The sequence below is a fragment of the Equus caballus genome, chromosome 7 (assembly GCF_041296265.1).
Source record: "Equus caballus isolate H_3958 breed thoroughbred chromosome 7, TB-T2T, whole genome shotgun sequence".
Lineage (NCBI taxonomy): Eukaryota > Metazoa > Chordata > Mammalia > Perissodactyla > Equidae > Equus > Equus caballus.
In genome coordinates this window covers 28,144,911-28,252,468 of record NC_091690.1, presented here as the reverse complement: position 1 = coordinate 28,252,468, position 107,558 = coordinate 28,144,911, and the positions used below count along the sequence as shown (strand labels likewise).

At 48.9% G+C, this 107,558-nt stretch overlaps 1 long non-coding RNA gene across 2 annotated transcripts; it reads left to right on the top strand.

Moving 5' to 3' along the window:
- Nucleotides 1–20,507: 20,507 nt before the first annotated feature.
- Nucleotides 20,508–90,811, top strand: LOC138925098 (uncharacterized). 2 transcript variants are annotated; one of them, XR_011440797.1, is made up of 6 exons: nt 20,508–20,606; nt 35,368–35,498; nt 58,526–58,753; nt 88,880–88,986; nt 89,578–89,608; nt 90,283–90,811. It is a non-coding gene; the product is annotated as an uncharacterized lncRNA (long non-coding RNA). The 2 variants fall into 2 exon arrangements; XR_011440796.1 differs by lacking the exons at nt 20,508–20,606; nt 35,368–35,498; nt 58,526–58,753 and having other exon boundaries at nt 86,882–88,986.
- Nucleotides 90,812–107,558: the final 16,747 nt, after the last annotated feature.

Genomic DNA, 107,558 nt, shown 5'->3' with positions numbered 1-107,558 from the left:
TGGGCTGGAGGAGGGAGGCAGAACTGGGGCTCCACAGGAAGTCCTGGCCAGGTGAGTTGGGAGTTCTCTTCCTGGCTCTGTCACTTTGGGCTGTGTGGTCTGGGCAAGCTGCTTGCCTTCTCTGGTCTTGACCTTCCAGTCTACAAAAGGTGTTTCCACTGGAACATTCCTGAGGTCCTTTCCCAGCTCTAATAATCTGTGCAATAGAGACCACAGCGAGGGGGACTCGAAGGGACTGGAAAATTGAGCTTGGCCTCAGGTTGGGGCTCTGTGATCAGGACTAGATTGAGAGCCAGGAGGCTGGAGGACTGGACTCTCAAATCCCCAAGGCTCCCCTCACCCAGCCCAGCTGCCCCACCCCACCTTTAGACCCTGACTGACTGTCGGGGCCCGGGCCCTTCCCAAGGAGACGCCACCCTGTTCAGAGCGGGGAGGCTGTGGGCTCAGACACCTTTGAGCTCTGCCCTGGCCTGCATCTTCAGGACCCACCAGAGGATGGCCTCCCTGATACCAGGGGTGATTCTGTTTGTTTTCTTAGAACAGTGCAGCGTGCAGACAGGCCTTGGGGGCTAAGAAGCAGTATCTGGGAGGAGAGGTGGTGGGAGTGGAGGGTGAAGGAAACAAGGGGAGTCGTGGAGACGTCCAGTGAGGGGGCATCTGGGGCGTTGCATGGTGTGGGGAACCAAGACCAGGGCTTCTGAGTCTAGAGTACAGAGTCTGCAGCCAGACTGCCTGAGTCAGGATCCTGACCGCATCACTCGTCAGCTGTGAGACCTCAGGCAAGTTACCCAGCCTCCAGGAAGTTAACGGGCTTCTTCAAGGGTACTTGGGAACAACAAAACAGTGTGCATGAAGCGCGAGCTCTCAATAATTGAGACAAGATAATGTTACTATTGTTGTCAAATCAACAACAACAACAACAACAATATCCTAACCTGGGACCAAGCTTGATTTTCCTGTCTTTTCAACCTTTTTAACCTTGCACGGGAGGGACCAGCAGGGGGGCCCCTCTTTTTTCTAGCGGCAGAACCAGCTCCAGGGCTCCCTGCACTTCGGAGACATGACCAGCAGGTGGCAGCATTTCCCCGCGGTTACTGTTCCCTGAGCCTCCCTCCCTCCCTCCCTTCTCCTGATCCAGCGGTCAGGACTCACTCAGGCAGCCCTCCCCCAACGGGAGCCCCTTTGTCCCCTCCCTTCTGCAGAGGCTAACGAGACCTTGTAGTCCTGGGCCGTAGAACGTCTGACTCCAGACGGCGGTCCCCCAGCGAGCAGGAAGGATGGGCATGCTGATCGCGCCACCAAACCCGGCCCTACCTGGCCTAGGGCTGCAGGGTAGGGCGTGGGAGGGTCCCCTCCGTATGGGCGCTACCGCCCTTGGGTTCTCTCTGGGGGTGGGGTCTGAGGGAGGGGCTGGTGGGACGTCCGGTTCAGTTCTGCAGCCCCTGATGGTGCGGGACCCTAAAAGGCAGACCACCATCGGAAGTGTGAGATGGAAAGCCAGAGTCCTGGAAATCGAGGGTGAGGGGCAACTGAGGGCTGCAAACTCAGAGCCCCCTGACTTCGGCCATCCTCAGATTCCCACCTGCGGACTGGGAAATGTATACCTTCCTCCTAAGGGCCTATGCGGGGAGGTCAGAAGGGTAAAACTGGGGGCTTGGGAGTGACTATCCAGAGGGGGCGGTGCTTGGAGGCGAAGGTGTGGGCCCAGCGCACTGATCCTCGTTTTCCCGCCAAACCCTCAGATCGCCTCCCAAGAGCCCTGCCTGGTTTTATCTTTCTGAGTAGTGACTATTGAGTTTGAAAATGAGCCGTTGTTCAGCCACATAAACAAGGGAGATAAGCACTAATTGCTGGGTGGATGTGCCAACTCCTGGGTCCTAATTCATCACCTTACCAAGGCTGAGGCTAAGAAGAGGCAACGGCAAGGAGGAGGGAGTGGGACCAGGACCCTGGGAATCTAGACCCCCTTGTGAGAGGATACGGTAGTGGGGGAGGGGAACCAGGGGATGAGGACAAGGCCCTGGGTCCCCAAGGCTCTCCGGGGAGGACAGAGGCCAGGAGAGGGAGGAAAGGGAGGTCTTTGGCTAGCCCTTGGTTATTAAGAACTCAATCCCAAGTGGACTGATCGTTTTTGCCCCCGGCCTTGTGGTTGGCTGGGGAGCAAACCGCGTTTCTCTGAGATTGGTCCCATCCTCACGTTGAAACCCTCAATGGACTGCTCACCCCATTGCTGACTGGTGACCTGCAGAAGGTGGAGCTGTCGGTGGAAGGCATAGCCTTCGAGAGTCCGTCACTGAAAAGGACTCACAGTTGTTCCTCGAGAGATGAGGTTGTGGGTCTTTGGTGGCTTCGGTGGGCATCTGCCTAGAGCAGGGAACCAGGCTAGCTGAGCTGAAGCCCAAGATTGAGTCCACTGTGCAGCCCAGGTGAGAGGAACACAGCCGTCCTGCAGAAGGGAGGGAGGGAGCCAGGATTTCAGTGCCGGCAGAACCGGAGGGGGCTCCTCCGTTCATGCCAAGTGGTCACGGCCCACCCAGATCCAAGCACGGGGCATCCAGGAGGCGCAGGTCGCTCCTCTTCATGGAACTTACAGAGGCTAAGTCACTGATGAAGCCGTGGGCTGATGCAGACAGTGTGAGTGCCACGCCAGCACAACGCATGGTGAAGGGGGCGGACTCAGGGACCTGGGCTCTCCCCGCGGAGAGCAGGGCTGTGCTGAGATTGGGGACGAGAAGACCTGGAGGTGACGAGATCCACACAGAGGGACCTGCTCTCGAGAGTGAGTTCTGCTGGTGTGAGAAGGTCAGAGGCCAGCCCCGCTGGAGGGTAGTGAGGAGGGGACGACGGACAGCCGAGGGGTGGCAGGGTCTGACCACACAGCACCACGTAAGGAGTCAGGGTTTTACTGGAAGTGCAGCAGCCGCCTCCGCAGGAGGGTGAGTGAGGAGATTGGTGCTCTAAGAGGAGGGCTCTGGAATGGACGGGGGTGAAGCAAGAGTGGAGGTCCAGGTGAGCAATGACGGAGGCTGGAGACGTGGACCGTGGGGCCAACTGTGGCAAGCAGAGATGCTGGCGGCATTCCAGGGGCAGGAACAAGCAAAGACACGGAGGCAAGAAGAACAGAAGGATGGGGCAGTCTGGGGAATGGCTAAAAGCAGAGGGCCCGTGGGCAGGGAGGCCGGTGGGAGAGCAGGTCCTAGCTGCAGGGGGAGCTAATGGGAGAGGGAGGGCTACGTATGGAGGAGGGACTTCTGCCATGAGGCGTGGAAGTGGGGAAGGCTCATGTGGACGACCCGATCCCGGAGATGGCTGCTTGCCTGTCTACTCTTGTGGAAGGCAGCGTGCTGCCCTGCACCTGAAGCCTGACTCTACCAATAGAACAAGTCATTCATTCCTCGTGGTCCTGTTTTCTCATCTGTGAAATAGGGCTAATAACAGAGACCATGGGGTTTTTTAAGATTAAATAGAAGGTCAGTGCCTGGCCCCCTGTGTCACCCGATAAACAGGTGCTCAGGGAAGGAGTGTGGGGACCAGGCAGAGGGCAGGCCCTTCCCCTCCCTCTGACCCTTGCTTTTGCTGCTGCTGGTGGCAGAATCCAACATTGCCATTCCTGGGAGGGGCCTGCTCATCCCTCGAGACCACCCAGCTCTGGCTCCTGGGGGCGAGCTGGGCCCCCCTTCATCATGTGGGCGTGCAGCCACGGGTCCTCTGGCTGCATCTGGCATTGGAGCCAAACCGCAAGAAGGATGGAGGCTAATGTTCCTCCCCCGGCGCATGGGCCGGCTGCTACATGCACGGGTGGCTGGGGTAATTAATTTACACATCTCATCCTGCTTAAACTAATAAGCTTCTATATCCTCTTTCTCCACTGAGCCCAAGCCTTCATGCTGGGCCTGCCAGAGACGTCATCCAGGCCTCAGGGAAGGCGGTGATGGTCCCCACCGCCATCCCCTGGCTCAGCTCCTGGCTTCCAGGCACTGGGTCCACGCTCCTGAGTCTGCTGGTCCGGGTCAGCCACACAGGCCGGCCCAAGGCTCCTCATCATCCTCACGCCAATCTGGGGGTAAAAGGGGATCCAGGAGTCCATCTTCGCAGCCCGCAGCCCCCACCCCCAGCCCCAAGACTCCCCGTCTTGAAGCTGCAGGGCCTAGTTCAAAGATGACTGGGAACATGAGGACATCCTCTGTGCAATGATAAGGAACAGTCCCCAAGAAAGGTTGTGAAGTGAAGCTAGTGAAGGGGGAGGAACGTGGAGCGTGTTCTGCTGTTTTGTTAAGAAAGGGGGAGATGCGTGCACACGTCTGCCTGGAGGACACACGGGAGACAGGCTGCCCAGGAGGAGCTGGTGCTGCAAGGCAGGGCAGAGGGGGCCTGTGGCCCTAATCCTTTTGCACCTGTAGGGTCTCCAAAGCTGTGAATGCATCACATATCGAAAATGCTTCTGCTGTTCAAAGAGCAATACATATTTAGCGTAAAGCCCTGGTTGTGCAGCGCGTGTTTGTTGAGTACCCCATGTGCCCGGGAGCGGGGTGGAGGGGAGAAAGTCACGTCACTCCCTTCAGAGAGTCGGGGGGAAGTGGGGTAAGTCCGTGCTGATAGTAACCGATGGTGACTGCAGTGCCCTGGAAGCCCAGGTCCTTGGGCTCACGAGGAATCCAAGCTGGTAGTTCGGGAGCTTCCTGGAGCAGGGGATGCTTGAGCCGTTTTGAAGTTAGTGTAGGAGTTGACAGGATGGATAAGAGAAGGAAGGGCCAGATGAGATGGAAGCATGGCTGCAAGGTTGGGGTGCTGTTGGGCCCTGGAGCTCCCATCTGGAACATGGGAGGAATTTGCTCAGGGAGCTGGTAAGGAAAGCCATCCCAGCCCTTGGGATCTCAGTGATCACCAGCCCCTTGCCTTCTGGGAGCCCTTGTCATTGGTGGAAGCTTTAGGACCCAGAGCTGTGCCGGCTGCTTCTTCATAGAGTTGCTTTCTTGCTTTCTCCTTAGCTGAGGACAGCAGCAGGCCAGCTCCTTCCGGCTGCGTCCCCCTACTTATGGATTCTACTTATATGCTCCGATTCCAAATCCTGCAGGATTTAATATCCACTTTGTAATCTACTGGCACCAATAGGCATTATCTAACTAAACCTTAAATTGAAAATGCTAGGCTTCCATTTTCCCACGCCGTCGGGGAAGTCGGCTTTTCCACATCCGAGTAATTTACTCTTGCACTAATTAAAGTGCGTCACAGTGCTGTCCTCGCGGGCATGCAGCCTGTCCCTCGACACACCCCGTGATGCAACCCGGGGGGACGAGACGAGGCAGGGACGCAGGCACCTGGACTGGCCAGTCTGGGAGCTGCAAGATGCGTCCTGTGTCCGTCTCAGGTATCTCTTGCTTTAAGCCCATTTCATTTCCTGAGAGGTCAATAGTTCATTTGCTGTAATAGTCATTCATTCATTCACTCGCCAACTCTCACTCGCGCATTTATAAGCACTCACGGCAGGCGCACAAATCAAAGATGCCAGACAGAGAGTCAGGCGCTTCTCACCTGCCTCCCCCCATGTGCTGTGACAGCTTTAAGTGATGCTGATTCCCAGGCGACACCCACTCACAGAGGAGCTCGGGGATGGGGAGCGCGGATAGCTGATGTTGTAGATTGCTTACTCTCCATCAGACGTGAAATAACTCTCTTTTTAAAAAATTAAACTTTTTATTTTTGAGACAATTGTAGATTCACAAGCAACTGTAAGAAATAATACAGAGAGATCCCATGCCCTTGACCCAGTTTCCTGCAGTGGGACCACTTCGCACCATATCACAAGGTGCAGGGCATTTCCATCACCACGAGCATCTTCCCTGCTGCTCTTCTGCGGCACCATCACCTCCCCGCTCCTCCCTCTCGCCTGACCCCTGGCAACCACTGGTTTGTTCTGCATTTCTATCGTTTTGTTGTTTCATGAATGTCAAATAAATGGAGTCATGGTGTATGTACCCTTTTGGGATTGGCTTGACTCATTTAATCCTTATAACAACTCTGCAAGGTAAGCGTCACTGCCCCCATTTTACAGAAATGCAAACTGAGGCCAGGGCAGCGAAGAAACTTGCAGAGGGAGGATTCAAGCCTGGTCCCCCTGACCCCCAAACCAGGCTCTCACTGTAACGCTGACTTGCAGGTACTGTTGGACCTAATGGCCCTAGATTCTCCCCTATCACGGGGAGCTCCCTCTGCATCCAGATCACAGCTGGAGGCCCTGGCCCTGGATTGTTGGGAGTCTCAGTCTCAGAGGCAGAAGGGAGCAGTCTCAGCTGTCCCACCCAGCCTGAATTCTCGAGGGCAGGCAGAAGGCGCCCCCTACCCCCGCTCTGGAACCCCTTCCTGGAGACAGAGGCCGAGCTGGCACCTTGTCTGGAGGGGCTGGCTGTGGGGCTCAGGTGCTCTCTCCTGCCTGACTGCACGGCAGGCTGATTGTGCTCCTCAGGCGGGGTGGGGGAGGCTCATGCACTGAAGCCCGCTTGTGGCCCCCCAAGTGCTGTCTGGGCCTCACAGCCTGAGATTGGGTCTCCCGGCCCTCTAGTCAGGTCAGCCCTGGGGCCACAATGGGTCAGCTCTGAAGCACTGTCGCTCACAAAGCTAACCAAGCGTGAGATTGCTCGGATGGGCATCTCCTCTCTGTGCACCCCTCCTGGCGGCCAGCCACAGGCACCTCCCACTCCTACCAGGGTCCTGCTCTGCCATCGCCTGACCTGGTGGTTGACGGCGGTCACAAAGCCAGTATCCATGGCTCCCTCATCACCATTGACAAGGGCCGGATGTCTCTGTGGAGGCCTCAGCCCCTGGTCCCTGGGAGGGGGATCTGGCTCTCTCTGCATCCAGTGGGAGAGCTGGATAGCCCAGTGGGAGGTGGTCCCTCCCCAGACTCAGCCATGGGGTCCAGTGGGCAGGGCTGGGGCTTATGCATGAGTGTGCGAGTGTGAGCGGAGGGGACCTCCCAGGGTTGGAGTCAGCAGTGAGAGGTGAGCCAAGCCCCTGGGTATCAGGAGTCCACTGGAGGAAGAGCCAGGGCCAATAGGAGGGAGTTATGATGAGGGCTGGGCAAGTTTTACTCAATGAAAGAGAGGACTTTGCACTAACTAGAAGTATCAAATAGTAGCACAGACTGCTACTATAGGTAGTGAGGTCCCCATCAGTGAAGGCATTCATTCATTCATTCATTCAACACACATTGATTGTCTACCTTAGGAAGGCAATATACCATGTGGCTCTCAGCTCTAGAATCTCACAGATGTGTGGTCAACTCCCAGCTCTGCCACTTACTACTCCATCGTCTGTGGCAAGTTCTCTGTGCCTCAGTTGCCGCACCTGCAAAACAAGAATGATAACAGTTCCTTACCTGTCACGGTGGGGAGACTGTAGAGTCTCAGCCCCGTGCCTAGCACCAGCTAAACACAAGCGTGTGCATGTGTAATTGTGCAGGGGCTAGCACCTCTATTTTATAGATGAGTTCAATAAACTCCCCACTGCTCAGTCTGAGTCGGGATTTGAACCCAAGTCGGTCTCATTCCAAAGCCTGTGGTCCTCCCCCTGGACTATAAGGCTAGGCCCAGTTAGCTCTTCAAATCTGAGGCCAAGGGATTATATCTAGAATATATAAAGAACACTTACAATGCAATAATAAAAAGACAAATAACCCAATTAAAAAATGGGCAAAGTATCTGAATATGTATTTCTCCAATGAAGATATACACATGGCCAATAAACAAATGAAAAGATGGTCACCATCACTAGTTATCAGAGAAATGCAAATCCAAACCACGATGAGAGACTACTTCACACCCAGTAGGATGGTGATAATCAAAAAGACAGACAATAACAAGTGTTGTCGAGGAGGTGGAGAAACCACACTGTTGGTGGGAAGGAAAGATGGTGCAGCCACTTTGGAAAACAGTCTGGCAGTTCCTCAAATCGTTAAATACTGAGTTAGAATATGACCCACCAATACCACTCCTAGGTATATACCCAAGAGAATTGAAAACACACAGACACACACAGAAAAACTAGTATGCTGATGTTAAAGCAGCGTGACTCATAATAGCCAAAAGGTGGAAAAACCCAGTTGTTCACCAACTGACAAATAGATAAACAAAAGGTGGTCTATCCATGCAATATTACTGCTCAGCCATAGAAAGGAATGAAGTGCTGACACAGGCTACAACGTGGATGAACCTTGGAAACATTAGGCTAAGTGAAAGAAGTCGGTCACAGATGATATAATTCTGTTCCTACAAATGTCCAGAATAAGCAAATCTGTAGAGACAGAAAGTAGATTAGCAGTTGCTTAGGGACAGGGTAGGGCTGGAGGAACACAGAGGGGATGGTTAAGGGTATGGGTTTCTTCCTGAGATGATGAAAATGTTCTAAACTAAGCTGTAGTGATGGTCACAAGGGTTTGTGAATATATGAAAAATCGCTGAATTGTACACTTTAAACAGGTGAATTTTACAGTACGTGAGTTGTATCTCAATAAAGCTGTTAAAAAAAGAGAAATAAACCCATAGAAAAAAATCTGAGGCTGAGGGGCAAGGTAGGGGTAGAGACAGAGACTGGGGATTCGCTAGTGGAGATCACGAGGTGACCTTGCCCAGGAGGATTTCCCACGGGGTGGATGGGTGGATGCAACCTGGAGCGACACCAGGGGCAGAGGTGCTGCTCAGGCAGGCGCGCTCCTGGGAGGGGTCAGGGAGGGGTGCTGACCTGGTGACCTCCGACAGCCCTCAGATCCTCTGGCGGGTGAGGCTGGTCAGTGTTGGGGTGGGGGAGTTGGGGTTCTGATGAGGTGCCTGTAGCTCCAAGAAGCAGCGACCCTGCCCTCCCGTCTACCTCCAGACGGAGGCCATCACACCACCGATATGACCTGGCACAGAGGGACAGAACTCCACCCAAGCAGAGTCCCCTCGGGTGGAGCACGGGTGGTGGGAGCACAAGTTTGGAGGAGGTGGACCTCTCTGATGGCAGGCTCCTTATCAGTAGTCTGGGGTGGCAGTTTCTCCCTCACTGGGTTGCCCAGTGTGAAATCAGATGCTGTGTTCAAAGCACCTGGAGAGAGTTCAAATGATGGGGGAAGCTGATCTGTGTCGGTCTTTGCATCCACCCTGTGAGTAGATGGGACACGGGTTACTGTGCTCGGTTTACAGGGGAAGAAACAGAGAGGCCATGTGTCTTGGTGACTCCCCAAAGGGCACATAACTGAGAGGGGCAGAATGGGACCCTGCCTCCAATGATGCCCACTGCACTCCCCTCCTGCCTTGCACCTGACAACGCAGCAGGGCTGACACCTGGCCAAGTGCCGTCCACAGATACTCCCATTTCCCCTTCAGGAAAACCTTATGCATAAGCAGGATGGGTATCATTCACCCCGTCTTACAGGTGAGAAAATCGAGTCAGGGATGGGTCTTTGAATATCGTTCAGAGCACCTTGCCTCCTGCTGGCTTTAGAGCAGCCACACCCATGATCCTGGAGCCTTCTAGACTTCAGATGCTGCAGATCAAAGGCCTGGTGATGAAAGCAGAGTGCTGGATAGGTGCTGAGGGGGAAGAGGCCATATAGGCTGGGGGGCGTGTCTGTGCAACGCCCAGGGTGGGTGGCTGCGGCAGCCCCTTCCATGGGCGCCTCCGTCCCTCCCCGCTCCTGTGGGGAGGAAGGAGACTGGAGGCTTCTCCGCCCAGGGAGGGTGGCGGCGTATCAAACGGGAATCGCGCAGGCACTGTTGATAAATAGCAGGTCGCCCTGCGCCCGCTGGCTCACAGGATTAATCTAAATGCACACAGACGCAGCTGGGCAAAATCAAAACACGGAGCCCGGGCTAAGTGAACCACTTAATGTGGGGCCCTCGGCGCTTCGGGACGCGCCACCTGACTGGCTGGCCCACCACAGGGGTGAGGATGGCAGGAGGAGGCTGTGTGATTCCCATGTGGGGCATGGGGGCCACGGGGGCCACGGGGACCCCGGAGGAGGGTCAGGGCACCCAGGCAGCCATCAAGGGAGCCTGGCAGTCTCTGAGGGTCCGCAGCGGCAGCTGGGTGGGTACGTCCTGGAAGACAGGCAGCTGCCATGCTCTGAAGAAGTGGGAGAGGCCCCGAATGCTCCTGTGGTCTGCGCTCCCACTCAGCAGTCCCACCCATGGGGGGGGGGGGTCTCATCCCAGGGCAGGCTAGCCCAAGACAGTCACACACAGGGGAAGCCAGGTCTGCAGGTAGGTCTGCCTAGTGGTCTGGCATCCTGGGCCGCATTGAGGCCTCCACCATGAGTGAAGGGAGGGGAACACTACCCACATAACCACATTCAGTCCCCACTATGGCTGTTATAACCCCACTTTACAGTGGAGGAAACTGAGGCAGAGCTAGGTTTCAGATCAGTGGGATCTGGAGCCCGTGCTCCAGGTACTGCCATAAGCTTCCTCCCAAATCATGGCTTTGGGGGGAAGCCAATCTTCTGTCCTGTGCCTGCCTTGGGCTCAGGTCAGCTCTAAGCCCAAGGTCAGAGCAGAAGCCTCTTAACTTCCAGGGTCTAGGTCCCTGCTTCCCTCTGCTTCAGCTCAAGACACCCATCACCTTGGTGATGTCCTCTGACTGTGATGCCAGCTGTTGTGGGCTCGGAAGCCCCTGGGGAGGGGACTCCAGGGGAAAATGAGAAAGGCCATAGAAATGACTTCCTGGACCCCTTAAACTGGGAGAGAATTAGGGGGTCACCGTTCCTATCTCTTGGCCTCTAGAGTGGCAAGCAAACCAGGGGCAGAGCTCCTCCCTTTCCTGAAATCTCAGGAATGATAAACCCAATTGCTGACGTTAATTGAACACTTATTCTGTGCTAGGAGCTTGGCTAAGCCCTTTGAACCCATGACCTCTCCTAAAGTGTCCCAACCACCCTCGGGGTTTGATCACCTCCGTTATGGCAGGGAAGTAGCTGAGGCCACTCCACTGGAAGTGGCACATTTGGGAGCCAGACTAGGACCCCAAAGTCCTGTGACAGCCCACCCTCCCAGGATTGGGATGTTTCCTGGTTCTTAAGGGGCAGGCAGTGGAAAGGGAGAGGGTGGGTCTAGAATCATGAGGTTTTAGGTTCCTTTCTCCCAACCACCTGGTTCCGTGGCCTGGGGCAGCTCCTTGCCTCTTTGAACTGGAAATTCCTGGCTAATGGGACAGGGGAAAGCTCTCCGCCTTACCTGCATTACTCCATTGTTGTGGGAATCAATGAGAAAAACATACATGACTAGTTTTCCTGCTGTGAGGTTCTACGTAAACATTAGTTATTACTCCACACCCCAGAGCAGGCACCTTCCTGAGCTCCGTGTGGCTTTTTTTTTAACTACTACTGTTAGGAATGGTAATTACTGACAACGCTCCTGTTGCTGATCCAGCACCTCTGCAGGGGGCCCTCACTGCACCTGGGGATATAATCAGTCTCTGCACAGGACCTAAGAGGAGGGGTTAGTGCTCCCCATTTTGCAGTGGGGTAAACTGAGGCCCCTAGCAAGAACAGAGAGCTGCCCAAGGTCCCCAGCCCTCCAGAGGAATGTTCTGGCTTAGGATCTGGGGTTTCTGCTTCTCCTCCCTCCCTCGGGGAGGGCTCCCAGGAGCTCAGGAGAGTGATTTATGGCAGAACTGCAGGTGAGTGCTGTGTCAGCGCTTCTGCCCCCTCCCACCTTCCCACTCTGGTCTCCGCCTCCCTTCCTCTGCCTTCTCACCCCTGCCTCTCCGAAGGCTGCCGCTCTCCTTCCACTGGCTCTCCCCTCCCCGAGTTGCCCAAGGCTTGGGCCCTAATTTCAGCTCCTTTCTGGGGCTGAGGAGCTCATGCTGAGCTGTCACGAGTGGCTGGAAAATTTGAGGGTCGGCGGGCAGGTAGGGGAAAGCAGGACAGAGGAGCTCCCTCTGCCCTGGGCAGGTGCAACCTCTGTCGTCCCAGGTCATCTTCCCTGATGCCCTTTATGAAAAAGGCAGAAAGGCGACCTGGAGGCAGGAAGGCAAGTCACTTGCTTGCGTTCGCTGGCAGAGTCAGCTCGGAGCCTCGGTCTGTGAAACGCCCTAGCCCGAGTGTTCCCCCGTCCCCAGGATTGTTAAATCCTGGACACCAGGACAGCGGACAGAGCGGCACCACTCAGGGCCACGCAGACCCCCGTGAGGAAGTCCTGGTGTTTTACCACCAACCGCAAATCGCAAGCTATAGCAACCCAGATTCTGAGTCCTACTGGGAAGGAAAATCCAGGGGTAGCTAGCTTCTGGACTGAGGAGTCGGGGACAGGAGGCTAGAAGCCAACATAGGATCCTTCGTGCCAAGCTTTCATCAGGGCTGGTGAAGCAGGAGAGACCAGGACTTCTGGGAAGGCCAAGAGGGTCTGCAAGTCAGTGCTCCCCAGGCAAACAGGCAGATCGTTGAATGGTTAACAACAACAACAATCAGCCAAATAGTACATTTATGAAAGCCGAGAATTCACCGTATCATTAACACATTTTTTTTTAACATGGAGAAAACAGAAACTTAGAGAGGTTCTTTAACTTGCCCAAGGTCACACAGCTAATGGATTCAGAAAAGGCAGCTGTGGGCTGGGTGGGTTCTCCCCGCTGTGCACAGAAGCTGGAGTGTGGCCACTCTCTGTGCTGTCGTGTGGGCTGTACTCCCTGCCGCCCTGGCCCTTCACAGCATCCAGAACCTTCGGAGGCCTCTCTGCCCTGAGCTTCTGAGCTGCACCGAATTCAGAGTGACCACACCCAAGGCCACGGCTCGGCCTCCCTGGTTGTTCAGGACTGCGTGCTGCTCCTCCCTCTGCGTCCAGGACGTGGGTGGGCCTGGGGAGGCTGGGAGGGCCTGGCTTTGCTACCATAACTCTCTTTTCTGGGACCCAGAGGAGCAAGTGGGCATCTTGGAGGCATGCTGAGTAGAGAAGGAACTTGGGGAACTGAAGCAGGACCCTGAGGACTTAAGGGGACAAGGGGCTGTGCCGGGGGGAGAATAAGTCCTGAATGGCACTGTGATCTCTGGGTCGCCTGCTCCTGCCTCTCAACCCCTCTCTTGGTCCTTCCCTAAGTTCTGGGACAATGAACACTAGTGCATTGGGCCAATGGGGCCAGACACTCCGCCTGACTCCCCCTGGCCTGATCCCCCTGTGCTGACTCTGGGCAAGCCCAGCCGAGGAGGCTGGCACTGGCACATCTTCCATCCTGTGGACAAACTTGTTTACATTGACTGACGTATGATTTGAAGCTAATTTGTTAACCAGCCACAGCTATGCAACTTGGGTGTGGCTGCCTCCACATGAAGACCCACCAAGATCCCATTCTGAGAGGCTGGCCCAGGCAGGCTGGCGGAGCCAGTGATGGCGATGGGGCATGGGCTTAAATGTCCCTCACACCCACAACCTCTACAGCCCTCCTGCCCTTGGATGAAACTTCCTCTGGCTCTCTCAGATTTCCACCACCCTCCCCTTACCCCATGCCAGACACACTTCCCTGAAGCCACCCTCGCTCTAGGACATCAGCTGCCAGGTGCCTTGGGCAACTCACTTCACCCTCTGTGCCTCAGTTTCCCCATTTTTGGGTATAGGCAGCCACTGGATCTCACAGCTGGGGAGATGGGTGGTGTCTGTGAAAGTACCACACTGTCAGTGGCGTGCTAGAGTTGGCTTGTCTCGGCTCATGCGAGTCGATTATCAAACTTTCAGTGATTTTGTGAAGCTTGTTGATAAACACAGCCATTATTAAAAATTAAATTATATAAACTTACAATTAAGTAAGTTATATTAAACACAAAGGTGACAAATACTCAAAACTTTTTACTTAGTTATTTCACTACATGTTATTGTTACGTATGCTCTTGAGGTTATTTACATAGATTTATCTGTATGTTGGAAATTCTGTGTAATGGCTCACCGTTAAGCAACTCTTCTCAAATCCACTTGCGATAATGTCCCCTTGGTAGCTTGAAATCAACCAGAGTAGGGGAATTCACAACATGGAAATTGGCAAATACTGTAAATCAGGAATCCATTTATTGTTTTGTTATTTGTTTAGACTTAAAACAGTGATGGAGAAAATCTTAATAATGCAGATTAAACTTAAAAGTGTCTTGTATGTGTAGCTATTCCATTGTAAATAGCAGAAAAAATTGAGGAAATTTTCTTGCAGTAATTGAAAACTATTATCTGATGCAGCAAAGAAGTCACTCCCATCACTGACAAATGGAAGAAGTTCCAACAAACGTCTTGGTTGTCTCACTTCCTTTTACCCATTAATGTAAATGCAAATATCCACTGACATGCGTGTGGGAGCAACACTCATTTGTCCATTGGAACCATAGGTTGGCTACAGATCAAAGAGTTCTGCAAAAATCAACAGAAGCATTCTGGGAGAACCAATTGGCTATATGGAATTTACAAAAAAGGGTATTGTATATTTTATGATTATTTGAAAAATATATACAACACATCCTTTATATCAGTAAAATCGCACACACATACACATACACACACACAATTTTTTTCCCAGAGAGTCAGTTGTTGAACATTTACCAGCACACCGCTGTCTCTACTCGTGGGAGAGACCGTTACCCCTTCCTTTTTGCCCCCCACCCCAGCTCTAGGACTTGTGTGGTGTCATCAGCCCTTAGTGGCTGCTCCAGATGTTGGAGAAGAGGCTAGAACTTGGCCTTCTCATCATCCTCCCCAGACCCCTCCACAGAAAGACTATTCCTAGCTTAACCAGCCATTGCTCCCTAGGGCCCAGGGGAGATGGTGTCCTTAGGGCATGTCCCTGGGCAGAGAACAGAAGGACTCAAGACCCTGGAACTTGCCTGCTCTGCTCTGGGAGCTGCCTCCACCTGTTTCCTGACTCCATCTGGAATCTGACCACGGACACCACTTGGGGGGCCACCGTCATCTCTGGCCTGGGTTTTGACAAAAGCCCCCTTACTGGTCTCCCTGCTTCTATCCTTCCCCCTCTCCAGACTGTTCTCAACAGACAGCCAGAGGGATCCTTTTACAACCTCCATCAGACCACGTCCTCCTCTGCCAGGAGCCCTGCCACAGCGCCCTCCTCACGTCTCTACCATGGCTCTGTGTGATCCAGCCTCCTGCTACCTCATCTGCATCTCCTGCCGCCCTGCCCTTCTTTACTCTCACTGTGCCAGCTCTGCAATTTCTTGTGCTCATAGGCCTCTCTCCTCTTAGGGCCTTTGCGCTGGCCGTTCCTCCAAATATCAGCTTGGCTCACTCCTTCACCTCCTTCAAGTCCACTCAAATCTCACCCCCCCACTGATGCCTTCCTTGATTACCTGGTCAACACCATCACCTGCCTCCCCCCCACACACCCAAACTCCCTTACCCCGATCAATTTTTAATTTTTTTCGTCCTATTTCTCACCTTATAATATACTGTCTAATTTCACTATTACGTTTGCAATGGAAGCTGAGTGTCATGAGGGTGGGCATCTCTGTCTCATTCGCTGCTGTACCCAGACTCCAAAAATAGTGCTGCCACAGGGGAGCATCAATAAGTATTTTTGACAAAATGCTTTGGGGGAGAAAGGGCAACTTCTGAGGGGAGTCTGTGAAGAGAGCGGCGAGCACTTCCTTTCTGGGATGACACCGGGATGGGAGGCCTGCCTGCCCCAGCTCGGCCCGGCTTTCCAGCTCATCTCCCTAGCCAGAGCCTGTCTGGGGCCCTGTAGGAGTCAGGATTCTCCAGAGAAACAGAACCAATATATAGAGATGTAGATATACAGATACAGAAAGAGATTTATTACAAGGAATTGGCTCACGTGATCATGGAGGCTGGCAAATCCCGAGACCTGCCATCAGCGAGCTGGACCCAGGGGAGCAGGTGGTACAGTTCCAGTCTGAAAGCTCGTGGGCTTAAGACCCAGGAAGACTGATGTTTCAGTTCAGGTCCAAAGGCAGGACAGAACCAATGCCCCAGCTCAAGCGGTCAGGCAGTGGGAGTTCACTCTTACTCAGCCTTTTTGTTCTATTCAGGCCTTCAACAGATTGGATGAGGCCCACCCATACTAGAGAGGACAATCGGATTTACTCAGTCTACTGACTCAGAAGTTACTCTCCTCCAGAAACACCTGCAGAGACACATCTAGAATAATATTCGATCAAATGTCAGGGCACCTTATAAAGTTAACCATCACAGGCCCTTCACCTGTCCCGGCCCTCAGAGCAGGAGGAGGGCAGACTGAGTGACACATGACCTTCCACCAAGTGGCAATGCTGCTATCAGTATGGCCTCTTAGCACCACGGTTTTCCCCTTCCTGCTCTCCAGGGACCTAGAACCTGAGTGATAAGGAGAGATGAGGCGGCTTAGAACCACCTGTGCGGCCTCCGTTTTCTCACCTGTAATGCAGACTTAACTCAGGATCGCTCATCTCACAGCTGTGAGGCTCAAAGGAGAAAATGCTTTGTCAGAGAGGATGTGTTTTGCAAGCCCCAGGTGTTTGTCTTGTAAGCCGTCTCCCCACTACTCATCTCTGGTACGTTCCTTTCCTTGCCAAGGGAGGGGTCAAGCCCCCTCCTCATTTATTCAGTGTCTCACGTCCTAGGAGAGGAGCAAGGAGCAGGACAGAAGCAGGGCCAGGGTATTTGGAAATGACACAGCCACACATGTGTGTTTGAGAGGCTGGGTGGGAAGCGGTGCCTGCTCCGTCCTGAGCCCTGGACGGAATCATCACACTGCTGGACTTCTCCACCCTCAAGGCATTGTCCGAGGGAGGGGGCCGCACTTCTCAAGGGGGCGGATCAGATGTGACATCAGAGAAGCTTCCTGTCTGGGGGCCGTGGAAGAACAGGTCTGTCCCAGGTGAGTTGCGTGCAGGTGTTCCTGGAAGCAAGGGGATGGAGGGGAGACCTGAGCTCCTGTCTGCCCAAAGACTGTATATTCTCGTTGGTGTTTCCCCACCACCCTTAGCATAGCCCTGTCTCCCGGCCCTGTATGGTTGGGAATCAGAAATGAGAAGACACTTTCCTTTGCCCAGATCTCCTTTCCGGCTCCTCCATCCAGTCACCGGTAGAGACAAAGTTCAGGTGGAAACTCGCCCGGCTGGATTGCCAAGATTGCCGAGGCCGCCCACTGCCTGGCTCCGACGGCTGTTAGGCAAGAGGCAGCACGGATGGCTGTGCCATGAGGATGGGTGCTGAGAGGCACAGGGTGTTCCCAGCACAGGGGCCTATCAGCAGACATATGACTGATGGGAAACGTGCACTGGGGTGGGGAAAAGTAAATAGACAGGAGACAGGAAGGCAGGCAGTCTCTGAACAGTAGAACCTGTGGGCACGCCTCACCCCTGCCCTCTGGGAGTACCACATCCGGATGCCCCTCCTTGGCTACTCTATGCTGGCTTCAGGTCAGAGAGTGGATATGGAGCTGTTTGGTTTCATGACACCATTATGGTGGGGCTGATTCATTCATTCATTCAATCACTCACTTATTCAATAGATATTTATTGATGGTCTATTCTGTGCCTGTATGCTAGCGCTGTTTCAGATGCGGGAATCCAGGTCCCTTCTGTCATGGACATTACAATCTAGTTGGGGAGACAACTGCATAAATGTGAGCAAGTATAAAGAGGAAAACTGGATAGATCTGGGTCTGGGCCTTGGATCTGGCATTTACTAGCTGTGTGACCTTGGGCAAGTTACTTAACTGCTCTGAACCTTTTCTCATCTCTAAAGTCAGGATGATAAGAATAGTGAATTCATGAGGTTGCGAGGATTACTTGAAAGAAAGTAGGTGAAGTACACATTAGAGTGCTGGCTCATAGCAGATGTAGCCATGTATGCATTATTGTTATTATTAACATTGCATATTCAGAAATAGAAGCAGGAGAGGCCTTTCTTTCAGCAAAGTAACACCCTGGAAGAGGTGAGTCCAACACTGTATCTACATAGCATCACAACCTTCAGTTGGTAAAACATCAATTCAGCCAACTCCTGGAGTGTTTGGTCAATAAAGGTTCTAACAACTGACATTTATTTTCCATTGATGGGATAAGGTGTTTGTTTGAATTGGACGAACCACTTGGTTGTTCTAATTGGATGAATCAATTCATTGTTGTGGCATCACGGTGACCCAATCTAAAATTGGTCACAAATTATCCAGGTCTGGGTGTTTTCTCTTTCACAATGAACCTTTTGGCCTGGTTTTGTCTTAATTTTATAATTGTTAAAAATATGTGATTCAGCGTGAGGACAAACACACACACGCACACACAAGCCAGGCCAGCTCATGATGATTCCTGCTGAGTAGGGACCAAGAGAACCCAAACTTTATATTTTGCCAACAGCTTTTACCTCTTCTCAGCCAGTTCTTTTCCATAGCAGAAGCCAAAGAGCCAAACAGCATAGTCGGAATTTGGTCGCTTTCCTGCCAGCCACTGGGCAAGGCTCTGGCTGTTGGCCGCTCTGCTGCCCATTGTGAGACGGCATCCGTTCTGCCTGGCATCGAGAAGGGAGAGCTGGCATTGCCTCGCCTGTAGGTGCTGCAGGAGGAGGCAGAGGATGCTGGTTACTGGCAGGCAAACCTGTTGCCACTAAAACTTGGCACGCCTGGGCGGCTTTAGCAGTCCAGACAGAGAATTAGCACGGAAGAGGAGTCTGCATGGCCACCCCAGTCTGGCTCCTTGTGCTGCCCATGAAAAGATATTTCTTCCTTGGCAGAGAGCTTGGTACTTCTCAGAGGGAAGTTTATGTGAAGGTGGGTAAAGAGGATCCCAGTGTGACTATGACCCCATCATCTTGGGAAGTTCCTGATGGTGCTTTTTGCCTTAAATGTGGGGAACCTACATTTTCTGGGTTTTTCCTGCAGGAGTAATAAATGCCCCTTCTGAGCTCTTGGAAACTGGCAAGTTGGCCATGAAGTGAGGATTTCTCTTGCCTGCTCTGAGAGCATTGTCTCCCATTGTCACCCCAAGCCCTTGATGGAGTCCATAAGGACTCTGCTTTCCTCGGCCAAGAGACAGATGGCTTAGCCGGGGCACCTTTCCTTCCACCTGCTGACAGATGGAAAGCACTGCATGTGGAGCCAGGAGACCAGGATTCCAGGGTCAGCACTGCCATTTACAAGCCGTGGGATGTGGACAAGTTGCCTAACTTTCCTGGGCCTCAGTCTGCATCGGCCCCATCTATCCTCGTGAGGACTGAACGTGGTCATGTGGGCGAAAGCAAACTGTGAACTGACAAACCTCAGACACGTGCAGGGTGTTAGACAATGCCCTCCACACGCAGCCCTTCCACCAGACTAGCTCCCTGTAATAATTTTTCTCATTCCATCTTGTTAGAAAGCTGCTTACTTGGATAAAACCCCCAGAAGAAGCAAGCTGCCCCTCCCGGGGGAACCCCAATCCCTCCTGGCCGGTCTGTCTTGATCCAGGAATCTCTCTGCACATGGCCGCTCTCAGCCTGCTGCAGCGCCGGTCCACAGGCAGGCACAGACTTGACGAGGGGCAGGGAGAGCCAGCACAACTGAGGAAACCAAAGATTAGGGATTCTCTTTCTATTCTTTTCTCGGTTTCCTGTTCTGAGATGGGCAAAGAAGCCTGATTTATTTTTGACAAACATATCTGCATTATGAATTATATTGGGGATGGAATTGCTACATTAAATCAAAGTTAATTCTCGACTTCTGTTCAGGGCGCCATAAATAATCAACTCTAGGGTGAGGTTATGGACTGAAGTCGCCCAAATTATGCTAATGAGGATGATTAAACTTTTGAATTCTAAGTTTCTGTAAGAATAACAATCAGTTATCATTTACATTTCTGCCATGCCGTAGGATTTGCAGCTTTTTCTGAAGCTATTAAATATAAATAACAATACCATTTTTAAAAGCCAAGTTGAGCCCTTTGGGGCATATTCTATTCTCTTTCCTGGTGCTCAGCTCCTGCAGATGTGGCTGGAGGCGGAGGCTGCGAGGCTGAGGCGAGCAGAGATGGAGGGGAGGGGGGACAGAGTGTCACAGGATCTGTGCCTTTGCATCTGTCTTGGAACTGCAAAGGATTTTCAAGTTCTAACAGAGACAATGATTCAATTTCGCATTGGTCCATTTGGTGAGGAATGCCAGGGAGCCCTGTTGAGCTTTAGAAGTGCCACCCCCAGTGAGCGATGACTTCTGAGGAGTTTGAACTTAGGATGGGGTGCCAGTTCTTAGCCTTTTCTGCTGGCATGCCGTGGGTCTTTGGGTCCATTACATTAACTTTCTGTGCTTTGTTGTCCCTCCACAAGCTCTGGGGACCTCTCATAGGATGCCGTGCAGTTCCCTAGTTTAGCTCAAGAAGGGGCAAAAAACTTGGTTGGTTTCCAGCCTCATGTTTAGCCACCTGTTATGAAAGCCCGCCCCAGAGATGCTCATCTCCTGGTGTCAGTGCCGGGCCCAGGCAGCGGCGCTGGTAATGACAGGTCAGCTCTGAGGTTAGGCTGCCGGCTGAGTGGCTATTGTTTATCCCAGTTTCAATTTCATTGTCATGACGACCCACACAAGTCATTGTCCAAGCCGATGCCTCTGCGAGAAGGTGTGTGAGGAATGAGCCTCGTCCTGGCTCGCCTCGCCGGAGGGGTGGACGAGGACCCATCTCTGCACTCGTGAGCTGCTCCTTTCTTTCCTCCATATGTTCAGGGTGATCTTATTTTCTCCACCACTTACGCAGAAATTGGTTTTGAAAAGTGCTTCACGTCAACTGAATTTGGCCCAGAGTGATTGGGGACGTTACTCGGCGGGGATTTCTCCTCCCTGGTCAGCATTCTTGCCAGCCTCCTCCCCCTGCGGGTTTCCAGAACTGCCGTGGCCTCTGGAGGTGGAGGGGGCTGGCTGGTGTGTGGGACATCTGCCTGCTTCACGCTCAGGGCGTCGGAGGGAAGGCCTCTCGAAAGATCTGCTCCGACAGCTTGGTGTGGTGCATCTTAGACGTGAAACCCGCCTTAATGTGTCTTTCCAGTGATGGGTGCCCCTTCCTTGAAAATGTCAAGAGACAGATGGCCGGTGTTTCTGTTTTGCTTGATTGCTCTGAGAAATCCCTGTGTGTGTGGGGCTGTTCAGACACCAGCTCTGGGTGTGAACGTCGGTGAGCTTTGAAAGAATTGCCTTGGCAGAACGGGACTTGTGTCTATTGGATTTCTCTTTTGGGTCTTTGCATATGTTAAGATTCTGAAAGCATACGTTCCTTCGGCTTAGGGAGCCGGCTCAAAAAGGGGGCTATTCGTGCGGGCTCGGTGATGAGTCTTGGGGAGGAGACTTGGCGAGGCTTGCCCATAGCTGAGGGCTCTGAGGCAGGCCCAGCGCTGAGAAGGAATCCTGCCGGTCCCATCAAGCCTCCTGTTGGAGGTGGCTTCCCCTGTGGTTATAGGATCACCTGTTTGGGCCAAATCAACGGCTTCTTTGCCTGAATACATTAATACAGAATTTTCTTTCTCTCTAAGATATTGGGATTGCTTTGCTTGAAAGAGAGGCTGTGAGAGATTGGAGAGCTAATTAAGAGTCTCCAAATCAAGGAAGGTTGTTATGGAGACAGGTGGATCCGCGGCTGTGGGAAATGCTAGGTTAGGCCCCCATGTCTTGGCCCCTCTATTGTCAGGGGTGTGGGACTAAGTTGAGTGGGGCGATGGGAGAGGGCGGAAGGCAACTAGGGAAGTCAGGAGCCGGGAGCTAAGCCAAGCAAACCTGGAGGAGGAGCCCCGTTAGAAGGCGCTCGGATTTGGGGCCTGGGTGACAGAGCGGGTCAAGCTGGGGGCCAGTAGTCTTCACCTTCTTCACTTTCATTCCTTCCACACATCTTTCGGGAGTATTTACACACGCCAGGCACTACTCTAGGTCCTCATGAGTGAGTGGTGAGTGGAACAGACAAAATACCAACCCTAAGAGAGCTTTACTTTCTATTCGGGGAGCCAGGTAATAAGCAGATCATTTAAATACTTAGAGTGTCTGATGGTGATAAGGTCTACATTAGGGGAGGGGCCTAGGGAGGGTGGGTGTTGCAATTTAAAATAAGGTGGTCAGGCGGGCCTTTCTGAGAAGAGGATGCTTCAGTGAAGGACTGAAGGAGTGAGGGCGAGAGCCGCGGGCGTATCTGGGGGAAGATCCAGGCCTTGGGAAGAGTGATCACGGAGCCCGTGGGCTTGAGGAAAGTGGGGCGAGTGGGGGAGGATGGCCTGCATGGCTGGAGCGGGTGATGAAGGGGAGAAACTCAGGGGACGCAGTCTGGGAAGGAACAGGGAGCCGGAGCACACTGGGCTTTGCAGCCCCCAACAGGGTTTCCTAGGTGCACTGGGAGCTACGGGGAGATTTGACAGAGGAGGGATACACTCCACAGGCTCTTATGTGATCCCACTGGCTGCTGGGTTGAGAATATATTGAATTTTCGACGTCGTCAGCTTAGATTAGACCCTTACTCTTTCCTGGTCACTGGACTGAAGAAGGTCTGTGTGATTACCAGATTAAACTCTGCTAGGATTGGAACGTTGCTAGGAAAACAGGGAATTGAATGTGTCAGAAATTTGCACCAATGAGGGAAGGTACAGAGGCTGACGTGGCCCAGTCTAGGTAAGACCCCTGCCTCGTATCCTCACCCTGACTTTAGGGCGCCAACCCCAGCCAGATCTGATATCCAGGCTCCTGCCCTGGTCACATTCATCCAAGCCCTGCGGCTTCTCTTTGTGCTCTGGTGCCCTACAGCCATCTCCTGTCGCTGGTGGTGTGTCTCCACTCTGCCATGCAGAGCCTCCCCCAGGGCTGCTGCTTGGCCGCGCAGGTCTAGATGACAACTCTCTCCTCTGAACTGGAGGAATCTGAGGGGAACCACCCTGTGTCTACCTCAGATCTGTTCAAGGTCCAGGGACTCCAGCTCTTCGATCTTAGGCTGACCGCCATTCCCACTGGAACATCCCAACTCCAGAGGTTAGCAGCACCTTTCGTCTCCCTGGTTTCCTTGGGAGTCTTAATTCAAGAGGCCCGGGGACCCACCCATCAGACCCGAGTGCTCCTCATTGCTTCTTCCATGATCCAGAAGACCAGGAATGTTGGTGATATGCCCCAAGGCCGTGGCCCCCTGTCCAGCCTTCTGCTCTATAAGGGGAAGGACAGATCCACCACTTGAGGTGGTACCTTTCAGTCTCTGTGGGTGGTCCAGCAAATTGGCCATGTGGATCTCAACACCATGAGAGGGGCTGGGCCCATATGACCCAGGGTCCCTCCCCTCTCTGACATTTAACACACCTGCATAATGTCATTTGCTGGTGAATAGGAACTTACTCTCCTGCTTTATAGGGATGGGTCTGGAGATGTATTTAGGGACGCTCCTAACTGAATTTATTCCACACCACTGACAACAAGGCTTTGTGAGTTACTGACTGAGGAGAGATCTGAGCTGGCAGAATCAAAGGAAGTGGGTTTAGGAAAGGATCCAAATTACATTGAGGAAGATCCCGCTGCTGTTCCAAGCAGTCAAATACCCTCTTTTGATTGAATAGGCTTGTTATTAAAAATGCTTTTAAAAAAATGAAATTGAAAGCAAATCCCTTCAAATAAGATTTCAGACTTGTCTCAAATCCAGGGGTTTATTTGGAAGTTCCATCGCCTCTCACTCTGTGCAGAGTGGTGCTGGGGAGATCATAGCTCCAGTCTCCGGAGCGTGGTGAATCAGGAAGGTAGATATCCACCAGATTTCCTGAAATGGGTGCACAAGACCCCTTGCTTTGTTATTTTCTGGGCTACTTACGTGGGGGAGGGGGTTGGGCCTACACTGTGTTAAATGTCACTCCACAAAAATCCTCATTTCCCTAAGGGCTGAGCCTTGAACTCATGTGGAACCCGTGACTCAGTCGAGTTTCCTGCTGGCCCCCTCAGACTTCTACTCCTCTGTCCACCCCACCCCCTGAACTGGGGCCACGTTGTTGCTCCTATGCGTCAGCGTCAGCGGGATTGCCGCCCTCCCCTCCAGACCGCTGTCCACAGGAAGCTCTTCCCAGCGTGTTAGGAGAAACCCCACACTCCCTCCCTAAGGCCTGTACTCTGCCTTCATCTGCTTCCCCTGGAAGAAAGGGAAGGAGCCAGAGAGGTAGGCTGGCCTGCGGGATAGTGTTAAATTTAATCCTCCTTAATTCCAATTCCACGATGAAAGGCTCACTTTGAGACTTGATTGAGGTGAGTTTAGGTCAAATAAGAGGCGGTTTCATTCAGCCCCACAGTCATTTATTCATCAAACATTCAGAGCCAGGCTCAGAGCTTGGGGCTGGGGGTCAGAGGAACAATACTTGAGCCTGCCCTTTAGGGCAACAAACAGAAACAAATGGGAAATAATGACCATCTATGCAATCAGTTCTGAAGTAAATATGTGTATTGAATGCTGGGAGAACAAATGAGGGGCCGCTCTGACTCTGGGGAGGGGACTCTGGGGCAAGGGGAGCAATGAAGAGGCTGACTCTTGAGTGGAGTTTCAAAGGCTGAGTGGTAGACTCATGGAAATAGAATTACAGAACTCATCACCTCCTCGAGAGATGACTGGCAGGAGCTGTGAAGGGGTTCTGACAGGATTTGCAGAAGGCGGGTGGATATCTTGGGAGGAAGCCAACTATCTATCCAAATATGCATTTATTATGGATATGGACTCCTGGATTCCTACATAGTCAGTGGTTTATAATTCATTATTCTAGTTATTATTTTGGTGTCCAAATTGTCCCAGATTGGGCCAGTGGGAGCCCCTTCAAGGTGGTTCCTCTCTTCTGTGACATGCCCCACATGTCACATTCTTTGAGCAGTTTCTTACTTTATGGCATAATAAGATATTCCGGTCTTGTCTTATACCTACCTTCTCTGCTCCAGTCCCGGAATCAGCCACTTCTTTGAGTCGTCCTGGTTTCTGCTAGTGGGAAATGATATTGGAGACCAAGATCTGGAGGCTAGTTGTGCTCATTGCTATTCAAGTATCTTTGTTGCTTGGCCCTTTCAGTGGTTAGAGCTAGAAAATACATGCATGTATATACAAATATACATACATAAAAATATGCATATGCATATATACCCCCCCACATACGTATATGTACGTATGCATGGATGTGCACGTAGGTTCTACATGTGCATGCTTTCTGTCTTTACTCTTTCCCTATTCTTATTAATTTAATTTATTTTTGGAATTTGTAGGCTATTGATGTGCTTACAAAAGTCAAAAATATTAAAAAAAAAGATACACTCAGAGAAGTACCACTTCTTCCCATATCCTTTCTACCCCATTTGTCCCAGTCTGTTCAAGCTGCTATAACAGAATACCATAGACTGGGTGGCTTATAAACAACAGAAATATATTTCTCTCATTTCTGGAGGCTGGGAAGTCCAAGATGAAGATGCTGGCAGATTCTAGTTTGATGATGGCCTGCTTACTGGTGCATTGATGGCCTTCTTTTTGCTGTAACCTCACATGGCAGAAGGGGAAAAGAGATCTCTCAGAGTCTCTTCTTTTAGAGCACTAATCCCATTTGTGAGGGCTCCACCCTCATGACCTAATCACCCCAAAGGCCCTACCTCCTAATACCATCACATTGGAGATTACATTTCAACGCATGAATGTTGGGGGACATAAATATTCACTGTATAGCATTCTACCCCTGACACCCACAAATTCATGTCTTTCTCATGTGTGAAATACATTCATCCCATCCCAACAGCTCCAAAAGTCTTAACTTATTCCAGCATCAACTGAAGGTTCAAGTCCAAAGTCTCATCTAAACATTGTCTATGTCCAACATGGGTGAAACTCCAGATATGGTTCATCCTGAGGCAAATTGCTGTCCAGCTGTGAACCTGTGAAGCCATCAAGTTATGTGTTGCTTCCAAAATAAAATGGGACAGGCACAGGATACATTTTCCCATTCTGAAAGGAAGGAAAGAAGGAAGGGGTGACAGGTCCTGAGCGAATCCAAAATGCAGCAGGGCAAACAACGTTAAACCTTAAGGCACAGAACATTCTTCTTTGACTCAGTGTTCTGCCCTCCAGGCCCACTGGGGCAGAGGTCCCATCTATTGTACACACTGGGGCAGGGGTCCTGCCCCTGCAACTTTGTGGGTGCCATGTTCTGGGTGGCCCTGCCCCACTGCTCCACTGGGCATTGCCCTGGTGGGGGCTCTCTGCAGTGACCCTGCCCCTGCAGTGGTTCTCTGTCTGGGCCCTGCTCCCTTAGGATGGCTCTCCTGCGATGGGATTCCGAACCTGTGGCTCTGCCAGGTGCCTTAGAAATCTAGGTGAAGAAACCCACACCCCCACAGCTCGTGTACTCAGTATGCAGACCAAACGGTGCCACAGGGAAGCTGCCACAGTTTGCAGGGGGTGCCCTCAAGAGGTGCAGCCACTAGGCTGAGCTGCACCAGGGCCTAAATCGCCTTAGGGGTTAGGGTTCCTTCTTCCATTGTCTTAAGCTGATTGATCTCCTTATCAAATGGTCATTTGGCCACACCTTTAGTGTTCTTTCTCTAACAGGCCTTCTCATTCTTTTCAATATGGATGGGCTAAGAATATTCCAAATTTTTGAATTCTGCTTACCTTTTGGTTAACAATTTTGTGTTTTTTAATTATAATTGATATAGAACAGTGTATTCGTTTTAGGTATACAGCGTAATGATTTGATATATATTTTCATATATATATAGTGAAATGATTACCAGAATAAGTTTATTTAACATCCATCACCATATATAGTTACACATTTCTTTTCTTATGATGAGATTTTTAAGATCTACTCTCTTAGCAACTTTCCAATATGCAACACGGTATATTAACTATAGTCACCATGCTGTACATTACATCCTCAGGACTTGTCTTACAACTGGACGTTTGTACCTCTGATAACCAGCAATCTGTTCTCAGTATCTGTGAGTTTGGTGTTTTGTTTTTTGGGGTTTTTTTTAGATTCCACGTATATGTGAGATCACACAGTATTTGTCTCTCTGTCTGGCTTACTTCACTTAGCATAACGCCCTCAAGGTCTATGTGTTGCTGCGAATGGCAGGATTTCCTTCTGAATAACATTCCATTGTGTGTGTGTATCCAGTTATGCGTTGCTTAATGACAGGGATTGGTTCTGAGAAATGCATTGTGAGGTACTTTTATCACTGTGTGAACATCGTAGAGTGTATTTACGCAAACCTAGATGGTATAGCCTACTACACACCTGGGCTATATAGTACCACTCTTGTGGGACCACTGTCATAATATGCAGATATATATATGTCACATTTTTGTTATGCATTTGTCTGTTGATGGACACTTAGTTGCTTCCATGTCTTGGACATTGTAAATAATGCTGCAATGAACATGGGGCTGTAGATATCTTTTTGAGTGAGTGATTTTGTTTCCTTTGGGGAAATACCCAGAAGTGGAGTTTCTGGATCATATGGCAGTTCTATTTTTAATTTTTTTGGGAAGCTCCATACCGTTTTCCACAATGGCTGCACCAACAATTCTGTCTTTAAATCATTTCTCTCTTCTTGTATTTCTCTATAAACAGTCAAGAGCAACTAGGCCATTCCTTCAACACTTTGCTTAGATATTTCCTCAGCCAAACATCAAGTTTCCTTGCTCACAAGTTCCACCTTCCACAAAATGCTGGGACATGAAGACAATTCAGCCAAGTTCTTTGCTACTTTGTAACAAGGATCTCCTTTTCTTTATTGTCCAGGAATATGTTCTTTATTTCCATCTGGGACCTCATCCGAATGACCTTTACCATCCTTATTTCTACCAACATTCTGTGCGTGATTTCTTAGGTATTCTCTAAGAAGATTGAGGCTTTCTCTACAGCTCTCCTCTTTTTTTTTCTGAGCTCTCAAAAGAATTGCCTTTAATGGTCCACTCAGGGCAATGTAGGCTTTTTCTAGCATGCTCTTCAAACTCTTACAGCCTCTGCCCGTTACCCGGTTCCAAAGCCAGTTCCACATTTTTGGATATTTGTTACAGCAGCACCCCACTTCTTGGTACCAATTTCTGTCTCAGTCTGTTTGGACTACTGTAACAAAATACCACAGACTGAGTGGCTTATAAATAACAGAAATTTATTTCTCACAGTTCTGGAGGAAGGGAAGTCCAAGATCAAGGCCCCAGCAGATTTGGTGTCTGGTGAGAGCCTGCTTCCTGGTTCATAGACTATAGTCTTTTTGCTGTGCCCTTATATGGCAGAAAGGGCAAGAGAGCTCTCTGGGCCTCCTTTCTAAGGGCACTAATCCCATTGAAGAAGGCTCCACCCTCATGACCTAATCACCTCCCAAGGCCCTACTTCCTAATACCATCACCTTGGGGATTGGGTTTCAACATATGAATTCTAGGGGGACACAAATATTCAGTCTATAGCACCATTCCTTCCCACTCTTTGCAGCTAACTAACTTCTCTATTTTCTTATTTATCCTTCCTGTGCTTCTTTTTGTAATCATAAGCTGATACATGTACATTTTCTTATTTTACCTTATTTCTTACACAAAAGATAGCGCACCATATATGCTTTTTTGCACTTTACCTTTTTCAGTCAATAAGATCTGGAAATCACTCCATTTCTGTTCATAGTGATTTCCTCTTTTTTTTTTTTTTTTAATTTGCAGCTGCGTAGTACTGCATGTATGTATCAGAGTATATTCAACCAATTGCCTATAAAGGTCTTTTATTTTTCAAGATGATAACACTCACTGTAGAAACCTTCATCTTTGGTGGCTAAAAGCACATACGTGCAGCAGGACATTCTGAGCATCTTGTCAAAAGCTGGGACTCAGTCCCACCGCCCCCCATTTTGGGGTTGGGTGTTTCTGACAACTGGAGCTGTCCGGCAGTCCCCCTGCCACATGGATGCACTGATTTACGTAAGGGCCAGGGAGCTTTCTGGGGTTGAAAGACAAACCTTGTCTGCTGTGGGGGCCCAGACACAAACACGTTTGATGGATGTAGGGCTGGAGGGAGAAGTGGGAGGGATGAGACCCAAAGGAAAGCAGATAACATGGGAGAAGGACAGAGGTACTCAAAAAGAACCCACCGGCCCCACCCTTCATAGAGGACTGTTGAGGCACCCCATCTTCCTGACCTAGCCCCTTGGCGACATGCGTGTGGCTTGAGATAAAGGGGCTATGCCTGCCCATGAACTGAAATATCTGTAACGGGCGGCTGGTCAGAAATCCCTGCTGTGTGATGGAGTGAGAGGGGTGACTTCTTTGCAAAATCAGAGTTGCCATTGGAGTAGAAGCGAGGGGCGGCTCATTAGAGCCGCACCTGTCCTGGACTGTGACAGCTCTGGTGTGGCCACCGGATGGGGGCCTGGGTGCAGGCTCCCCTCGACCCGGCCAGGGGAGTGGAAGAGCTGCTTGACTAACTGGATGCCATTTGAGGGAGAACCTTTGTATTACTCTCTGTGCTGTGGGCATTTCCCCCTTCACTTTGCAAGGGTGACAGTATCGAGTTTCAGCTTTCCCAGTGGTGGCAAAATCATTGGCAGCGTTCCCAGTTACTGACTTTGGGCTTCACGACGGTGGTAATGGGCTTGACAGTGGCAAGACACTGGCAATAGAATCGAGTCCTAGAAGTGATACTTCTGAGATGCTGCTGGCCTGGGACTTGGGTGGTGGGAGTAGAGAACAAGGCTAGAGTGGCTCATGCCCGCAGGGCACTTCCCTGAAGAGTCTCAGGAATATATGGGAGCCCTGACTCCCTGAAAGACTGCACTTCCTGCTCCCACACAGCTGGGAACTTGGAGCCTCGAGATTCAGTCATTAAGGTGGGTGAGACCACCTTGGTACATCTGGGCTGGGGGAGCCTGTGGCATTCAGGTGGCACTTGTGTAGAGAATCACTGTAGAGACCACTGATCTCCCCCCGCCCCATGCAGCCTGCCTGACATCTGGTCAGCCGGCATCATGTTAATTTGCGTTCGTTCCTGTGCTTCTGTGTGCATGCCTTTTGCCCTTTCTCATGTGCTCGCCCCATCCCCTTGAAGGCAGTGGCTGTCTCTTCACTGTCCCTTCTCCCCACAATGTGCCTCTGAACTCAGAGACAGTCAAGCCCCAGGGTTCACAGATGTCTCCTTTTGCTCATCACCCCTAGTAACAGGTGCTCAGATCAGGGCCTGTGGTCACGGGCTCCAGGGGGCCTGACACCCTAAGTTAGGGAGGTAGGAAATGGAGTACTTGGCTGCTGTGTCCCCTCCTCACAGAGACCCTCCCTGACCTCCCTATGAAAATAACACCGCTGTTGCCACCCACTTTCTTACCCTGGCTTAGCTGTCTTCATAGCGCTTTTCACTCCCATCTTTAGCTGTTTATTTGTCTGATTATTGTCTCTCTCTCCCATTGGAATTGAGCTCTAGGAAGGCAGGGATTTCTCCGTTTTGTTCCCTGCTAATTATCCAAGCCTGGAATCGTGCTGGCACGAAGCAGGCCCTCGACAGATATTTGTCGAATGAATCAAACGCTGCTGCTGCTCAGAGTGAGGCCAATGGTGAAAAATCCCGGAGCCCTTTTAGGCGCTCTTGCCAGAAACAAAGAAATTCTAGGCATTTGGCCTTGTTAGTCTTCAAAAAATGTATTCGCTAGCTGAATCTATTGTGGTAATCTTTTCACAATATATGCAAATCAAAGCATCGTGCCGGACACCTGAAACTTATACAGTGATGGATGTCAATTATTTCTCAATAAAACTGGAAAAAATGTCTCTTCTAAGGTGTTCCATGATTTGAAATTCACCTAGAAGGGGTCTATCCTCTTTTCCTCCCCAGTTCCAAATCCCTGGAGGAGGGGCCTTCTTAAGAGGACACAAGGTTGTTGCCCCTGGGGCCTCACCCCACTGTGTGTGGTTCCAGAGCTCACGCCAATGTTCTTGAGACAACAGACTCCATGTGACCATCGACGGGCTGGTCTCAGGCCTCAACATCCCTCCTTTCCCTCGCTGCCCCTTCTCGGTGTTTGGGTGTGCTTTGCTCCCTCTCTGACTGATCCTGACCCCAGGCAGAAGGAATTAATATTCCTATCTGGGTGCTCAGGGACTCTGCTTCAAGTTGTGCTTGCTGGCAATGAGGCCCTGACTTGTCCCCCAATTCTGAGAACTGGGTACTTGCTGCAGCAGGTGCCCAAATCTCATGCTTGGCGTGGCACACGTAGTGAGCTGCTCATGCCAGCCTCACTCTTTCCATGACCCTGTTCAGGTGCCCAGGGTCTGGAGACCACTCTGAGTCTAGTTCCTGGAGACCACCTCTGAGTCCAGCCCCTGGAGACCACCTCTGAGTCTCAGTGCCCAGGCTGCACTACAGGACAGTGTAAGAGCCAGTGTCGGAGCCAGTATGGTGATGGGGCAAGGCTGGGGGTTCAAATCCTACCATCCTTGCCAAGAGAACTTAGACAAATAGGAACAACTCCGTGAGCTCATCTTGCAGGGTTGTTTGGGAGATGAAAAGAGAAATATTAAAGAAAACCAAAAAAGCTAAACCGTAGCTTTTCTTCTTAAGAATGATTGGCTTCTTTGATGCTGGACTTCTTGCTGGTCCCCTGTCGTTTCCTGAGCTCCATGTCCAGGGACCCTGCCCCTTCTCCACAGCTTCCTGCCCTCCTGTGCCCCTCCCCCCAGCCCCTCTGGGCTCCTCAGCCAGATTAAGGCTCTGGCCCTCCCAAGGCTCTTTAGTTTCCAATAAGAACTCACTCATGCTTTTACTGGAGACAGAGTATGTACCGTCACTTCTAAAGCATGTTGCTGTGGTTATTCATCTTGGTTAATAAAGAAGGGCAATTAACCATCAGCCCGTTCATAAAATACAAGTACTATAATTTAAAATAAAGCACAAATGACAAATGTGTTTTGGTTGGCAAGACCTGAAAATTAGAGTGTTTTCAATTCTCATGTGCCCAAACTTTGTCTTCCTGAGGAAGGTAACATAGCTGAGCCAAAAATAATTAGGCCCACATCTAATGAGGGGACCTAAGGGCAAAAAGCTGTGGCTTGGTAGGGTGGGACACTGGTGGTGGCAGCCCAGACACAGGCAGTAGGGTGTATGCTGTCTGCAGAGAATTTAGAAATACTAACACCAACTAAAAGTCAGAGGGCTTTCTATTATCACTGTGCACTGGAAATTCTAGATATCAGTGATAAAACACTCCCTGAAAAGTCTTTTGTTGGTCTAAGTTCTCAATAATTGAGACAGTTACTGTTGAGTGTTAATAATATTTATATAGGCTTCAGAATAGCCAAAGCAATCTTGAGAAAAAAGAAAACAGCTGGAGGCATCACAATCCCGGACTTCAAACTATGTTCCAAAGCTGCAGTAATCAAAGCAGTATGGTATTGGCATAAAAACAGACACATAGATCAATGGAACAGAATAGAGAGTCCGGAAATAAATCCATGCATATGTGGTCAATTAATTTATGACAAAGGAGCCAAGAATATATAATGGGGAAAGGATAAGATCCTCAATAAATGGTGTTGGGAAAACTGGACAGTCACATGCAAAAGAATGAAATTGGACTCCTGTATTACACCATATACAAAAATCAACTCAAAATGGATTAAAGACTTGACTGCGAGACCTGAAACCATAAAACTTCCCTTCAAAGACTTGGATGTAAGACCAGAAAAAACATAGGGGGTAAGCTCCTTAACATTGGTCTTGGTGATGAGTTTTTGGATTTGACAGCAAAAGCAGAAGCAACACAAGCGAAAACAAACAGTGGGACTACATCAAACTAAAACGTTTCTGCACAGCAAAGGAAGCCATCAACAAAATGAAAAGACAACCTACTGAATGGGAGAAAATATTTGCAAATCTTATATCTTATAAGGGGTTAGTTTCCAAAATATATAAAGAACTCATACAACTGAATAGCAAAAGGACAATCCAATTAAAAAATGGGCAGAGGATCTGAATAGACATTTTTCCAAAGAAGACACACAGATGGCCAACAGGTACATGAAAACGTGCTCAACATCACTTATCATCAAGGAAACCACATCAAAACCACAATGAGATATCACCTCGCACCTCTTAGAATGGCTATTATCAAAAAGACAAGAAGTAACATGTTGGCAATGATGTGGAGAAAAGAGAACACTTGTGCACTGGTGGTGGGAATGTAAAGTGGCGCAGCCACTGTGTGAAACAGTGCAGAGGTTCCTCAAAAAATTAAAAATAGAACTATCATATGATCCAGCAATCTCACTTCTAAGTATTTTTCCAAAGGAAACAAAATCACTATCTCGAAAAGGTATGTGCACCCTCAAGTGCATTGCGGCATTATTTACAGTGGCCGAGATGTGGAAGCAACCTAAGTGCCCATCAATAGGTTAACTGATGAAGAAAGATGTATTTATATATATATATATTTATATATATAAAATAAATATATATATAAAATAAATAAATAAATAAATAAATATATATATATAAACACACACACACAAATTGCACTAGTATTCCCCCATTAAAAAAAGAAGAAAATCCTGCCACTTGCGACAACATGGATGGACCTTGAGGGCATTATGCTAAGTGAAATAACTCAGACAGAGACAGACAAATACTGTGTGATCTCACTTATATGTGGAATCTAAAAACACCAAACTCATAGAAACAGAGAGCAGATTGGAGGGCAAAACGGGTGAAGATTGTCAAAAAGTACAAACTTCCTGGTATAAGATAAATAAGTCCTGGGGCTGTAACGTACAACATGGTGTCTGTAGTTAACCACACTGTAGTGCCTATTTGTAAGTTGCTAAGAGAGTAGATCTGAAAAGTTCGCATCACAAGAAAATAACATTTGTACTTGTGTCTACTGATGGATGTTGACTAAACTTATTCTGGTAATCGTTTCACAATATATACATATATCAAATCATTACGTTATATACCAAAAACTAATCCACTAAATTTTACGTCGATTATATCTCAATAAAAATATATATGTGAGCTTCCAATTAGAACAGTTTGATTAGTTATTCTTTAATCAACATTGTATGCACGTGGAAGTCAATCTGGAGAATTTCCAGTTGCTCACGTGCCGCCTGACACACGTGGACTCAGTTTCACAAGTCAGCTCATAACTATTTGGCATTGAGTTTGCTTCAGGTGGAGTTTGTCACCAGCCCCTGGGGTTCCACATATTCCTGCGTTTAAACAGCACACTCTCCATCAACGTGACAGCACAGCAGTTTTAAACCAGCAGCAGATTTTGGGTTACTTCAATTCCCTCTTTCCATGTGACCACTTGGAATTTTTATTTGCGTTTGAAATTTAAAACAACAAAACAAGGTACAAGCTGTGAAGTGTAATGTTTTGGTGCAAATTTTAGTTTGTCTGTGAAATATTTTGCTTAAATAATATCTTTAAAATTTAATTTTATTAATCTTTTAAAAGTATTAATTGTTAATTGTTTTCAAGCTAAAGAATGATTCCGAAAGATGAAATACAACATCATTCGTGCAATTTAGTATTGCCTAAACTTTGCCATTTGCAAACGTTGGGTTTTATTGAAATCCACTTATTAATTACTAGGAAATTATTTACCTAAAATATTATTTTTTATTTTTTATTGGAATGATCATATATATGCGGTTCAATAAAAGAACATATTCACTGCTTGTGTTTCTTTTCTGGCCATTATTATTATTTGTTTTATTTTACGATTATTACTGAAAATAGCTTTGTTGAATAGAGGAAAAGATTTAAAAAAAAAATCCACTCAGTGTGGAATACAGTAGGATGCCGCTGAACACGCCAATGGGAGGCAACTCCTGCTTCTGATGTCCCACCTCGAGGAGCAAGGACCTGTGAAGAGCAGGGCCTGCTCTGATGGATGGGAGGGACGCAGGCGAACCTTCTAGAGGGGGCTGAGCCTTGCTGTAAAGTGGGACAGCTGTGTTGAACATACCTCCTGGGTGGCAATTGCACCACGACCCTGTATTAAGATATAGGTTCGGCTGCAGTAGTGTTACAACAAAATCCAAAGTAATAGTCGCTCATCCAAAATGGTTTATATCTTTCTCCTACAAGGGCTGGGACAGCAGCTCCACGGTGTAGAAACCCAGGCCCCTCCACCCCGTCGCTCTGCCATCCCTGGAGTTGCCGTTTGTGATGGTTAATTTTATGTGTCAACCTCACTGGGCCATAGGGTGCCCAGATATTCGATCAAATGTTATTCTGGGTGTTTCTGTGAGGGTGCTTTTGGATGAGTTTAGTGTTTAAATCAATAGACTGTGTAAAGCAGATGGCTCTCCTTCATGTGGGTGGGCCTCATCCAACCAGTTGAAGGCCTGACTAGAACAGAAAGGCTGACCCTGTCCCGAATAAGAGGGAATTCCTCCTGCCTGACAGTCGTTAAGCTGGGACATTGATCTTTTCCTACCTTCAGACTTGAAGTGAAACATCCGCTCTTCCTGGGCCTCGTAGTTGCCAGCCTGTGGACTGGATTTACGCCATCGGCTCTCCTGGGTCTCCAGTTTGCTGACTGCAGATCTTGAGATTGTCAACCTCCATAATTGTGTGAGTCAATTCCTTATAATAAGTCTCTTTATATGTATGTGTGTGTGTGTATAAATACATATAAATAAATGTGTAATATATACATATGTAACATAATATATGTTATATATGCACATATACACACATACACATATATGTATATATCTGTGTATATATATATATGTGTCTGTGTGTATATATATATTCACACACACATCTTATTGGTTCTGTTTCTGTGGAGAACCCTGACTGATACACCCTTGTTCGTGTGGTCCAGGAGGCCTCATCATCAGATCTGCATTCCAAGCAGTGGGAAGGGAAGATGGGGAAAGGAAGGGCAGGCATCTTTTCCATAAGCCTTGAGCTGTAATTTGCATACATTACTTTTGCTCACATCCCATTGGCCACAACCTAGTCACATGGCCACATCTAGCTGCAAGGGAGGCTGGAAAATGTATTCTTTATTTTGGGTTGCTATGTGTCCAGCTAAAAACTCTATTACCACAGAAGAAGGGGAAAATGAATATTTGGGGACAACCAGGGTTAATGCAGAAGTGTGACTTCCCCCTTTTCTACCCCTGAAGATGGTAGCCCAGCAGCAGTTAATTCATGGTCTGGAAGGGTCACTGATGTCATATCCATCCTGCAAGAAACTGCTCCAGCTGTTGGAACATCTTGCTTTGGGGCTGGGCAGAATGGAGGCAATAAGAAATTTGTGCAGCTCCCTTTTTGGTATTGTGTCCTGTTCCATCCTAGAGACTCTGACTCAGTGGTCTGGGTTGGAACCCACGAGTTTGTAGGTTGAACAAAATGCTCATGTGACTTTTAATCAGGTGAATTTAGGGAACCCTACACGGCTTCCTCTGCTTATCCAGAGCCTGCCTGGAACATGGAGGTTTACTGTGAGGACATTCATGATGACATCCCAGGATAGGAGCTGTGGCATGGGGACTCAGGGGGATTAGACAGGAAGCAGGGAGAGGGGAGAGGTGGGGGTCCAGGTAGCTCTCAGGGTGTGGTACTCTGGGGCCTCACAGCCAGTGTTTGTGCTTCTTCCCTTCAGACTCCACCGTCAACAGGACTCATCTGCCACTTCTTCAGTGGCTTCTCCCTTCTCCTGCCAGTGGCTTTCTTCTTTCCTTTTCTGTAGAGAGAGAGAGCCAGATGGGTTGATCTAACTGATTTCCACACCTGCCAGTTCGCAGGCCTTTGGTCAGCCTAAGAATTGGCTGCCCTTGTCAGGTGCCCACCCCGATGTCCAACCAGGTCATGTGGTTCTAAACAGGAGACGGCGTGGGCCCAGCCTCAGCCCGTTCTGCTCTGGACTCCAGTCCTCTAGTCTATGATCCTGGCTCGGTTAATAAGATGGTGTCTAGTCCCACTCTGAGATATGGCACAGCGAAATGTGGCAAGAAGAAATCTCCAGCTCAGGGCATTGCAAACAAGGTACAGCCATGGAGCACCCATGGGGGTGGGTCTCCACACTGCTCGTGCCCGTGCGTCTGACCTTGCCAAGTGGCTTCTCCCCTGGCTTCAGCGCAGCCTCACCATGCAGCCTCCTCTTCCTCGAAAGCATATGAATGAACTATGAGATCCAACAGCAGGAGTGGGAGATTTATTAAAATAAAAGGGATTCTTAGTCACAGACCCTTTTACTGCACTTAGGAAGTTTACATGATTGAGTGTCCCCGGCTGTGGAGGGGGAGCTCTGAGGATCGGTGGAGGGGAGAGCGAACCTGAGGAACTTTCCCTCCAGCACTGTCAGCATCACAGATGCCCGTCATGTGGCCCTGGTGGGTCGGGGTGGGAGCTGCTTCCTTCTTCCTGCAGTCAGGCAGCAGGGGGAGCCAGGCCACAAGCCAGGGCCTGCCTGGGTCCTGAGCCCTGCATTCCCAGCACCCGTGCCAATGCCGAGGTTGGCAACAAGTGGCAGCCCCTCCCCTCAGCAGGCAAGCGAGGAGAGCTGTCCTCCCAGTCCATTAGCACAGCGCGTGCAGAGCAGAGCAAGGTTCATGGAACTGAGATGGAGCTGGCAGGAGAGAGAGAGCCCCATGGGGACCAGGAAGCCCACTCCCTGCTGCTCAGCCTCCTCTCTCTTCCTCCCAGGCTCGGGCACATCCAAGGAATGTGTTCATCTGGGCACCTATGCTTCAAAGAGATGGAGGAGAGACGGGGCAGAGGGGCACTGAGGCGAGGGGTCATTCTTCTCTGGTACTCTTACCATGGGGCCCTGAGGGAGGGCAGCTGTCAGCTCAGTTAAGGGAGTCATTAGGAGAGAAAATCCGTTTTTGTGCTCACATGGGGTTGTGTGATTGAACTGTGGATACAGGCAGAGGCGGGCTGCAGATCTGTGTTTGCTGGGCGAGGTCCTGAGAGGGCAGGAGAGGCATGCCGCCCACTGGGGTGGGTGCTGTTCTCATCAGCCCGGCCCCCTGGAACCGTCATTTACTCCTAAGTGGAAGGAAGTGGCTCCAAGAGATGCAGATGGGTCTGAGGTCTGCCAGCGTATCAGATGCAGATTAAATTGGAGGGGGGAGGTAAGGAAGCTCTCCATCTTCAGGGAGGATATGAGGTCAGTGGGTGCAAATTTCACGGATGAAAATGACACATTTCCTAACCCAAGTTCGGGTGGATTTTCATACCCATTGATTTAAAAAACAGTCAGAGCTGCTCAAATTACTTTCCTTGTGATGAGAAAAGTGGAGAGACCCTTCCGGCGGTCTGACTTCACTCCGTGACTTTTGGGCAATGGAGGTGCTGTGCTGCTCAAAGCTCTGTGCGGCCCAGGACTCAGCAGGCAGAATCTGCCAGAATCCTGCCTTCCTCGTCCTCACCAAGATCATCTTCCTATAGTGGGATGTGCATGGAGGACGTGCACACAAAACAGGAAGAACAACTGGATCGTCAGAGGAAAACATGCGCAGGTCCACTTATGACATCAAATGGGAGTTGTTTCAGAGGCAATTCAGGTTGGTGCTAGGAAGGGCTTCCCAACCAGTTACAACAATGGCGGCCGTTCCTGGGGGAAACAGCAGTATCCTCTGGCCTGAAAACCTTTGCAAACAGGACTGTTACTGACACCCTCCAAGACAGCTGCCCCTAACATCTCATCTTTCCGCAGGAGTTGGCAGGTTAAAAAACATTTTCACATCCAGTCTCACTTGTTCCTATAAAGTATCAGATTTCATTACACTCATTGTACAAGCAAAGAGATGAGGCTCATTGGTCAAGTGACGTGACCAAGGTCACACAGCCAATAACTGAGGAGCTGGGGCCACAATTCAGCTCTCTGGACTCCATTTCTTCTCTATCTGCCTCGTGCTGTGTCTAGCATCATGTCAGAAGGGCTGTCCTCGATGCCTCTGGAAGGTCCTGCCCAGCAGAGAAGATAGGAAACCAATGACTTGTCTCAGGGCTCTGTCATCCCCTTTGGATCTTTATTCTTAGCCCAGAGCCCTTCCACCAAAACCAAAATTAAGCCCGGACTCAAGAGGTGGGCCTGGAGCCATGGCTGTCCTTCTGAAATAGGAGACTGCAGGGGTGCTAGCTTCCTTGGGCAGGAGAAACACTTTGCCTGCTTCCTCCTGGTTCTGGCAAGCTCTTCCGAGACTCCTTTCATTGGCTGTTTCCCAGCAGGTGCCAAGTGGAGAAGATGGGAAAGTGTCCCCTACTCTTGGTTCATGGGGATAGTCCAGTCTGCAGGGCTCGGAGAGGTATACAGACCAGTGGGATGGATACGTGTGTGCCTGTGAGTATGTGCGTGGTTTGGGAACAGCAACTTTTGCTTTCTAATGAAAAAATACAAGCTTGAAAGGGATTTGTTAATCAACTAAAAGGAGCCTCTGGGATCTCCATCTCTTACGCACAAACCCTTTCCGAGTGTGCAAATGAATCAGGACCACGTGGATCTGATTTCACTCAGAAACTGCACTGGCTTATAAAATCCAGAGAGGAAAGTCACCAAGGGCCAAGTTTGTTTTCATGTCTCTGTCTACCTGCTCCCAGAAGCTTGCTCTGGCCTCTCCACCCTCTGGGGAGAAGGGATGCTTACAAGCTTGTGTGGAGGAGGAGGAAGAGAAGTCCTCATCATGAATCTATCCAGCTCAGACCAGGTGAGCTCCTAGAAAAACTGCATCTGGGCAACCCAAAGAGGGGGTGGGTCCTCCTTTCAAGACACAAACATTCAGCCTGGGAAATGGAGGGGGACAGATGCCTGGATCCCCAGTGAAGGGGCTCAGAGAAGATGGGAGAGTATCTTTGTCCTCTTTTGTGTCTTTCTAGGTCTTTTTCTTTGGGCCTGATTACCCAGGCGATGTGCAGGATGGGGATGCCCTGAAGAACATCCCATGAGAAGGAACCCTGGGGTCTGCCGGGTGGCCCACAGGTGTGCATTGGGGGGATCTTTGAGAAACCCAAGCTTAGCCCACACTTGGTCCTCTCTCTAAGGACTACAGGGTGACACTGCAAGTTGCTGTGGTATAATCAAAAATATCTATCTGGGGGCCTGCCCAGTGGTGCAGTGGTTAAATTCGCACGTTCCGCTTCGGTGGCCCGGGGTTTGCCAGTTCAGATCCTGGGTGTGGACCTATGCTCTTCTTGTCAAGCCATGCTGTGGTAGGTGTCCCATATATAAAGTAGAGGAAGATGGGCATGGATGTTCATTCAGGGCCAGTCTTCCTCAGCAAAAAGAGGAGGAGTGGCAGCAGACGTTAGCTCGGAGCTAATCTTCCTCAAAAAAACAAAACAAGACATATCTGGTCTTTGTCCCCGGTTCCTGGCTCCTAAACCTAGAAGCCTAGGAGCCTTCTAAACTTCACGAGCTCTTAAAAGAGCTCCTAAAACCCTTGGAATCTCCTGAGTGCTAAGAGTGTCTTTTAGCTGCTAACTGGATGACTCTAGTTGGGAGGGCAGCGACGGGGGATGACTAATGGATGGGGGACAGGTGGATGGGGGGATGGGACACAAACAACTAGATGGCTTCAGAATGGGGACTGGTTGCTGGAAAGACCAAGCCATGATTAGCAGGTTAGCACTTTCAGCCCCATCCTATGACCTCCAGGGAGGGGAAGGGGCTGGAGATTGAGTTCAATCACCAACGGCCAATGATTTAATCAATCACGTCTATGTAGTGAAAGCGCCATAAAAACCCTCCCTCACAGGGTTTGCAGAGCTCCTGGGTTGGTGAACATATGGATGTGCTGGGAGGGTGGCCCACCTGGAGAGGGCAGGGAAATTGTGCCACCCCACCCGTTCCCACATACCTAGCCCTAGGGATCTCTTCCTTTTGGCTGTTCCTGAGTTGTGACCTTTGTAATCAACTGGGGATAAGAAGTAAACTGTTTTCCTGAGTTCTGTGAGTCATTCCCCTGAACCGTTGCACTTGACAAGAGTTTGTGAGAACCCCCGATTTATGGCCGGTCAGTCAGAAGTACTGGTGGCCCCCAGCACTTGTGACTGGCATTTGAAGTGGGAGGAGTTTCGTGGGACTGACCCCTGAAACCTGCGGGGTCTGACGCTAGCTCCGGGCAGTCAGGGTCAGGACAGGAAGGGATTGTAGGACACCCCGTTGGTGTCAGAGAATTACAGAATTGGTTGTGCTGTGGAAAAACCACACACGTTTAGTGTTAGAAAGAAGACAATGCATTGCTGGAGCCCCAGCCTTCCCAGGCCCTGTGCGCCCAAACTGACAAGGAGAGGGGTAATACCTGTAGAAAACGACTGGTCAGGGTCACACGAAAGGGCATTCAGGGAAGGCCCCTGTGAGGTGGTGCCAGTTGAACGAAACTTGAAGGAAGAGAAGAAACCAGTCCCATATAGAGCCAGGATAAGAGGGAGCAGCAAGAGCAAAATCTCTAAGGGGGGAACAAGGTGAGTTGGAGGAACACACATATTTAGGCCAGTGTGCCTGGGATTCTGTTAGTGATGGGGAGAGTGAGTGGGAGATGGCACGAGGCTGTGTTGGAGAAGTGGCCTTATCAGTCATGGAAGAGGTTAAGGAGGGCTGGAGTAGATGCTGGGAGACGGGTTCGCAGGTCATTTCAGTTGGCCAGCCATGCAGCTATTGAGCGGTGATCTGGGACTTGTTAGCAGAAATAGAGAGAAAGATCTGGGAGTCATTTGAGAGATAAAATGGACATGGAGATGAAGGACTGGAAATGAAGGCTGAGGGAGAGATTATGGGTGATGCTGATATTTCAGACCTGTTGGAACATTTGGAGAAATGGAATTATCCCTAGTTTAGAGGAAGAGACCAAGGGTCAGAGAAGTGAATTTGCCACAGTCATAACCCTATTGTGGTAAGTAGAATAATACCCACGCACCCCCACCCCACCAAAGATGTCCATGTCCTAAATGCCAGAACCTAGGTATACATTATATTACATGGCAAGGGGAATTATGGTTGCAGATAGAATTAAGGTTGCTAATCAGCTGACTGTGAGATGGGAAGATAATCTGGAATTTTCCAGGTGGGCCCAATGTCATCACAAGGGTCCTTTCAAGGGAAAGGCTGAGTCAGGAGAGTTAGGGTCAGAGTCAGAGATTTGAAGATGCCGTGCTGCTGGCTTTGGAGATGGAGGAAGCGGCTACAAGCCAGAGAGATGTAGGCAGCTTCTAGAAGGTGGAAAAGGGAACAAAACTCTCCCTTGGAGCTTCCAGAAGGAATGCAGCCTGCCAACACCTTGATTTTAGCTCAGCGAGACCCTTTGAACTTCTGACCTCCAGAAATGCAAGATGACAAAATTGTGTTGTTTTAAACCACTTGAGTTGTAATAACTTGTTACATCAGCAATGGGAAATGAATACATATATCTGTTCCAACAAAACATTCAACAGCTATTTATTGAGGGTACCATGCCGGCATTGGCAATGGGTGGTGATCAGGCAGATGGGTCCCTGCCTCGTGGATTTAGAGGTTGGTTGTCTTACTTTCCCAGTTAGACTCCTTGAAAGGCAGGATCAACGTCTTATCTTCTTTCTTATCTCCCACAGGACTGAGTACATGGTGGGTGTGTAGTGGGAGCTCGATTCACGTTTATGCTTAAATCATCAGCTCCTTGAAAGGAGAAACAGCTGCTTTATAGCTGCATGACCCTGAGCAAGTTGCTTCTCATCTTGTGCCTCAGTTTCTTCATCTGTAAAATAGGGATGATAATAGTGCCCACGTCTCAGGGTTGTTGTGAGAATTAAACATGTTAATTAATATACTTAAAATGCTTAGAGCAGTGCCTGGTTTGCAATGAGCTCTGAATAAGTGTTGTCTTTTGAGGAATTGGGAGCTGTTCTAACAGGGCTGGGGTCTGACTGGACCCTTCTGGGTCTGCAGGGAGTACAGGGGAGCAGGGCTAGCTCACTCCACGTGGCAAAGGGTCTCTGCCTCCCAGGGGAACCAAGCATGCCCTCAGCTTGTCTCCCAGGTGTCCAGATCACCCCGCCCTGAGCCCCCAGAGCAGGTGTCAGTCACATCGTCTGATTTGGGGAAACGAAGCCTTGGTGACTGTCCTCCCACTGCAGCCTCCATCCCTGTTTCTTAAGCCCTAGTCCAAGGGCTTCCAAGTTGGAGCCCAGACAAGTCCCACAGCTTGCCTAAGATCACACAGCATATAGTGACTGTTTCTGGGCACAGACACATGTCTTCTATTTCCTGGGAAAGTGCTGGAGCCACAGGCCAGGCTGCTTCTCCCCTCTCTCAGAGAGCATGGGGGGTCCTGACACCCCGACTTCCCCTCGTTTCCCCAGCTGCTTCGGTGCCTGGGTCCTCTGAACTTTGCGAGGACCTCCAGAAGGGTTGGAGACCTGAAGAACCAATTGGCCCCAGGATGCCAAAAGAAAACTGCAAAATCAAAATTAATAAACGTTTGATTACATGTCTACAAAACATGTCAACTAGTCAACTGCCATTTAACTCGTAGCTGTATCTAAATTATAATTAATGGGGAATGTGTATGCTGCTCAAGATGAGTGATACATTGTGGGGCCTCCAAATATCAGGCTGAATAGCACATGAAGTCATAAAGTGACTCTGACTCTCCCCATCTCTGCTTCTGAATCAGAAAGCTGAAGAGGGACAGGAGACAGGGAGCTCCGGGGGGAGGAGCCTAGCTCTGCTCCTGACACAGGGGCTCCTGGACCAAGGAGGGGCAATGGATTTCATGGCCCACCCCTCTCCATCAAACTCCCCATTCTCTGTCTTCCAGGCAGCAGAGCTATGGTTAATTCAAAATGACGGCCAATCTAAACATCATTTGGGGTTAGTTTTAGGGCAGTGTCACAACCCAATACCCCTAGGTTGGACCCCCAACTTTCTTGGGCTCACTCTACCAGCAAAGGACCCAGAGTACCACTTGGGTTGTGAATAGCCCACATTTATTCAACAAATACTTGTGCCAGGCAGTAGGTTCAATGCAGGGGGTGCAGAATGACCCAAACGGACCCCCTCCCTCCATGGAGCTTAGTGCCTAATGGACAAGAATTCCCAGGGTTTGTGCTATAACATTTTCTCATTTGATTCTCAGAAAACCCTAGAAGCAGTCCGGGCAAGCGTCAGTTTGGTTTTATCTCCTTTTTCAGTTGTGAAAACTGGCAGTCAGAGAGGCCACTGAAGGTGTCTCAGGTGGCAGTGACAGGGCCTGGACTAAATCCCTCTCGTGCTGTTTCCACACGCCTTGCTGTTTCCCTGATGCAGCCAGGCCTCTCAACGGTGGCCCTGGGGGCTGTCCAGACACCTAAGGAGAAGCGTCAGGGTGGGCTCCTGTCCTGAGACGCTGGCTCTGCGACTCCCTTTGGGGCTGGGCCGGGTGGCCCCTGCGCCCGGGAAAGGGCTGTGTCCCGCAGCCGGGGAGGTGCCCGCCGGCCCGCCGCCCTGCTCAGCGCGCTCTCTGAACAGCTGATGCTGTCTGGAACTAATTATCTGTTTATTTCAGCCGATTCATTATGTTCTGTGTGAACCTCGCTTCCTCTTCCCAGAGAAGAGCTGCCCTGTAATGTGTTTGAATGCTGCGGGCAAATGTGCTTGCGGGCTGTCTCCAGAGCCAGCCCTGCGCTTCTCCGAGCGCCGCCCCTCCCTCCTCGTCCCGGCTCCAGCGGGGGATGGATGGGCGCAGCCCGCGGGTGCGTCCCCCAGGCACGGGTCCTGCCTGCCCTGCTTTCCTAGGTGCTAAATCACCCCTCCGCCCCCGCCCGGTGCCCGAGCCGGCTATCTCCCGCATCAAAGCTTCCCTGGGCTCCATCAGGGCTGTGGGCTCTGCAGCAAATCCTTTGTCTCCCGCTTCAATCCCTCCCGAGCCGCCGTTCCATCATCCCCCAGCGCCCGGCTTAGCTCTGCTCTAGCCCGTCCTGTGGGCTCTGTCACCCTCATCACCCTGCCCTGATCCTACCATCTGCTCCACCAGCCCCCCTTCCCCACCTCAGCCACCCCAGATGAAAATCTACTTCCAGCTGTCACTCTCACTGGTCTCTTTCCCCACCTGCCCTCCCTCACATCAGATTTTACCACCCAGTGTGCTTGGCTGCGTCCATCCTAGCCGCTTTCTGGCTCTGGGAGAGCACAGGAGGTAAGGGTAATGGGAAGATGGGAGGATTGGGAGAGGGAGCTCTCCTTGTTTCAGCCTCCAGACTCTCCTCAGGTGCCAGCCAAGGTGGGATGACCTCACCAAAGCAAACTGGGAAAACCCTGGAAGCTTCCAGGCACTATGGCCCATCCCTCTTCTCAACTTCTCCCCAGCCTGAAACACTCAAGACCCCAAGGAGTGTGGTTTCACTGTAGGACACTACTTCCCTCTAACTTTGGTAGCCCCAACTTGGGGCTGTGCCATCTGCCCTTGGGAGAAACAGAGCAATCTTAAGAACATATGCCATCATTAGCTCCCCAAGATGGCAGCTGGGGCCCACAGGCACCTTCCTGGGAATCCAGTTGCAGAGGCAACAGGAAGGCATCCCCCAGAGGTGCAGGAGGGGGGACTGGAGAGTGCAGAGGGACGTGAAATTTGGTCACTGTGGCTCTCTGTGTTGTGCGCTCCTTCCCTCATCTCAAGGGAGGCGGCCATTCTGGAGCACACGTGGGCAGGTGCCCTGTGGCGGGGAGGGAGTTTGAACAGTCCTGCTTTTTGGCAGAAATGGCAAGGGAGCAGTAGATACGGCACCCCTGCAAATTCAGCCTGTCATTCTGTGGGATTTGGGGGGCCCGTGAGATCTGGAGCACAGAAATAGAAGAATTATCCTGTAAATCCACACCAAGAGACGTCTATCGGGCCAGAGCCTGCCTGTGACAGCGTCACCAGGACTGCTTCATGGGAAAGGCATACTGTCAACCTCAGAGTTAGGGTGATGCCCCGACACCTGCCACTTCCCCAACAGCCTGTTCAGAGCCAGCATTCAGGAGTGTCCTAAACCCTTCTCGAACCCATTGCATTTTCAGACGGTGGCACCTCTTAGGGAAACGAGCTCCCTGAATTTGTTCCCAGCTGCTCAGAGGAGGGTTCCCCTCTGATCTGCCCCAAACCATCTGATGGAGGTGTTATAGGAACCCCCAGATTTAGCATTTGGGGATGTGGTGAACTCTTCTTCATCCTACTCTTCCAATCCTCGTGATATTATACACTTTAATTTTGAAGATGAATATTTCAGAGTGCCCATGGGGCTCCAGGGGACTTTAGAATATTACCTCCTTTATTCCTCACGACCTTATGAGGTAGCAATTATAATCCTCATTTCAAAGATAAGAAAACCAACTGAGGGAGGAGAGTTGACTTGTCCACCCGGCTAACACAGGCGCAGGCGGGATTGCACAGGTCCGAAAAGCAGTCGGTGCTTTCCCATGAGGACCCAGTCACTTTTAAGCCTATGGGTCCTGGAAGGGCGAATATAAATTGAAATAAGAGGCTTAATTCTCTCTGCTGAAAATAAGGGAGGAGATTTCTTTCCCCTCTTCCTTTTCTTCTAGAATTTCTTTCTCTGTCCTTTGCAAATGGCTCAATTAAGTCTCTTACCAGTCTCACAACTCAGGCATTTCCTCAAGGACCTGAGTCATCTTTCTGAAATGCAAACATCAAGAGAGAGAGCACCTCTCTTTCCCAGTTCCTGTGCAAGGGTAGCAGCCAAACTTTGGGGAGTGCCTTGCTCCCGGTCATAAGTTACGGGAGTCTCCTTTTCCTCTGGATGAAGCCAATAAGCTAATGCAGATGGTCACACCAGTTACCAGGGAAAGGCAGGATGAGCTATGTGTGACAAATGGTGCTGTCAAGACCTCTTACTTGAGGACTAGTTCTTGTTTATCTTGATGTATAAACAAAGAGTATGTATGTAATGGGTTGTATCTGGTTGGCTATTAAAGGAGACCAGACTATGCCACCCCAAAATTTACCCCTTTGGCATACAGATTATTTTGAGGGGACAGCCATTGAGGAACAACAGATGCAAGAAAAACTCTAAAAACAGAGCCTAGGTTTCCTTTTTGTCTAGGAAATTTACGATGATGGAGGAAATTTCCACTTGTAAAAGTGTCTTCTCTCCTGTAGCAGAAGAGGAGAGTGTTAACAGCTCTTGTCAAGGAGAATGCGCAGACTTAAATCTGCATAACAAACCTTACTAAACAAGCCTTGTTCACCATACTTCTCCTGGTCACCTGCCCATAGCTTCCCTCCCTCCGCCACATGCCCCAAACCCCTTTTCCTTTGTCTAGCCTAAGATGGTATATAAGCCCTTAAATTCTGGCTGCCTCTTTGAGTCACATTTTTCTTTTGAACTCCCGTGTGCGTATGTAATTAAAACTGTTTTTTCCTGTTAATCTGTCTTCTATCATTAAGATCCTCAGGCCCCAGCCGTTGAACCTAGGAGGCCAGAGGGAAAAGGCTTTCCTCTTCTTCACTGTTTAAGAGAGTGAGATTCTCGTCTTTGCAGTCCCTTGGTGGGTTCCCTGTGAAGAGCATCACAGGCTGGTTCAGTGCGTATTCAATAAGAAAACTGTTTTCTGTCCCTACTACCTCTGTGGTGAGGTTTTCTGGGTTGGGAGAAGATTTTTTTTTCTAGTTCTATTTTCCCAACAGTCCCCTTGCTTTGCCTTTCCAACCATGGATTCCCTGTCTTTCGAGTCGGTCCTCCTCACCCATGACTCCCGCAGGACTCCAGACTCCCACTGACCTCCGGTTTCCCATTCTCTGGGGTGTGGCCTCCTTTCTGAATTAAACCTCGCTGGTGTGTTACTAGATGTCAGACCCTCCCTGCCTTCTTGGGCAACCATTAGGCCACCCTATATTTTACTGGAGGTTTTAGCAACTATAGCTGTAGCCCACAGAGCTGCCCCCACTGATGTCACTCTTGTCTTCACAAACCTTTGAGGTCCAGGAGATGAAACCATGCTCAGTCATGTGGGGACCCTACCGGCTGACTCAGGGCTGCCCTTCCTGCCATACCTCCTGCTGCTCTTACAATTTATCTCCCTACTCTCTTGCCCTCCAGAGAGCCCACTCAATGAGGCATTCATTTAACGTGGCTTTGCTCGCCTCATTCCCTCTGGCCTGGAATGTTTCCTCCTCTGCTCTCCACCCAGGCAAGGTCTACCCTTCAAGGATTAGCCCAAATGCCCCTCCCCTGGAAGCCTTCTCAGGGCGAAGGCTTTTCTCCAGCACCTCCAGTCTGCACCCACCTTGCACAGCCCTCATCTCACTGTTTGGCCCTGTCAGTGCTTCCCCCCAGGTCTGTGACATGCCCTCTGCAATGCACAGTTCTTTGAGGACATGACCCATGTTGCTTTACTTCACATCCCCCAGCTGCACCAAACCCAGAACCATACCTGGCCACCTGGATGAATGTTCAGGCAGGACCAGCACTGGGGACAATGATGGGTCCTACGACTCTCAGGTCTGCATGGTCTCGGGTCTCCCAAAGGAAGGTTACCGGAGGCTTTACATGTGTTCCTCGTCTGCACTGTGAGGGTCATTGACTCTTTCTCAGCTAATCAGTGGGTGGAAATGTAGCCGTCTGGCTGGGCCACCCAGCGCACGAGGCCTTCTTGCTCCCCTTCTCTCTCCAGAGTAATAAACAGAGTCGTTACCAGGTGCCTCTTGCAGCCTCCTGTACTGGCAGGTTATTTATATGCAAATTTGCCTGTCTGTGGTTGTGGAGGCTCATAAACATGATAACAGAAGCTTCTGTAGGGGCTGGGATGTGATGGAGGGTGGGGAGAGGCCCTCTAGCTTCTGCAGGGAGAGTTAATATGGGATTAGCCACAACCAATTAGATGGTATCAAACCCAAAGGGATCCAGCCGCTTAGCTAAACTGACGATCTGGCCGAGGGAGGGGGGCTGCGGCTGTCAGGAAGGCCTTGCACACTGACGGAGCCATCCCTCAGGAAGCCAGGCTTTGGGGCAAATCTCCAGCCCTGGCCCCCTTGGGAAAGGGCCAGGGGCAGATGGGCATCACCCTGACCTTCACACTGGTCCTGGCATCCTTGGGTGCTGGCGGGAAGCATTCCTGCTCAAGAGGTACAGAGACGTTCCACCCACTTAGGCAATAGCGCCACATGCTTTCAGGGCCAGGTGCCTTCACATGTGCTCACCTCCTCTCTGCCTAGTGGACTGCAACTCATCCTCTGGGACCCCCTGGATGTCACCTCCCCTGGGAAGCCTTGCTTAGCTTGTCCTGCTCTGAGGTCCCCAGGGGACAATGTATGTTCCTCTGTGGGCCACTCATCCATCACCCTATTTGTTTCTGTGTCTGTCTCCTTCTAGACTGCAAGGCCACACATGGCTTCATTCATCTTTGACTCCCGGGCACATGGTACAGTGTTTGGTACAAAGGAGATGGTCAATAAATACTTTTTGAGAGACTGGAGGGGGAACACAAAGCAAGCCAAGGATAGTTGGTCTTAAATTCTGACTCCCTCACTCCCGCAGAAATATGCCTCTTTGGCATATAGATTATTTAGAGTTAAAGGCCATTGAGAATCAGCAGGCACAGGAAAAGCTCTAAAAACAGGCAACAGGTTTTCCTTTTGTAAAGGAAATTTACTTCTATAAAGGAAATTTCCATTTGTAAAGTGTCTCTGCCTGTAGCAGGAGAGGAGATGCCTAACGGCTCTTATGAAAGGAGAAGGGACTGACTGAAATCCGCATAACAAATCTTACTAAACAACCCTTGTTTACCCTACTTTTCCTGGTCACCTTCCTGTAGCTTGCCTCCCCTGCCCAGAAGCCCCCTTTCTTTTGTTTAGCCTAAGATGGTATACAAGGTCAAGTTCTGACCACCCTTTAGGGTTACTCATCATTACTCATCATTCGCTGCTCCCATGTGCACGTGCAGGTGTACATATTAATACATTGGTTTGTTTTTCTCTTGTCAATCTGTCTTGGGTCAGTCTAATGACAGGGCCCCAGCTGGAGCACCTAAGATGGGTAGAGGAAAATGTTTTTTCCTCCCCTACGTAGGGGAGGAAGACATTTCCTCTACCCTCTCTGGGTTTGTCTGGCCGGAGAACAAATTAAATTCACATGAGACAGAATAGCAGGAGAAAATTAAACAAAGCTTTATAACATGTATACATGGGAGAGGCTCAGGCAAACTGAGCAACTTGCCAAAATGGCTGAAGCCCCCACCTTAAATATCATCTTCAGCTAACGACAAAAGAGGATGTTGGGGGTGGGGGGGAGTCAGTTACAGGAGGTTACTAGAAACAGGAATAAGATTATTATGCAGATTTAAGTCCTTGCCTTTGGTATTGATTAAGAGTTTCTGGAGATAAAGTCATCCCCCTCTTCTTCCTGGTACAGAGAGGGAGAGACCTTTACAGATGGAGATTTCCTCTACAATGTAAATGTCTCTTAACAAAGGGCAAGCAAGTTCCACTTCTCAGAGCCTCCTTCCCTGTCCCAGTTTATCAAAAGCAACCAGCCCAATAATCCTCATGACAAAGAGACATATCTTGGCGTGGCCAAGACCAGTCCCCCACACCTACATACTGCTTTTGTGATCTGAGGCAAGTTATTTCACTCTCTGAGGCTCAGTTTCCTCATCTGTAAAATGGGGATAACAATCCCTCGTAGGTCTATCCTATGTGTGGGGATGGTAAAGCCTGGTTGTTAGCAGTTTGCTCAATAAAGTTAGTTACATTTCTCCTGCCCTTAACTACTTCCCTTCCCGTCCCTCCAGAGCATCAGGCCACTGGTCAGGTAGTCTCTTTTCTCTCAAGGGAGTCCAGTCCCAGGGGAAGGTAATCAGGAAAGATGAATTTAGCAATCAGAAAAGCAAAGACTTGTGGGTAATAGAGAGTAGGGAGGGAGAGGAGAATTGCCAGGAGAAAGGGAGTGGAAAATGAGCCTCAGCCTGTGCAAGTGCCTTGTTTTTGTAAAGGCATCCCTGAGAAGCTGGGGAAGCACATGGGAAGCAGCACTGTGCAGCTGAAGAGAGAGGGCTGTGAACGAGGAGTTTGGGGTGGTAGCGCTGGTCTGCTTTCTGGGCCAGTCAGTAAGGAGGAACCAGTGTCCACTGTGCCCTGCCCCTTGTCAGGCAGTGGTCCTACCCCCAGCAGAGGAGGTGATGGTGAGGCAGTGGAGAGAACAGCTGCTGCCCTCAGTCTGCTTACAACCCAGGGGCGCACAGCCAGGCTCCAAGCCTCCTCTCAGGGAATCCTTCCCTGATGACCCCCAGGGGGACTCTGGCTGCTTCCCAGGCTGCTCTGTACTCCTGTCACTGTGCTGTGACAATGCATTCTGCTCTGTCTGGCACTCGAGGGGGTCCTCGCAGCCTCACAGAATGTGCAGGCCAGAAGGAGCCATGCGGAACATCAGTTCCTAAGCACTTCTTTTACCAACGAGGGAAAAGAGGCTGAGAACCCATGAGATGGGTTCCATCTCACACCATACTTTGTGGCTGGGCCAGGCCTCCTGAGTCCCAGGTTGGTGCTCACTCTGCGTGTTTCCCATCAGTGCAAAGAGTGGTCAGCTGCCTTCAGCACCAGCCCTGGAGATCCTCCCACCAGTCAGCTCCTGGGCAGGAGAGGCCACCAGGCCATGGGTAGCAGGGTAACCATGAGATTTCTTCCCCCACCAGGGTTGTTAGTTCCAAGCTGGAGTGGGAATCCAAGCTCTGTGGTCACAGCTATTTGCTGCTCAGATCTCTCTGCTCTTCTTAAGAGCTAAACGCGGCCTCTCCTCCACTCAGTGTCTCGTCCTACCGACCATCTTCCCATTAGTCCTGCTGGAATTCTGGGAGATGGTTTTGATTCCATCCTCTTTTTACCTCCATAACCAACGAGTCACCAAGTCCTAGGGACCTCAGGAAGCCCCCACATATCCCATAACTTCTCTGAGTTCAGTTCTTTCCTCAATCCTCAGTACAACCCTGACATTCCCTGGCTGGACCCAGGCCTTCTGAAACAAAGAGACAGACTGGCCTGGCAACTTCTCTTTTTTTGCTTTAAAACACACAAGAATATTGTCAGTTCTTTACCTGTGGGTGACGAAAGCCCAGGCCTCAAGGATACGATGGCTTGGCTTCCCTCCTGGGGTGGGAGTGAGGAGGAAGGGGGGTGGAAATACCTCTCATTCTTTACCAAGGAGCCTACGATGGAGAAAGCAAGATACAGCTAGCCTCTCAATAGGCTATTCAACAGGCCACATTACATTCTTAGCAAACCACCCCACCACATTTCTAAAACAAATCTCATCATGTCTCGTCTCTACTTAAAATATTTCAATGGCTGCCCATTGCCCTCTGGATAAAACCCAAGCTCTCCACCACATAAGAATGTCATGACCTGGCTAAAGCTGGCTTCTCCAGCAGTGGGATTACCGCTCTCCTCCCTCCCTCTGCTGTGGCCAGACGGATGTAGAATTTGACCACATGTTTAACCCCGCTGACGTTGAATGTTTGTTCTCCCTTGGTTCCTCGGACATGCTATTCCTTCTGTCTGAAACACCTTCCACACATTCCTTTACTCTTCTTCATCCTTCAAGACTCAGAGGGTGGGCCTGGTGCACAGCAAATGCTCACTAAGTGTTAAGTGAATTCTACCCTCTGAGATGCCCAAGAATACCAGGATCAGCCCCACAAGTTTATCCAGGGCACCATATGCGTAGCTATTTACTCTTTGAAGCTTTTAGTATTATTTAGCCCAAATATCAGGACTTGCTCAGCCCTTCTTATGAAATTCATAGTTTCCTATTTTATCTTTAAAATAGTTTGATGGAGGGGGCTGGCCCAGTGGCATAGCAGTTAAGTTCGCGTGCTCCGCTTCGGTGGCCCGGGGTTTGTGGTTTGGATCCCAGGTGTGGACCTACACACTGTTTGTGAAGCCATGCTGTGGTGGTGTCCCACATACAAAATAGAGGAAGATTGGCACAGATGTTAGCTCAGGGGCAATCTTCCTCAAGCAAAAATAAACAAATAAATAAATAAACAAATAATTTGATGGAAGAAGTGTCAGTTCAGAGGCAGCCAGATCAGTAGTCTTTATTCCCAGGGAGAACATGGGTGGATCTCCGCAATTAGTGTCTCTAGTGTGAACCACTTCAAGAGAAGCCTAAGAGCCTCTTGACCCCTAAGGGTGGGCTCCCCCAGCTCTTGTGGTCCCACAGAAGTTTCTGGACCTGGAGCATCAGGTCTGGCCTGAGACATGGGTCCGGGCGAGCTGCAAGAACCATATTCCTGCCTCATGGTGCCCAGATTCATCCAGGTCCAAGTGAGCATTTCCCGATTTCCTTTCATCTTTCTTGTCCTGCAATCCAACCTCCACCCAACCCACGAGGGGCCTGCGAAAGAATCAGCCATAGAGCATCTCCAGGGAGGGCTCTGAGGGACAGCCCCGCTTCACTGTAGCCAATAAACCAAGTGGACCAGAATCCCACAGGGAGGCCCCTGTGGGTAGAGCACGGTGGAGGGTCATTCCTGGGGACACACACTGTTGCTGTTGAGAATGGCATTCTCCTTCCTCAAGTGCTTACAGAGATGCACTACATTCTTCTTCCTCAGACCCATTTCTTGATGATGGGAGTGGGCAAGAGATGAAGGCCATGCTCGTGGCTGAGGGTGGTTCTGGCAAGTGCTGACCTCTGTCCTAGCTCCTAAAACTGTGTGTGTGGTTTCCTCGCAGACGAGCTACACCGTGGCCCTGATATGTCCTGCTCACTGCCAGCTGGGAGGGCCCTTGCTGCTGGCCACCTCAGGGAGCCTGACCCTGCATGGCAAGGAGCAGCTCTCATTGCCCTCAGTGACAACCTCATAGCCCCCGGGCACCACGTTAAAGTCGACTTGGCTGGTCCGACGTCTCCAGGACATCATCCAGTCATGAAGAGATCCTTGGCGCTGTGGGGAAAGGGATTGAGGAGCTCTAACTTGAGAGTTTGTCTTCCTGCATGTGTGGGAGGAACTCGCGATGGAAGACTAGACACTTTGGGATTCGCATTCTCAGAGCAACTTCTCCAGGAAGCTTTCCTGGACTGTGCCCCCAGACGTGCATTTACCCACCTGAACCTCACCAGTTTATGGTCTCAATGGCGCTTCCATTCTCTCAGCTTCCAGGGCTAAAACCTTGAGGTCAATTCTCTCTTCCTTCTCCATGAGTCTCCTATCAAGTTGGTCACTGGGTCATTTCCATTTCTCCTTAGCCATGTATTTCATTTGAAGCCATTTCTGCTCTCGTCAACCTAGTCTGGGTTTACATCCTAGTGAGCCTCCAGACTTCAGGCTCTGACCTCTCGAATCCACTTTTCACACAAATGCAGGAGCCAGTCTTCCTCTTTTCCATCATGCAGCTCCCCTCCTCAATAAGATCGCTCTTTTCTAGTACATAGAACCCAATGTACTATTTAATCCTTTGTTCCCTATTCATCCTAATTTTCTCCTTTCTCACCCTGGTTAACAATGACTTTCACATGGGCAAATCCATGGCCCCTCTTCAGTCCTTGTCATATGTGACTTTTCCTGAAACTCTCTTCTCCCAGATTTCCTTAGGACCACCATATCCCATTGCTCCTCCCATCTCCCAATGACTCCTGCTCAGTTTCTTAGGTCATTCCTGCTTCTTTTGTCTCTGCCCAGCTCTGAAATGTTGATGTTTCCCAATATTCCGTCCTTGCTGCTTTCATCTCCCTCCGTATGCTCTCCTTGGGTGTCTTGTCCAACTCTAGAGCTTCAGCCACTGCTATTTGCTGTTGATTTATAAACCGACATCCTCACTGGAGACTATCGGTCTCCAAGGGCTGTGTGCGCCAGATGATGTCTTGAGGTATAAGAAGGAAATATTGTTTTCATTTTTACCTAAAAACTAGGGGAGAAAATAAGCTTTACAAGCTTTTAAAATATAAATTGACGTACATATTAAGTACGAACAAATTCTCATATGTTATTGGGGATATGTGCTTAAAAATAGTTTACTGATGGGTTGTGTGGCAGAGGTTCCTAGCCATCCCAGAATATCCTCTTTCCCCTTCTTCCATAGTAGTAGAAATTAACTGTGCACATGGCTGCCGGGAATAATAACTATATTCTTCAGCTTCCTTTTCAGGCTGATATAGCCTCTGACTAGTTTCTGGGATGTGAGCAGAAGTGGTGTGTGCGTCTCCCGGGTTACGCCCCTAAAGGGCAGGGGCTCGCCCTCCCCTGCCTGATGCCTCCTTTCTGCTGGCTAGAATGCAGATGGTGGTGAGTCATCTCGAACTATGCACACACAAGACAGGAGGAGCTTGGGCCCTGACCCCTTCAAGTTCTGCATCAGCCTCGGATTGCTTATGCTTATGGGAGAGAATGAAACCTCAGCTTATTCAAGCCACTGCTATTTTGGGTTTTGCAACAGCAGCGGAATCTGTCTCCTATCACATATAAGATATATAGAGTACTCTGGTCTAGATTTCTCTTCCAATCCCCGAATCCATATATGCTCCTGGCAGCTGGAGGGCTCCAGCTATGGGAGCGTAAGCACAAGATGTCTGAGCCAGAGCCTTTAGATGCCCTCCCACAACAGTCCACTCCTCTCTTACCCTGTTTGCATCCATTGCATCACTATGACCTGGAGCAGGGCTCCCAGGCCACCCCTGGCTGGGGTGCAGAGCTCATGCTTGCATCTTTGGAGGGCTTGGGCCGCTCAGGGTGTTAATCTTCTGGAAGTGATATCCCCAAGCTTTTTGCTTTTATGCTAATAGAGGAGGAAAGACGTTATTTTTTTGTGAGTCTTCAAGGGAGGCTGAGGGAGGCACGGGATAGTGGGAGTGGGAGCTCGGATGGGGACAGGATGGAGGCCCAAAGCTGGAAGAGCTGTTGCCATGGGCATGTTGGAGAATTTGGATAAAGGCTGAGCTGCCTCAGGCCTGGGTAACAGAGTACAGGACACAGGTGCAGTGTGGGGCCCTCTCCCTGCTTTTTGAAGGAGCCAGCTCTGCTCTGGCACGTCCAAGATGGGTGGTGGGGAGAGTCAAGAGATTGCATCTTTGATGTGGATATTGGTGCTTTTATGGTGGGAACCATGGGTAGGGCCAACTAAGAAAGGTCCTTATAGCAGAAATGCCTGGATAGTGCTGGGGTGACCTTAAAGCCACAAGATGGAGGCAGCATAGGTCCATAGCGCTGCTAAGAGGAGACCCTCCCGGGAGAGCTGTCCAATAGGGCACATCCTGAATACATGTTGTGAGCAGAAATTAATTCTTATTACCTGAAGATACTGAGACTTGGGGGTTGTTTGTTCTAGCAGCTACCGTTAATTATCCTAACTAATAGAGTTCTCTAGTGGCTTAGGGAGTGAAGGCCTATGACAAAGGGGGCGGGGTGAAGCAGAAGGGAGGGAACGGGGACATTGTGTGTTGACTGGAGTTGGTGCATGTGACACCCTCTTCAGGGACGTCAGGGGGCTGAGATCTTACTAAGCCCTAAGTCCAGACAATCTTCCCCATAATGGTTTTCTACTTTTTCTCCTTTGGGCTCACCAAAGGGTCTCAAACACATTCTTGCAAAAGCCTGAGCATTCTTCTCTCTGTGTATGTGGGTACACATGTACACGCATAAATAATATGGGTATATGTATTTGTATAATAGGTATAATATGTATACACATATACATATACTTTACACTTTTTTTAAAAGCCCATTTTATCTTCTGGAGCTTGCACTATGACACTATAAATAGCACGGGATTTTTAAAAAGATTAACCTTTTTATTTTGAGGTAATTGTAGATTCGCATGCAGTTGTAAGAAATAACACAGAAAGAACCCATGTGCCCTTGTATCCTTTATCCAGGTTCCCCCGACAGTAACATCTCAGAAAACTACAGTGCAATATTACACCAGGGAGACAGAACATTTTCATCACCACAAATATCCCTTACAATGCCTTTGTGTAGACACATCCACTTCCTTCCCATCTCTACCCCGTCTTTAACCCCTGGCAACCACTGATCTGTTCTCCATTTCTAGAATTTTGTCATTTCAAGAATGTCATACAAATGGAATCACACAATATGTAAATTTTGGGGATTGGCTTTCGTCACTCAGCATAATTCTCCAGGTTGTCGCGTGTACCCACAGATTGTTGCTTTCTCCTGTTGAGTGGTGTTCCCTGGTATGGATATACCACCCTTTAGTTAACTTTCACAGGTTGGAGGACACTTGGGTTGTTTCCTGTTTGGGGCTATTATGAATAAAGCCGCTATAACAAGTGTACAAGTGTTTGTGTGGACGTAAATCTTTATTTCTCTGAGATAAACGCCCAGGAGTGCACTTGCTAGGTCATGTGATAATTGCATTTTTAATTTTTTTCCAAAGTTGCCAAACTGTTTTCCAGAGTGGTGATATCATTTCACAATCCCACCGGCAACGTATGAGTGATCCAGTTTCTCTGTATTCTTGTACTCATTTGGTATTATGACTATTTTTTATTTTAGCCATTCTGATAGGTGTGTAGTGGTTGTTATCGGTTCTAATTTGTGTTTTCCTAAGGGCTCATGATGTCGACCATCTTCTCATGTGCTCACCTGCCATCTGTCCATCTGCTCTGGTGAAATGTCTCTTCATGTCTTTGCCCATTTTCTAATGGGATTGTTTGTTTGCTGTTGAGTTTTGAGAATTCTTTCTAAGTCTGGATAGCAGTCCTCTGTCAAATATGTGGGATATCTGACAGTATATATTTGCAAATATTTTCTCCCACTCTGTAGCTTGTCTTTTCTTCCTCTTGACAGCTTCTTTCATGGAACAAAAATTCTTAAGTTTGATGAAGTTCATTTTATCAATTTTTCTTTTTATGAGCTGCGATTTTTGTATCAAGTCTAAGATCTCTGCTTAGCCATAGGTCCTAAAGATTTCCTTCTGTGATATTTTCTAAGTTTATATTTTCACATTTTATCTTAAGTCCATGGTATATTTAAATTGATTTTTGTCCAAGGTGTGAGACTTAGGTCAAAGTTCACTTTTTCGCCTATGGATGACATTTGCTCTAGTACCACTTTTTTTTTTTTGAGGAAGATTAGCCCTGAGCTAACATCTGCTGCCAATCCTCCTCTTTTTGCTGAGGAAGCCTGGCCCTGAGCTAACATCTGTGTCCATATTGCTCTACTTTATACGTGGGACGCCTGCCACAGCATGGCTTGCCAAGCGGTGCCATGTCCGCGCCTGGGATCTGAACCCGCGAAACCCGGGCTGCCGAGACACAGAACATGTGTGCTTAACTGCTGCACCATTGGGCTGGCCCCTGTAGTACCACTTTTTGAAAGGTTATTTTTCCTCAATTTAATTGCTTTCACCTTTTTGTCAAAATCAGTTGGGGATCTCTGTGTAATTCTGGGTTTTCTATCCTGTTCCATTGATCTGTATGTCTGTCCCCCTGCTGATATTGCATGGTCCTGATTACTGTAGCTATATGGTAAACCTCAAAAGTGAGTAGACTGATTCTTCCTGTTTTATTCTTTTTCAAAATTGTTTTGGGGGAGAATTGAAATCTTTACTGTGTTGTCTCCCGGTCCATGAATGTGGTATGTCTTTCCATTTATTTAGACCTTTGATTTCTTTCTTTTTTTCTTTCTTTTTCCTTCTTCTTCTCCCCAAAGCCCCCCAGTACATAGTTGTATATTCTAGTTGCAGGTCCTCCTGGGTGTGCTGTGTGGGACGCCGCCTCAGCATGGCCTGATGAGTGGTGCCATGTCCTCGCCCAGGATCCGAATCGGCGAAACCCTGGGCCACTGAAGCGGAACACTCGAACTCAACCCCTCAGCCATGGGGCCGGCCCCGAGACCTTTGTTTCTTTCATCAGTCTTGTGTAGTTTTCAGCATACAAGTCCCGTGCATATTTTGTTACATTTACAGGTCAGTAATTTTTTGAGTGATTGTAAATAGTATTGTATTTTTAATTTTGATGTCTGCATGTGCATTGCTAGTATATAGAAATACAATCGATTTTTTTGGTATGTTTATCTTGTATCCTGTGACATCGCTAAACTCATTTATTAGTTCCAGGGTTTTTTTCTTTTTTATGGATTCCTTGGGACTTTCTACATAGATAATCAGGTCACCTGCTAATAGGGACGCTTTATTTCTTTCTTTCTGATCTTATTCTTTTATTTCCTTTTCTTGCCTTGTTGCACTGGCTAGCTCTTCCAGCACTGCGTTGAATCTCTGTTCTCACGAGTAGAGATCCTTGCCTAGTTCCCAGTTTTAAGGAGAAAGCATTCAGTCTTCTGTGATTAAGTATAATGTCAGATGTAGGTTTTTTATAGATGTTCTTTATCAAGTTGAGGAAGTTCTCCTCTATTCCTACTTTTCCGAGAGGTGTTTTTTTAATCATTAATGAATATTGAATTTTATCAGGTTCTTTTTCTGCATTGATTGATATGATCACCTGACTTTTCTTTTTCAGCTTGTTAATATGGTAGATTACATTGATCAATTTTCAATCATTGAACCAGCTTTGCCCCTCTAGAATATACCCCATTTGTGGTATAGCGTATAATTCATTTTATATATTACTGAATCCTATTTGCTAATATTTTGTTAAGGGTGTTACATCTCTATTCTTACATCTATGTTGGTCTACAGTTTTCTACGGTTTTTGGTGTGTGTGAGGAAGATTGTCACAGAGCTAACATCTATGCCAGTCTTCCTCTATTTTGTATGTCGGATGCCGCCACAGCATGGCTTGATGAGCAATGTGTAGGTCCGCGCCCAGGATCTGAACCCACAAACCTTGGGCTGCTGAAGTAGAGCATGCGAACTTAACCACTATGCCACTGAGGTGGCCCCAACAGTTTTCTATTTTTTGTATGGTTTTTGTCTGGTTTTAGTAGCAGGGTAACACTAGCTTCAAAAAATAATTGGGAAGTATTCCCCTCTAATCCATTTTCTGGAAGAGATTGTATATTAGTGGTATTAATTCTTCTTTAAACATTTGTTGGAATTCTCCAGTGAAGCCATCTGGGCCTAGAGATTTCTTTCTTAGGAGTTTTAAAATTATGGATTCAATTTTCTTAGTAGTTGCAGGGACATTCAAATGAAATTCTACTTCATATTGGGTGAGTAGTGGTAGTTTGTGTTTTTCAAGGAATCGGTGCATTCTAAGTTGTCAAATTTATGTGTATAGAGTTGTTCATAGTACTCAATATCCTTTTCATGCAGAATCTGCAGTGGTATCTCCTGTTTCATTCCTGATGTTGGTAATTTGTGATTGCTCTGTTTTTATTTGACAGTCTTGCTAGAGGTTTATCACTTTTATTGACTTTTTCAAAGCGTTTGCTCATCGTTTCATTGATTTTGTCTATTATTTTTCTCTTTTTATTGTTATTCATTTCTTCTCCTATAGGTATTATTTCCTTCCTTCTTCTTGTTTTAGTTTTATTTTGCTTTCCTTTTTCTAGATTCTTGAGGTGTGAGCTTAGACTATTGATTTTAGACTTTTCCTCTTTACTAAGGTATGCATTTTAGTGTTATAAATCCCGCCCTCCCCAATACTGCTTTGGGTGCATCTCACAGATGTTTATATATTGTATTTTCATTTTCATTCAGTTCAATGTACTTGTAAACTTTGCCTTGAGGCTCCTTTTATTATTTAGAAGTGTTGTTTTGTTTCCAAGTGTTTGGCGATTTTCCTGTTATCTTTCTTTTGTTGATTTCTATTTTGATTCCATTGTTGTTGGAAAGCGCACTCTGTATGATTTCAATTTTCTTAAATTATGTTCTGTTTGATTCTGTTAATTTTGTCTTATGGCCTAGGATATGGTCTATCTTGGTCTATATTCTGTGAGCAGTGGAAAAAAAATGCATTTTCTGCTGTTGTTGGGTGGAATGTTCTATAAATGTATATTCACATTGCTTTACCCTCTCCCATTTATAATAAATTGTCTTAAATATTTTCTTTGTATACACGTAGAACCACATAAGACAGTGTTATAATTTTTGCTTCGAGCTAAAGCATAATTTAGAAAACTCAAGAGAAAAAGGAAAGCCTACTGGGTCTACTCATGTTTTTACTTATCATATTCTTTCTTCCTTCCTTCCTTCCTTTTCCTTCTTCATCATTTCCTTTCTGTTTAGAGAACTTCTTTTAGCCATTCTTTTAGGGTAGTTCTGCTGGTGAGAAATTCTCTTAGTTTTCCTTCATCTGAGAATGTCTTGATTTCTCCTTCATTCCTGAAGGATGGCTTTGCTGCCTATAGGATTCTGGGTTACAATTCTTTTGGCACTTGAAAAATATTGTGCCACTTCCTTCTGGCCTCTGTAGTTTTTGATGAGAATTCTGCTTTAATTTAAATGGTTTTACCCTATAGATAAAATGTCATTTTTTTTTTTAGATGCTTTCAAGAATTTTTCTTTGTCTTTAGTTTTCAGAAATTTAACTATGATGTGTCTGCATGGATTTCTTTGAGTTTATCCTGTTTGGGAATCACTCAGCTTCTTAAATCTGTAGGTTGATATCTCTTGCTAAATTTGGGAAGATTTTAGCCATTATTTCTTCCAGTACTTTTCAGCCCTGTCCTCTTTCTGCTTTCCTTCTGGGACTCCAATGACATAAACTTTAGATCTTTTGTTATAGTCCCACAGGTCTCTGAGGCTCTTTTCATTTTTTGTTTTAATCTATTTTCTCTGTTATCCATAATAGATGATTTCAAATTTCTATCTTCCAGTTCACTGATTCTTTCCTTTGTCCTTCCATTCTACTATTGAGCCTATCCACTGAACTTTTTATTTTGGTTATTGTATTTCTCTGTTGAAAATTTCCATTTGGGGCTGGCCTGGTGGTGCAGTGGTCAAGTTTCACATGTTCCGCTTTGGCGGCCCAGGGTTCCCCGGTTCGGATCCCGGGTGTGGACATGGCACCACTTGGCAAGCCATGCTGTGGTAGGCATCTCACATATAAAGTAGAGGAAGATGGGCATGGGTGTTAGCTCAGGGCCAGTCTTCCTCAGCAAAAAAGAGGAGGATTGGCAGCAGATGTTAGCTCAGGCCTAATCTTCCTCAAAAAAAAAATTCCATTTGGTTATTTTTTTATATCTTCTATTTCTTTATTGAAACTTTTTATTTTTCACTTGTTTCATGTGTGTTTGTAATTGCTTACTGAAGCTTTTAAAAATTTTTTTGCTGATCAAGTTTCACCCTAAGATAACATTTGTTGCCAATCTTCCTCTTTCTTTTGGCTTGAGGAAGATTCTCCCTAAGCTAACATCTGTGCCAATCTTCCTCCATTTTCTATATGGGTTGCTGCCACAGCATCATCACTGCCAAGGGGTTAGGTCCACCCCTGGGAAGTGAACCCAGGCTGCCAAAGCAGAGCACACTGAACTTAACCACTAGGCCATGGGCCAGCCCCCACAGAAGCATTTTTGTTATGGCTACTTTAAAATATTTGTCCGATAATTCTAGCATCTCTATCATCTTGGTGTTGGCGTTTATTGATTATATCTTTTCATTTGGTTTGAGATCACCCTGGTTCTTGATATAACAAGTGATTTTCAATTGAAACCTAGCTATCTTCACATTATAAGATTCCGGCTCTTATTTAAACCTTCTGTTTCTCTGTTACTGCCACGTGGAGGTAGAAGTCCAGGTGCCCCACTCAGCCTTTGTTGACATCTGATTTAGGCGGTGGGGAGAGGCTCCTTGTTACTGCTGAGTGGGGATGGGATTTCCATATCCCCACACGGTCTTCATCAGCACCACGGTGTGTATGGCCTTGTTACCAGTGGGCAATGGTGAAAGTCCTGACTCTCCAGTACACCTCCTCTAGCACAGAAGGGGAGGGGCACCTCGTTGCTGCTGGGTGGAGTGGAAGTCCAGGCCCCTCGTGTCATCTCCACTGACATTGCATGCTGCTGGTGGTTGAGGGGTTGTTGCTGGCTGGTGGGATGAAAATCTCAGCTTCCTACCCGGTCTTCTCTGGCAGAACCCCAGCAGGGGCGTTGGAGCACCTTGTTATAGTCTTGCAAGGGTGGAAGTCTAGTTTTCCCACTCAGCTTTTGCTGGCATAAGTGTGTGTGGGACTATAGTTTTTTCTGTGGTATTTGGAGTAGAGCAGTTATTGTCTAAAAGGCTTTTGTTGTTGTTTTGTCTGTAGCCATTTGTGTTTCTAGATTGTCAGTTTCTTCATCTCCAAGTCTGGGTTAGATAAGGCAAAAAGAAAAACTAGAGAACTCACTACAGTATCAATCCTTGGGTCCTGAGCTCTCTAGCAAGTCTGTCTTCTCTTCATCTTTCATAGTCTTCTCACGTTTGTTTTATGTATAATGCCCAGGGTTTTCAGTTGTACTTGGTGAGAAGAATAGAGAGAAGTACATCTATATCTACTCTATCTTTGCAGAATCAAAAATCCCCATGTTATATTTTTTAGCAGCTTGTGATATAATTCACATGCTATACAATTCACCCATTTAAAGTATACAATTCAGTGATTTTTAGTGTATTTGCACAGTTGTGCAATCATCACTACAACTGATTTTAGAACATTTTCGTGACCTCCAAAAGAAACTCCATACTCTCAGATGTTACTGCCCATCTCCACCCTGCTTACTCTTCCAGGTCTAGGTAATCAGTAAACTGCTTTCTGTCTCTGTAGATTTGCCTTTCCTGGACATCTCATTTAAATGGACTCATACAGTATATAGTCCTTTGTAACTGGCTTCTTTCACTTAGCATAATATTCTCAAGGTTTATCCATGTCATAACATATATCAATACTTAATTACTTTTTATTACTGAATAATATCCCATTGTATGGCCATCCCACATTTTATTTGTGCATTCATCAGTTGATGGACATTTGGGTTGTTTATACCTTTTGGTTATTGTGAATAATGCTACCACGAACGTTTCTTTGCAATTTTTTTTGGACATACACTTTAATTTCTCTTGCATATGTACCTACAAGTGGAATTACTAGATCGTATGATAACTGTGTTTAACCATTTGATGAATTGCCAGACTGTTTTGCAAAATGACTGCACCATTTTACATTCCCACCAGCAATGCATGAGGGTTGCAATTTCTCCACATCCTTACAAATACTTGTAATTATCTGTTTTTTTTATTATAACCATCCTAGTGGGTGTGAAATTGATCCACACTATGGTTTGATTTGCATTTCCCTCATGACTAAAGAGGTTGAGCATCTTTTCATATGCTTATTTGCCAAGTGTATATTTTCTTTGAAGAACTGTCTATTTGTATCCTTTGCCCATTTTTAAGTTGGATTATTTGTCTTTTTATTATTGACTTGTGATAGCTCTTTGTATATTCTATATACAAGTCCCTTATTAGATATATGATTTGCAAAGATTTTCTTCTATTCTGTGGGTGTCTTTGTCTTTTCTTGATGGTGTCCTTTGAAGCACAAAAGTTTTTCATTGTAATAATGTCTAATTTATCTTTCTTTTTCTTCTGTTGTTTATGCTAACTAAGAAACCATTGTCTAAAGAGAACAGTTCAGTGGGTACCAGGGGGAAGGGGTTTAGGGGTTGGGCACAAAGGGTGAAGGGGCACACTTACATGGTGACTGACAAACAATAATGTACAACTGAAATTTCACAATGTTGTAAACTATTATGACCTCAATAAAAAAGAAAAGAAACCATTGTCTAATCCAAGGTCATGAGGATTTATTCCTGTATTTCTTCTAAGAGTTTTATAGTTTTAGCTCTTTCAGTTCGGTCTTGGATTCATTTTGAGTTAATTTTTGTATGTAGTCTGAGGTAGTAATCTGACTTTATTCACGGTGGATATCCAGTTGTTCCCGTACCATTTGTTGAAAGGATTGTTCTTTCTTCATTGAATTGTCTTGTCACCCTGTTGAAGATCAATTGGCTGTAGATGTGAGGGTCTGTCTCTGGACTGTCAACTTGATTCCATTGATCTATATGTTCCCTATTATATTTTAAGCTCCTTTATAAAGATGCTTTATTTATCTTCATATTCCTGGCATACGTTAGGGTCTGGATAAAGTAGGTAAATCTAAGTAATGTCTGTTGAACTGAATAGAAAGCAGGAGTGTTTGCCGGGAGTCTGGTGAAGGACGAGAGGCAGAGCAATGAGGCCGCAACAGCTGAGCATCAGCTGCGTGAAATGCAGCAGCACAGCGCCTGGCAAGTGCTGGCCAGTCTGAGAAGTCAGCCTGACTTCCTCAGGTCGAGTGAGGGCCTGGCAGGGGACAAGGGGGCAGTGCCAGCTGTTTTCTTCCTGCGTGAGTGATGGTTATGAGAGAGAGAGTAGATATAAGAGGGTTCACCCGTGAGAGGACAGAGACATGTGTTTATGTGTGTGTTAAAAGGAGAGTGTGTGCAGGGAAATGTTTCTCCCAGTCACCAGAGAGAGCCAAGAGAGGTCTGGGTGACACATGTTTTTCCTACAGTGGTTTTGACCTGTTGTTGCTAAACAGTTGCTGTGAACATCCACGGGACAGACACAACAGGCCAAGCCTTGGCCGGACACACACACACAGCTCCCACCCCCAGGTGCAGGCCCCTTTGCTGGGAAGAGCTGATGGTATAACAATACCTAGCGTCTCTGTTGCTTCCTGGGTTTCTCGGAGGCTTTCACGCATTGCCCGTTCTCTGCTCCTCTGTGGGCCTTGAGAAAAGTACCTCACGGAGATGCAGCTTCATCGTGTCTGTAACAGAGACGTGAAATGCTTGCCCTCTACTTTTTAACTTATGGGCTTTTGCAGAACTTTGACATCCAGTCTTAAAGGGAGAACAAAAGGGTTGGGGAAGGGGAATTGGTAGGGGAGGAGAGCTGAGCCCGAGCAGAAGGGAAAGAATGGGAGCAACCACATGTAAGGAGCCTCCGGTGACTCCCAGACTGGGCCCAGGTCATGTTATTATTTTTGGTGGAGGCCCAGACAGCCTTCTTGCAAAGCAATAATATCAAGAGTCTCAGGAGAAAGCAACTGTAATGATTTTCATTGATCAGGCCTTTAAACTCACTCATTGCGTTTTAGGGAGATCAAGTCAGAGGTGGGAATAGATTCAGGCAGCGAGAGGCCTAGGATGTGAGCTCAGAACTTAGCTCTCTTCAGCCTGTTCCAGCGGAGAGTGGGCATGACCTGGGCACTGAGCGTTGTGCGGACATCAAAGTCAGTTTTCCCTCCACACAATTCAGATGTGCTTGTTAATTTTATCCCCTCTGGGCTGTAGAGATGGGCTGCAGGCCTGAAGTCCCGGCATCCCAGAGGCTGGAATGGATCAGAGGAACCTGAGCTCACCATCTCCTGCCTCCTCTGGGGAGGCTGGTGGCTTTCTCAGACCAATTTCTTCCTCCCTCCATGATGATATGCAGAGGCTTTTACAATGTTCTCCCAATTAAGCCTCTGCTGTGGGGAAGACATTTCAAACACCTGGTCCCTTCTTCTCCACCTCCCTGTCCTCTTGTTGGTACTTGGTTTCTGGGTCACTGGCCCTAGTGATGCCATCATACGTGTCTGCAGTGACTTCTGCCTTTCACTGTCCCTATACGGAGCAGCTCCTCCAGGCAAACTTGCGTCCTGAGGCACAGGGAAGAGGGTCACTGGTCTTTATGCCACACAGCAAATTGGTAAGGCCACTAGGACCAGAACTCAGGGGTCTGGGTGCCCAGTTTGTACTTTTTCCAGTACACCTCATTCCCTAAATAGAGCAAGTGCTTAAGCAACCCCTGCCCATTTTGTCCTACTATTCTTTCCCTTCACCTCCCCACCCCTGGTGTCTAACAGGGATTTCTAAGAATTGTGAGTGGATGGCTGGAGAGAGCCACCTGTGCAAACCATTTCTTAGGGACCTGAAATTTAAAGTCAGGCTTCTCTCCTTGGAAGGGCTCCCACTGGCAAAATCTGGGACAATCGGAGCATTGAAAAGAACAATGAGTACTACTGATGGTAAAACATTGAACAAATAGACATCCATCAGAGTATGGTGATAGACAGATAGATAAGCAAATAGATAAATAAATACAATTTTGGAGTTGAGTATGAGATGAGAGAGAGAGAGAAACTCATTTACCATCACTGGAGGTAGCTATTGAACCAATTCTTTAAAAAAATTTTTTTTATTGTAGTCTAAATAGTTTACAACATTGTGAAAATTCAGTTGCACATTAACATTTGTCAAAAACCATATAAATTTTCCCCTGCACCCCTTGTGTCCACCCTCCACCCCCCTTTTCCCTGGTAACCACTAAATTATTCTCTTTGTCCGTAAGTTTGTTAATATTCCACATATGAATGAAATCATATGGTGTTTGTCTTTCTCTCTCTGGCTTATTTCACTTAACATGATGCCCTCAAGGTCCATCCATGTGGTTGCAAATGGAATGATTATGTCTTTTTTATGGCTGAGTAGTATTCCATTGTATATATATTCCACATCTTTATCCAATCATCAGTTGTTGGACAGTTAAGTTGCTTCCACATCTTGGCCATTGTGAATAATGCTGCAAGGAACATAGGGTAGCATAAGTCTCTTTGTGTTGTTGTTTTCAAGTTCTTTGGATAAATACCCAGTAGTGGGATTGCTGGGTCATATGGTAATTCTATTTTTAATTTTTTGAGAAATATCCATACTGTTTTCCAAAGTGGCCGCACCAGTTTGCATTCCCACCAGCAGTGGATGAGGATTCTCTTTCTCAACAACCCCTCCAACATTTGTTATTTTTTGTCTTAGTGATTATAGCCATTTTAACGGGTGTAAGATGATATCTTAGTGTAGTTTTGACTTGCATCTCCCTGATGATTAGTGATGTTGAGCATCTTTTCATGTGCCTATTGGCCATCTGTATGTCTTCTTCGGAAAAATGTCTGTTCATATCTTCTGCCCACTTTTTGATTAGGTTGTTTATTTTTTTGTAGTTCATTTGTGTGAGTTCTTTATATATTATAGAGTTAACCCCTTATCAGATATATGATTTGCAAATATTTTCTCCCAGTTGGTGGATTGTTTTTTCATTTTGATCTTGGTTTCCTTTGCTTTCCAGAAGCTCTTTAGTCTGATGAAGTCCCACTTGTTTATTTTTTCTTTTGTTTCCCTTGTCTGAGTGGACATCATATTTGTAAAGATCCTTTTAAGGCTGAGGTCAAAGAGCATACTGCCTATATTTTCTTCCAGAAGTTTTATGGTTTCAGGTCTTACCTTCAAGTCTTTGATCCATTTTAAGTCATTTTTGCGTATGGAGAAAGACAATGATCTACTTTCATTCTTTTGCATGTGGCTGTCCAGTTTTCCCAGCACCATTTATTGAAGAGGCTTTCCTTTCTCCATTGTATGTTCTTGGCTCCTTTGTTGAAGATTAGTTGTCTGTAGATGTGTGGTTTTGTTTCTGGGCTTTCAGTTCTGTTCCATTGATCTGTGTGCCTGTTTTTGTACCAGTACCATGGTACATATCACATATCACAAAGCTATGTTTTGAAGTCAAGGATTGCAGTGCCACCAGCTTTGTTCTTATTTCTCAGGATTGCTTTGGCTATTCGGGGTATTTGTTGCCCCATAGGAATTTTAAGATTCTTTGCTCTATTTCTGTGAAGAATGTCATTGGGATTCTGATTGGAATTGCATTGAATCTGTAGATTGCTTTAGGTAGTATGGACATTTTAACTATGTTTATTCTTCCAATCCATGTACATGGAATATCTTTCCATTTCTTTATGTCCTTATTGATTTTTTTCAGTAATGTCTTATGGTTTTCCTTGTATAGGTCTTTCACTTCCTTGGTTAAATTTATTCCTAGATATTTTGTTCTTTTGGTTGCGATTGTAAATGGGGTTGTATTCTTGAATTCTTGTTCTGTTAGTTCATTATTAAAGTATAGAAATGCCCCTGATTTTTGTACATTGACTTTGTATCCTGCAACTTTGCTGTAGTTGATTATTTCTAATAGTTTTCTGATGGATTCTGTAGGATTTTCTATATGTAAAATCATGTTGTCTGCAAAGAGTGAGAGTTTCACTTCTTCATTGCCTATTTGGATTCCTTTTATTTCTTTTTCTTGCCTAATTGCTCTGGCCAAAACCTCCAGTACTGTGTTGAATAAGAGAGGTGAGAGTGGGCACCCTTTTCTTGTTCCTGTTCTCAGAGGGATGGCCTTCAGTTTTTCCCCATTGAGTATGATGTTGGCAGTGGGTTTGTCGTATATGGCTTTTATTATGTTGAGCTATTTTCCTTCTATACCCATTTTATTGAGAGCTTTTATCATGAATGGGTGTTGGATCTTGTCAAATAAACCAATTCTTTATTCAGGAAATTAGTAATTAAAAAGAAGGAATTAAGCATTTCCTCAGCCTTTTTAGGAGGAATTGTAGTTAATTCCTGTTGATGAGGGAAAACTCTTCTTTGTGAAGAACACTAGCCAATGACTATAGAAAGAATGATAGAATTAGAAAAATTGTGGCTGGCCTTGTGGCTGAGTGGTTAAGTTTGTGCACTCTGCTTTGGTGGCCTGGGGTTTGCTGGTTTGGATCCTGGGCATGGACCTACACACTGCTCATCAAGCCATGCTGTGGCAGCTTCCCACATAGAAGAACTAGAATGACTTACAACTAGGATATACAACTATGTACTGGGGCTTTGGGGAGGAAAAAAAAAAGAGGAAGATTGGCAACAGATGTTAGCTCAGGGCCAATCTTCCTCACCCAAAAGCGTAAAAAAAACCCACATCATTTTGCAATGTTCAAAGAAATAACTGACTCAGGCAAAGATCATCAAAAAATGTTAACTTCATCAGGTGCTAATGTTGAAGAACAAGATATTCCAGGGAGTCAAGGTATTGTCCCACAGATTACTTGGGGATTGTAAAAAGGCAAAATGAACCTTTTCAAAGGCCAGATCTGGCAGGGGCCACCTTAACCAAGTGATAAAAACTAGTGGGACAACCTGGTATTACGTGTCTTCTGACGTGATGAAACATGAAGTTGACAGCATCGCCTATGAAGTTGTGTTAATTGTCCATTGGCTTATGTATTAGTCTGCTGGGACTGCCATAACAGAATACTATAGACTGGGCAGCTTAAACAGCAGAAATTTATTTCTTACAGTTGTGGAGGCTGGAAGTCCAAGATCAAGGTGCCAGCTGATTTGGTCTTTGGTGAGAGCTCTCCTCCTGGCTTGGAGATGGCCACATTCTTGCTGTATCCTCACACTGGTGAGGAAAGAAAGAGAACCATCTCTCTCCTCTTTTTCTTCTTATAATGCCCTGCCCTTATGACCTCATTCAATTTTAATTACTTCCTAAAGATCCTATCTCCAAATACAATCACATTAGGGGTTAGGGCTTCAATATATGAATGGGTGGGGGGCACACAATCTATTCCATTGCAGTAGGAAACAAAATACATCCAAACTTAGTGGCCTAAAATAAATATTTATTTAATCACCATTTCTGTGGGTTAGGAATCCAGGAACGTTTTAGCTCGGTGCCTCTGGCTCGAGGTCTCTCATGAAGTTGCCGTCAAGCTGTCAGCTGGGGCTGCATTCTCATCTGAAGGCTTAATGGGGTGGGGTGGGGAGATCCACTTCCAAGCTCACTCACATGGTTCTTGGCAGGCCTCAACGCCTTGACACGTGGACCCCTCCATGGGGCTGCCTCATGACATGGCATCTAGCTTCCCCCAGGACGGGCGATCCAACAGAAATCGAGAGAGAACACCCACAACAGCAACCCACAGTTTTTTGATAACCTAATCTCAGAGGTGGCATCCCATTACTTTTGCCATATTCTATTTACTAGAAGTGAGTCACAAAGTCCAGCCCACACTCAAGGAGAGGGGACTACACAAGGGTTTGAACACCAGGAGATGGGGACCATTGCGGGCCATCTTAGAAGCTGCTACCACAGATGTTTTCTGACCAAAAATCTTTAACTCGAATCTAATCAAGCTCAGGATCTAACATGCAGTTTACAGGAAATACAGAGAGTAAAGCAACAAGTTAAATAGTGCCACAGGGAAATGATCAGATAAGATAAAAAACAGTGGGACATTTTACAAGACCATCAGCTCAACCACTTCAAGAAATCAACAGCATGACAAAAGACAGTGGGGGTACTATTTTAGATAAACAAAGACTAAACAGACATAACAACCAAATGCAATGTTTGACCTTTGGAGTCTACTATTAAAATATAACTATAAAAGACATTTCTGGAACAATTGTGGAAATTTGATTATTGACTGGATATGAGGAAATTGTTAATTTTTCTTAGAGGCAGTAACGGCATTTTGGCCGAGAAGGAGAAGTCCTTTTTAAGAGACACAGGCTGAAGTATTCAGGAGTGTAATGTCTCAGTGTCTGCAACTCACTCGCAAGCGGTCTAGAAAAACACACAGATGAAGCAAATCTGAGAAAATGTTAATTCTAGAATGTAGATTGTGGGCATATGGGCTATTATTGTATTATTTGTGGAGCTTTCCTGTATGTATAAAATTTTTTCCTGGTAAAAAGTTGAGAGGAAAAAAAAAGTTAGGTTCCTGACCAGAACTATTTAACCCAAGAGATGAACCCCAACATTTCTCAGGTCTTATGAAAAATGTCTCCAGTTTTTCTCATCTAGACACTTCATGTTTGCTTGGTTCCTGCCCCATCTTGCTCTGGAAAAGATTTAAGGTGACTTGTCCCCTGGCCTCCAACCCTCACCTTGAGGCATCAGGAGCCTGGAGGAGGACGTGGAGGGAGCTGGGCCAGAGCTGGCTTCTGGGTGGATCTCTGGACACAAGGAGGCAGATGGCGGGGTGGAAACGCAGACAGACAGGGACTGGATTCCTGGCTCTGCTTCTTGCATCGACCTTGGGCAAGTTTCTTAGCTGCTCTGAGCCTCAGTGGTCTAAGGGGATAATAACCTGCCTTGGGGTTCTGGGAAGGAGTAGAAGCCGTGATGTGGAAGGGAGCTCATCAGTCGTGGTTCTTGGGGAACCTGGCTGGGCATTTCGTGAAGATCCAGGAGCATGAGGTTTCCAGGTCCTGGAATCCCAAAGGCTCTCGGTGGGGGGTCAGGTAGGGCAGGAAGACTCCAAGGACCCCTGAGAAGCAGAGGAGGGAGGGGGCCAGAGAGCCATCTTAGGGTCACCACGGGTGTGGGGAATGAGGGGTATTTGATAAGTAGGCACCATGGGGCTCTGGGCCCTGCACGATTCCGTGTGGCTCACACGGCAGAGCATGGCCAGCAAGTGGCTCTGCCCTTTCCCTTTCTCTCCAGCATCTTTCCTTGGAATCAATCACTTGGAGAACATTTCTACAGCCTTTTCTATTTGGTGTAGCTGGGATCAGAGCAGCCGTCCCTCTCCTGGCCACCGGCCCCTCTCTTTCTCACCAGTCCAGCTCCTGTGAGGAGGTGGCATGGCCAGGTTACAGAAGATCATGCAAAGCCTTCTGACACCAGCTGCCTGCCCACCACTGTCTCTGGAACAATGCCCCTCTCATCTCAGGAAGCTCGATGGCCTGTGAGATTATATGCAGAAGGAAGGAGGCAGCCAGTGAGATGTACCAATATACTCATCGGTTCAAACCCCCGGAAGTTTTGTTCCCTCCGCCCCGGGAAGAATCCTTGAGACCCCAGCCAGAGGGGACCACTGGCCTGGCAAAGACCTGGAGAAGCAGCGGAATAAGACTGTCAGGTCCCCCAGCTTCTTCTGAAACCTGGAAATCCACATTCCGCGGAGTCACAAACGTGTGGAGCCCCGGTTTTGTGTTCAGCTGGCAGGGGAGCTGGCTCCTCAGTCAGGGAGAACCACTGGGAGCCACAAGGAAGAAGGGAGGAGGCCTGGGGAGCCGTCAAAGGGGAGTGAAGAGGTCTCAGGGCACATCGGGCTGGTGTGGTCAACAGGGGAGAACAAGGAGGAGCCCCTCCTGGAACACGCAGAACCCTAAAAAGTGGTGACTTGAGAAGCGTCGAAACCCCACCATTAACACGTTATGCCTTTGGGTTAAGTATTGCCCTTAAAAAGCAAATTGCCCTAGAAGACTAAGGGCCTGTGCTGGGCCCTGGGATTCAGAGAATCAGATAGAGCTCCTCTCTCCTAGCAGTTCAGGGTCTGTGGTGAGCCCAGCAGGTGAGCATTTACATGCAGTTCGTAAAGGCTGCTATTGAAACGGGAACCACCATTCTGTTCTGGTCTGCAGCAGGAGGCTGAGGCCAGATGAGGAGAGGGGGCCCAATAGGGAGGGGGTGAGGGGGCAGGCAGCAGAGGGAAGAGGGTGCCAGCGAACCAGCTGGCCATTTTACCTCTCCACTGTGGGCTGACAGGCAAGCTGGTGTGGAGACAGGACGTTTGCTGAGCCGCTGTGGAGAAGCGCAGGATAAGAAGCCAGGAGGAGCAGCCTCTAGGCCAGCCTCCTCTTCCGGGGGTCCTGGGGTGAGTCATTTCTCCTCTCCGATCCTTGGTCCTCATCTGTCCAATGGTAGTTTTCTTGGGCCTGCCATAACAGAGGTTCTCAACCTTTGCGGTGTTTGGCCAAGCCCAGACTTACCCAAGCCCGTCTGTAGAGGTGGACCTGGGCATCTCATTACCCAAACATCTCCGCAGGTGATTCTGCCCACAGCCAGGGGAGCTGGTGATCTGGAAAGCGGCCCGGGGGATGGGCAGTGAGGAGGGTACCAGGGGAGACGGAAGCTTTCTTTAAACCTCTGAAGTCCTAGGACTTCCTTTAGGAAGCCATCCAGAGTTCAGAAGGCTGCCTGGGGGAATGAGATCTCCTACTGATGGGTTAAATGAGATGATGCTGCCAAGCCCGTAGCATCTAGTCTGAGCCCAGGCAATGGGCATCTTCCCACTCTCACTCTGGTGAGTCCCTGGATGCCTGGCTGGGCCAGAAGACAGAGTCTGAGAACTGAGAATTATGGAAAAACCTCATGAAATATCCCCCAAGAAGGAACGGGAGGGAGAAATGGGAGTTTGCAAAAATCTCTCTGAGGTCTCCGGGCTTTTTTTCTTTGAGGACAGTGACAAAATTGGTTTGCCTGATGGAGTAAAGGGGCCTTGGATGAGGTGAGCCCTCCACCATTGGCTTCAAAGAAGACTCCAGAATGACACTGGAGGTCTCAGGAGCAGCGAGGACCACCAGGGGAGGACAGGACTTCCAGCTTCCCCAGAACTTGGAAGGACAGTGTAAGGAGGAGATGGTTTCCCAGCATGTTCCTGGCAGAGGCCATCCTGATGCCATCTAGATAAGGACACCGATCACTCTGCAGCCTTGCTCCAGCCATCAGAGCTCAGGCTCCCTTGGAAAGTCTCCCAGCATCAGTGCTGATATGGACCAGCTTGATCCATCCTGGGTTTTCAGGAAATCTGAGGCAGGATCAAGACAGCAGCCTCAGGGAGGACTTGGGGTGGGGGGCAGGAGGCAGGAACCCAGTGGCTGATGGAGGAGATGGCAGAGGGTGGGAGAGGGGTGGGTGGGTCAGGGAACGAGGGTGTAGGGGGACATGACTCGCCTGTGTTCTCCCTCTCATCGGGTCCGTGGACTGATCGCCCCGGGACTCCCTCATCCCTCCTCAGGCCCCCATTCCCACCTCCCTGCCCTTGTCCATGTTGTTCCCTGTGAAGGCCTCCCCTTTCCTAGTTCTACTGATCGACTCTTCTCCCTCTTCGAGCTGCATATCTTCAGTGAAGCTTTCCCAGACAGCTTCAGCCCTCACTTAGTCAATCATTCATCTCACAGAGCTTTTTTGAGCCACCAGGGGCCAGAATATAGAGATGAATGTGCTGAGATCCTCGTCTTCAAGGAACTCAGTTAGATGGATATGTAAATAAGAGAACAAAATTAAGATGCAAAGGTGGGCCACAAAGGGACCTGGAGTATTGAGTGGCTGTTGGAGGGGCTGGGAAAGAGCCAAGTGCCCCTCGAGCAGGCCTGGGAGGTTCGGGGTGCTCTGAAGGGGGTGCTGCGGGTTTAGGAGAGATCACCTGGTCATGGCGTGAGCTGGTCTGCTGGAGGGTCAGGTGAAAGGCAGTGAGCAAGGACCTGAAGACCCTCCAGTGTCCTGGCCGTGGGGAAGTACCAGCCCTGCATGGGGGAGCCATGATGTGGGAGGGAGGGAGCCGCCCTGGGTCCTCCCTGCAGCTCTGGCAGCTCCTGGAGTATCTGCCACACACGGGGCACCAAGTCTGTGTGTGACCCAATCTGCCCCCTCATCGGAGGGCGGGGACCATCCTCCTTCAACCTCTTCCCCCTTCCCCGTGCTGCCTGACTTACCGGCCTCACAGTGTTGTCCTGAGCCCATAGATGGGATTTGACAGGCTGTTGTTGACAGATTCCTCGTAATCCCTGTCTAATCCTTCGTTCATCATCACTGAAGCCTTGAGACAGAGTGGAGGAGTCTCCTCGTTTGTGCGAGATGTGCCAATCCTGGGGCCTGCCTGGCTCAGAGCTTTTTCTAAGAGAAATTGTGCCCCAGGCCCCTGCTGAAGGGGCAGCCCCAGAGGCCATGTTTTATATCACGGGCGCAACGCCTCGCTTCCTGGCCACAACTGTTCGGTGGCCTATAAGGGCTGGCTTAAAAGACTCTGCCCAAACTGGGAGGGCTGGGCCAATCAGCTTCTCCTTCTTGAGAAGTTGAACCAGGAAGCATGAGACAGTGAGTCCAGACACGGAAGCGGAAGCCTGCATGGAGAGCAGGAGGATCCCGAGTCCACTCTCGGCCAGCGGGTCAGAAGCCCCCATTACGGATGCAAAAGAGAAGCTGGGGGGTTGAGAAAAGGCCAGTTGAATCCCGACCACCAAGCTCTCCTGTGTCCAGTGGCTGGAGGACTGGACGGTCTCAGCTCCTGAGCAACCCTTAGGGTCTCCTACGTGGGAGCCTCGACCCCACCAGTAGGATTTCCTTGGGATTCTGGTTTCCTTGTTTACCATTCGTGTTTCTCCTCATAACACACTCCCCCTCCCACACGTGCACGGCTGAGCTCGTCTGCAGGAGTCTGTCCCTCACGTTACTGTAAACTCGTTCAGGCTCAATTCTGTTTGGCATAAACATGAAATATTTATTTCGAGCATTTTTCTGAAGTCACTGTTTTCAACAGAGCTGTGTTGAATCTCCCTTTTCTGTTCCTTGACAACATCTTGGGCAGATTCTATAACTTCTTTTTGGTTGTTAAATAAATCAAGCTTAAGACTCCAAATCTTGCATCTGATTGAGACTCACTTTTCCTCAGGGCCTGTGGCCCTGGGCCTGGGGTAGGGGGAGGTGGTCTGCTCTTTACTCCCCCTACCCCCCACCCCGGGGGAGACAGCTTCCTTCTGGCATGCGCACTCTCTGTTCCTCTGGTGGCTCCCTGGTGTGGAGGTGAGAAAAGGGAGGGGAGGGACATGTGCCTTGTACCCAGTACTGACCTAGGACTTTGAGGTCCTCCCTGTTGGGCGTTGCTGCTTCTCTGGCTGATGTTGATTCACCACCCATGAGTTCTCCAAAGGGGGAGATCTATTCCAGCTCATCTTTTCTAAATCCTTTTATGCCCCTGGCCCCGCTTACTGGGGGATCCCCTTGCCTGGCAGGCTGCCCTCTTGGGGGACAATCAGCAAGGTCGCTTAATCCATGACCTTCTACGGTGTCCCTTGACCCAGGGAGGGCTCATCCATCCTTGCCACATCACATAATGAGTGTGCAGGCCGCTCTCCTGTCCCTCACTCTACCCTGCCACCTCCAATTTCCATTCTCCTGCACAGGTAAGTGTGGGCAGCTCAGCAAGTCTGCTGCCTGAAGAGATGACCTCCTGCCAGAGTGATGCCAGAGTCCCCTTCTTGCAGCCTTTCCCAATCTCTGAGTCTCTTGGAGCTGCAAGCCCTACCCAAAGTGCGGCATCCGGAGAGGGAAGCACCGCCCCCTCCCGTGCCTTTTTTAACAGAAGAGGAGTAGCCATTGTCCCCTCCCCCAGGCCTGTGATTCACGCCTCTCACAGGAGGAGGAGCAGCGGCCTTTGGGTCAGTGGGTCAGCCTATTAGTAAGCCCTGAGGAAGGATCTAAGATCTGTTGTTTTAGGATACGGCATCTTGATGCTTCTTTTGTTCAGCTTTGGGTCCTGGTTGCCTACTCTGGAGTAACAGAAAAAGCCTCACTCAACGTTCTGCCGACTTACAGCCCAAACATCCAAGACCACTGCCCCCAGAGGGCGCAGGATGCCTGGAGATACCTGGCTGCTCACAGCTCAGGGATGGCCCCGCTCATCTGCGGCCTGGACTCACCTCCCCCTGTCCCCACTGACCCAGGAAGGGCTCCCTGATTTCCCACCCTCTCTGATGAGCAGCTAGGCCTGCGGAGGCTCAGGGGTTTCTGGAGGGCCTGGCGCTGCTGTGCAGTCAGTGTGCCCATCACCCACGCTGCCCTGGCCTGGCTCCTCCTCCCCCTTCCCGCCCCAGCCCCTGTGCTTCTCTGCTAGTTCCTTCTGTGACTTTTCTGCTAGGCCCACTTTCTGTTCTCGGCCTCCCAAGACCTCTCTCCTACCATTCAACCACACCCCATTGCTTTCCAGAGCTCTCTGCTGCCCCCCTCCCTGGGCTGCCCTTCTGCCCGCTCCCGCCCTGATGCTCCTCTCACAGGCTCCGCTAGTCCCATCCCCAACCAGACTCAGTCAAGCCATTTCTGCTTCAGAGGCTCCAACCTGAGGAACCAGGAGCGGAGTGGGGAAAGGCTGCTTTGTGTGGCTGTGGCTCCTCTCCACGGAGCACACACTCAACCCTGTCAGGGTGATGGTCCTTCATCTGATCTGCCCGGGGAGCATGCCCAGCCTGGCTGCTCGCTGGCACCGAGCTCACACACTCTCTCTCTCTTACACACATGAACACACACACAGACACAGAGGAGGCAACACGCAGGGATGTTGTAGACAGGGAAAAATTATAAGGTTCATTTAGAAAGCAGTAAAGAGGGGATTTCAATTTCCTTTGAAAATCACAACACAATTCTTTTTCTGTGGTGGCTTCTGCAGGAGCAGTGGGATTCTGCCTGGACCCTGAGCCCCTGGAGTCACAGGAGGCCGTCAGGGAGGGTCGTCTGGGGCTTCACATATCAGTGAAGTCAGCTCCACGGAGGGTAGGGGAGTTGGAGTGACGGATGGGAGGCTGTGCGTGGGAGGGGTCAGGGGAAGGGTGGAGCTGGGGCAACTGGGGCGAAGGACTTGACGGACAGCAAGATGACAGGGACATGCTCACACACCATCCAACAGGCCTGGGCTAGGGTGAGGCAAGCGAGGTACCTTGGGGACAGAATCTAAGGAGGAGTCACTCTCAGGTTTGTGTAAGTGGATCCTAATTTGCACAGGGTGCTGGATGGGTTCTGTGCCAAGGGGACACCATGGACTTAGGCCTTGGTTCCCAATCCCCCAAAGCCCCATGCGGAGGACAGGCAGCACAGCACAGCAAGTGTGTTTCAGGGGCATGGCAGTGTCCTGTCCAGGAAGGAAGGGCTGAGCAGCAGATGGCTCTCCTCTATCTCTCTGGGGAGACTTCCCGGAGGAGGAGGGAGAGACGATTTGGGGGGATTATTTGAGTCACGGCGGGGGGTGGGGAGGACTGTGTGTCTGGGCAGGTGCATGTGCTTGTGCATGTGTGTGTCCGTGTGTAATACTCTGCTTGTGGGTCCGCTGTGAGCCTGCCCAGGACCGCAATAGTTGCACACGCCCGCAAGGTCAAGCTCAGCTAAGGAGGGCCAAGGCTCCTGGGAGCTGGTTCTAGGGGACTCTTGGCAATGTTTTGAGGAGCTTTTCCCATTCCTTTCTGCTCCAGGCTCCTACCTCAACAAGTACCTGTTGGTTGGCTGATGGAAGGGATTGTTAAGTGTGGAGACTGGAAAGGATTAACTGAGCCTGGGGTCAGGGGCCTGGCTCTGTTGCCAGCTAGACGTGTGACCTGGGGCAATCTTAACCTCTTGCGGCTTCTTTCTCTTATGACAATAGCTTATATTTTCATAGCTCTTGAGGTGACAGAGAGTCTTTTATTAACTGCTCGTGAACTCCTGAGCGGTGGCCATCAATAAGCCCATTTTATGGATGAAGACGCTGAGGCACGAGGGACTGTCAACACTACAGTTTAGTCCCGTGTAAAACGGGGAAGTGGGGCTGGGAGATCGCTGAGGACTCTGTTCAGCACCCAGATTGTATGATTCTGTGGAAATTCGCCACCAGAGTAGGTTGCTAAATGTGTGCGTGATATTCTTGTTTAACCTCATGTGTTCGTTTCCTGTGGCTGCTGTAATGAATGACCACAAGCCAAGTGGCTTAAAACAACACAGACTTATTCTCTTATAGTTCTGGAGGTCAAGACGGCCAAAATCAGTCTCACTGGGCTAAAGTGAAGGGGTCAGCAGAGCTACATTCCTTCTGGAGGTGCTGACAAGACAATCCATTTCCTTGCCTTTTCCAGCTTCTAGAGGCCTCTTCCCTCCTTGGCTTGTGGTCCCTTCCTCCATCTTCAAAGCCAGCAGCGTAGCATCTTCAAGGCTCTCTCTCTGACCTCTGCTTCCATCGTTACTCTCCTGCCTCCCTCTTACAAGGACCCTTGTGGTTAAGCTGGGTCTACCCTAATAATCCAGGATAATTTCCCATTTCAAGATCTTTAATTTAGCCATGTTTGCAAAGTCCCTTTTACCGTGTAAGGTAGCAATTCACAGGTTCTGGGAACTAAGACATCTTTAAGGGGGGCATTGTTCATCATCCTTTCCTCTTCTCTCCCCTCCTCACCTCTCCTCTTCCTTCTTCCTGCATGTGTGCTCAAAACAAACATTAAAAGTGTATCTGGAAAAAGAAAGGCAGTGGGTCGAGCAAAAATCTGTCCCCTAGTAAACAAAGCTTATTACGAAGGTGGATTCCGGAAGAGAGAGGGGTAGTGGGTCTAGGTTACAAATAGAGGGAATTAATTTAGGAATCAGAAAGCGCTTGTGTTTAACAGGATTGCAGAGAGGGAACCTCAGCTGAAAGGCAAAGAATACAGTTGGTGATTAACAGTACTGACTGTACAGCCAGACAGACCTGGGTTTGACACCCAGCCGCTGCTACCTTCTGGCTGTGTGACCTTGGACTTTTCTTGGCCTCCTCTATATGATGCCAATAAAAATACGAACTGCATGGGGTTTCTGTGAGGATTGTGGGGTAGTGTTAGAAAGCGCTGACATTCTCCTGCTGTCAGACAGTGTGGTCCTGCCCAGACGCGGGGCTTGGAGACGACCTTGGAGGGACTCGTGGGCTCCTTGAAGGTGGGGCCCAGTCTACACATGTTGGGTCCCTCACTATACATTCAACCAGCTTTTGCTACTGGATGAACCCAGAGCTGGGCTGCCCTTCGGCAGACCCTCCCATCTCTGGCTTCTGAGGACCAGCTGAGCAAAGTTGTGGCTGGTGGGAGGGCCCCTGCAGGGATGTGAATAAATCACCATGAGCTCTGCTACCCTGTGGGCCTAAGGAGGAGCGTGCGGGCACTTGCCCGGGGCCCCTGGAGTGGGTGGGACTCTCGATGACTGAGGACAGGGCACTGGTACTTCCCCTCTCAGTGGTGGAAAAAACGCCCGCCCCTTTGCAGGTGCACAGGCCGACTCCACTCTGTGTCAATATGCTTAATGATTTGTGACGTGATTGATATAAGAGCGAACTCGCCATAATCCATCTGTTGAGAGAAGTGGTGGCAGGACAGCACATCCCAGGGGAAATCAGGACGCTGTGCCCTGCTGGCCTGCAGGGTCCTGGGCTGGTGGTGAGGCGTGGGAGGGTAGTTTCCGGCAAAAGTCACCCCTGTCCCCAGCCTGCAGCAGTCTGGAGAGATGGAAACAAGGAAAGATCGCAGATCAGGAAGGGAGTGAGGTGGGGAACCAGAAGAAAATATGTCAAAGTTAGGACCCTGGGAACTGGAAGCCTCAACTTCTTTCTGTGCTGGAGAATCTCCATGTTTTTGCATTGGTGGGGGACACAGGTGCTGCCCTGACTAGGTCCCCTCGTATGGCTTCTGTGCTCCCACGCCTCTGTTCGTGTGCTTCACTGCTCTCAGCTTGCACAGGCAGCCATCAGAGGATTGCTTTGGGGCTCCTGGAGCCACCTCCCCTGGGCGTGCCTGGGAATCGACAACTCCCCTCATCTTCCCCCTCCACTTCCGGGGCGGGGGTACGAAAGCTCAGCACCTTTGCCTCAAAATGGGAAACAACCTCTGTTGTGTAATTTACACTCCAGAGCTTTCCATGGGATCAGGCTGAGGCTGGGACTTCCCTTGAAATCACACCCTGTCTAGGTTCCTTCCCCTTCCCTGTTCTAGCTGCCCCCCCACCTGATTAGTTTCTCCAGGTAGCAGTCTCCTAATTAATAACTTACCCATGTTTCTTTTTCTCAGGATCCATTTCTAGGGACCCCAACCCAAGACGGCCCCTGAATGCATTTGGAAGAGGTTCACAGACAGCCACAGTTAGTCCACATACCCTTGAGGTTATGTCAGGTTCTGTAGTGTGACGGCCCTGCCAGGACTGGCAGGTCCCGAGTATCCACGCCACGGGCTGGAGACGGCAAGGCACATAATCCCAAACCTGAACGAGGTGTGTCCTCACGCGCGTGGTGGTGCACATCCAACCACTCAGGTCTGGCTCTGGAGGACTTTTCTGGTCTCCTGCTCCCTGCCTCCTCCTGCCAAAAGTGGACTTGCTTTCCCAGGTCTGCTTTGCTTGGGCAGGTGTTAAGATGGCTTACACTCCCTGAGCGCACGCTGCCTGAGGACTGGAATATGGGAGTCATATTGGGCTCCTATCACAGAATACCATAGACTGGGAGGCTTAGGTAACAGGCATTTATCTCTCACACTTCTGAGGCCAGGAAGTCCGAGATCAAGGTGCCGGCAGGATTCGGTTGCCGGTGAGGACTCTCTTCCTGGCTCACAGATGGTCGCCTTCTCACTGTGGGCTCACACGGTCGCTCCTTGGTGTGTGCACCTCTGCGTCTCTTCTTCTTCTTATAAGGACACTAATCCTGCTGCATGGGGGCCCCACCCTTATGGCTTCATTTAACCTTAATCACTTCCGTAAAGGTCCTGTCTCTGAATACAGTCACATTGGGGGCAGGGCTCCCACATACGAATTTTGGGAGGACACAATTCATTCTATAGCAACGGGGCAAGGCCTTGTTGAATGAAGAGAGCTTCCAAGGCATTTAGTTTGGCCGCGTGGGTTCTGCTTGGAACCCTGCAGTGCCAGGGGCTCCGGCCTAGGGTTAATCCCACGACCTGGATAATGCAGAGAGAATCTGCCACATGTGGATAATTAGGAATCCACTGTTAATGCAAACAGGTTCTCAGCAAGCACAGTGGTTTTCTGCTGACTCAAACTCCCTTAAGTAGAAGAGAAAAAACACATCATTTCTTTCCAGAATATTTTCCCACTCATGTTCAGAAGGTCACTCACCCATTTGTTCATTCACAGGATGGATATATACCGAGCATCAGCTGAATGGACTTCTGCTGTTTCAGTGCCCAGCCTCCCCTCCTCCTGTAGGAGGTAGTTGTGCCCTCGTTTCTTTCTGAAGAAATCCCCTGTCCTCATTCTATTTCCTTTAGGGAGTATTGACTCCCCGTCCAAGGGTGGGCATGTGGTCCAGCCTGGCCAGTCAGAGCACTGCCTCTCCAGGGCAATGTAATTCATTCAAGAATGGACACATGACAAGTCTGGATCAAGCAGAGTGGACTTGGGGTTTTTGTTTGACTGTCGGAGAAGAAAAGCTCTGACTTTAACCTGCTAGACATTAACTGGTGAGGATATAGCCTGGAACTGTGGGCAACCATGTTGCTAATCACAGGGAACTAGAGACAAACCAAAATGCAGAAGAGAGCAGACCTAGGAGGCAGGGAGGCCATGTCCTGATGGCGTTGTTCGAGGCCTTGAATCCAGCTGTGCCTGGAGCCAGACCCCGGATTTCCAGATCTATGAGCCAACACATTTCTTTTCACTTAGAATAGTTTTGTTTCTTTTGTTACTTTTAAAGAAAACTGACATGGATGTTAGTTCCAGGAGTGGGGATGTGCAGGTGACAGACCACACTGAGTGGACGTGGGATGGGGGGCAGTGATGACTCATGCACCCTGGGCGGAAAGGTTTGAGTCCTTGTTACACAGAAGTGACCTTCAGTAAGGTCCTATTGGAAAGCGGCAAGCTTAGGCTGAAGCTGGCTTGCTAAAAAGCAGAGGACAGGCACATTAGGCTTGACTAAGACAGCTACTTCCTGCCTGTGACCTGAAATCCAGAACAGTTGAGAATGCAGAACTGTGGAGGCCTACAGGGTTGCAAGGCTAAATTATCTTTCCCAGCCTAAAATTAGTGTGAGTAAAGACAGAACAGTGGGAAACTGCAGAAATCAAATTGGGACCTGGGAACACGCTGGTCCCCTAGGCCCTTCCCAGTCACCTCCCGTGATGAATGCCTGCTCAATGAAGGGGATGTAGCTGGGGCCAAGGAGCCAAGTAATCCCCTTCCATCCCCAGGCCATTATGTCAAATGACCTTGAGAGGTGGAGGCCAGGAAGCCGGCGGGGGGTGGGGGGGTGGGGGGGTGGGGGGATGGGCAGAGCACTGGCCAGGTTGCACATTCACAGTGAGATTTCTGGCTTCAGGTGCTAACCAAGGAGCAGACCAGAAACAAACATAAACAGCCTACTAAAAACCCGAGAAAATTACTCTACAAGAGCAACACCCAATCTAGCAAATAATCTATGTAAGACGCCATCATCTAAGGCAGTCCTCAGGTCCCCACTTCCTCATTAAGCAGAGAGCTACTTTCTAGAGCTTGCATCTTGCCAGTGCCCATCTCAAACGTGGCCATGGAGGGCAGTGGGCGAGAGAGAGCTCTCAGAAACACACTGAAGGACAAAGAGACTCACTCTCTGCCAGGCACCGGAGTGGCCTGTGCTGTGGGCTGGGACTCTCTGCGTCAGTTGCTTCCCGTTCTCTTTTTTGTTGCACTTACTCTGTTCTCTCTCCACTATTGTATACTGTTGATGTTACAGTGGGCAGGAAGAGAGTGTTAAGTATATCATTTAGACAAAGGTTGCCTGACCGTAAGAGGCCACATGTGGACATGACCGAGGAAAAGGCACATCTGGAGGGGGGAAATTCTATAGTGTCTGATGCATGGGTTCTGGAGCCAGAGTGTTTCCTTTGTTTCCACCCTCCTTCACCTCATGGCTGTGTGGTTGGAGCAAGTTACTTAACACCATCGTGTCTCCGTTTCCTCATCCCTACAAGGGGGATAAGAATGATGTATATGGACGTAACGATGGATAGTCTCTCTTTGACCACCATCTTGCTACCACATGGATGTTGAGATGGAGCTCAACGTGCAGAGGAGAGGAGAAGTGGGAGGTGGAGCAAGATTGAGTATGGCTGACATTGTGTGAACCCCTGATTTAGTCATGCCTGAACCCAGCCTAATGCCTTCCTGCTCACTTGTATGGAGAATTCATTTCCTTTTTACTTAAGCTAGTCTGATGGATTTTTATCACTTGCAATTATAAAAGGCTAGCCAATATACCAGTTGTGTGTGTTAATTACTGGATATACTGCCCCCTCACGCAGCCCCAGAACTCTTGGCCAGTGGGCAGACAGATAAGTAATGTGGTGTGGAAGTATTGAGATAGGGAAGTCTAGGGGCTGTGGAAGCACATGAGGAGTATCCAGTCTGGGTGCTGGGGATCTGGGAAAGCTTCCTGGAGTAGGTAACATCTTGGCTGACTGCTGAAGGAATGGCCAGAGCCAGCTGAAGGGGTAGAGGAGAGGGCACCATCCATTGATGGAATGGTCAATCTCTCAGTCTCTGGAGGTTTTAAGGATGGGATGGAAAACAGCCTGCTGGGAATGCTGAATAGAGGATGTATGCCTCAACTGGGAGGTTAAACCGAATCCGTTCAGTGGGGAATATAGCCCCTGGGTCCTGCCATGCTCCTTGCCCCATGGGAGTGGTAGCCTCTGGGATGGTGGCTTGTCCCTGCTTTGGCGTGAGCATGTGTTTTTTTGGCCCATATCACGTTTAAAATTTTAGAAATTTGTTGCCAATATTTAAAACGGAGACAGTTCACATAGAAGTCTGAATTTTTGGCTTCTCTTGAAAATCAGAAGGCCTGACAACACTGGTCCTACATTTCTACATGCCAACAATGGGCTGGCTCTGAAGAATGGTTCTCTTTTCACACAGGACTTAACGTTTTTCTGGATCCACCCAGTCCCCACCACTCCTTCTTGTCTCACAGGGGGCTTACTTCACCCATTTCTTTACCTTACCTGGTAGGCCCGTGTAGGAATTTGAATTTGTGAACCCTGCTTTTGATTAAGGACTTACTGAGCATGGATTAGTCTGCATGTGACAGTGGAGGGTGCCGGAGGGAGTGAAATAAACTTAGATGCGTGAATGCCCCTTTCTGGCTCCTTTTCTTCTGGGGCTGGTCGCTGGCACTTACATGGGAAGGGCAGGTTCAGAGACCTGGGTTCAAGCATTGAGATCAGGAGCAGGGTTGGGGCTCGTGTGACTATACCACTCAAGGCCACCTGGCCTAGCAAATAGAACCTTCCATATGGTCCAGTCTAGCTTATTATTTTGCAGTAGGGTTTGGGAACAAAGCTATGGTAGATAAAAAAATATGTCTTTGTCTTGTTCTCCTCCTTTGTACACGTTCCATCTCTTTAAGGAATCTTAGGGGCAGCTTTCGGGTATTCCTGGGCCCCCGGGACAGAGTCATTGTAACAGCATCTTTGTGTGTGTGTGGATGTGGATGTGTGTGTATGTATGTGTGCGTGTGTGTTCTTCTTGGAACATTTATTTGATATTTGTTCTTTTTATTGTAAGTTTGAGTTAGATTCAAACGTTAGTAACTTCAAGATGTCATTTAAATCCAAAATTAAGGTTGTTCATAATAATCTTATACACGGTCTTTTCCCAACTTTATTGAGGTATAATTTAGAGACTTTTTAAGTATGTAGAGCTCAGTGAATTTTGACAAATGTTTACCTTCCTGTAACCACCACCACAATCAGGATGTCAACATTTCCATGACCCCCAGGGTTCCCTTGCGCTCCTTCCTCATCCATCTCCCCACCACTCCTGGTCCCAAACAACCACTGATTTGCTTTCTTGATGGGCATTTGGGTTGTTTCCAGTTTGGGGTATTACAAATAAATCTGCATGAACGTACATGTACAGGTCTTTGTGTAGACACGTTTTCATTTCTCTTAGGTAAATACCTAGAAGTGGAATTGCTGGGTCTATGGTAACTGTGTGTTGAACAAGTTAAGAAACTGCCTGTTTTCCCAAAGTGGTTGCTGCACCATTTTCTCCTCCCGCCAGTCATGGAGGAGAGTCCGCTTCATGGCTCATACAGTGCACATGGTGTGCTGTACATCCTCCCAATACTCGGAATTTCGTTCTTTTAGATTTTAGCCACTCTAATGGGTGTGTAGTGGTATCTAATTGTGGTTTTAATTTGCATTTCCCTGATGACTAATGATGTTGAACATCTTTTCATGTACTTATTGGCCATTTGTATATCTTTTTGTACATAATAGCATCTTAATACCAACTCTCTCAACCGCTAATAGAGGCAATAGAAGATTATACAGAAAATTAATCTGCAGTATGTATAGCAAATCAGTTCCAAGAAAAGGGCTGATAAAAAGCTGTAGGTATGAGAGGGAGGAGAGCTCACATCCAGTCTCTTAGCTGAAACTGGAATGCTGGGATTTTGTCACTGTCTTAGAACAAAGCAGCAGGGGCAAGTTTCAGGCAGGACTCAGACTTATTTCTGGGATGGGAACGGTTCATTGCGTGGCTGGTGGCTGCTTCTCTGTTGGGCTCCCCTGCTGGGCAGACACCTGTGGGGTGGATGGTTGACAGGGAGAGTGGCAGATTTGTTAAGTTCGCTTATTTCCAGGCATAAGTTCTGAGCCTGCTTGGACTCTTCAAGTCCACTGAAGCCAGCTCTGCCCTTGACCCCAGAGTCAATATGAAAAGGTCATGACCCTTGATCTCTCCATTGTGATGGGAGGGCCGAGGTACCAATGTGCCACTCTCCCTGGTGGTCATGGACTCGTGCAGCTGGGCAGCAGGGGTTGGTCCATGCATGCTGGTGGCTGGACCCAGTTCTCTGAGGTTCCTGCTGCAGGGCGTGCGGATTAGAATCCTGACATCACTCAACCTGCCGCCACCATGGCTTTTGCTCAGCCTGGATTAACTGTTGGACCTGAACTGCTCAGGTCCATCCACTGACCAGTCCATTCAGCCTGAAAACTGCTCTGATTGATTTCTTTTTCTCATTGACTAGGACTGCTGTCTGACTGCACCAATCAAAGTGAATTTGGCTTTGGGAAGACTCAGCTTAAGGATGGAATGTCTTGTTCTCTTTGTCAGCTTGCCTTGTTTTCTATTGCAAGAGCTCACAGATTTGTCATATGCACCCAAGTGCTGGAGTCTTCTGCTGCTAATTGACCGTATTATCAACATGACACAGTGAAAAGGGCATTGGTTTTGGAATGTACTGGAAACCAGGTTTAGTCACAGCTCTGTCACTTATAAGCAGTGTGACCTTGGGCAAGTCACTCTTAAAACCCCGATGTCTGGGGCTGGCCCCGTGGCGCATCGGTTAAGTGCACACGTTTCACTTCAGCAGCCCTGGGTTCGCTGGTTAGGATCCCGAGTGCGGACATGGCACTGCTTGGCAAGCCATGCTGTGGTAGGTGTCCCACATATGAAGTAGAGGAAGATGGGCACGGATGTTAGCTCAGGGCCAGTCTTCCTCAGCAAAAAGGGGAGGATTGGCAGTAGTTAGCTCAGGGCTAATCTCCCTCAAAAATAAAAGAACAAACCCCGATTTCTTTTGTAAAATGAGGATAGTAAAATTTACCTCTCAGTATTGTTTTGATGACTAAGGTTGACAATGGACCCATTGTTGGGGTATACTTGTAGTTTTTATTGATTCTCAGCTTCCAGCCTCTGCCTCTGAAAAATGAGTCAGCTGGACCAGGTGGCCTCCCAGGGCCATCCCACTCTGATGTGTAACTCTGGGAAATAGAGCAATGCTCTTGTCCAGATTACCAAGTAACTTCTTTGCAGCATGTTAATAAGTCTCAAGAGAGGAGGACACAGTAGGGGATGCAACCAAAAAATTCAGATTTCTGTAAATAAAAGGAACTTTCAACCTTAATGACAGCCAGTTTAACACCTACAAAAGTACCACCCTTTGGGCTAAAATATTTTCTTCTTCCTGCCACCTCTCCAGGCAGCGGCACCATCCGCAGGCCCATATGTTTGGGTAAATAATCCACCAAGACAAAGTCAAGTCTTAGATTCACTGGTCACCTGTATCACACACTTGGAAGAGGTACTGTGTGGTACCTCAGTTTCCCTTTCATCCCAGAAGTTCTATAGGACTTGCTCATTCCTTCTTGGGTGTCAAAGCTGCAAGTTATCTTCCTGAATGCTCTCTGAGGTCCTCCAATAGGATGGCAGGATGAGTAGTAAGAATTATTACTAACTAGTGAAAATATGTATAATCACATCATTGGAGCGTATAATTGATGCTTCAGTGCTGCAGGCAGAAATGGAGGGATGCACAGATGGAAGCCAGGGAGAAGGAGGCTGCCCTAGGGCCCACTGCGGCAGAAGTAGGAGAAATGTGGAGGCTTTAGCACTTGGTACCCTGCAAAACAGCAACTGACCAAAGGTCGTGTGCTGTGGATGCCGAGCCGTGAGTGTCAAAAGCTGACATAAACAGAGCTGTTTCCCCCCGGAGAACCTTTTCATGCCCACATTTTGAGCCCACTGGCGTCTTTTTTTTGTTGTTGTTTTTTACAGCAGTGTCCGGTCTCTTAGCTGACCCCTGCAGTAGCTGAGGAAGAGATGATGAAGCGTCTCACTTGTGCCTGGCTTCCCGAGCTGTCCCCTTGGATTCCTGTATCTGAGTCCTTGATGCTCTGTCAACAGCCAAGCAGGGCTTCCACCCCGCTCTGCTCCCAAGGGCCTGGGTTATTATAAATGAGTCATGACGACTGCATCTATTTGTTTCAGGGCTTATTTGTTGGAAGAGGAGGAATGAGGCAGCAACTCAAGAGTCTCTTCTCGGTGTATTGCACTCAAGTTTTCCTCCGCTCGTTCTGTTGAGGATGAGAAAGGAGGTGTGTGTGTGGGGGTTGGGTGGGGGCCGGGGAGCTGGGGCAGAATGGGACAGGAAGCAGGTGTGGGCGATTCTTGGAAGGGGGATAATAATAATAACAATGATGATGATGAATGTAGGCACCACGTGTTGATGTTTCCAGTGTGTCCGTCACTGTGCTGGAGGTGTGCTATCTGCACTAGTTCATATCATTGTCACACACTTCTATTACACGCGTGCTATGATTATCCCCAGCTCATAGTAAAGGAAACAGAAACCAAGGGAAGAGAAGTCACTTGCCCAAGGCCACCTAGCTGGTAAGTGATGGAGCCAGGACTCCAATCCAGGTCCTGCTCCAAGACTCACGTTCTGCAACCGCCTGCTCTGCTCTTCCTGGCACACGATAGCATCAGTCCTGCTGCTGCCATAGCCACCTCCACCTGTGTCCTGCCCCTGAGCGAGCGCCAACCAACCCCATGGGCCTGTTGTCTGGACCAAATGAGCTGATACCTATTAAGTACTTAGAACAACGGTTGGTCCTTTATAAGCGTGCAGTCAATACTAGTCATTATTTTTATTTTTCTAATATGCTGTTTTTCTTTCTCCATGCCAGACACTCTGCTGGGTGCTGCAGGACTACAGAGGTAAAACAGACATATTTCCTGCTCTCTGGGGATCTTATATGATAGCTGGGAGATGGGACAGCCACACAAAGATAATGAAAGGCAGTGTCCGATACGTGCCAAATGCATGGATCACTGAGTCCAGGCAACAGAAGTCCGGAAGGAGGGTGATGCCGTTTGGGATGAAAGGGGAGGGCTTCGTGGAGGAGCCAAGGTCAGACCTATGGCTGAAGGAAGGGCTGGGTTTTTAAAGTTTAAGGTGGAGTGTGTGAGGCCAAAGTATTCAGGTAGAACTAATAACACCAGAGTGTCAGCTTCTCTCCCCAAGAATGAGGGGAGGGGTTCTGTCTGTTTTGTAAGCCACTGTGTCCCTAGGGCCTAGAGTACTGCCTGGCACAGAGCAGCTTCTCAAGAGATACAGGTTGAAAGAATGAATGAGAAAAAGGAACGTCCCTGGGAAATTGCAGAGTGTCTTTGGGTAAGCTGGGCAGGCTGATTTGGCCCGAGGAGTGTGGGTGGTGGGGTTTGAAGGAGAGAAGGCTGCAGGCAGCATTTAAATGGGTCTCAGAGAGTAGGTCCGATTTTGACGGAGAGAAGTGTAAATACTGCAATAAGCCCCAGTGTGGCTCCAGATGAATGCCCATGAGAATAAGTGAAAAAGTTCACCATGTCCAAACCTGGTATTTTTCCCCCAGCCTTGGCACCGGAAACTGAAGAGGTGAAACCGGCAGTGGAAAGCCTGCCTCAGAGCAGAACGTGGTCCCCGGGATGGTCTGGAGCACAGAAATAGCAAATGCAGCACGCAGACACCTGGTTCCATCACTCTGAGTCCCTCCCGTCAGCCTGCGTGTCCCCGTCAACATTTGCAGTCCGCAATATTCGTCTGGTTTGGTTTACGGCAGCGTCTTCGCTGTTCCAAAGGCTGGTCTCAGCTGACTTCTACTGACTGCTTGGCGTCGTGGGTCTAAACAACTGCTCAGTGGACTTGGTGTTCCTACTTTCCGACAGCCTGCTTAGGCTGGTGCAAGAATAGTCTGTGCGCTTCTTAGTAAGTCTTGGAACTGCTCCTGTGTATATCCAGCTCCCGGGTTAGGCCATTTGCTCTTGGAGGAGAAGAATGCATTTTCTATTTCCTCTTCTGCTAGGTGCCTGTGTCTCTGCAGTAGGTCTGGAATTAGAGATACTAAGAAATCAATTGAACATTAAAAAAATTTCCTGTAGTCACAGTGGACCCAAGCTGATGCTTTCAAATGGAGTGGGGGTAAACTTGGAGAGCGTGGGGTTAGGCGTGGAGCAGAGTAATCTATTAGTTGATTCCAGTGACGCATATAGAGGATGTAGTGTTGGGGTAGAGTGATAAAGTAGAAAACATAATGACATCCTGTGATTATTTTCCCAGCTGAGACTCTGTCTTAGGAGGTTGTACGGAGGTAGTAGAAAGAAAACTCTTTTAAGTTGACAGATCTGAGTTTAGTCTCTGTTCCTTAGGAGCTGAGTGATCTCTGGTAAGTTCTCCTAACCCACTGGTTTTCAGCTGGGGGTGATTTTGCCCCCAGAGGACATTTGGTAATGTCCGGAGATGTTTTTGGTTATCTCATAATTGGGAGGATGCCTTTGCTATTGGCATTAAGCGGGTAGAGGCCAGGGATGCTGCTAAACGTCTTACAGTGCACAGGAAAGCCCCACAACAAAGAGTTATCTGGCCCAAAATGTTAATAGTGCCTAGATGGAGAAACCCTGTCAACCATATCGAGCCTCTGTTTCCTAATCTGTAAAATGGGGCACAGAGCAGCTACCTCCCTGGTTGCTGGGAAGATTAAGCTTGGTGTGTGTCGGTGTGGGGGGGGTTGTCCCTGGCACATAGTAGGCCCTCAGCTCAGTTCCCTCTGTTCCCCTCTTAAGTGCCTTGAGTCTGGGTAGTGGGTGTGGAGAGATTGGAGAGAATTCAGAAGTGTCGCCAAGCTAATTACAGGGCAGGGGAAGATGAAAAGAACTGGGATTATTCAGCCTGAAGAAGAAAAGAGTCTCAAAGGTGATTTAATAACAGCTCTAAAGCCCAAGAAGGGTCATTATTTAGGTGAAGGTAACCCACTGCTTTCCATCTCCACCGAGGGACGGAAACGAAGAACAAGCAGGGTGGAATGAGGGTGGCTACAGGGCAGAACTTCCTGTCTACAAAGACCAGCTGAAGAAAGAGCCTCCTGCAGCGTCCTGAACCCAGGGACCGTTCCATGTCTGAATTCATCCCACTAAGGTTTATTAACGACTTCCTGTGTGTTGGAGGAGCTGTGGGGAGGGTGGGGGTCAGGTGGGCACAGGGGGAGGGCAACAACGAGGACAGTAGGGTTTCCATCCTCAAGGAATTTACGGATTATTTGGGGAGGGGGTGTAGCGAGTGATGAAAATGTTGTGGGGAGCCCCGGGCAAATGGCTCCAGGAGATCAAAAGTTTAGGGGATAAGAGAAGGGGAAGAGGACGCAGCACTTGAAATGGATCTTGAAGATAAGTCAGATGTTGGCAGATGCAGACTAGAACCAAGGGGAGGTGGGCATGGGGGCTGACATGGGCAGGGGGGTGGGCGGGAGATGGGGAAATGGGGAGTGTGTGGGAGGAGCAGCAGAGAATTCCCCAGGAGGTCTGGGAACAGACAAGGTGGGATAAGAAGGCAGGGCCAAATCAGGGACGCCCAGGAAGGCCAGGCGGAGGGGCTTGTCCTCAATTCAATAGGCGCAGGGGTGTGGGCAGGGAGCGTCCCTGGCTGGAGCCTTGCTTGGGAAGGTAAACATGCACAGCTTTGTAGTTGGGGCTGGAGGCTGCCTTGCCCCCATTGAAGGCTGTTACCTGAGGACTTAGGTCAGGCGAGAAGTAATGAGGGTGGTGGCAGCTGGAAGGGATGGGAAAATCCTCTCCTGAGCCCTGTTTCCTGGGTGGGCCTCTGGTCTCCCCATCAGGGTAGACAGGTTGGCTCCAAGCTGGGCCACCTGCTGATCTCACCACCCTGGCATCCATCCGGAGCGCTGGATCCTTTCTTCTCCACTCTGGAAACCTGGAGCGTGGCTGGGTGCCCTGGCGGCGTGGGCTCTGCCACTGCCGGGGCTCTGCTTGTGGGGGCGCACGAGGCCTTCTCAGGCTGCCCTGGGTGCCTGCCCCGTGAGGGTTTTCCTCTGTGCATCCAGTTATTCCCCGTTTGGTTGGTCCTCAGTGGTGACGCCCTGTGGAAAGGGAGCGCGGAAGTAAAGGCGGGAGCCACAAGGGTGGAGGGATGCTGAACCATCCAGGCCTAGGAGGGCTGCTGACAAAGACCTCCATCATTGCCTGATGCTCTGCTGTCTCTGAGTCTGTGCAGAGCCCAGTAGCACCAGGCCCCTCTCAGGGCCACTTCTACAGCCTGCGGCAACAGGCGAGACAGACTGCTCCCCTGGGCTCCCACTGGAGCAGCAGCACAATTTGGCAGCCTGTACAGCCCCGGGCAGGAAGCTCCTGCAGGGGGTCTCCACGGAAGCCTGGGTGAGACAGGAGGGGTTTGCTCGCAAGGCCGGTGGATTAGGGGAGACCTAAGGGAGGACTGCCTGATCCGGAGTGGTGAGATGCTGCAAGGGGCTGGGAAGGGGGCTTTGTGAGGTGCAGTGGGCTTCACCTCCAGGCTGTGCATGGGAATCACCTGGGGAGCTTGGTAAACACAGAGATCCCCAGGCCCCTGCCAGACCTCCTGAGTCAGGATTTGGGGGCACTGGCCAGAGCAACATGCCCTCTTCCTGTGCAGAGTAGTGAGGCCTCTGTCCCCTTGGGGTTCGCGTGGACCTCTAAAGCCCCAGAGAGTGCCCCTTCCAAGCTGTTCTTACCCAGCCTGGGACAGCAGCCGCATGGTTGCCGGAGGCAGTGGGTATAATGCAAACAGCAAGGACTCAGCATGAGGAAGATGTGAGACTGGAGTCTGCCTCTATAACGTTAGTTCTGGGACCATCAGCAAGGTACAAAGCTGCACCAAGCCTCCGTTTCTTCATGTGTACTATGAGGGTGTCAGTATCTATTTTATAGGACCACTTTGGGGAGTAAATGAAATAATACAGTGCCACTGCGTGATTGGTTCTCAAGAAGTGACACTTTTTCCTTTTCCACGCCCCAAGGCCAGGAGCAGAGAGAGCTCACCCTGGCATTTGAAGGCCTTTCTGGGAGGCATTCATTCTCAGGTGCCACCCTGGGCTTACAGGAGCCCCAGGGTGGGGGCCTTCTTGCATTTTGCACCCTGGGAGCCTCACTTGCTCACCCCAGTCCCAGCCCGCCCTACTCTTGTGCGATTTGTAATCTCAGGCACAGACTCAGTCGGTTTAACAAACCCTGGAGAGGATCCTGGATGATCTCGGAATCTCCAGGGTGACGTAGAAAAGTCAACAGACATAGACTGCACACTGTGATAATCAGAGATGGAGATAAGCCGGGACGATGAGGACCCAGAGGCGGCATCTGGTGGGCTGAGAGGTCGAGGAGGTGACAGCAGAGCAAAGTTTGAAGGATTAACCAGCAGGAGTTAACCTGCATCACAGACTCTCCTGTAATGGGATCCTGGCCCCGTTAATCTTCTTGTTCTATCATCAGGAGGACAATCTGACTTGTGCCTGCTCTGAGGTCCCATGCTCCTGCCCACAGGACACCAACCACCTGCACAGAAAGAGAGAAGCCCACCAGATGCTTCCTAGGCTCAGAGGTTGGCATCCCAAGGTGCTTGCCCCCATCAGCCAGCACAGGCAGCCCCAGGGGGGCCTGGGAATATCCCTGCTGAGAGGCCATTCTCAGCAGCCACTCTACAGCGAGGCCACTAGCATCTTGCTCTTCGGGGAGTGAAGGCACTGCGATCGTGAGTCACGCCACTCCCCAATTATTTTGAAAGGAAGCTTCCGTAATGAAGGAGGAGAATTGTACAGAGCAGTGCCAGCGTTGGGGAAACATGCCCAACTTCCATCGGCAGCCGTCAGTCCCCGCTCGCTTCCTTTCTCTTTGCTCGAGGTGCATATGACAGGAGCTTCCAAACAGCTTAAGCACAGGAAACTCTGCGAGTGTGTGTGTTTGTCAGAGCGACTTTCATCCCTCCATACGTTCCATGTGTCTGCAAACCCCGCCCTTGTCAGCAGCTGGCGGCAGCTCAACAATGAAACCGACACTTGTTTCACAGCCTCCAACTGAGCGGAGCTCCCTCCAGTCTCTCTCCCTCCAGCACGGAGAGTATGTCTGCACACTGTTATCAAGCTGCAGCGGATGGTGGAGCCCTCAGCAAGGTTTCCCCAGCTTGATGGCAGCCCAGAGAGCTCCTCTTCTCTCCACCTGCCACCACAGAGCCCTCCACCACCTCCAGCTGCAGCCCTGTAGCAATTCCAGCTGGCTCCAGCGGAAATTCCCATGCTGGCGATAAACTCACTACTGGACCGGGCCACCTGGGGACAGGGAGATTATAGAAAATGACTCTGAAGCTCGCTCCAGAATTGATGATGCCATGATTAGGACACTTGTTCCTGGAGGCCTTTGAAGTCCCTTCCTGTTTGAAGCCATTGTCCTTCTATAGTAATTAGTTACTTCTGCTAGTTAGTTACTTCTTAGTTCTACTTATTAGTTACTGTTATTCTATATTATCATGTAGCTATATTATACAGTGACTGCGATGCTTAAGTCTCTTCTCCAAGTTGGTCATCACTCCACTTATATCCTTCTAGCAGCAGGGAGCTCAGTGTGGCTTAAGGCTCAGGGCTGCCTGGATTGTTCTATGGCTTTTCGTAGGGTTGATATCACCAGCTCTCGCTCTACCCCCAAGGAGTGCGAAGATGGAGGCTAATGTCTCTGCTCCCTGACAGCCTGGCTCCCACTGGAAGGTGGCCATCATGTAAACCCGAGGCTTCTCTCCTCCAGGAGAACAGCCCTGCTTCCTGAAACGGCTCCTCTCAGGCGTAGTTTTAAGTCCCTTTGATTGGAAATGAACATTTGAAATCCAGCTCAATTCAGACTTCTTCCTTCTGGGGGATTCAGTAGGCAACATGCACAGCTCTGAACCAGCATGTTGGTTTACAAAAGTGACATCATAACTTCTGCCCCAGGTCATTCAGCCCTGCAAACCTTGTCTGGCTGGCGATGTTCAGACCCCAGGGAGCCAGTCAGTCGGCTGGTGGAGCACTCGCTCTGCCCAGAGCCCTGGACTTAGGGAGGGGTTCAGAAGAAGAAAGACTCGCGCTGGCTCTACAGGGCTCTCAGATTAAGACAGGCTGGAAGAAACTGGAGAGAGAGACTTAATGACATTCACCAAGGACGCCAGAGAAGTGCAGTGAAGAAAGTGCAAGTGGTGGAAGAAATGCCCTGGTGACCGGTGCCAAGGCTTTGGGGGGAAGCTGGGTCACCATGCAGGAGGAAGCTGAGAGCAAGAGGAAGAGGAAGGCCCTTCCGAATGGTGAGAGGGGAAAGCCAGAGATTCAGTCACATGAGGAGGCTGAAAGCCAGGGGGAGCGGAAAGGCCTGCTGAGGGTAAGAGGAGGTTAGAGAGGTGAGTTAGGGAAGTTACAGGTGCCTCTGGAAGGTAAGGAGGGCTCTGTGAGAGGAGCCCTGTGCCTAGGAAAACGTACTTTTAGCAAGAATGCTCCTTTTCTCTTTCAAATTGCAGAGGCCCTGGGGGACTCTCAAAGGACAGTGGACCCTTTAGATAGGGAACAGCCTGCATTCTGTCTTCCTTGTCCACGTGTACAGATGTGTCTGGCCACCAGTGCTTTCGCTGAAGTTAAGATAAGAAATATTTCCAAGGATACCCAGGCGGCCCTTCACCTTACCAGGAGATTCCTATTGACAAGAGAATCAACCAGTCTTTTGAGGTGACCAGGTCTGCTAAGTTGACTTCTGCGTAGAAGAACAGGAAGAATTCCAGGCCGGGAGCTGCCTCAGCTGGGCCACCCCTTTGCTGGAGCAGCAGCAGCAAGGCAGACCTGCTGGATCTCAGGTCCTCGCCAGAAAGCCCAGCCCTTTGGGGCGCTGTCTCCCTGCTTGAGAACTTTCCAATTCCTTCCCTCCACCTCTGTGCCTGACTTCCAATTTGTTGGTGTTTTCCATTTCATTTCCCTCTCGCTCACCTTTCCTCCCCGCGGGATCATTTAGGGCTTTGATTTTCTTTTGTCAGAATGAGCATTTCCTTCGTCTCACAACCGTCCCTTCCCTCCTCCCACCCCCATGACATCGTTTGATTCAGCTGCTTCCTGCACCTGGCTTTGCCTCACACCAACCGGGAGGGGAGGACCACAGCCAGCAGCCCCCGCCTCGCCTCCCTCCAGGGAGGCCTCTCCAGTTACTCTTGCTTCTGCTGATGTCAGGAAGGATTGAGCTTTAATTACTGATGCTGCTGTGCCTGGAATGGGGGCTCAGAGAAGCCTCTATGCCATCTCTGATGGTCTGCCCAGTATCCTGGCAACAGAATGCTAGGATATTCCCATAATCCTCTGGCCGATGGAGATCCCAGTCTCTTTCCCCTTGTCTCCACGCAGGATCGTCCCACAGCCACTCTACGTGGGTCGAGGAGGTATGGTGGTGTGGAAGAAGTGATTTCCTCTTAAGAACTTCAGAAAAGGAGATTCTCTTATCTGTCTTCCATGTTCCCCCACGTCTGGGGTCTTCTGGTGGGAATGAATTGCTCTAACCTGAATCCCGCCCATCGTAGTTTTAGAAGAGTTTGCCTTTAGAGGTGACCAATCTGGCTGTGCGGTCTCTCACTCCCCTGATCTCCAGGGTTGGCCTGGCAGGTTAGGTGTTGAGGGCCGGGTGTCCCTATCTCATCATGGCTTTACTCATCTCACTGCATCTCATCTCCATCGTTGATTCAGATTTCACGGTCATAGAGATTTCAAAGTGAGGAAAGGCCCTGGTCTGCTTAAGTAGCCCATTCATCTGTTCATTGAATTATTCATTTAACAAACACTTTCTGACTTTATAGCCTCAGCCAGGCACTGGGCAAAGCACAGGAGAGACTGTGAGAGGAAAGCATGGTCCTTCTTCCCAAGGCACTCTCAGTCTTGGGGAGGACAAATGCCCACATTTACATGTTACAATACCATGTGATTAGTGCGGTATATGTGCAGAGTGCCATGGGACCCAGTGGCTGTGCTTGGGGACTAAGGGAAAGTGTTACGCAAGAAATGACATTTGAACTGTGCCGTTGAAGGCGACACAAGAGCTACATAGGCAGTCGAGAAGAAGGGAAGACTTGATGTTAAATTGTTCAGACTGGCAAGTCAATTTCAATTGCTTTCCGTGGTGTTTGCCTCCATGCAAAGAGGGCCAAACCTGCAGAGACTGTGAAATTATGACATATGTCATTGATTCTTTCAACTGGGCAATGAGTATCTTCAGTGTGCCCAGCTCTGGCACGCCTGGCATGTGACATTAGTTAATATTCATAAACATGGGTGACACCAGGCCACACAGCCCAAGTCATAGGGCCTAGAATCAGGACCAGTTCTGCACTTCTCACTGAAGCTAAGGCAGAAATCTTCCAGGAAAAGGATAGGGGGCTCTGCTTATTGTCTGAGTCCTGAATTCCTAGTGGTGCCAAGTGTACACTAGCTCAAAATTTAGAGACAGGGAGAACGTAAATCTGTCAGCTTCAGGGCCAGGGGAGTTCTGATTTTGGTGTCGGCTCTTTAATCAATAGCATTAGGCTTTCCGATTGAAGGGTCTTAATTTGATAGTCTCCCGGAGGAGTCATTGGTTCTGACGTGGACACATTACATGGCTTCCTGACTACCTGGAAGACAGGGCTGGCTTCCCAAAGGAAAAGGGTTGCTGCTCTCTTTATGTTCCTTTCAGATCAAGAGCCAGAAATGAGCTTGGTTTTCATCACAGCTTCAAAGGTTACAGCTGGAACAGACCTTGGTTAGTTCAACACTTTTGCCCCTGGAAAGACCACACAAGGTCCTTGCGGGACCACTCTAGCCAGGGGAAAACAGATCCTACTGTCAAAGAGAATCCATGATTTCCGTGTTGGAGTCTGAAAGAGCGCCCTTAGTTACATTTAAATAATTCAAGCTGCAGTTTGTGTGTTTCCTCGTTTGTTCTTCTGGTTTCCTCCACATTTCAGACCTGGCAAACTCATCATTGCGGAGATAGAAAAGGAGATCTCAAGGCTGTGTGGGTGTTCTGGGTGGGCTGGGGGTCGGCCGTTGGCATCCTTGCCGAGGAGGCTGGAAGGAGGAATGGAATTCATGAGCTCTAAGCACCCTCGACCTCTCCCCAGAGAGGCCTTCCCTGGGCACTGACGCAAAATGCCCCATCCTGCTCATGCGTTTTGTTTTCTTCATCGCACTGCTAGCTGAAATCAGCTTATTTATCGTCTGTTTCCCCCTACAATGTAAGCTCCGTAAGACACAGCGTTGTCTAGTTTACTGCGGTATCCCCTGGTGTGTTAATATGTGGCAGAATAGTTGATAAAAGAATATGAAAAGTTTTCGCCTGGACTCTGAAGTGCAAACTGGGCATATTTTCCCAGACTCACCATTCAAAGATCAAGTCCTAGTCATTTCTAACATTTTTTCAGTTGAACCTTTCATCTCACCAAACCTCATTTCCTTATCCATGAAATGCAACCCTACTTCACAGGGCCACTGGCAGGATGACACCAGATAATATATGTGAAACCTTTTCTAAACTTTAAAACATTGCATAGACATGGAGGGTAGTAGATTTCTGGTGTTTATTCATCCTCTCTTCCTTTGGGGACCTACCAGTCCCCATGATTTTAATTGGCCTGTCAATCACAACAGCGGGCCACAGGGACAGGCATGTGATCCAGGCCTGGACAGTCATCTCCTCCCTTGTGACAGTGATTGGCCCAACAATTGAGCATACGATCCAAATAGGACCAATTTAGAATTCTTCCCTGAAATTTACATATTTGTGCTAAAAGAAAAAAAAATAAAGCTATGAATCAGGGCAGTTGAAGGCTATCTTACCCATCGAAGCAGGAAAAAAATCCTTTCTGTAGATGAAATAGACAAACAGAAATGAGATATGCTGGTGAGGGGCAGATTTCTGACGGCCCTGGTTCTGGCTCCTGACTATTGGACACCTGGAGCTCTTCATTCTTTGAACACTCTTAGTTATTTTCCACTTTGCAAGCCAAGATTTTGCATAATTAGTTTGAGATGGTTTTCATTCGTAAGTAACTGAAAAGATTTATTCCTAGTCATTCATTTATTAATTTAGTCATTAATATATTTAACAAAGATTTATTGACTATAAAACACCATTGTTGCGAAACAAAGAATTTGACTGACTGATCTTTGTCCCTGGTTTCTGGGAGGGAGCTTCTAAACTCTTGGAAGGAGTGCCTTTGTTATTCACGGGGGCCCTTGGACCACACCTGAGTTTATGCTAAGGCGATGACTCAGGAGGGGGCCGGTCATGCTGGAGAGAGAAACCATGTGATTGGAGGGTTGGGATTTGAGCTAGGTGATATTGGCCAGACCTCCTCCGGAGAGGGGAGGGTATTTGGAGATTGAGTGCAGTCACATGGCCAATGATTCGATCAATCATGCCTACGTAACGAAACCCCCGTAAAAACTCTGGGCACCAAAGCTCAGTGGAGCCTCTTGGTTGGTAAACACATTGATGTGCCAGGAGGGCGACATGTCCTGATTGTGGAAAGAGAAGTCATGGAGGCTTTGTACTGGGGACCCTCCCAGACATTGCTCCATGTATCCCTTCATTTGGCTGGTCCCGACTGTATCCTTTATCAGAAATTCTAATTGGAAGTATAGTGCTTTCCAGAGTTCTGTGAGTTGGTCTAGTGAATTATCAAACCTGAGGAAATTGTAAGAACCTCTGAATTTGCCACCAGTTGGTCAGAAGTGCAGGTGGCCTGGGGATCCCCAAACTTGTAGCTGGCATGTGAAGTGAGAACAGTCTTATTGGGTACTAGGGACTTAATCTGTGGAGTCTGCATGAACTCAGATGGTTAGTGCCAGAATCGCACTGCCATATTGGAACCATGCATACGACCCAGTCATTCCACTCTGGATATTTACTCAAGAGAAAAGGAAATATATGGTTTTTCATCAGGTGACAGGTTTGTATACAAATGTTTATAGCAGCTTTATTCTTAATAGTGCCGAACTGGACTCAATCCAAATGTCCATCAAACAAGTGACTAGATGAACAAATTGTGGTATATCCAGCTGATGGAATACTACTCATTAATAAAAAGGAATGAATTAATGACACATGCAACAACGTGGATGAGTCTCAAGGTAATTATGCTGGATGAAAGAAGCCACACAAAAATGAATATATACTGTACACTTTCATTTACATAAAACTCTAGACAACACAAACTAATCTATAGTGACAGAAGATAGGTCAGTGGTTGCCTAGGAGGACAGGCGGGGAGGGTGGGAAGGAGTTAGAGTGAGGCAGGAGGAACCTTCTGGGGTGGGGGATATGTTCACTATTTTGATTGTGGTGATGGTTTCAAAGGTGCAGATATGTCAAAAGTTATCAAACCGTACATATTAAATATGTTCAGTTTATTGTATGTCAGTTGTACCTCAACAAAGCTGTTACAGTAATACCATGGGATGCCCTATGAAAGGGCGGGACGTTACCCCCTAACATCTCCAGTTCCTCAGACTCAGTGTCTCCAAACTGGAGCTCGCGTGACCTACCTCAGATTCGCTCTTGCTCCTCACACAGCCTCTCCGGTTAGGGGCCTTGCTGTCACTCAGAACCTAGAACCCTGAGAGCTGCCAGACTTTTCCCCTTCTTCCGCCAACAGCCAATGGGAAATTTTAAGTTCTGGCGATTCTCTTTCCTTACCGTCTCTGAAATTTGATCCCTCCTTTCCAGCCTAGTTTAGGTCATTATTGCCTCATATCTGAACTATTTCGATAGCCTCCTAACTGGGTGCCCAGTTTCCAGTCTCGCTGCCCTGTTCCCATTCTCATCCCTTTTTTTTTTTTGTTAAAACCTCCCATAGCATCCGTCCTCTACACTGCTTCTAGGGGAAGCTTTCTAGAACTTGTGTGTGATCTCTGAAGGGCCTTAATACATGTTTTTCTTCTAGATAAAAAATAGAAACTAAAATGTTCTTCTCTTTTCTTTGTCTAGACAATCCCTACAATAAACATTGCTTTTTCAGAAACATTCCCCAAGCCCAACTGGGGACTTAGTTACGTCTCCCTACCAGCACCTGCAACTCCTCCTTAGTAGCAGTTTGTGCTCTCATAAATGCTACGTTCGTGGCAAATTTACTGTCTGTCGTCCCATCAGACTGTACTGTTCGTGAAAGAACCGTGTCTGTTTCATTTACTACGACTTCCCCATGCCTTACTCAGTCTCTGCTACAGAACAGGAGTTCCATAAATATTGGCTACCAACTCAAGGAGTGTTTGGTCCACTAGGACCAATGACAGGGACACAAATACATCTATTAGGCAAATGATAGGTGCTGTAAAGCATGGTCCAAATAAAACACCACAGTGGCTGAGAAGAGAAGGGAGAGAGATGTGGCTGTGGAATAGGGAAGGGCCTGACGGAGGAAAGGGTGCAGGGAGCTGGGGCAGGCATTTCTATAGTAAGAATGAACTCAACGAAGGAGAAGACACAGAAAGTCTACAGGAATGTGGAGAATAGAGCAGTCCACTTCTTCCAGATTATACATTTGCAGGATGAAGAGTAGGAAGAAGGAAGACTGGAAATGCCTTGAGGCATTGGAGGGTGTTAATATCCCATTATTTGGTGGCCTGGGGGCCGCTGAGGGTTTTTGAATAGGTGATTGGCTTAATTAGCTATGCTGCTGCTGATCTCCCTCTCTTATTTCCCTCCTCCTCCTCCTGCTTTCTCAGTGGCAGGAATCACTGTAGCAGTGAAGCTTAACAAAGGTTAGAAGGAGACAGAGACCGGAGTTGGACACCTCTGACTTGGACTCTTGTCCAAGTACTTGGGTGTTAGCCTTGAAAGTAAAGGCGCAGAGTCAGATGTGGGAGAAGTGGTAGAAACAGGCTTCGTAGGACCTGGCACCTGATTTCTGGAGGATGAAAGAAAGAGAACGCTCAAAGATGAGTCAGCGGTTTCAACCCCGGTCCCCCCCCCCCCCCCCCCGCCCCACCACCGAGGATGATGGTATCTGTATTACCAGTCACCAAAGAGGTGGTTTGGTGGGGAGTCCGACAGAGGTGGAGAGGTGACAGGAAAAGAATTCGGAATGCATTTGGCCTTTGTATCCAGAGGAATGCAATTCCTGGCAGTCTTTGATCAAGAAATTCCACAGGCTGCTTCCCTGCTGTGCTCCATCCTCTGGGAACCTCTGCCAGTCAAGTGGATGGGAGATCCATCTTCACTAAGAGATTTTTTTTCCCTTAATAAATAACAATGCTAAATTGCAAGTGTGTGTGGGAGTATCAGGACATCGCTCCTCAATCCTGCTATTGTGTTCGAGCTCTGGGTAATTAGTGTCTGATAGTTTTAAACAGATGGGTCTCTCTGGCAGCAGGGATTACAGCTCGAAATCAATCCCCAACAAATATTATATTAATTTCTCCACTCCCTCTCTCTGTGGACAAAACCCGTTCTTTTCCTCAGAACCCTGTAATGACGAGAACATTAGTATTAGATCGTTTAGAGATGAAATGGAAGTGGTGGGGGAGAAAGAAGGGATGGGGCTTAACAGGACCTGAGGAGGAGGCAGATGCTGAACGTTTCATGTGGCTAGACGCAGACTGGAAGCAGGAAAAGGAAATTCTGAGAGCACGCGGGGCGGGGCGGGGGCTGGTCCGCGTTGCGGCGCCCCCAAAGTGTTCGCGTTAGCTTGAAATTGGCACCTGCTTTGATGACAGGCTGGGTAGTTTCTGATGTTTATTCAGTCTCAGAGAGGAGACCAGCTCCACATAAATAGGTCTGCAGGGGGCCTGGCTAGACTTCTGACTTTCCAATCAAACCAGGCAATCTACAATTCAAAAACAAACCAGGCTGCCCGGAGTGAGCCTGCAGCCTGCCCTCCACCACCCTGGAAGTGCAGCTTCTCCTCCAGGGCTGTTAAAAGGGAAAAACCGGCTACCTAGAACCACATCCTTGTGTAAGGGCAAGTGATGAGGCCGCACTCTTGTTCCCAGCTGTGGTAAAAGCTAGGCCTGCAAATGTTTAAATGTACCAGCAGTCAGCCCTCAATTATTAACGCTAATATAATTCCCGAGCCATTTCGCTTTGGCTTTGGCTTTGTAGGATTTTCTTCTTTTTCTTTTTTTTCTTCCATCAGCCCTTACCTACCTAATTACTCTTGGCTCAGGTCGACATTAAAACAGAAAAGGAGTGGCAACTGTGGTGTCGTGAAAAAAGTACAGGATTTGGAGCTGGTCCTGCCCTGCTAACGATGAGTCTCGGTATCTGAGCATCTCAGTTTCCCAGTCCGCAGAATGGGGACGAAAGCAGCCCTCCTCCACAGTGTTGTCGGAAAGGTCAAATACAAGGATGGATGTGTCGGTACCCAACCATCTGTAAAAGCCCAAGTCGGAGGAAAAATGCTACTGCCGCCGCTGAGCACTGGATTCCTGGGGATGGGAGGCTTCGAGAGAAAACCCACCTGCAGACGAACGTGGAGGGTGGATGCAGAAAACACTGGTGCAAAGCGCTGGTGAGGAGCCTGTGAGAGCTGGATCCTCCAGAACGCCAATTGGAGGCTGCGCTGGTGCAGCCTCACATAAGGAGAGGCCACTGAAGGAGGCAGAGGGGGGGAAGGTGTGGAGAACTGTGAAGGATCTGGTACTTTACCCTACCTGCCAGCTAACGAGTTAGTCTGCCAGTTTCCTGGGTGCTGGCAGAGTACACGAGACTTGTGGGTCAGAGACAAAGGTCATGACCCACAGCAACTGAAGAAGCCAGAGTGTCAGCATTTGTGTGGTCCCCCAGCCCCACAGGGTGACTGGAAGAGGGCCAGGTGACACCTGCACATGCCGTAGATTGCTCTGCTGGAGAGGAATCCTGACTTAGGGAACCTGAATCTTTTACGATGGGAAGTAAGCCTGTTGACCTGTGCCCTAGAGGAGACGTTATCTTTTTTCTCCAGTGTTATTGAGAAATAATTGACATACATCACTGTGTAAGCTTAAGGTGTACAACATGATGGTTTGATTTACATATCTTGAGCAATGATTATATAGTAGGTTCAGTTAATATCCATCATCTCATATAGATATAATAAAAAAATTTTCTCCTTGTAATGAGACCTCTTATGATCTACTCTCTTAAAAGCTTTCCTGCATATCATACAGCAGTGCTAACTAGGGTCACCATGTTGCACATCACATCCCTAGTACTTATTTACCTTATTTACACTAACCTAACTTTTCCACGGCTCTGGAGAGACACCATCTCTTCTTCAAGGCTGTTCACTATACAAACATTCTTGAGAAGATGGTTCATAACAAAGTCAGTTAATAGCAAGACGTGCAGAAATGTGAGAGGCCTATGGAGAATTGTCTTCCCACAGAGTGCTCGCTCTCGAATGAGCGCAGAAGCGTTCTGAGCTGAGAGTCTATCCTGATGCAATGGGGAGCAACAGGAGACACTGGGGGCCCAGCAGCTCCCAGCAGGCACCCACTCATTTCACAATAATCCTTCTTTCATTGCAGCCCGGGGCATCTCTGAAAGGCACTTCTGAGTACTTCTCAGCTGAAAATGCTCCATTACTCTCCTTTCTCTTCGAGTAAGGTCTTCACTACTTAACTTGGCAGAGAACCGAGCAGCGCAGGGACCAGCAGATCAGCATCCCCTGGGAGCTGTGAGAAATGCACATTCTCAGGCCACACAGTGGGTCTCACCCCAGAACTGCTGAATCAGACACTCTGGGAGAGGCCCCACAGCCTGTGCTTGACAAGCCTTCTTGGTGACTCTGACGCATGCTCAGATTTGAGAACCACTGGGCCTGAAGGTCTTTCACGATCTGGCTCCTGCTTGTTCATCTCTCAACAGCTCATCAGCCATTCAAAGGCACAAGGTTCTCTCTCACCTGCCATCGTCACCATATGTTTGTTCTTCCCCTTTCCTAGAGGATCATACGGCCCCCTGGAAATTCTCATAAACAATTCCTACTGATCCTTCGGTTCTCAGCCTAGCGATCACCTCCTCCAGGAAGTTCTCCTGGCCTCCCCCTAGCCTGGGTAAGGTCTCTTGATTAGTGCTCCCAAAGGTCCCTCTCTTCCCCTATCATAGCACGTACCTCCCGACTGAAACTACTTGTCTAAGGTCTGTCTTCACCTGGAGGCTCCATGAGAGCAGCAGCCATGTCTGTCCTGCCACTCCCAGAGCAGGCACTCAGTTGGCACTTGTTGATGACTTAGTTAATTAATTATTTCATTTAATTTCAGGTCAGTTAGGTCAGTGGCCATGCAGGATGCCACATCTGGGGCTGAAGGCACCGGCCGGGAACTCTGAACCTTCTGCTCAGAGGCTTGACCTCCCAGGAATGTTCCTGCGAAACTTGAAAGAACTTGACCTGCCCTATCAGCTATAACCCAAGGAATTCTCTTGGGGACAGAGCAAGGTCCTTAAGCTCCCATCCTATCACTTTGGAGACAAATTGACCCAGGACAGTGCATCATCCAGGGGTCAAGGGCAGTGATTCTATCTGCAGGAAGCATCATCTGAATTCTAGGACAAGATTAGAAGGAGGGAAGGGAGGAGTGGAAAGTAACTTTTGCTAAACTCTTAGTATGGCTCAGGTACTTTAGACACATTATTTCACTTAATCTTTGCCTAACAATTTTGTGTGATAGTTATTAGTACCCTCATCCTGTAGACAGGTAAAACAGAAGCTCGGAGAGGCTAAAAGGGTCTTCAAAGTCACACAGCTTCTAAACGGCAGGGCCAAGATTCAAGACCAGGTCTGTTCAACTCAGTGCCGTAACACCTCCTCTCCTCTCTGTCTTGAGGAATGCATTCAGGGAGAAGCTGCCAGAAGCCAGAAGGTTTTACTGCCTCAGGCCCCCACCACTCAGTGGCAGAGCTGGAAGTCCTACAGATCTGGAAGCCCCAAGATAGGCATTATTACAGAAAGGATAGGGCCCAGGACTCAGACCAGGGCTCAGTGACCCTAGTTGGGTCACACCCCACGCTCCTTTGTGTCTTCATGTGTAAAATTGGAGGGATGCTCCTGTATGACTGTATGATTGTATGACCTGTATGACTGCCAACATCCTTCTAGATCTGACATGATCCCAGACCCCCGTGGGCTGCTTCCATACCCTGCAAGTCCTGATGCAGACCATACCAGGGTCAGGCTCACCGTGCCTGGGGAAAGAAACAGTAGCATTCTCAACTTCACCTTCATCACTGGTTATCCTTCGAGTACCCCGACTTCAGATCTAAATTAAAGGGTAGGGGTGAAGGCAGGAGAGAGCTTGAGGGCCTCCTCAAGGAGGGTCTTGAGAAAAATGAGAGTCCTTGACCCCCAGCCTCTACATGTTTGGCAGTAGGTCTAGCCAATTAGAACAGTGGTTCGCCACTTTGGCTGTGCCTTGGAACCACCTGGGAGCTTAGAAAACCGTTGATGCCCCAGTCTCACCCCTGAGATCCTGATTTAAGTGGTCTGGGGTATGGCCTGGACAGTGGGATTTTTAAAAGCTTCCTAACGTGTATTCTATTCTAACGTGTAGTTTGGGAACCACTGAGTTAGACTAAGATTAACATGACCCCTTCCCCCTGCACGGCAACGTCTTGAGAAGTGATGGCCTATCCTTTTGATTGGAATAGCTGCTCTTTCATTGCTTACCCCAGAGAAGGGCTGCAGGATTGCCGTTGCCCCTGGTCCCTCCAGGTCGCACTGTATGCTTTGTGTGGGGCCAAAACCCTCTTGGAATTTTCATTTTGGCCCTTCTATCTTCCTAAATTCCAGGTTTGCTGGCTGCAGGGAGGCAGCCAAGAAAGACAGAGGTGTGTGAGAAGGCGCTGTCCAGGCAGGCCACAG